At 42.7% G+C, this 144,179-nt stretch overlaps 3 protein-coding genes across 4 annotated transcripts; 1 reads left to right on the top strand and 2 right to left on the bottom strand.

Moving 5' to 3' along the window:
- The first annotated feature begins 55,087 nt into the window (after positions 1–55,087).
- vwc2l (von Willebrand factor C domain containing 2 like) lies at positions 55,088–76,265 on the top strand. The gene is made up of 4 exons (XM_012836397.3): positions 55,088–56,139; positions 57,239–57,639; positions 69,162–69,291; positions 75,940–76,265. The coding sequence occupies exons 2-4, from the start codon at positions 57,256–57,258 to the stop codon at positions 76,083–76,085; spliced, it is 660 nt and encodes a 219-aa protein (XP_012691851.1). The 5' UTR covers positions 55,088–56,139; positions 57,239–57,255; the 3' UTR covers positions 76,086–76,265.
- A 2,211-nt stretch (positions 76,266–78,476) lies between these two features.
- bard1 (BRCA1 associated RING domain 1) lies at positions 78,477–96,143 on the bottom strand. 2 transcript variants are annotated; one of them, XM_012836315.3, is made up of 11 exons: positions 95,958–96,143; positions 95,624–95,680; positions 95,201–95,349; positions 93,653–94,665; positions 93,074–93,154; positions 92,211–92,383; positions 89,501–89,627; positions 88,598–88,730; positions 86,516–86,608; positions 83,586–83,683; positions 78,477–82,147 (listed from the first exon to the last, which is right to left on the bottom strand). In XM_012836315.3, the coding sequence occupies exons 1-11, from the start codon at positions 96,029–96,031 to the stop codon at positions 81,794–81,796; spliced, it is 2,352 nt and encodes a 783-aa protein (XP_012691769.2). In that variant the 5' UTR covers positions 96,032–96,143; the 3' UTR covers positions 78,477–81,793. The 2 variants fall into 2 exon arrangements, with proteins under 2 accessions (XP_012691769.2, XP_031415440.1); XM_031559580.2 differs by having other exon boundaries at positions 93,653–94,647.
- Positions 96,144–96,979: 836 nt separating this feature from the next.
- abca12 (ATP-binding cassette, sub-family A (ABC1), member 12) lies at positions 96,980–143,944 on the bottom strand. The gene is made up of 77 exons (XM_042709380.1): positions 143,897–143,944; positions 143,623–143,697; positions 143,227–143,320; positions 140,518–140,692; positions 139,563–139,693; positions 139,227–139,300; positions 138,734–138,904; positions 138,349–138,542; positions 138,066–138,184; positions 137,066–137,169; positions 136,727–136,870; positions 136,190–136,353; positions 135,947–136,077; positions 135,502–135,632; positions 135,179–135,349; positions 134,835–135,043; positions 134,443–134,615; positions 133,983–134,097; positions 131,036–133,711; positions 130,789–130,901; positions 130,205–130,565; positions 129,958–130,070; positions 129,366–129,726; positions 129,119–129,231; positions 128,532–128,892; positions 128,285–128,397; positions 128,028–128,098; positions 127,417–127,562; positions 126,855–126,946; positions 126,558–126,700; positions 125,513–125,689; positions 124,480–124,694; positions 121,700–124,096; positions 121,266–121,369; positions 120,096–120,202; positions 119,676–119,884; positions 119,458–119,537; positions 119,105–119,298; positions 118,551–118,721; positions 118,232–118,396; positions 117,859–118,054; positions 117,611–117,750; positions 117,166–117,285; positions 116,974–117,064; positions 116,592–116,771; positions 116,094–116,382; positions 115,366–115,480; positions 114,713–115,042; positions 114,477–114,546; positions 112,334–112,468; positions 111,863–112,015; positions 111,534–111,717; positions 110,953–111,171; positions 110,539–110,735; positions 109,900–110,057; positions 109,517–109,753; positions 109,221–109,365; positions 108,789–109,035; positions 108,328–108,417; positions 107,685–107,784; positions 107,423–107,550; positions 106,811–106,898; positions 106,037–106,145; positions 105,353–105,407; positions 103,595–103,772; positions 103,136–103,251; positions 101,818–101,977; positions 101,359–101,612; positions 100,916–101,120; positions 100,595–100,704; positions 100,294–100,444; positions 98,669–98,803; positions 98,437–98,540; positions 98,235–98,327; positions 97,936–98,041; positions 97,594–97,731; positions 96,980–97,390 (listed from the first exon to the last, which is right to left on the bottom strand). The coding sequence occupies exons 1-77, from the start codon at positions 143,942–143,944 to the stop codon at positions 97,289–97,291; spliced, it is 16,533 nt and encodes a 5,510-aa protein (XP_042565314.1). The 3' UTR covers positions 96,980–97,288.
- Between the last annotated feature and the right edge of the window lie 235 nt (positions 143,945–144,179).

The raw sequence follows: 144,179 nt of genomic DNA, 5'->3' as shown, positions 1-144,179 counted from the left end.
GAATATGCCAATCGCCTTGCATTGATGTCGAAATCATACGATAGTCGATGCATTACTTTGGCTGCTTTGAATTTCAACTGATGAGTATTCTCTCAACTTCTGTGTGATCTCCTGCTTTAAGACACCTCATCATCTCATCCAAATGGCATGCACTTTCCTATCTCCTCGTAGGCAGCACCAGATACATGAAAAGCATATTTATGAGACTCAAAATGGGAAACACACCTGGATTTATGTACCCAGCTAGTGGAGTTGGCAGACTTTCTCCCATGCTGGCCTGAATTCAGTGCATAGGATCAAACCAATCTCTGTGTTTGCCTGTGTGATAGCGGGACAGGTTCCAACCTGGTTTGAGAAGTGGCTTTGAATATATATATTTTAAGAACTAACTACACCCTTTCAAAAGCCTACAATATGGACAGAAGCAGCAGGTTCTTGTAAACAACTTGTACAACAGTATGACAATAGGATTTAAAGATGGTTTTCCTGACAAACCAAACACAATGTGAATGAGCAGAAATGGTGATGAACTGAAATTAACACCAGTTTCTGACACCCATGAGAGGGAAAAGATGCTACTTTGAAGTAAAACAAAATGTATCACCATTTCTCATGCCCTTTACTCTATCCCTACTACTTTCAACAATCTCTAAAAAGTGCTATGAACAATGGCCTTCATCAGTCTCAGCTGAGAATGAAAGGGCACTGCACTCTCCAGAGCTAAGGCCATTTGGTGGATGCGGTTCTTTTATCATCAAAAGCCATTTGAAGGCTTTCAACAAGAGGAAGTCCTTCTATGAAGCAATAAAGCTGAATGTGCTCGTCGTCTGGCTCTCTGAGCCCTCCTAATCAAGACACTGAAGAGGGGACCTGTATGAGGGTCAGACTACAGGAGTACCGCTGGCAGAGCAGGTAGACTGATGCCCTCCCATGAAATCACACAGACAAGTCTGCAGGGAGGCCGTGCTCTGCATTTCAATTGGGCTGCTCCGAGGAGCCAGCTTAGACTACACAGGAGAGCGTGGCCTTGGAGAATAACATGTGACGGCAGAGGCATATTACGTGTCGAAAGCGAACACGCAATTGAAATATTTTACTTTTTTCATTTATTTTTTTATTTTTACAGCAGCAGAAGAGGTCCACAATGAAGACTTGAATGATAATGTTATTTAGACGTTGGGGGCGGGTGGGTTTGGGGAGTGTATGTTTTGATTCAACAGAAAAAGCCACAAGAAACACAACAAATGTCTTTATAAAATTATAAACGGGGAAAGCTGCCAAAGCTGCGTATCAGTAGAGTGACATTTCCCTCAGCATTTCAGCATCTAAGCATTATGCAAATACCCTCATCGTTATCCCAGCAATGGCAGCTAAATGTCAGGGAAATGTTATTGTTTTGCACATTAAAGGCATCTCACAGACAACTTGTTGAACCTCGGATGATGCCTGCACTGACAAACCAAAACAATGTGTGTAAAAGAAATCTATGAAAAGCAAAGACAATTCTCCCGCATTGCTTCCAGGGAATTTAAGCAGGTTTACATTTCAAACACTTTTGTAACTAAAAGTCTAAAATGTCTTTAGACATCATGCAGGTAAAGTTTTACTGTTAGTGAAGGAAGAGACAAACAGAAACATGGTGAGTGATAGAATGGGGTAGGTCATATCGAATGATACAGGAAGACTCAGATGACATCACACACTTTGGCGTTATGAACTGATCGAATGTGCATCTCCCTGGGCTAGCAATGTTTTCTCATTTTGTATATTGCCATGAACTGTAGTGTTGACATTGTTTTAGAATCTGCCTTGTTCCTGGGGGGTATTCCAAGTATGTGATTTAGTGACTAACCTGAACAAGTCAAAGTGAAGTGGTAAACTTCCTAATAAAAGAGCTTCTCCAAGAAAAACAAACCCATAGGGCTCTTCTATTAGATGGTTTATCACTTACTCTGAGTTCATTTGTCCGGGTTCATCACTAAACCACTTGGAATACCCCCAGGTCCATCACCAACCAAAACAAAACACCAACAAATAAGGCAAATGACAACTAATTACACCTATAGGACAATGTTTCTCAAACTGGGATACGCAAAAGGACATAGGGGGTACGCGGGGGGGGGGGGTTCAAGTGAAACAGCCCATTACATTTTCAAACTGACCTATTAATAGACATGACATCTTAAATAGTCTGAATAGCCCGGTCGCAATGCCAAAAATACACTTATGTATACATTGTAGACATTGCAGAGTTATGTGCATCCTCTCAAGCACACCCTTCTCATTAACCTTGATTTCCACCAGATTTCCACATCAATCACCACAGCACAGACATATAAATCATAAACATATTCATTGGACAACAAAAAACATCAGAGAAAACCACCCAAGACTCTTGAGCTATTGTGAAAATTCCAGAGAATGTGTAGCGCATCAGTGGTAAACGGCCTATTAATATGAGCGCTGCCACACATCATATAGAGATAAAGAGAGGGAGCGATTAAGGCAAAAAAGGAGTGACCATAACAATTGCTATTTGCCACTATTTCCCCCACTTCATTACCAGATAGTTCTATCTGTACTGTTATACAGCTGACTTTGTTAGGATTTGTAATTTGTACCCAACAAGATATATTGTTTTGAATTCCCGATGATGGAAAATAACAAATGAGTCCATGTATGTATCTGGATATTGAATGTCTGAAGGGGTACGGGACTGTAAAAAGTTTGGGAAACACTGCTATAGAATATGTAGTATTTGTTAGCCAGCTTTTAGAAATCCACTGAGAAACAGTACAGAAGCAGATGCCAGACCAAGGTGAATCCTCTCTGGTTTCACATGCATCTTAGGACGGCCCCATACATCTGGGTAGGGTCATCACTACTTCACATGCATCTTAGGACGGCCCCATACATCTGGGTAGGTCATCACTACTTCACATGCATCTGAGGACGGCCCCATACATCTGGGTAGGGTCATCACTACTTCACATGCATCTTAGGACGGCCCCATACATCTGGGTAGGGTCATCACTACTTCACATGCATCTTAGGACGGCCCCATACATCTGGGTAGGGTCATCACTACTTCACATGCATCTTAGGATGGCCCCATACGTACATCTGGGTAGGGTCATCACTACTTCACATGCATCTTAGGACGGCCCCATACATCTGGGTAGGTCATCACTACTTCACATGCATCTGAGGACGGCCCCATACATCTGGGTAGGTCATCACTACTTCACATGCATCTTAGGACGGCCCCATACATCTGGGTAGGGTCATCACTACTTCACATGCATCTTAGGACGGCCCCATACATCTGGGTAGGGTCATCACTACTTCACATGCATCTTAGGATGGCCCCATACATCTGGGTAGGGTCATCACTACTTCACATGCATCTTAGGATGGCCCCATACATCTGGGTAGGGTCATCACTACTTCACATGCATCTAAGGATGGCCCCATACGTACATCTGGGTAGGGTCATCACTACTTCACATGCATCTTAGGATGGCCCCATACGTACATCTGGGTAGGGTCATCACTACTTCACATGCATCTTAGGATGGCCCCATACATCTGGGTAGGGTCATCACTACTTCACATGCATCTTAGGATGGCCCCATACGTACATCTGGGTAGGGTCATCACTACTTCACATGCATCTTAGGATGGCCCCATACATCTGGGTAGGGTCATCACTACTTCACATGCATCTTAGGATGGCCCCATACGTACATCTGGGTAGGCGTCATCTTCATCAGGGCCATCACTTCTTCCCAAGAGCTCAGGGTCTGCTGCTCACACAATGATAAATCAAGTTTCTTTGAAAAATGGTTCCTTCATAAATCCCATAAGCCCTTTAACAACAGAATAAACAGTTGAATGCAGGTATTGTAACTTACATTACTGGCTTACATTTTCTCTATACAATTATATTATACCATTACTACAGAAGGTTTGAACCAGGACAGGCATCTCTGACGGTGAGAGCTTAACAGGAGTAATTCCCTCTGGGAGGAAAGGAGTTCAGATAGAAGGAGAGGGAAGAGATTATTTAAATGTGATCCAGACAGGGGACTAAAAGCTGAGTAAGAAAACGTTGGTTATACTAGTGTCATTATGTCAGAAGCTTACCACAATTTAAGGTGGTAGAAGTTGCAATATATTTTGTAGTGAAGAGTGGTTATAAGCTTGATGATTTCCTTGATATAAACTAGTGTTTCAGTGTTCCTGTGCATTGTTTATGAGGCGCGGGATCAAGGTACACGGAATCTGCAGGAACAAAAAGGGAAAATCAGGAAAATCTTTTCACTGTTGCCTCAGAATTACACCGTAAAGGTAGGTCTAGAGACATTTTTTTATATTTGACAAACAAAACAGCATAGTGCATCCCTTCCTTGTAGAGAATAATAAACAGCTTTCCAAAATAGCTGGAGAAATTGTTGCCATGGTTGCTGTGATACTTAAATTGAGCCTCTCTGTTATAATCCAGATTCCTAATCTCCCAGTGGAGTAGAAAACTTCAAATATTTATATCACTAGGTTACGGCACAAAAAACATGAATAAAGTAGTTTTATCATCACAGCTAAACAGATGTCAATTCTCATTCTCACGCTGTGCTCCATCTGTGTCTGCCTCACACACAGTACAGCAGTGTAGATATGTTATCAAACACCTTAACAAACATTTAAAGCTCACACACAGTATAGCAGTGTAGATATGTTATCAAACACCTTAACAAACATTTAAAGCTCAATTTAAATCGATGTTTGGATCCTAATAGCCAAATGCGTCACAGCCTCTGAGTCTATGTTGTGCTTTATAAAGGAATTCAGCAGAAACCCGCCATCTTCTGCAGGCAATGAGCTTGGGACGTAATGGGTTTGTTAAAGACCCATTCCAGATTGATCTGGGTTTCAGCAGCATCTGGAGGTAAATAAACTGATGAGGATTTACTGTGATGTGGGGCCCCGTTTAAAACAGAGATGAAAGCTCACACAACCTCCCCCCCCCCCCCCCCGCTGCTTTTCACAGTTAACATGACAGCGGCTAACAGAGCCAGAGTCTCTGCCTGAACCCGGCCGTTTCCTCCGAGGGCTTGCCTCAGTGCGCAGATCCATTTGCAGGGTCGTGGCCTTTCAGGAGAGCTCCCTGTCACCGCTGATAAAAGGAGATAACTCTTCCACCGCCTGCCTGCTCTGCTGAGACAAACATAAATGCCATACTACAGATAAACCATTACTGGCTCCCATTTATAGACAAATGCTTTTCTCTACCTCTTGGGAGAGAGTCTCCAGACAGTAAACTTGTATGCGTCATGCAGAACCTTGAGAGCATCCCAACTCCATTACATAGAAGAAGCGCCCAAAACACTTTCAGATCAGAGCATGCCTGCCGATCTTTTTTTTGTGTCTGACTATTCAGAATAACTTCATAATCTGTCTTCGAGCACAGCGGTAATTAGGTCTGCTGAGAATTTTCCAGGAAGTTTGAACTTTAATTTGAATCATCATTTGGGATGACAGTTTATACGCCACAATAATTTTCTCTCTGTCTCTGTTTTTTTGGCAACTTTGTTTTTCAGGATACAAACAAAAAACAACATTGCTAAATGTGTTGCTGTAATTCAGCAGGGATCTTGTGTAGCGTATGCTTTCTGCCAGTGTGAAACGCTTTTATTCCGTCTCACAGGGATAAACAATAGACATCTCTCTATTCGTCCCACTGTGGATTAAAATGTTAATTGTGCATAGCACACCAGGATATTTCTTTTCACTTCTCCTCTACAGAATAGAACACAATGCGTTCTGAGTGATGCAGTCTTTTCCTCCTCACCCAGATTGTCAGGGTAAATGATTTTTACAGCTCTGTGCATCAGCACCGTCACTTTAAATGGCTTTGTCTTTGGTATATTCCTGCATGTATGAATTATGTGATTTTACGACACAATTATGCAGCGCTAAGTGCATTGACTCTCCTGTCATAATTTTAACTGTCAAGGGAAGGGGGGAGAAACAAAAGATTCAGAGCAAAAGAAAAACACTTCATCAAGGAAAACATTTACTATTTACTATTTAATGTGTCAGGCAAACACAGTATTTTATTCATTTGGCCTACATTAAACCTCAAAATGACAACCTCTTTTCAAAGTCGTAAATTGTTTGCTGCAAATCTGTGGCATTACATATTTATAATGCAAACAAAAAGAGCAAGTCCTGTAAGTATGTGATCAAGATGTGGCACTCAAGTTCTCTGCCCCTGTTCTTTTGTGATTGCGTTTGTCCTTTACAGCTTCTGAAAAAAAAACACCCAGCTCAGTGTGTTTGCGTTCACAGTGTGACAGATGATGGAGACCTTAGCCGTTAGCCTTATCGCAGCGCCTCACGGTCAGAGGGGATCATGGCACCAGCTGAAACGAGGATTAGCAGACTATTTGACAGTTAGCCCTCATCCTGGCAAGACACTAAAGTGTTTAACAAAGACATCAGTCTTGCTGGAAGTTGGACAGAGCCCAGAGCTGTGCTGTTTCTGGAATCCCTGTGGTTCCATATTTTCCCTCTTTAAACACAGAAAAGAAAGCCATGTTCCACAATCATTCAAAAACTCAACTCAACAATATTATTACATATCTATATTTTGTGTTAACCTAACCCTAGGATGTATCACATGATATCAGTGTATTCCAAATAAGTATGACAGCAATTCTTCAGTACTGGCATAGCTTTCATTTTTTATATATATTCATTTAAAAGAAAGAGGCGACAAAGGTGCAAAATATCATTTTCATATAAAAGGGGCACAATAGGAAACATCTTTCATAGGAAAAAGACTGACATGGCCCATTGCTTTAGGATTTTTCAAATGTTACAGTTACTTCAAAGCATACATTTATTCCCTGCCCAACGACAGAGAAATCCTGCCAACTATGATCCTTGCTCATATGCTGTCTATTGGATGAAAAAAGAGCACAAAGGTAACAAGCTTCTTCTGTATAAAGAGGCAGGAAATAAAGAGTGTTACTGGCTACTGTCATGCTTCTGCTCGATGCAGTTATGTTGTGTTTGGCACTTCATTAATGAGCACGAACCTGACAGTTAAAGCAGATATCCAGGACACGGGAGCCAAGACATGACCTATTCCCATCAGTGCCCAGCAGACGGAGTGCTGCCTAGTCCACAAATGTCAGAACCCCAGAAAAGGGCAAGTCAGAGCCTTAAACTTTATAGATCATGCCATCAGTCTTAAGCATAAGCATAGGTCTGGCATGCACCTCTCAAATCCACTCAGTACAAAGGTAATTACTGAAAGAGATGGAGTTCAGTCTGTATTTCTGCATCTGATAAGACCAAATGGCGTGTTTACAAAGGATTGTTCAGGAGCTTCAAACTAAACACATGCTAAACTATGTAGCGCTTTTAATGGTAATAGGTAGATATTGCCAGATCACCAAAATATTAGAATGTCAAGCACTCTGTGGGTAGCTATGTTTCCTTGTGCTACATCTGCTGCTGTGCCATCACTTTGTGTAACCACTCCAGTAGCATGCAGTTACTTACCATAAAAGCATGCCTTTCAGAGCCTGTATTGCACGCTAGTGTCATCAATTTTTCAATACTGCTGCTCTCATCTCACAGAAGCCAGGTGCAAAGCTGCAGGCAAGGTCTATAGCTCAAACAGCATTGTAAACATTTGGGTTTTGATTTGTATAGATGATTATAACCAAACCGCTCTCCTGGCAGCACCGTTCAACGTGGGCAGCATGGCAAATGACAGTAGCACATTACACAGATTACTTCTTTATGGCTCAGAATACATTAGTGTTTTGCTAATAGTATCATTAGCATGGTTGGAACATAGCCACCTTGTTATTCAGGCATTTGCGCATGGAATGGGTAATGAATAGACTGATTGGACAGATGTGATCTATGTTAAATTCAAGCACACTGCAACATGTGACTGACTGCTGGTCTTTAGGGGTTCGATCCGACCACTGAGGACCTTGTTCAGTGCAAATCAATATGGTGGTGAGAATTGAGCAGGGAGTGGGGCAGCGGAAAAAACAACCCCTCTTTCAACTGCATTAGCACACATCTACCACAGGTGGAGCTATAGATGAAATGTTGCTCTATCCTCAGTTGATTGCAATTCACTGAACTCTGTAGGTGGGTCGTCAAAACCCTGGCTTATGAATAATGGAGGAAACTTGAACATCTAAAAAGGCTTCAGAAATGATTACTCCCTTTGCCATAAAAAGCTTTGCCTGTGCACTTGTGTTCCCAGTGGAAGCAACGTCAAAAACACCCTGCTCTTTGAGACCTTTCCCTTTCCCTGGCTCAAGTATAATTGAACACAGGCACTTTATGTACAAATTGGCCATTCAGAACTGGCTAAATGTAACAGAAATGCCTGGCCATCTGAAGAGACACTGTTCTTCAGCTGAAATACCACACGTAAAAAATTAATGAAAGAGAAAGAATAATAATAAGACATTTTCATTAACTTAACAGATTTTCTTTATACAATATTATGATATTTGACCTTGAGTGATTTCTCTGTATTTCTCTTTTCTGTGACTGTGAGTATATGCTATATACAGGATAACATCATTCTATAAAACACTCTGACAGGAAAAATTGAAGAGGCTTCAAAGCAGCTCAACACAAAACATGGTCTTTGCGTTATTGCGTGATTTTAACAAGCAATAATAATACTTGCTCAGTATTTATTCCCATGTGCTAACAAGAGCAACATAATTCAAAGCAAAGGTTACATTGAGACTTGGATCTTCACAAATGAGATACAATTGATATGCCAAGAAGTCAGGCTTTTGGTTTGTGATGTGATGCGCTCCATTTTTTTTTTTTTTACTTTTCATTCCTTTGATTAGCAGCATCCTTTCAGTGAATGGAGCCTGCCTTCACAGCGTAATTAAACACCCCCTCTCATATTACTGTTGGCTGGATTGACAGTCATTGGTCTGGCACAGGCATCAGCAAACCCTGATGCTCCAGAGAATATATTAGCTCATGGCCGCCTCTGGGAGAAAATGCCTCCGCTGCAAATAAGTGCACCCTATCTTCTCCACTTAGCATACAGACCAGTGGATAAGAGCAAGACTGACAGGTTTCATGATTTAGGGAATGAACACGACAGGCTAGTTATTGTTTGTATCCGACATTATACAGTGGATGCATGTGCTTCTTTGCTGAGAGCCCTTGGCACTTTCAACCTGTAATTAAATATTGTGCTGAATGTTCAGCTATGAAAACTATGGAGGAATTTAGAGTTAATTTGCAAAGTTACATGTAATATAGGACCTTTTGTTCTGAAAATGAGCACTGAGCTGTCTTTGTAATTCTATGCTTCATTAAAAATTTCATGAAAATGAAATGTGCTGAAGTACATTTCTGTCTCATTACCCTCTGTACAATGCCTAGTGAACTGCATACGTGCTTTGCTGATGGTCAATGACAATGTCAATGACACCGGAGAGAGTGATATTCATTAGCAGAAAATACATGTGGTTGCATATTAATCTGTTACTGTGAGGATTGACATGATGATATGGACCAACACAGTGGTTAAAGAAAGGCACTTCTGAACGGTGTTTGTACTTGATCGACAACTTTTATTGCATATCCTTACAAAGATGAAAGAAAAGTGACATGTCATTTGCAGCATCTGTCTAGATTTCTTCGATGCGCTATAATACACACGGCAGACAGATGACAGATTTATAATATTAGTTTGCCATCTTCTCCCATGGCACTGATGGATTAGGCCTCAGATAGTATGCCTCATTTGAGAAACTGTAGCATAATGTAAAGGACTCGGGGACAATGCAGGTATGCAGTAATGTAAATGAGGAGTGATGGGCAACACAGTTTCCACTGTAACTTATTAAAAGCACAGCTGTTTTGGCCAAAAGCTCAGCCATGTAATATGACAGTAATATATATCACCTTATATTTACACTAAAGAACAAGACTTATGGTTCTCTCATCCAGCCCAAGTGTTTATTTTTAACAGGAACACACACACACATGAGGACTGATCCATGTCTCATACACACACATGAGGACTGATCCATGTCTCACACACACACATGAGGACTGATCCATGAGACACACACATGAGGACTGATCCATGAGACACACACATGAGGACTGATCCATGTCTCATACGCACACATGAGGACTGATCCATGTCTCACACACACATGAGGACTGATCCATGTCTCACACACACATGAGGACTGATCCATGTCTCATACACACACATGAGGACTGATCCATGAGATACACACACATGAGGACTGATCCATGAGATACACACACATGAGGACTGATCCATGAGATACACACACACATGAGGACTGATCCATGAGATACACACACATGAGGACTGATCCATGTCTCATACACACACATGAGGACTGATCCATGAGATACACACACACATGAGGACTGATCCATGTCTCATACACACACATGAGGACTGATCCATGTCTCATACACACACATGAGGACTGATCCATGAGATACACACACACATGAGGACTGATCCATGTCTCACACACACACATGAGGACTGATCCATGAGACACACACATGAGGACTGATCCATGAGACACACACATGAGGACTGATCCATGTCTAATACACACACATGAGGACTGATCCATGTCTCACACACACACATGAGGACTGATCCATGTCTCATACACACACATGAGGACTGATCCATGTCTCACACACACACATGAGGACTGATCCATGAGATACACACACATGAGGACTGATCCATGTCTCATACACACACATGAGGACTGATCCATGAGACACACACGAGGACTGATCCATGTCTCATACACACACATGAGGACTGATCCATGAGATACACACGAGGACTGATCCATGTCTCACACACACACATGAGGACTGATCCATGTCTCATACACACACATGAGGACTGATCCATGAGATACACACACACACACATGAGGACTGATCCATGTGTCATACACACACATGAGGACTGATCCATGTCTCACACACACATGAGGACTGATCCATGTCTCACACACACATGAGGACTGATCCATGTCTCATACGCACACATGAGGACTGATCCATGAGACACACATGAGGACTGATCCATGTCTCATACACACACATGAGGACTGATCCATGTCTCACACACACATGAGGACTGATCCATGTGTCATACACACACATGAGGACTGATCCATTTGATACACACACATGAGGACTGATCCATGAGATACACACACATGAGGACTGATCCATGAGATACACACACATGAGGACTGATCCATGAGATACACACACACATGAGGACTGATCCATGAGATACACACACATGAGGACTGATCCATGTCTCATACACACACATGAGGACTGATCCATGAGATACACACACACATGAGGACTGATCCATGTTTCATACACACACATGAGGACTGATCCATGTCTCACACACACATGAGGACTGATCCATGTCTCACACACACACATGAGGACTGATCCATGTCTCATACACACACATGAGGACTGATCCATGTCTCATACACACACATGAGGACTGATCCATGTCTCACACACACACATGAGGACTGATCCATGAGATACACACACATGAGGACTGATCCATGTCTCATACACACACATGAGGACTGATCCATGAGACACACACGAGGACTGATCCATGTCTCATACACACACATGAGGACTGATCCATGAGATACACACGAGGACTGATCCATGTCTCACACACACACATGAGGACTGATCCATGTCTCATACACACACATGAGGACTGATCCATGAGATACACACACACACACATGAGGACTGATCCATGTGTCATACACACACATGAGGACTGATCCATGTCTCACACACACATGAGGACTGATCCATGTCTCACACACACATGAGGACTGATCCATGTCTCATACGCACACATGAGGACTGATCCATGAGACACACACGAGGACTGATCCATGTCTCATACACACACATGAGGACTGATCCATGAGATACACACGAGGACTGATCCATGTCTCACACACACACATGAGGACTGATCCATGTCTCATACACACACATGAGGACTGATCCATGAGATACACACACACACACATGAGGACTGATCCATGTGTCATACACACACATGAGGACTGATCCATGTCTCACACACACATGAGGACTGATCCATGTCTCACACACACATGAGGACTGATCCATGTCTCATACGCACACATGAGGACTGATCCATGAGACACACACATGAGGACTGATCCATGTCTCATACACACACATGAGGACTGATCCATGTCTCACACACACATGAGGACTGATCCATGTGTCATACACACACATGAGGACTGATCCATTTGATACACACACATGAGGACTGATCCATGAGATACACACACATGAGGACTGATCCATGTCTCATACACACACATGAGGACTGATCCATGTGTCACACACACATGAGGACTGATCCATGTCTCATACACACACATGAGGACTGATCCATGTGTCATACACACACATGAGGACTGATCCATGAGACACACACACATGAGGACTGATCCATGTCTAATACACACACATGAGGACTGATCCATGTCTAATACACACACATGAGGACTGATCCATGTCTCATACACACACATGAGGACTGATCCATGTCTCATACACACACATGAGGACTGATCCATGTGTCATACACACACATGAGGACTGATCCATTTGATACACACACATGAGGACTGATCCATGTCTCATACACACACATGAGGACTGATCCATGAGATACACACACATGAGGACTGATCCATGTCTCATACACACACATGAGGACTGATCCATGTCTCACACACACATGAGGACTGATCCATGAGACACACACATGAGGACTGATCCATGTCTCATACACACACACATGAGGACTGATCCATGTCTCATACGCATACATGGGGACTGATCCATTTCTCATACGCACACATGAGGACTGTGTGACAGGTGGGTTGGATGTGGGATCAGTCTTCTCCTCCCCAGTCCAGAAAGGCTCCTGAGGCTGAGGTTCTATGACAATCCTGGTCCCATTGGCTGGACCACATCAAGGAGCCGTGGCATTTAAAGAGGGTGACATGCTTCGTCTGCAGCAGGGGAAAACCTATCACGGACCTCCCCTCAGCAGTGGCTGCAGCTGTCCGGACCCAGCCGCTACAGCCTTGACATGGCAATAGAGTCGTCCCCCTATCAGATAGAAGTCTCACATTTTCACTGCCAGTAAACAGCTGTAACAGAAACATACTTGATTAATATCACAAAGTGTTTGATTGAAGGCAGATGACCTGTCAGATATTTTGGAAGCAGATTTTGATTTTCCATCTTGACCTTAACACGCTGGATATATTTGTTAATTATATGAATGTATGCTGTAATATGATGGAGGTTGTTAAGTGATGTAATGCTCTGTATTAAAACATGCATTATTGTTACTTTTATATATCAATGTGTGCAGATTTCAGTGCAAAAACACTCAGCAGGCTTAAAGCAAAAGCAGTACAAGTGTGGTCACAATAATCTAAACCTTTTTCTTGTGCACTTCTTCTAATACACAGGCCTATTTAGGGTGTTTGGACTGGGGCCAAAAGTCCTAACATATTTTTACCTCTAATTTAACAATGTGGTGAACGTTCAGACAGGGAAAAGTGGAGCTTCTGGACAATTTGCAAAGATACTTGTAATAAAGGACCTTTCATCTGAAATAATCAAACTATGCTTCCTCTGTATTTCTATACTTTAAAGAAAATGTCATCATTGCCCTCAAAATGCTTAGTCAACTGCATCCATGCTTCTCTGATGGTAAGTAAATGGCAACATTTCTCACTGTATAATAAAGAGAGGGATATTTATTAGCAAGAAATACATGTGGATGAATGTAGCAATGTAGTAATATTACGTAGTGATACAATGGATGAATGTAGCATTGAACAGCCGCCAGCTTCTAGCGAAAAAGACACTGAATGCGCAGGGTAGAGTACCATGTGGTGCGTGGCAAAACATGTCCAGGAAAGTCAGTGAGGTCCCAGTAATGTATTGAAGTTAATCAAGTCATTCAAAGGAACATTCCACTTGAATGGCGTAGGTCAGATTGACTGAATAGTGATGTACAGTACATGTCCAGTAGGTTTGTAAAGCTGTGGCTATGACTACATTCATTTTGGCCTTTTAAATTCAGGAATTTACTTAGTGACTACTCAGACACAGCAAATACACATTATCACACAGAGGATACAAATTATTCATTACAAAAACAATACACACAGTATACAAATGAATGTTTGCGTCTTCAAGTTGTGTGTGTGTGTGTGTGTGTTTCTGCTGTTAATCGTCACCAGGGTGCTCAGAACTCTCTGCACAATGAGTAAGCATGATCTATTTGTTTGTGTGCAGTTCCAGGGTCCAGAGAGGCTTTCTTCTGAGCGCCTTATTTGTCATCATTCTGGAGGTGTAAACAGGGCGGGCTATTAATTCATGGGAGGTGAGGCAAGTAGTCGTCCCCACCTGGAAGAGAGCTCTGTGCTTACACATTAAGACAGCTCATCTATCACTATTGAGTCGGAGGCAGATCAGCAGCTGAGTGGAGCAGAGAGCAGACTCTGCATTTGACTGTGTATATCCAAAAACAAATTACATTTAAACAAACGACAATAAAATTAAACAGAAAGGAAAAGTGAGTCATGAAAGATCCAAGTGCCAAGTATATAACTCTTAGTTTAATGTAAAACGAAGATTTATTTTGGGGGCTTTTCTAGCCTTTATTTTTGTGGGATGGTGAGGATGGATGGATGGATGGGTTGACCTTGGGCCCGGCTTGAGCCTGGGTCCCCGTGGGTGCTGGGTCTGTGTGTGGTGTCGGACACGGACACGGCCGCTGTGGTACGGCTCCCCCCGAAGGAAGTAACTCTCATAATTTCCACATATGAAAATATGTGAATGAAACAAAGCTCTAATTTTGACACTTATGTTGACATCTCGCACATCAGAATAAACACTTAGGTTGTCAAGGTTGCTTACAAGAGTTCCTTGACCCAGACATAGTATGTAAACACAATACTGCCTGCCTTCATTCAGTTAACATGGATTTGATTCAAAGACTGTTTGAAAGTCATGGCAAGTTCCTCACAAAGTGATACCATCTCTACAAACAATTGCCTCCATCACCTTGCTCCAATAGCAATATCCATTATCATAATCATAATCATTATCATTGTCACCAGCTAGTGCTCCTGCAAATGATGACAGATTGAGAACAGTAAGTAAGGCATGTTGGGCGTGATTATTGAAGCAGAAGGGGATCAGCCAATGACAAGACACTTCAAGGTGTGACATTTAATGGGCAAATGGTTTCCCTTCTCTTTCCGCTAATACTGTGTGGGAATGAGCCTTGTCAACTTTATAGTGACTCATTTGACTTTTGTCATCCCTGACACACACACACACACACACACACACACACACACACACACACACACACTCTCTCTCTCTCTCACACACACACACACTCACTCTCTCTCACACACACATCTTGCCTGTTCCACCTATTATTTATTGTAGATACTGCGGGCTGGATAGAGGGAAAAAAACAGATCAGTCATTGGTCTCACCACACTACAATATGTATCAGGCACTTAATATCAGTACTTGTTTCTGAGTGGAGTGTGTGGGTGGACTGGCAAGGTGTAATTCCTGTATTACAGCAGGGCGCCTGACCCTCTGGAGAGAGTATAATTAGGACACAGATATAGTTCTTGTGTAGCTATCAGAAAGTGGATTAAGCACACAAAGAGCAAAAGGGGCTGACCCTTGCCACGAACAGTGATATGGGTCACTGCTTCCTCTGTTTCCTCTTCAGGTGTATGGCTCTCATGAATAGAATGGTCCTTCACAGCTATGGAGAGTTGCGGGCATTCAGATGAAGCAGCCCATTCATGTGAATCTGTAGCGCTGGTGTTAGACGTGTGCAGCATTTATTACCTAGTCCTGTTCATACGCCGAAGGGTCCGGTGAAGCCTCACCCATTTCACCCAGCAATAACTACTTAATTAGCCTGAATGCACCATTACTCTTGCCGTGCATTCAGAGCCTCTTTGATGGCTAATGCACAGTGGCCATAGCGGCTGAGCTCCAGGGCGCTTTTCCTCTTTAACTGGGGCAGCCCTCTTTGTTGATGGACATATGCTCTCTGCTTTTTGCTCAAGAGAGAGTGACTGTGCTTTCAATTGTTGATGGAATTTCAGGGTAAGTCAGCGGCGTCAGATTTCATGGCGTGGTGCATGCCACTGGTCGCAAACAAAATGGGCCGCCCTCGGGGGAAATTGCCCTCGGATGCACCGCGTGGCGTGTTAAGTGTAAGAGACAGCGAGCGAGTGTGTATTTGTGTGTGTTGAGTTTGCTCCGGGCTGATCGGTTCTAAAGCAAAAATTATCATGCTAATGTGCACACCATTTCTAAAGACCAAAATATGAAAGGAGGATTTTCAAAATGGTCCCCTCCACAGGAACCCTTTTAAGACCATGACCAAACAATTACCTTTATTTAATAATTTAAGCAAGCCGAACACTGAATGCAAAACAGGTTTGGTTAACTGAAAAATTGTGAAGTAGTGACGTATGTTAACATAGTGATGTATGTTAATATAAGGTACAATGTTTTATTTCTGTTTGCACACTTATTCTTCAGGGTCTATACGCACAGGAAATAAACTACTATGGGCAAATGTGGCAGCAAGAGACTATTGAGGTGGAGGACATGAAAGCAAATGTTTAGTGTACTTTTTTCAGACCAGGTTTTTCTCGAACCTGGTAATTGTTGGCAGTCACTTAAGGGGCCAAGACATATCATATGGTATGTGTCTTTGTCGAGTTGAGTTTCTCAGACCATGACTGGCCTGAAGAAGACCTCAGGAGGTGTGGACTGGTCGGACGGCCCATTAGACACACTGCTGGAGTTCTCTCCCAGGAGACAGCTCAGGCAGAACCTGTCGCGGCAACGTCTCCTCACCCATAAATCTTCACACACGCCGAACTTGCACTATACTGTCTACTGGAATTAAGCCTGAAAAAAAAACGGAATCTCAGGCTTGAGTAGGAGGTGTAGATCTAATCTATGAATGGTGAGATGCACTTCTCTGCCTATTCATTACAGAGCTCATACAGTCAAGACATATTGCTTTAATGGCAGCTCGACAATATGATTTGATTGATTACCGAAATAGATTGAGACAATGAGCTAGCCGGGAAGGGTAATTGTTTTTCCTCAGATAGTTTAGCTTTCGTGGGGTATACATTCCGTTTACTGATTAATACAAGTTTCAAGGCTCTTCCTCCAAAATTCCTCCAAGCACAGGATGCTCTCACAGGATGCTCTCAGCTCTTTATTTGTGAAGATTTATAGCTGCTCCATGTCTGACTTTCGCACTCATGTCTATTTTCGCCTGGGCTACACCATACATTACATGGGGGACCAATACAAAGTGTGTGTCCTTTCACAGACTCTGGAGGAGGATATCAGAGAAAAGGATGTTTATTATCAGTGTCTTCAGGGCATTAAAAGGGGGTGCAGGTACTGTATCTGAAATCACAGAGGGTTAGAGCAAAGCCTTGTGTCAGTCCTTCCACAGGAAACGACAAAGTTAGCTGGAGGACTTTTTTTTTGCAAAAGCTGTTGAAATATAAATTGCCACAGACACAGTAATTCAATACATGAAGCAGTTTTGCTCATGATGTTATAGCAGTATGTCTAGCCTCGTGGAAGTCTCCAGTCTTGCACAATGAGTGCATGGGTAATTTTTGTTGTCAGAGCATGTATTTATCCATTGCCATTGGGATGTAAAGAGGATTTCAAGAAATGTAACAAAAAATATTTCTAAAATAAATCGCCTACCCTGCCTTTAGGTTTTCATTGATTTTGTACTGTGCTACTGTGTACTGTGTGCAGTCCTATGGTGTGCTTTTAAAAACGTTTCATTTCCAGATATTTCATAATTCTTCACTATTGTAATAGCTTCAACAGTGATGTTTAGTGAGGAAGCGGAAAATTCAGCTAAGACAACAGGACTTCCCATTGCTCTTTGTGAAGTTGCTACTTGAAAGAACTCCACTCTAGATAGCTGCAGTTCTCCACTGGTTTATTGCAATCTAAAGGATAAAAAGCCTGCTTTCAGTGCCCTGTGTGCAACCACCTATTTCACTTTCCAATTTGGAACTCTGTCCTTTAGGACTCTGTCCACAGTCCTAGATGGTGTTGGCATTCCTGGACTGTGGGGCCCTCCTGAAAGTGGATTAAACTAATGCATCTGTCCCTGCAGCGGACAGAATTTACTGGTATGATCTACATCCATCTTTTTCTGTGGCACGCTCCCATTTCTCATGCTGTCTGATGTTTTCTTTTCCTTCACCGCAAGGTTACACGAGGTCACCAAATGAAATATGTCAGATGAATGCGCTATTTTTTTTTTCTTGTGCACATGGTACCTATAATGCCATGTGGGTCCTTTTTCTTCTGTGCAATACTGCAATATTTTTTCAACATAACTGCCTTTTGTCCACCTTCATGGCTTATTCCCACACTGAATAGAAATAAGCCCTTATTTATGACGCACACAGATTTATATCCCTTTTTCTAATCACACAGAGTGGATAATATCTCAACTCATGGTCATTTTATTACTTTCAAGTGTGGTGTATAACAAAGACCCAAACACAAGCTTTTATGACATTAACCTTGTTTGGGCAGCAGACACTATATCTACTGTGTCAGTTTCCTTTCCTACAGAAAAGAACTATAGGTAAGTGAAGCTCGTATAACCGATAACCTAGTTCTTTAAACAATACATTTAAGATATGAACGAATATGAATATACGAAATGTTTTAAAATGTTTAATATTAATTATAGTTAATCCCACACACTCTTCTCTGAGCCTCACCCCGAGTAAACAGTGCCAGCGCGGAGCACTGACCCCGTCTGCACCCTTCCCATGACTGTGAATGAAGCTCTTTTGAAAGGGAAATGATGAAGTGAACCCCCTCATCAGGTCCCTGGTGTTTCACAGATAACCTGCTCGCGCTGTGCCAAGTCAGACCCAGTGCTGCCGACATGAGGGAGAGCCAGGGGAGCCTCCTTTTGACAGAAATGCAATTTCCATTCCACCGTGGCCTTGGAGCAATCAGCAATAGTCATGGGACTTCCATCGCTGGTGCTCTTCCCCAATTTATGGCTTCATGTTCACTTTAGAAGTAAGAAATGTGGCTAGAGAAAAAAAAAACATTATGTTGTTTAATATAAAGATTGCTGATGAAAAATGGATTGCATGAGTTCCGTATGAAATTCTGAGTAAGTGATTTGTAAAGAATTAAAGGTTATGCTGGGAGTGGAGGGGAGATGGGCCGCTGCTCTTTGCCTTTGATCTGGCGCTGTCAGGCATACTATTAGCCACCACAGGTTCACAAAGGTCACACTTCAAGGCATATCCATTTGAACAGATGCACAGCAACGTACGACAGCAAAGCCGTGTCTATACTTTGGTGCAGTCTGCAGGAGCTAACGCTTGGCTCAGGTTCGTTTTCAGACAAATAATAAGCAAACCAGGCAGAACTCAAGTTAAACGCTCCATATACTTCAAGCAAGGTCGGTCATAGATCAAAATACAGGCTCTGGGGAGATCGAACCAGAGATATACAGTATATTTCTCAGGTATTTACCTTGTCTGTTTATAGGGATATGAGTGACAAAGGCTTTTGTATATACGTCACATATCACTTGCATCTTCTCATCCGTGAGATGAGACTGATGGCTTGCTTAAAAAATGATTTAGATTGTCATCTATCACTTTATTTTTTTTGCTTCAATCTTGATGTGGCCTCAAAGATAAATCTAAAAAAAAATCACCCATTTACGTCTGTATTAATTCGGTGATCCTTTTTTGCAGCATTTGCCAACTCTGATGCCCAAAATCAGAAGAACTGTTTAATTTCATGGGTCGCTTAAGTATTAGCTCCTGGGTTAAGTGCTGCTGTAGCATTATGTAGGCCTGGTCAGATTGTGGCAGGAGCTGAGCCATAGCACGTCACATCCATCGGCTCCTGTGCCAACTTGGCATCCTGTTATTCTGTGCCTATAAAGTGCGTTGTCATGCCTTCTCGAAGGACAACAAAGTCAGTAGGCTCCTTTCTCTCCATGCATTCGTCTCAAACTCTCGGTAACAAGCTGTCCCAGCAGCAATGCTAGCACATCAGTGCTGTCAGTGATACGGAAGGCTAACAGCGACTGATCAGACTTTCATCAAGAGCCTTAGGTAGACTGACAAATTGTGAATGAGGTTCATTCTGCTTGCACTACAAAAGCTTAATCCATGGTTCTGTGTCTTGATTGCAGCACTATTGTCCGGGGTAAAGATAGTCTGGCGCCTGAAGTGCATTGAGTCATTTGTCCTACAATCACCATCGTAACACCCATTCTTATTCAAATTCTAAACTATTACATTCACATCATTCAACATTTTATTAGTGTCTCTTCTTCTATTCAAATGAATTGTGAGTGTAGCCCATCTATGGCACCACTAACACAGTCATTTATTCTTCATTTGTGAATTACAATAAATATGAGCCTCCGTAATTACTCTGCTCTTGATTTCCTAAACTGGTATGACAGTCTCATTATTGGACTTTGGCCTCAGAGGCGTGAACCTCAGAGCATCCTCCATTCCCAGCCCTGTCTACACCACAGTATACACCACACACTAGGGTCTGCTGTGAGGTGCTGATTTGAATCTTTGCCCCCTAATTTAGAGATTAATGGTGGGTTGTTTTTAAGTTAGGGTTATTCTTCGGGTTATCTTTCATTTAGTTTCAGCAGTTTAAATCCACTGCTTGTTTTCGCTCATATTGGGCAGAATGCCATTGCATTTTCCTTTATCTCGGTCTTAAAGGATTTATGATCAGTCACTCCATGTTGTGCTTTGGACATGAATTAGTTGTTTTTCTTTGGGTTTTTTCTTGGACAGGACAGTGAAGATATGACAGGGAAAGCGTGGGCAAGTGTGTGGGGCTGAGAAACACTCAGCCTCCCCCATATCAGTCATTTTGACCCCTACAGAAGTAGACCTGCTAAAGCTACATTCTGTATGGTGCATTTGCATAGGTGTTGTGCTGGCTGATCACAAGGAAAATGTTTATTTTAATAATTTAACTTTAGATTTTAATTTAACTTTAGATTGCAATGTGAAATATATGAAAAAGACCACTAGCTTTAATTTGTTGGCTCATTACCTCATTATGCTGATCAATTATGAATATAACCAATTGATGGAATTGGTCTTCCGTGTCAAGTTACTCTGGTTCAAGTATAAAATTCCCTTGTGAACATTTGGTAATTACCTCATATTTTGTTCATTGTCTTGCAAAAAAAAGGAACATTCTGGGGTATTTATTGTTCTCAGCAGTGACCTTGGCAAGCACAGAAATGCTGCAGTGGCAAGTGGAATTAGAATTCTGGGAGCATTACTGTGGCATTCCTCTTGCATTTTTGAGAGCCCATGAATAAAAGAATACATGCAGTATCAAATAATAGCACATAGAACAATGCGGGAGGAGTTGCAATTTTTCACAACTTCTCAGGACAGAATCAATGACCTTAGATGGTATTCTCTGATGTGGGAAGGACACCGAGATGAAAATAGAAACAGACTTTCTCAGAGAGCTGTCACACAAGGGGGGGGGGGGTCTTGATTCTTTTGATGTGACATCAGCTGTCAATATGTTACAGGCTATTGTAGGGGAGCTGTTATTCGCCTGCATATAATTCAACCTGATTTATGAAAAAAGCAGGGGGTGACTTTCTGAGGACGTTCAGATGAGGATAAAAGAATAAGTATGTTAGGGAGGTCTCAATTCTTTTAGAAAGTGACAGGTGAAAGAAAGAATATTAAAACCTGATTTGTCCTTCAGCTCTGTCTGTGTGAAGCATTGGATTTGAATCTTAACAGCCATGAACAGTAATTCATGTGTGACTCAATTTCACCTGCACAGGGGATCTTTCTAGAACTGTCACATTCGCTGCCTGCAAATGAAATCCGGCTGAGCACACAGCACGCGGGCTCTTGTCTGGCTGATGTCAGTTCATCCTCTCTGTAGCGCAATTGGCTTGATGAGAACATTTGTGGTATTAGAAGACAACTTCAGTGTACGACTGGCACCAACAAGCCTGACTCAGTGCTATGCTTTGACATCTAGACTGTCCATGCAGTTTAGAGAAGGGCTAATCCTGCAGACGCAGGCATATGAATACGAATGTGAGACATTGCTATAAAAAGGGCTACTAAATGTTCAGACAGATACAGTATGTGGACCTGAACTGACCTCAGGTGTATGATAAGTGGATACCTCAGGTGTATGATAAGTATGTATACTGTTCACTAGTTTTACCCTTATCTATCCTTAATAACTAAATGAAATGTTCTTGACAAGCTTGCTAAATTGGAATAAAAAATGTTAAATATGTGATTTTACTGTGTGTTTCCTTATCTGTATGTGCCTACCACCAACAGATTCCCTGGGCACACTTTAAATGTAATAAGAACATGTTTATAATTCTTCTCATTTGCAATACAGTCATGAAAAAGTCTATTGATACATTCCAGATGGCCAAGGCTGAAACGCAACAGAAGAAATATCCACAAGTGAGGGGACATCCTCCACCTAGCTATTGTCACATTTCTGTAATTACTTATTTCCTGCTTTGACTGCTCTGTTGTACCTGTGCAATCGCAAAGCATTATTACTTTTTTTTGCTATTCAGCAATGTCAAGTACAGTTCTTTTAGTGCTTGAATCTTTCCACAGACTATTGTGCATGTGGACAACATAAACACTCTAAATCACAGCCCCCCCCCCGCCCCGCGCGATGCATGAATAAAGGCCAGCCTCCCCTCTCTTCCCTCGCTCCATCATCTGCTGTCTCCTCTTTTCAGTGTCCTCAGATGAAGCAATTTCAGAACTGTCATTTCTTCCGACGCGTGTCCGGTTTTTCTGGATGTTTTGATTGAAGAGACTTTAAAGATGAAGAGAAAAACGTTCCATTTCCCATTAGGTTCTTTACAACTTTTGAATAATGACATTTCCACATCTGTAGTCCGAAACCCACTCATTACTCGGAGAAATGACACGCATGTAAATGTGAGACAACAGATCCGACATTTCAAAATTCCTTTTCTGAATCCTATAAGAGAGGAAAATAACACATCATTAGGGCGACCAGGTGTTCCGCTGTGCATTGACCCTTGGTTCAGCATCCTGCATAGTAAGAAAAATCCTGCATTTTCATTGGTCATTTGCTTTTTAATTGTCAGAAATAAGAACACATGGATGCGTTCTTTTACATGAGCCACTTGTGCCGTTACGGCTCAGTTTCTACTCTAATAGCACTGCCGCTATGCCAGAAGGAAGGAGCAACCCTGCTCATACAAATGCAACATAGTCGAGTGTTTCTAAAAGCTTGGCCTTCATCCAGAGGCTGTGACGGCAGCCAATCAAACTGTGCAAACGTTGGACTGGTGAACTCCTTTTTGAAGTCACAAAAACCAAACTAACACAAACTTTACAGACAACGTGAAAGGCACAGGGCACAGTACAAGGCACAGTCCCAAGGTACCAGGTGACGTCATGGCCACGGTGAGAAGGTGAAATCCCCCCTTCTCACCGTTGGCACCAAAATGGAGTGACTCATGTTGCCCTGCAAGAGCAGGAGAGAGACTTGAACTCCCCCACTAGAATGGATAGGTTCAATGAGGTTGATTGCCCAAGTGGATGCACTATTTAAAGGGTGTCTTATGCCATGAGCAGAGAGATTTTTGGACAGGCATGAGAGAGGCCGTGAGAGAGAAAAAAGAAGGACTTACCTGCTGTGAGGTTAAGTTAGAATTGGGCATACTGTGTTTAGATGTGTGAATACAGTTTTGCCTAGTATTGGTGCCTGGTTTTGGTGCCTGATTTTGGTGCCTGGTTTTGGTGCCTGATTTTGGTGCCTAGTAGAATCTGCCTAGTTCAATCTAGAGTCTCCCTAGTTCGCCTAGTTTGTGTAGCACTTTGAGTGTGTTTATTTTGTATGAACATGTTTTGGGGGCAATACCTGTGTAAAATAAATAAGAATATATTTTATATGAAAGCCAACATCGCCTGTACCGTGTTCTTCCTGACTTCCTGACTTCCACACTTCATGTTCCACTAACTCCAGTCGCAACATCCCAAAAACGTGGGGTGGCCGCCTCTGTCCCTCAAAGGCACAAAGAAAAGAAAATGTTCTTTTCATTTTTTTTTTTATCCCTTCTGACCATGATATTCATCTAATAGAGATTGGTTTGATATAAAGATTTGCATGGAAATGATTTTACTTTATATAATGTTTTATTTTGTGCCTTATTTATGTTGTAGTTAGATTTGGAATATAACTTGAAAGACTTGAGCTGCATGAGGCCTGCTGCTTTGCTTTGGATCATTGCCTTTGATGGGCCTGTAATGGCCAATGCATGTTGGATGTCTATCAATAAAGACATGTTATGTTGCAAAATGAGTGTGCCTTTGGGATGACTAACAACACTGTCCTCATCATATCTTTCATATAGCACAAGCTGTAGCCGGTATCTTTTATGGCATAACTGGTGTGCTGTGGAATCGCCAAGTATATGTGTTGATGAGCCAAAAGGCTGAATCGAAACATTTCTTATTCAGTTAGATACACATTATATCAAAGTTTTAGGGTACCTCTCAGCGTTGATAACATGTCCAACATTGTCCCACACAAACTTCTTCTCGTCCCACATGTGTTCAGTTTGCATCTGGTCACCCTACACATCATATCCTTGTCAAGGGCTCTCCATTACCAGGGGGCTATTCGTCGTACTTGGTTTAGTGACAAACCTGGATAAGTTAACTCAGAGTAAGGTGGTAAACCTCCTAATAGAAGAGCCCTCTGACGTTGTTTTGCTAGGAGAATGATCCAATGGGGGTTGTTTTATTAGGAGTTTTACCACTTACTCTAAACCACGTACGACGAATACCCCCCTGATCTCACCCCAGACAAAATAAACAACATAAAGCCAAAGCCCAGTTCTCACAATGTTTGGAAGAAAATAAATGCTCTTTCTACCCTAAGTGCTGAAAGCAATTTGAACTGTCATATGTTACCAATTCACTGCAGAGTGATGGTGACTCTACACATTTTCAACCATAACTACAATTCCAATGCACTTGGGGAAAAGGCATGCTGAATGCCTTTCCCTCCACATTCACCATAATCACATGAAAAAGGTATCAGATGAATGTGCATAAAAAATGATTCCTCAAAGCAGTCAAATCACCAACCTTCCCCTGAGGTGATAAAATGCCCCCAAACAAACAGGCTTAAAAGCCAACTGCTGACATGATGCAGAGAACAGGAAGCAGTTCTTTTAGTGTGACTGCAATCTCCATTGTGTCGGGGGGCTGGCATCACGTATTACTCTCTTCGCATTTTTAGATTCTGGCCATGTTGCCACACAATATATCATAGGGGAACTGAATAAATGATTACAGTCCAGAAGAACACCAGGGGAGCAAAGAGATGGGATTTGGTCACTGCTTGGCGGGAGACTACCCAGCAGGCTTGTGTGCTCCTGTATGGATTCCCTCACACCTCTAGCTCTGTCCTAGTGGCAATTTTGCAGTGCTAACCAGATGCACAGTGTAAGCTATTACACTGGCTATGGCCTGTATACCAAACAGCAGAGCTTCAAAAACGGTGGCAATGCTCAAATCAAATCTCCTTGAGAATGACAACATGGAAAGCTATTCCTGAAGTCAGCTATTCCCTTGGTCTCTTCATTGATCAGTGATGTGGCAGTAATCAAATCACATGAAGAGAATGCACTCAGGGATGCAGAAAGAGTCTTGTACTGTTGTAGGAAAATAGACAACCCAGTGTGCCAAAAAAAAAACCTGGCACATGAAGCGGAATTCTGCACACCCTGCAGGATTGTCTGGAAGAAATGGAAAGCGGGTTGTATTTTAAAAGTATGCTTCGGGCCGCAATAAAGAAACATCCTCCAAGCAGTCATTTATCCCTGTGTTGTGGCATAGAGCAACCTTTAATGGAAATACATGCAATATAATCACAGCAGTATATTCCTCTCGTTGTGTCCTTCGGTTGACATTCTGCACCTGTTTTTGTTTATGTATTTTGACTAAAACAAATGTTGTGTTTGGTGGCCAACTGTACACAATCAATTATTTTCATTTTTCAACTACGTCATTTCTGGAATGTTTTGAAAGCCCTGTTGTTTCTAACAGACTGGTGGGGAAACAAGCCTTTAAGTTGGCATACCTCCAACAGAGGATAGTATCTGTTCATTTAATGCTTTTCATAATATTTATTTTTGAATGCATACCATAGAAACAATGTATGTATCACAATACCAAAAGAGGTTGCTATGGTACTTGTCATCAACCAGCACATACAATTCTGAACTGAATGGAATTATATTTTGCTATAGGGTATTCTGAATAATATTCCATTGGTAATCTCTGGTAGCTAGCAAAAGTGGCTGTTGTAGATGTCACTGGATGTTTGGTCAATTCATTTTAAGAGTTCTTGTTATGGAGGTGATAAAAAGATTGAGATAGTGACAGAAAGATAAAAAAAAAAACATATGGACAGCTGCTTTACTTAGAAAAGTTCACCTGTTTATAAGGGTTTATAAACTGGCGAATAATTTATCTTATAAATGTCCTTGTCTTATTTCTTTTTGAATCACAATAATTTACACACATAAAGGTGAAAACATGACTTTTTATGACTTGAATATAAAGCAGTATCTCACTCTCTTCCTACAGCCTTATATTTTATTGTTAAACATTTTATGAATGTCATAATTCCAAAACGGTTAAAAAGGTTTATGTTAAAAATGTCATAACAATGTCTTTATTTCAACCATTAAATGCTTATATGAATCATTGGATTCAGTGATAGCAGCATGAATAGAAATGCATGAATCCATTTAAAGAGCGGTATGAGTTCTGTGTTCTGTGTCCTGTGTTCTGGGTTATGACCACTTCTCTCTAGCTACTGTTCACTGGGTGAACATCCTATGAATTACTTTGAGTAGGAATTTGATATGAAAACTATGCAGATCCTGATGGGAAGAGGGGTTGGGAAGAAAAGAAAATACATACATATATATATATATATATGTGTGTGTGTGTGTGTGTGTGTGTGTGTGTGTGTGTGTGTGTGTTTGTGTGTGTTCTGCTGAGCAGTTGTCCAAGAGGTCTTTGGTAATCTATTGCAGCCTCATGGTTTTCTCATCTAACTCACAGGGTGAACTATTTCTGTGTGAACACAGATAATTTTGCTGTTTTTCAGTCCGTGTTGCACATTGTACAGGACTGCCTCAGGCTTTGTTTTTGTTTGCAGACTTTGTATGCAGGATAGCATTATGCTTTTCTACCTCATTATTTCCAAGGACTCCTCCGCATTTGAAATGCATTTTCGGGGGATACACGTATTTCTCATCTGTATTTGTGCTTCGGTGCTTTTTTGTTTGGATACTGTATTTTGTTTATATGCCAGGGTCGCTCTTTTAGTGGATTCCAGGAATAAATATAAAGTATAGTCGGCTCATACTGTATATGACACCGCACAAGTAAATTGTTGATTTATTTCTTTTCATCATAGATTCCTTGTTGAAAATGGACTGTTGCACTGTATTATGATCAAGATTACTCACCCAGGCCCATTTCAGAAGACGCCATTCAAGCCCTTTGCACTAATGGGGGGAACAAGAGAAAATGGATGAAACCATTTCATGTAAAAAGAGACACATATATATTGATTTCATTCGCAGTCCTAATGCAGACGAGACAGGGGGAGGAAAGGTGGGAGAAGCTGAAACACTCTGTCACTGATAGTTCCTTCTCCGATGTGCATGTCAGGGTTTTGTGGAGTGTGAAAAGCATTCTCACCTCCGTCCAAAAAATCACTCAATTCTCTCCGTCTCCAGCTTCCGTCTCCTCTCGTCTCCACAGGCGCTAACAAAACACCCAAATCAGTGTGCTGTGACCTTAAGAGACACACCGCCACGGAGGCCATTCCACTTTAATTAAAACATCAGAGCAGATGCACAAATGACCACAGAATGATAATGAGCACTAATTAAGTAATCAGGTGATTCTTTATATATGGCTATGTATTAAGCACCCAGTTCCTCTGATCCAGGAACTGATCCTGCCACGTCCTGCCTCGTCCACGTGGGCCGAGTCACTCAGATGAACAGGACTACTTTGTTTCAGAGTTCTATGGTCTCCAAGCATTAGACAGCTGGTTCATAATTAGACTGACCTTTCCAATTTCTGCTAATTATAGCAGGCACTTGGCAGACGCTGAGATGTGATTTCCATGGTGGATGGCGCAGCCCATACAGGGCAGACTTCTTAGGTGTTTACACAGACCCGTCTCCACATTAAAAAGCAATTAGGATATAAGGTTTATGATCATCAAACTGTGTTTGCGCCCAAAAGGTTTTGTATAAAACTGTTGAAAATTGAAATCGCCCATCCTTAAATAGAGTCCTGTGACTTAGTGTTAGTATTTGTAGCCTACTGTGCTTCTGTAAAAAAAAGACCATCACACAGTTTTACTGCAGATGGCTCATTATATTCAAGGTCTCACACTTGCTCCTATGAACTGACTCATATGAACTGTGTCATACAGTTTAGAGACTAATGTGAAATCATTTTGACCATAATTTCTTTTCCACCCTGGTACGTGGATATATCATGTGTGTTCAGCAGGTACTTTGTTTTTGAAAGCATTGTTTGGGGAGGGACAGAGATGGAGGTTGCTATATTTAATAATATACTCTAATTACTGTATAGAACACTTTGATGTCGATGATAGATGGTTCAGTTAGGATGATGGCTTTTTTTTCTTTTAGATACAGATGTGAATTAAACATGACCTTGTCAGCACGTGGGAGTCCTGATAGATCATCTCTGAGAAGAACAATGAGAGCAATCTTCTCCTGTCAGATGTTTGGATGCAAAACTTGTGACAGTGTCCTCTGAGCTTTTATTTACTCTGTATTGAGTGTCAATGAAATACTTTCTTCGCTGAAAATGTGATCACTTTGCCATCAAAATGACACATGAAAAATATGATGTGGAAGACTGGGCAAAGTTGTTTCGGGTGAACTTAAATGACCACCTTAGAGCCGTGCCATATGGGGTGCTGCAGCGGTATTTGAAGCCTAAATGTATTGATTGGGCCGGAGCAGTTTATATGAGACGGGGAACGGTTTGAAGAATGATAGAGGTTATTTCATTCAGAAGATATTACTGTACGCTCTCTACAGAAATATAAATGGGTGTAGTCCTACAATCATATTTCTTTCTGGAGAGAAGTGCTTTATATTGTATATGAGTCTGAGGTGTCAGAGCCAGAGCCTTTAAACAGTCAGGGTAGAGATATGGAGGCATGATACCTTATCACCTGTCGTCCGTCTGCAGTCATAATCCCTTTACTGTTCCAGGAGACCTCCTTAAATTTACAAATCCTATTTTCAAAGCATACCTACACAGATCACAGACAGATCAAAGGAGACTTTTATTAATGTAAAACAGACTTTTATGAATGCAATATTTATTCAAGTAAACACATACTAAGCAGAATTATTACTTTTAAAACCGTAATATATTTGTTCCTCGTGGTTGTGTCCTCAATTTTCAATATAGCCCCAATTTTTCTGTCATCCCTTGTTTGGTCTTGGGGGACATTGTACAGTTTGTTCTGATTTTGAATCTGGGTCACTCTGTGATGGTACAGTACTCATCAGGTCATACTTGTCAGGCTTAATCAATGGCAATGTGTATTTTCAGGGCCCCAAACATCATTTTAAATCACAGATGAAAGTTGAAAAGAGTCTGAAGAGAGGCAACAAACAGCCCTCAGTTGTAAGTGTCAAGTCTCTGTCTCCCTAGAGGCTAAAATATGTAAACTTTTCCCACGAACCCATGGAAAACAGTGATTGTACAATATCCAAAAGTTTTCAACCATCTATTTTATGTATATTTCCTGTGCATATAAAGTATATTTTATGTACATTCTTCTGCCCTGATTAGAGGAGAGAAATCAGTCTGTCTATTGTACAATTGCAGCCTGATTACAGCAAGGAGTCACTAGCCTGCACCCAACAGTTTTGTTTTAAATCTTATATTCTATTAATGTGGTTTTATTCCATTTCATTCCAATTACTGTATGCATATATATATATATAATATGTGACACCACCTCTTCTTAAATACTCTCCAATCCCTAACTGTGGTAAGTCTATAGTGTCAAGCTAAACAACATTGTATGATTGTATGATCATATGATTGTATGATTGGCAAACAATAATGAGGTTGTAAGTGGTGTTCAACAGCTGGTTTGTAACCAGAAATGTTACTTCTTATTCTGTGTTATCACTCATTGTCATTTTTAATACAGGACAAATATGTTAAATTTCTTGTGCTTGGTTGGGGACTTCCCACAGCAACCAACTCGCTCACCATCACATGCAAGTACTCATACCAAACAACCTAGCCAAAGTATTAAAACAACAGGGTGCACTACAACCATCACACGATACTCAACAACAACAACAACAACAACAACAACAACAACAACAACAAAGATGGCTGCTCCGGCATTTCACTTGTGGGAACCTTCCTTTGTCAGTGTTTTGTTGAATTGGGCCCACAACACCTCCTGAATGCTCAACAGGGGTGTCTGCTGTTCCAAACCCACTCCTCTCCATACTCACGATGATTTAGGACACATGCCAATACCAAGGGAAACAAGAGAAACACCTCAAGATACAACTCGAAAAGATTTCACATGCAATCTCAGTCTGAACAATGCACTGCCTAATTATGCAAACATCAATCTCATTATACTACACCATGCCACAGGCTATGCAGGGTAATGGGTGGGAGAGTTGGGGAGGGATGGGGGGAGGGGTACCAATTGGACACAAACCCAGGTTAGGGTAAGGGAAGGACTTGGGGTTGGTAGAGGCCCCTGTGATTACGAACCCGGATTAGGGTAAGGTATGCACTATATGTACTTGTATTTTCTGGCAAATGTTAAATGTATGACATTGCTAACACCCTATTCTACAAAGGACCAACCAGACCACTATCTTAAAGACATGTTCATTCTAAAAAGACTGAGATCACAAACCATCAAATGAAAGCCTTTTAACATTCATTCAGCTGTCATAGTCCTGTATGGGGTTGTCAGTTAATGAGGCATGACTTACCCTTTAGTAATAGTAGTGGTACTTTGCCTATAACATTGATATCCACATCTGATAAGATGGAAAAACGTAATATTAGCACTCATGCAAAAAAATCCTGCTTTTAGTTTCAAGAGTTAGTTTATGATGCAAGGCTGGTAACTTATTGAAATACTGTCAGTTCCATCAGCAGCATGAGATCAGCCTGCATTTATAGTGCCTGTGCGAAAATGGATCCGCTTAGTTGGCGGAGGTGATGACAGGGCCGGGATGAGACAGAGGAGATCTCTGCGTGTTAATCTGACAGGGAGGATAGCGAGAGAGTGTGGCTGATTGACGGGGAGAGGCATGTTTACTGGGAGACCTACAGACAAGGGACTGGCCCTGTTCTCATGCAAGTCAGGTACAGCGTTCCATCTCACCGCCTGTCAGCAAGGACAAGCCAAAGAACCTGACTTTCGACACTGGTGTTTCCCATTTCTCAGACTTCCTGACAAACGCAATCTAAGGAGGGCACAGTACAATTCAATTCTTCCAGGAGCTGTAGTAATGTTTGTGTTGCCCTGTTCTTTAGAGACAACTGGAAAGAGAAACTGTATGTGGCATTGTTGTCAGTGGTATTGAAAGCCCTTGTCACACCAGGGATCAGAGATATCATGAACAAAATTGCCAATTGCTTGAAAATTACAGCAGTAGCACTAATCCAGTTTAATTTAGGGACTATAAAAATGCATTTTAGCATTTTATTGTTATTTTTCACAACTGCCCACTGCAATTTCAGTTTTCAAGTCAATGAAGCAGATTGCCACAGGAATGGCTTGAGCTAGTTTGAAACAGGAACACAAATTTGAAGGTCATTCAAATGATCTCTTGATTCCCACAGTCTGTCTAGTTATCTATGACAGAGCTCCATGCTGCGATAAAAGGATTATCCTCTGTGTGTGTCTTGTTTTGCATTAAGTAACAGATAACGTCTTAATGAGCTCGAAATTCTGGTGTTAGATGTGAGGGGGAAAAAGAAACATGGTGCTAGGTTTAATGTATTACATAATGCCTTTTAAGTGCAAATGGCCTCATTTGACTCCAGTAGCTTGGAATTCATTTGCTCATCCCACCCATGAGTATCTACATTCGTCTCATTGAAGTCAAAGTTTGTGACAGATTGTGCAGTGACACACTGTTCTAAGCCTTAAAAACAGTCTGAACAGTCTACAGTCTAAAAGCTTCAAAAGGCATCATGTGGAATAAAAAGAGCTAGGTTGCTATGGAAGCTGTCAATGGTCAGTTAGTTGCGTATTAATGATAGGTTGTAGTTGCATCAAGAACTGTAAGCACACTGATTCTAAACCGGCTGGCGTTGAAATGATGTTGAAAATATGTGATGGTTGGTGTAGCATTCACATGATGGTTAGAGAGCAAGGGGGTGTCAGAGTTATTTTTTACTTGACAAGTTAGGAGTATTTTTTGATAAGGTAGCTTTTATTATCGTTTCATCCCATCTCAGCCCAATCTTAAGTGTGAGGTCTTTGACTATCTTTCTTAGGATGAACAATGTTTGGAGAACACCCAGGCAGAATCAAAAAATTCACATCCTGCCTGTGTCTCCTGTATTGGTTGTTAGAAAGAATTAAGAAATTGGTTTAATGCTTAATTATGCTGATTTAAAAGGACAAATTACACTTAATAGTCTGTAGATTGTTACAGGAATTGGGAAAAAGGAGAGGAAAAGCAGTTGAACAATCTGCTTTTTTGAAATACACTTTATTTCCTTCTTTTAAAGAAATGGAGAAACAAGAGGCCATTTGAGTGATAATACTCTCTGCGAAAACAATTACCTGAATGACTTCAGAATTTGATCACCACCATCAACTGCAGACTGAAGAGAATGAGAGAATGCACCCTGGTGTACTTTCATAGTAAGCAGTGAGCGGTATTCAATTTAAAAGGATGAGCAGGGACAAAAAGTAATGAAGCTAAACTAAATTAGTCTAGAGTTTAACTGAATAATTTAATCACCATATTACATTACAATGAGTTGGTATTTCACTGTAAAATAATTTGGAGGATGAAACATGGATTCATGAAAAAGATTGATGGAAGGACTGAAATGGTATGGAAATGAAAGGATTTTAAATGTGTCCTTCAAGTGTCGTATTGGATCTGCGGTTCTCTTTTCAACTGGGTCTAGAGAACCACATTGGGTCAGCTGTTCTCTCTTCAAGTATCTCTGGAGAACCACATTGGGTCTACTGTTCTCTCTAAATCATGGAATATCAAATAATTTTTCTGTAACACTTTAAAATTACAGCCGGCTAATGACAGGGTAAGTGCATGTTAGGAAGGTTTAAGAAAAAATCAGTAAAGAGTGAGTAAATAGTATGATTTTGGAAGTAAGTGGTTATAAGTGGGTTATTTACAAACATTTTATAAATAAGGAATGTATAACTATGATTTCAAATACATTTTAATTCTAAATGTAATTATAGCTTACTTAAAATGACTTACAAGGGATATCATGGTGGTAGCAACGTGGTCATCTCCTTTCGTTAAAGGCTATGCAGCAGGATAAGTAACTGTGAAGTGCAGTGTAAGAAAGAATAAGGTAATTTAAAAACATTTTACAAATAATAAGACAAAATGTTTTTGATTTCACCATCTTTCTTAAAGCAGGCTTAATTTCACATTAAAATTGCTTACAGTTATACAGTGAATTGCTTGTTGTAGTTGTACCTCTGTTATTTGTAAAATATTTCTAAATTACCCACTAACAGCCACTTCAATCAAAGCCTTTACTTATTTGTTCTTATGCCAGAGCAAATTGGTACCCTGCAATTAGCGGGCTGCCATTTGAAGCCTTACCAGTTTCCTTATTTTGTTGATCCAGTCTAAAAGGGCCTCTTCCTCTCTCTGCTTCTACATTTGAAGAACTATGCCTTGAACCATTGGCATTTGAGTCATCAGTCTCTGAGCGCTTTGAGGCATTGCTGATGCGGTGATGGAGGAGATATACACGTCACAAAATAGAAAATTAAAGTGAAGGTCACAGATGATGCATATCTGTCCAAAGTATCTCAACTGTGGAAGACTCCAAGGAATCACACATCAGTTACTATTAGGGTCACGGCAAATATTACAGACTTGTCCTTATTTCTTAGAAAGTGTAGTCAAACACCATGAGAGAATATTACAACGATAGAGCTAATGAAACATATGGTATTATATTGCCATTGTAATTATACATGCATGTACATATTATTCCCCTGTATTTACTTACAGTACCTGACCAAATCTCCATAGGAAGTTGATTCACATGTGTCACATGAAGATGAATGTAAAGTAATAAAATTGAAATATTAAAGTCAATTTGGCTTTTATTATGTATCGCAGACATCATCATGTGACCATAGCACAAATCTGCAAATGACAGAAACAGATGTAGAGTGGCAAATCCAGCTCAATGAGGTTCAATGTAATTGTGATAGATCAGTGGATACAACTGCCTTTTTTAATTTCTCTTGTGAGCTGAGATTCAGCTCAGTGCTTCAAAAATGTACTTCCATAAGACACTAATATTGAACATTTCCTTTCTCGACTATCATCTTGTTGTCAGTAATGTAGTCTAACACAATGAAATTGACAGGTCTTTGGAAGTAGACCTCGGGCCTATTTCACATTATAATAGAGTTAAGGGAGTTGGTTAACATTCAAACTACATGCAAAATAATGCAGGGAGGATCCAGAAAGGAAGCTGCACCTGTTTTAAAATATGAAACATTCTCCCACTGATATGATGTTATTCCAGATGGTGGCCCCTTTCTGTCTTCGCTTATCTACAGATACAGCATCCGGCATTGCTGGGTGTCTCAAAATGCCCCATTCAAGGGGGAGCAAGGCTTGTTTGCCAAACATAAGTAGCTGCTCCCTGGCAAATGTTTTAACCTTTTATCTTTGTTGAAAAGGAGATTAGAGCTTCACCTCCATATTTAAGCTGTCAGCAGCCTTTCCTCCTTTCTGTGTTTCATGAGCAAAGTTTGAAGAGCGCTGGCATGGGGGAAGAAAAATCAAATTTGCTCTTCCAACAAACACTGAGATTGGTAAGATCTACATTGCAGGCACGTGGGCGTCTTTGAAGTGCTCTGACAGTGCATTACGAGTCTATTGACATTAATCAGCTGAGTTTCTTCCTCATGGCAGAATCGTATGAAACAGAACTCAGAACTATCCAATAATTGGATAAACTAAAGAAGTGGAGGGATCTTGAAAGAGAGAAATCTGTTGGTAGAGGTTCCTGGAAGAAGCAATCACTCCTGGTGAAGTCTTCAGTGATTGTAAAAGCCCAGTTTGCTGAGCGTGACCCCCTGGTATCCTGTAGATTTAGAGTTTCCTTGGCTGGAAGTGGGATCAGGGCACAGGAGGCACTAAATGTAATGTCAGCGCGGCTGGGCTGGGCTTGCTTTAACTTAGTGATCTTCTCACTCTCAAGAATGACATCTGCAGTGTGGAATCACCAACATCCAATACTGAAAAAGGTTGGCGCTTCAGAGGTAGGCATGGTGGGCCATATTCTGACATTTCAGATTAGAGTCTTGTAAAATGGTTCTGCTAATTGAACATTGGGGAAATATTTCACCAAACTCTTTGGCAATGCTGCATAGGACAACTTCACAAAATCTGTATAATTCACAGTGAATTACTGGCAAAGACGCTGTCAATACAGTATTGTTAAATTCAGCAATACAGTGTGAAAGGCAATCACTTTATAGTACTTCAAGACAGAAACAATAATTTACTGTGGGCTTTTTCATTTGGTTGCTTGTGCAATGTAGGCATTTTCCTTTCATTTTCATTGGACTAATCAATGCATTTCCTCATCATTACCTCCACTGACTGCCCACGTGTCCATGGCTCAGAGCTATAAACAGCATGACAACCTGTTTACTCATCGACAGTGAGTGATAGCAGAGGACAGCGAGCACCAGGTGGAGGTGGGAGAGGGAGAGGAGGAGTAGGATGATGAGGAGGAGGAGGATGGGATGACATGGTCCATGTGTTCAGAGCAGCTTATGGAAGATTTCAGTGAACTCGTGCTCCATATGGGAGGGCTGGGTGGATGGAGAGAGCGGAGAGGAGACAGAGAGCCGCACATTCCCTTTGTTGTCTTGGATCTTCTCCCAGAAACAGACCAGTCGAGGCCCTGGCACAGACCCAGATGTTCGGAGTGAAAAGAGTCTTGGCTGGAGCGCCAGAGGAGACATGGAGAGATACAGTAGGTGCAAATGTGTGGAGCAGAAGTTTACTCTGATCCAGCTCTGAGCAAATGCACCCAGTCATGCACCACATCCTGCTCCTTTCGACAGAGATCTCTAATAACACTGTGTTCAGGGATTGGGCACGACTGCTACCTGACTTGACTCTCATTTAAAAAAAAATCCTTCAGGTCCTGTTATTCTTCCCCCCCGGTGGTGCTGAAGGCCCACCAGCTCCTTGGAGTGTCTATTAAACATAGGACTCAAAGAGAGGACAGCCACAGACATAATGAAAGAAGACCTTGAGCGAGGGAGCACTCACCCTACCTCTCCATCTCTCCTGTCTCTGCCCACCACCCACTCCTGCCATCAAAAAGTTGGAAAAAGTTACCAGACTTTCAGAAGCAGAAAGAAACGCATATTAACAAAATTACACATGGCTGTACAAATGCATTAAATCCCCCCGTTTTGTTTTGCGGCACAGTCCAGTCTCTCATCATTACGGGGGAAAAGCTCTTGTTTACTTCCAGAAACACACCCGAGGGAAAGGCATCATTAAGATGTTCAGATGACTTTGACTAGCTCAAGCAGTGGTTTGTTTATTTCCCACATTTAGACTACAAGTAATCTCCCAATCAGAAACTGCATGCATTTATAGTCGGCTGCCAGTGACGCATACTCAGTCAGTCAGTAAATGGGTCAACAAGTAAGAAGGATGTTTAGACTTTTTTTTGTTGAGGCTGTTTGGAATGTGCTCAAAATTGTGTGTTAATGTAGACAAATGTCCCCACTAGCTTCTGTACAATGAACCCATTGAAAGGCCTGAACAACATTACAGAGACATTTCCCTCTGAAGCTCCTCAGCAAACTCAGACTTTAAATGAGCAGCGGTTACAGTGAGCGAAGCTCAGAAGCTGGGATCAGAGAGCGGAGAGAGGGGGCATGGGATCAGGTTTGTTTTCAAAGCTCTGGCTACCGTTCACTTTATTAGCTGGTCCTCAAAAAAGTGGCATTGATGTACTGTTTGTAAACTTGACTGAGAGATAAAGAAAAATATCCAATTATAAGAAATACTGCCATCTCAAAGCACAGAATTCTTCCACAACGTTAACATTTCAAAGTTCCTGTCAGTCAATGTCTGCATTGCTTATGTGAAAATGACTGTCAATGTGAAACTGATTTTATTTTGCCATGCATGAGCACCGCAGTACGTGCATGAACTGTTTAGCGCTTCATTATCTCCATTTCCACAATGTGCCCACTCAACCCATCCATCCTCTGTTATGATACTGACCGTGGTTTCACGAAGATAAGGCTACTGACAGTAACAGCTTACTGCAATTAAACACGTTTTTAATTATTTACCTATCCATCATGCTCTATGGTAAGGTTTCAGCATCTGTCAAATCACCTTTTTTTGTTTGAATGGTGATTTATTTTTTTGGTGATTGCTGTGTTTATTTATGCAGACATATTAATAGGTCATTTTTTTCTTTCTCTCTTCATCAATCATTAACAATGTGCATTACTTCTTATTATTTCCACTGAATCCAGCAGGCACTATCCACAACAGAGGAGTTTACATTAACATGTAAGCCAACGTGTCTTTGGGTGTCAGTGCAAAACATAGCAAGCACGGCTCACTATGGTGAAAAAGACACCACGGCCACATCCTGACAGTTCCCTGGTCAGCCTCAAAGAGACGTGGCCGTGTCTGTCACATACAGCACAATGGCTGGTGTAGAACCTCAGCACCCTGTCAGCACCTCTAAAACAGCGTGTTGACAGACTACAAGGTGACCTACACTTCAAAGGGGGGGGGGGGGTCTGTGCTTGATGACTTTACTGTAGCTTGGGAAACTTCACCACACTTCGACAGGGCAAGACATGATTTTCTGGGTAAAAAAAAAACTAAGTTCTCAAGGAATCAAAGCCGTTTCAAGGAATCAAAGTATCTGAAACTTTGTCCTCAGACATACAACACTTTTGATGTGTTTTGTTTAGGGCTGTCAGCGTTAACGCGTTAATCTATGCGATTAATGCGGCCGCGATTAACGCGATAAAATATTTTAACGCAATTAACGCAATTTAAAAAAAAAAAAAATTATTATTGTTATTTTTATTTTTTTTTAATGCCTTTTTTTTGGATAGGACATGAAGTTATGACAGGAAGCGAGGCGGAGAATAGGTGGGGAGAGGATTGGGAAATTACATCAGGCCAGACTTGAACCTGTGTCCCCTCGGGCAATGTAGCCCGTAAGTAGGGGTCTTGGCCTACCATTTTATGGGAGCGATGAGGGACAGGTGGGGCTTGAATAGCCCCCCTTGTTCAAAGTGGGGAATGACAGAAAAAGTTTGAGAACCACTGCGGTAGTTGAAGATGGAGAGAGCTGAGAGATTGTTGGGTGGAAAGTCTCTGTTTAAGAGCCAAAATGATGGAACAATCGACAAAACTAAAGTTGTATGTAGCATTTGTCAAGCTGAATTTAGCTATCACAGAAGCAGCTTGTCTTGAAGTTATCACCTTAATGCAAAGCACCCGACAGAAAGCAGTCCCAGGTTAGATGATCGCCAACCCACACTCCATGACTTCTCTAGGAAAATAACTAGACCAGTCCGTGAAAAGGTTGCCATTTGGGTTGCCGGTGACTGTCGGCCCATCAACATAGTTGAGGACAGTGGGCTGATTGAGGTGATTCGAATTGCTTCAGGGGAAATTCTTATGATTTACCGTCGAGGGGCACCATTGTGTTTAAAAAAAAAATACAATTAAACAACAGTGTCTAAAATACACGCTGTATGAAGTGATTACTCGTTAATTTATAAGATTTAGTCTTAAGAAGAAAAAAAAACTTTTAATCGCGATTAATCGCGATTAATTCATTTCAAAATGTGCGATTAATTAGTTAATTTTTTTTAATCTATTGACAGCCCTAGTTTTGTTTCATGTAAGAAATAAAAAAAATCACAATGACCTGCTATATCCTCTCAGATATTTATGTAATAGTCACACACAGTACAGATATTTCTCAGCAGGCAATGTCACTTAACAACTCGATAGACCACTGAAGTTCTACCCATCATGCCAACTTTTGTTTTGTATTGATACCAATCTAATGGAGTAAAATGGCAATGTCTCTTTCCTACTGTAACAAATTGGCTTCAACTCAGAAACTCAAGTTATTGAACATTATTTCGAGACACTGTAGAGGTGAAACTTGAAAACACAAGACAAACTATTTCCTTATTCCACTCAACTTTAAGGACAAACTTCATGAACCTTATCAAACATTTTCAATACTAAACAACAAAGGAGTCACATCAAATTATACTGTATATCAAGTCCCTTGAAGCATTGCTTCAAATATGAGATTTGTGGTAAAGGAGGGTCCAACAGAAAAGTCGGCCTTCAAACCATGTCCGGCCACCATATGCGACAAACAAACTAAAAAAACTCCTCTTCTCTTGCCAAAAAAGATGGAAAAATCAAAGTAGCATATATTCCAATGAATTCCACAAGTAGTCAAGACAGAAAGGATAAATCCCATTTAACTGGACTCCTTCCAGAATTCCTCCAGTTTCATGGCACATGAAATGGCTTCTTCACCTGCTGCATTCGAGATCTCAGGTATCCCACACATGCATTCACTTCCTGTTTACTCAGGTATGCTCTGTTTTATGTCAACTTAAAAGTACCACTTCCTGTATATGATCAGTAACCTTCCTGATCACCATTATACACAGGGATGAATGAGAAATACAATTATACAGAAAAATAAGATACAACTATGCAGAAAATAAAGAATAGAACGTCACCATATCCAGTACAATACTTTGAAAAATGCGGATTTCCCATTAGAATTATCTCTAGACTCCCCCTCCTGTACCTCAACAGTTAAGTGTAAACTCTGTTCCTTACTGGGGTCTTTTGTGAGGGTGTCTAAATCCTAATTCATCTGTGGCGGTGCCACACTACATTGCATTGAATTTGAAAACAACTTAAGATCCACTTTGCATGTGGCACGAACAAAAGCCTATCCATTACGTGCTGTACAGTACAGCACTAGATTTGAAGCTTCTATTCTGAGCCATGCGGCTACCGTTCCTTAATTAAATTGTTTCCCCTTCATCAGATAGATGAACGCCATGCTGGCTGATATATACACTCATCCCAGACAATAAAGCACTGATAGTGACACTAGGGGAAGAATGAGGTTATTCAGACACAGGAAAGATTTCTCTGTGTCCTTGCTGCCTTGTCCGACTTTCTCTCACGACGAGAGTGAGCCCCAATGAGAGAGGCCATTTTGTGAATATTTAGGCAAGTATAATCCCATTACAGACCCCTGAAATGTTTTTGAATTTTCTAACCAATCCTATTTTACTGAGTCATATTTCTCTCTGAGAATGCAAGGCTGAAAAAGGACCAGAAGAATACATTAGTGCCTCCAACATTAATGTCACAGCTAGTTGGTCTATTTATGCGCAGGTCCTCTTAAAGCTCTAGGGAGCTTAATTGCCATATTGCCCCAGAGACAAACATGGCTTTTAAAAACCTGACAAGCATTACAGTTTCATAGGATTTGAACTTCTAATGAGTCTGTAAAATTACATAAATTGAACATCCATGAACATTTAGTTATTGTGCCTGGTCTACACAGGAATCAATGTCTACAGTCAAAAAGGATAGCACACAGTAAAGGCAATTTGAAAGAGACCTTGTTTAGGTGATTCACCTTCTCTTCTTCTGGCTCTAGTTGTATTGTCAGTGCTCTCATAACCCAGAGGTTGCTATAACCTTTTTTCTCCAGGAATGTACAAAATGAGGATCATCTACATTTAATTTGGCAAACCTAATAGAATGCCTTTTGACTCAGAATTCAAATCTAAAAGGTCCTACTTAGTATCACTCATATACAGGACACAATGTTTCCTTCTAACCTGTGAAAGAGCAGTGGATATACACTAAGGTAACAATGCATTTCTTTGGGTCTTACGTGTGCTGAACCCTGATTAGCATTCCACAGACCAGTAAAAATGAATGTTTTTTTTTCCCTTAATAGGTAATAAATGAGGAAAGATAGGGGAACAGAGCATTTTGCACCATATTACACAAGTTGCCAGTCATTATAGGGAATTATGAATTTCTTTCAACATGTAAAGGAAAGAACTCATCAGAAGCACTCCAGCAGAGTGGCTTTGAGTGACTTTTAAGACCAAACCCTTGGGCCCACTAACACACGTACAATTTGTCCGCTGAAGCCATGAATTAATTAGCAAGAGAGTTCTCTCTGTGACTAGCTTTCAAGCAGAGGGCAGAGAAAATCCTTTTTGTGATGCAGGGAAAGTGGCACACCAGCCTGCTGCAGCGGGACTGAGGCGCGTGATGGAAACCCGCAGCAGGCAGTCCCAGGAGCAGAGGCAGAAATTGTTTCATGGGCAATAAAGCAGCTTTAAATGACTCAGAGCCCGAGACAGAATGCACCGTTCGTTCCTCCGAACAAACAGACTCGGGGGGGATGCAATCCATGTGGAATTAACTGATCCCAGAGGGGATGGTCCGTGTGCTCTGAGAAGACAGGCCTTCTGAGAGGGTAGACTGGTCTAGCCCATGACGAGTGAGTCAGAGAACTCGTATGGCACATATTAACTCTGGAGATGCAGGGAAGGGATTCATTGGCGAAAGATGATAGTATTCACTATGGAACGTCAAACTTGAAGCTTTACCTTTGATTAATGAAACTGTCAAAGAGCAGCAGGAGTTATTATAGGTGGCATTTATGCAGGCTGATGGGGGGGGGCGGTTCAGTATATAATTACGGTTCTGCATCACTGAGTATTTGCAGTTGAAACCCTGGTAGGTGCTATGTCAGCAGGATAAACACTTCAGTCTTTAAAATAACAGTGGAAAGAAAGCATTTGAAGTGGATACATTTAGATTACGCTATCAAACACAGCTTTAACAAATACATCCAAATTTACTTAAAAACATCACTGCTGTGTTGCCATGTATGAGCATTCCGAGTGCAATGGTGTAGAGTATTTCACATTTCAGTGTTCAATAGAAATGAGTACATGGACACCTTTTTATCGACATTAAGGGTATCAATAATCTACATTATGTCATCAGGTTTTTTTTGCATATGGAATGAATGAATGAATGGAATTCAATGATCAGGGATAAAGGGAGATTTCTGGCTTTTCCCAAAGCAAGTAGTCTCCCTGGGAGACTCTGAGGAAGAGGCCACGTGCTGCAGTTAGAGCCTGTAATTGATTTTCAGCCAAAGCACCAGCAACCAGATGTTCTGCATCCAGTCGAGATCATTAGCCTAATATGAAGCATTAGCATCAATGTGTGGCAATTTGCCATATGGAAATAAAGGAGCATTAATTAAGATGAGTAACAGGGTTGGCCAAAGCAAATATTTCATATGACAGACTTCTGCTGTGAAAGCAATGAATAAAGGTGGACAAAACTGATGTGCATCAGCATTGAAATCTACTTCCTCCCATTCACTGGATGAGAACAAATGTGAGCCACCATTGTATCATTTGTACTGTGCTACATAAAGTAGCGGAAAAAAATCAGGTCCACAAATGACCATATCTGGCAAAAGTCATTAGACTGCATTAGGTGGAAATGTAGTGGCACATCTGGAAATGTCCTCACAATAACTTGTTTGATTCATTGATATGATCACTTAGCATCCATAGATGGAAAACAATACCTGTAAGTGCTATGTTTATACTGTGTGTATGGCATACATTGCTTACATAGGTGATTTTTCTTTACATTTGTAGTGGGTTTCGAAGCTATTCTGAAGCCTCCTGAATTTATTGTTTAGCTTGCATTGGACTTGATGCTATAAACAACTTCAGAGAGCTTTTGAGCACTCTGAAACTAGTGCTGGTGGCTGATGGCTATGTTACCAAAACATCACAGAATATAAATAAAAAAAGTAAAACCCTTACATTTTTAACAATGTACTGACATGATGGGTAGAAAGCTCAACCACAAAGTACATCATAAAGTGTTTCCATGTGTTTTCGACCACATTTCCAGATCACTGCTCATGGATACGCTGGTCTTTTTTTAGCATGAGGAAAAACAGCATGCCATTACCCATTGCTACACATGTACACATGTATAGCATGCAAAGCAACGCATGGAGCAGGACAAAAAACATGACTAGACAGACGCCCTGTACTTTGAAAATCTTCATGCAGGGAGGTAAAAGAGCATGAAAAGATTAGGTGAGGCAGACTGTGCTTCTGAAAGACTGCACACACTCGTGGGGTATCTTAAATGTATGAATGTTACATTTAAATGAAATGTTAATGTAAATGAATGTTACAGTGGCCCATACTGGTGAAAGCCCCTGCTACTATGTGATTACTGCAGTTTCCTTGGTGTTGGTTGTTACACCTGTTTTAGTTCATTGCCATCCATGCTACACAGTACTGCACCTCAACCTGTTGTTATGCTCTCGATAGGCTGTCAGTCTCCCATACACAAGTTGGGTGTCAAATATGTCAAGTGTATGTCCAATTAACACCATCATCTGTTGCTGAAACAGTTTTGTAGTGGCAAATGTGTTCTCAGTTAAGCAGCATATGTGTCATATTTGTCTTTGACAGTGCAACCCAAGACCGGAAAAGTCTGATAGGTGATGTTGTGATATTGTCCTCTTAATTGAGTTTTCAGCAACCTTCGACCACAGCATGTGTAAGACCTTGAACGAGAATGGTATGAATGACACATACCCGAGAGCCAAGTGTAGAATGGTATGAATGACACTTACCCGAGAGCCGACTCCTGTGGATGACTCCACTTTAATTCAACTAAGATGTCCAGCTCCACTCCCTTCTGGGGTTCATGGCCATTACAGAGCTAACTGTGGAAGAGCTGAAGCTCTGTGGGAGAGAGATGGAGCAGGATGCCCACGGAGGCTCAAGCTGATTGATTTATCACATGGAGCACTGTCTCCCTGCTCATTGATTGATTTCACTCTAGCCACAGAGGCCAGCCATGCTGTGAAAGACAGGACTGCTGATGGAAAAGGCGAAGAACATGCATGATAAAGGGAGGTTTCACTTTAACAGGATGATCTGGGTTTAGTGTGTTTTAAAGTGTATTTTTAAAGTGTGTGTGCCGGTTTCAGTTAGGAATGTTACATTCATTACATGAATGCTTCACAGTTTATTGTTGTTTTTCTCTACCCACTAATACAAAACACCAGTTGACCTGAATTGAATTCCCAAGGCTAGCTGGCAGCAGCAATCTAGTTGCTGACAATAATGATAATAATGCAGTTTATTTAATGGCGCCTTTCATGACATTCAAGGTCACCTTACATCACATGAGATCAATAAAAACATGCAATAGTCATCATAATAAGCTAAAATAAGATGTACAACACAATACAACAAAATGTAGCTGGTGTTAGAGAGTATGCAAGTTTAAAAAGAGAGTGAACAGATATTTGTTTTTGAAAATGTGGATTTAGTGCCAGTGAGGTAAATAATAAATGGAAGTGGCCCCTACACTGAACCCTGTGGAACTCCATGGTGAACTATGGAGTTTGCTGACTAGTAATTCTTTACTCCAATGCTAGTCAGACAATCCATGAGGAGCTGATGGGTCATAGTATTGAAGGAAGCACTGAGGTCGAGGAGAATGAGGATAGAGAGTAGACCAGAATCAGCTGCATGGAGTAAGTCATTGGTGATCTTAACCAGGGCTGTTTCGGTGCTGTGTTTCAGGCCAAATTCAGATTGGAATGGCAAATCCAGATTTGAATGTTGATGCTAAGATTCTATGTTCAGAAAAACTTCCCTTACTCCTCTCATTCAACAGGTTTTATTTCAGTATTCATATCTTTTCTATAATTATTTCCTATAATTATCTATTTTCTTCATCATAAATAACATACTAAACAAAAGATGAAAAGCCCGGAGATATTTTAAATATGCCCTATTTTACAGCTTGTCAATTTTACAGCTTGTAAGAGGAATCAGAAAATGAATTCTTTTTTTCAAAGGCAGCATTCAGTCACAGAAGAGACCCCTTTGTATGAGGAAATGCCAGCGATAGTGACAAAGCCATTACGTCTTAAGATATGGGAGTATGGGTTGTGTGTCACGGGAGAAAGAGGAGAGAGGTGGAATGACAGGCACAATTTCCTCTCTCTACCGCTCTCTTTCTCGCTCTCTGTCTCTGTCCCTCTCTTTCTCTGTCTCTCCCTCTCTCTCCCCCTCTCTCTTTCTCTCTCTCTCTCTGTCCCTCTCTTTCTCTCTCTCTCCCTCTCTCTCTCTCTCTCTCCCTCTCTCTCTCTGATTGAAATGTATGATGTGAGTTATGGTGCCCTATGAAATATATGGTAGCAATGTGAATACATCATGCTTCCCAGCAAAGGGACGTTTAATATGTTGCCATGCTATTAAATAAAGGTCAACATGGCTAAAATGCCATTCATTAATTTCAAATCACGAAGACAATTTTTAAAAACCTTATTTCATCCTAAGCTATACTTACCATGTGCTTTGTGAATGAAATGGGAACCATAATAAATAATAACAGCTATTGATGGACTATTTCTCAAATTACAAATTAATTATTTTTAGTTTCTTTCTCAACAGAGAGACCTCAACAGATGTGTGGAGTTTCCGGCCAAAGATGATGGAGGATGTTGTTCTTCTTTTTGTTTGGAAAGCTCACCTGCACTACTCTCCTATTTTTATTGATGATTTTGAAAGGATTTCAAACAGGTACAGTGCTGATCTCACCCGATAATCATGTATGTGGACTTTTGCATCAGTGTAACCATGGAAACACTGTTCCATCTGATCACACCAATAGGCCCTAATTAGGCTGTTGAATTCAGCATAGCATAGAACAGTGATATTGTTCCCAAACAACTAAGACGTTAAATTCCTATTTCTTGTCATTTAATCTTTAAAGGTATAGGCTAAGACCCAGGGACAACGATTGTAGGGTGTGTGATTGCACCCCTTCAGAAAGGGCTCAAGAAAATGACAGCCTATAGTTAGAATCAACCTCCTATTGACACCCACCTATTGAAGCAAAAGTTCATGTTAAACTAGCCTGGGTACATGGGTACAAGAAATCGAATCATATAAAATTCTGGTTTCTCTTTGACCTTTTAATGCTATTTTTGGGTTTTCCTGGCGACTAGGAAACAATCAGTGATTTAGGAAAATAAAACATGGTCAGCTCTCCCACAATGGCAACAGCAATTTAGGAATTACTGTTATTACTGAGCTTAATGCAGTAAACATACAACATGATGACGTAACCATGATGGCTCAGCCACAAAAGCACATTAGTGCAAAGGTGGTTTATTATTCCAATGCAGCACAGTGCCATGACCAAGATGCAAAAACTCCACAAAACATAAGTGCAAAATAATAACTAAAAGAAAACAACTATTTACAAGTAAACAGCGCCAGTTTCACCATCCAATAAGACAGCTCCACTACTACACCTTCTGTCTTCAATAAGACAGCTCCACTACTACACCTTCTGTCTTCAATAAGACATGAAACACATGGTTTGCAATAACATGTACATGAATTCCTCTAGTAATAATAGGATCCATTCTATGTTATTGACATATGTTCATGTACTGCATAGCCAGCAAGCCAGCCTTATTATCCTGGCAATCTCCCCCTCCCCATGAGCCCAGCCCAGACCCCGTATTCGCCCCATATACCCTTTTGCTAAAACCGCTACCATACCTCCCGTTCAGTTTGACCCTACACAACAGCCATACCCAGGAAGTTCAAGAGCAAACACAGGAGACGGGACACAGCGTTTTGGCCAAATTCCAAAAACAATGAATATTAAATATGAAATTGAGTTATTATCATGCTTTTGTGTATTCATATTGGGTTGTGATATGGAGGACAACATGTGTGAGTGCGTGTATGACAATGGAAAATAGTTAGCTGCCAGACTGCATGCACTCACAGCTGTGGCTAGCTTACAACAAAAGGAAAAAGTTTGGTGGTGTGCTATGCAGGAGTGATGCCATTGTCAGTGACAAGAGCCCTCTGTTACATTACCCCTCGTCTGGATTGGCGAGACTCCATCTGCCATAATGTTCTACATTAAGTACCACCGTGTCACCCTGGATATCCCAGCCCTTCATTGACAGGAACCAGGTCGAGGCCTGGTTTAGGTGAATCACATTGCCATATAGCACATTCAGTGTATTCTAATTACTCACACCTATTCATGCTTCATTGCTCACTGCTCTGTGTCAATGAAATGAGCAAATATAGGTAGCACTGTCTATTCTCACTGCACGGCTACTGTTATAAAGTTAGGACCCCTTAGGTGTGTTGCATTATCATGTATGTCACCAGTTATTATGGATTTTCACAACTTTGTCTGAAAAGCAATGCTGCTTGCTGTACCTGTAAAACTGCTGTGCTTGGTTTGAGCTCAAAGCAATATTCAGAGAGAGACCATTCTCACCAGTCCAAGGCACAGTAGAGCACTTCAAAAAGGACAATGTTGTACTTTTTTATCAACATTACTGTTTCATTATCTAAGAGCAAAGGCCATCACCGAACCAGTTAGTCATCTATAATTCCAGGCACAAATAATTTGGAGTAGTGCAGTAATTATTGACTTTACAAAAAGGAGGTCAAGGACAAGAAGAAATAATGGCTCCTGCGTGTGTAAACACACCCCCTAGCAAATCCAATTCAAATCACTGTTAACAGTCCCTGGGGGGCAGGGCAAAACATTTAACTCTGGCTTTTGATGTCCAGTCACATCATCTTGTTTCCAGCCGCACAATATGAGATGTAAGCGGCTACTTAGGATGCATGAGAGGCGGCGTGTGAGTGTGAGGTCATTTGTGTTTAGGATCTAGCGCATGGTGCACAGTGACCAGTGCAGTGAAAAGCACAGGGGGGTTGAAGCCGGTGAGTAAGAAGCTGCCATGTGTCCACTCTGATCCATTTGGATTATTAGCAATATCAAATTAGCCACGGGCTGCAGTGAAGCGGACCATCTGATGAACGCACTGTTAGCTGCAGGGGCGGGGGGGGGCGGGGGGCGGGGGGCGGGGGGGCCAGGAAATGTGCTGATGAGGGGGGAGGGCGAGGTGGAGGGATGTGTCAAACATCAGGGTGCTATGTAATTGAAGCTGATTACACAGAATCCATTACTGCCATTACGAGATCCCTTTGACATGCACAGTATCAGTCCCTCATATTAAAGGTTCCTGGTCAAACGTGCATATAGCACCTGGGGTACTGTAAAGAGGTGCATTGGAATATAGTGGGATTAGATACACTTGGGTTCCTAGAAGAGAGATGTATTTACTTTTTCAGCAGCATAACCAAATCCATTTGCTCTTCATTCACATCACATCAGTGGCACATCAGGAGCAAGTCTCCATGGGCCCCCTGAAATAAGCAAGGGGGGTGACTGGAGGACAGTCACTGTGAGCTCATCATTATACAGGGGATTGTTGCTCATCATAGAGTTGATTGTATTCTTAAGGTGACCATAAACAATAGTTTTTTTTAAATAAATTAAGGCCACAGAATGTTAACTAGTTTTGTAAAGACAAGATAACTCATTTATGAAGACAAGATCCATACTAATAACAAATGTAGAGCGTTATCGTCAGTGCATGTCTGCATATTTCTCAAGTCGTTTCTCATCATTGGAGAAAATGCTTCATTCAATCCTGGATTTTGCTGTGATGACATAACAGAGGACTTTTTCAAACATACTTGCATGCACTGCTAAATAACTTTAATTTTGACTAACTGATTTTAATAAGGGCTAGTATCATTTGAAAGTAGGTTTTGAAAATATACACTGAATTAATAAAATATCTAACTCTAATCTCATATTCTAATGATAATAAGGCAATACCAAATACCAAATCCATGTTGAAATTGTTGCATTGTTGAAATTGACATTCATGAGAAAAGTGTCTTTTGTGTTGGCAATTTGCGTACAGTTGACAGCTTATTTTCTTCCAACATTCATACCAACTGCAAGGGATTTCATGGGCCCCGAACCTGGATTAGATTTGTCACAGACAAGAGAGATGAGGCTGTGCCATGAATGCAATCCTATTCTTCCCTTGTTCTTTTAAATTAAAGGTCACTCTCCTCCTTTATCCACTTTCTAGGGGAAAGAACAGCCACATGTGGCATAGACAAATGGCAGTTTCCAGCTGTTTGAAAAATTAGATAAATCACAGACATTACTGTCAGTCCTCTCTTCACGCAATGCCTCATGTTCTGTGTATTGGCCTTAAATGAAGAGCCTAGACCAAATAAAACTCAGGGAACCGCCAAGCATTAACATTAATAGCAAAACCATTACTAATAGCATACTAATAGCAAAACTATTATAGCACTGTTAAAGGCCTTGCTGCAAAATGCATTGTAGGGGAAAAAGGGGGCAGGAAATAAGCTGCTCGTCCATTAGCTAATTGAATCTATGCTTCTGTGTAGTGCGCTTTTCTGTGCACTTCGCTTTTCCCAGCTGTTTGGCCAGAGACTACTGGGTGGGTTTGTGCTTTGAAGATGAAGGCAGTCAAAGGGAAAAAACAACCCTTTGGCACAGAACTAAGAGATCAAGCTAAGAGCTGTATTATACAATATTACAATGTTAGCCTACTTCATGTCTTCCTGCATTTCTCAACTATCCTATGTTAATATCGAATACAAGGCTAATGGATTTGGGTCGTGTCACAGCAGCTTATAGTTTGCAAAGGCCTTAATGTACCACAAGACATCCCACAGCTAAAACCTGCAGCTACAGAATCACCCTAGCAGCATTCTTAATGATTAATGTCCTTTTGTTCCAACTCCATGCCCTCCATACTCAAAGTATTGTATTGTATTAAACAGGAGTGATGTGTGGGGTTTCACAAGACATTTCCTCGGACAATCGGGTCAGGAGCAGACCTCAGGAGGTAGAAGGCTATCATGACGCCTCCCCCCAGCATCACGGGTCACTGGAGGAACGTATGTCTCACGGCTGTGCTGCATAAGATATCATTCAGACCTCACACTAGCGCACGGTTCCATGCTAGCATCCTCATCGACCTTTAAGTGAAGCACTGCATGCTCCCCCTGGAAGGAAGACTAAACCTGAAATGTGCTGGCCTACACAATGCAACCTTTCCTTTCCCTTCAAGGAATGCGAAACATCTCATCTTTACACTCTAATCCTAACACAGATACAAATATGGTGCACATCAAATAAAAAAATATTTTATTAAGACATACATAGAGTGAAAGAAATACCTTTCTTCTTTTCTTAAAAGGAATGATTTATGTACGGGGAGAAAGAGATGCACGTCCACATTCCCTTCTGATTGTTGCCATGATTGTTATTGCATGCATCTTGGCAATCTGTCACTGTGAGAAATTGCCAGACAAACACGAGCATGGCTGACAGGCTGATCAGCATAACCACATGTTCTGGTGTTGTGATTCATGTAATGAGAAATGTGACCCGTGCGTTGCTATGTTGTGGCCACTGCGTGTGAACCCCGTTGGAGGGTGGAGGAATTGAGGCCAATTAGAGTGGCACTGGCCAGGGGGCTCTGACAAGTCTGTGATTGAGAGAGCGAGAGAGAAAAAACACGCTCCTCGTTATGGGGCGGGACTGTCATCAAGCGGAGCCTGTGTGAGGCTGACGCTGACAGGGTCTGACAGGTGTTATGAGACCTTGAGGGTGTTCTTCAGTATCTATAGAACAGGAATCATCTTGAATTCATCATAAGCTTGCAGCCCCATTGCAATGCACCTGCAGGGTCATTTGAAAATGTCACATTATTAGCCAATCCTAATCGATCGAGGGACATAGTGGAGTCTTTAGGTCACAATGCATGCAAGACATTCAAGTCAGCAGAGAAAGAAGGAGAGCTAGGGTGAGTCCAACTAGATACTCTCTGTGCGTGTGTGTGTGTGTGTGTGTGTGCGTGTGTGTGCGTGTGCGTGCGTGTGTGTGTGTGTGTGTGTGTGTGAGTGTGTGTCTGTGAGTGTGTGAGTGTATTTGTCTTCCTGTGAGATGTTCTCTGCTAAAGCGTATACAAACTGGCTTGCAGGCAAGAGGTGGTGAAACCATTTCTTTCACCCTCCCTGTGTCCTAATGTGTCTTCAGGGGCACGAAGCCCAGTACTGAGAATTCTCATTTGTGAGCGCAGCTCTCTCAGATGGCTTTTATTGATTCACTTTCCTACGTGAGAGGCATTAGTATAAGAAGCTGTTACCTTTTTAAGTAAATGTCCCCCTTGATATCAGCACTGTGTAGGCGCAAAGCCATAAAGGATCATTTACACCTGTTGATTTGTACTGCTCCCAGTTTATGAGGTCACAAATCCTGTTCCTACTGCTTTATCAATAACTATAGAAAAATTGAAGATTTCACCGAGGCAGAAAACGAGCCTGGTAATTAAACAGGCCCTAAGCAAATTGAAGCAGCAGTACTTTCGATGTGTTTTATTTACTAGTTCTTCCAATGACAAGGCCATACAGATTAAAGGTCTGTATTACAGTAGTAATGATTAAAGGTCCCCTCCATACCCATACAACACCTTCCTTTATGAACGTGATGCTGTATAATACATTTACATTTCATTTATATAATCAAATTGTGTCTCCAGACAAAGCCAACAAGTAATTGTTACTTTGGTATTTGTGGTTGAATCTTTCAACATTACAGGCAATATACACCTAGATGAGACAAATATACTGTAATCATATCAAATCATCTCATGAAAATGTCTCATATGTATAGACGATAACAGGTATCTGATGGCATGACCCCCAAAAAGGATATTTGTAAAGGAGTATCACAGGAGTATCACAGGAGTATCACAGGAGTATCACATAATCTGTTTCATACTCCTTGGTTGCACCTCATTCGTCCTCGTCGTCTCATCTTGCATGTAAATACATGAAGGCAGTGGCCCCTATGGGCTGGGAACTGTAAAACCATCTAGTGTCTGATTATCTCCTTGATTTTTTGTTTTATCAGTAGTTTTTATGCACTTATGACATGTGTCATTATGTGTCCATAACATGGTTCTTCACACAGAAATGCTTTCCGACATTCCGTCTCACAAACACCATTGAGGTAGGCGGGATGTTGCATTATTTATCCAGTTCCTCTCTGAAATGAAAATACACTTTTTTGCCACACCGCAAAGCTAGAATTGTTTGCTGTCCAGAGGTTTAGTGCTTTCTGTTCTATCCAATGACTCTATATACAGTCGATGGTTCTATCTATCTACAGTAGGCCACAAAAGAATCGTAAGCCTAAGTAGTTCGGAGAATCCGTCTACTTCGGAGCGTACCCCGAAAGTATCATAACTTAAGTAGTAGGCCTACTTCAAAAATGCTCATAGATTAAACTATGGACACATAATTGGCAAAGTAATTAAATGAGACATTGGCAGAGTCGTTAGTGATTCTGTTTGTCAATGCATATCTTTTTGCCTCTTTTTTGAAAGGGACAGGGGCATACTGTAGCATAAGGGGCATAGGTAGGGCCTAGGCCTTGCTCACTAGTTGGTGGAAGTGTAACGATTAATGGAGTAGGCTAATGAACATATAGCCAACACAACTTGTGCTGTGTCAAACACAGCTACAGGCCTATATTGATCTAGAAAATGTATCTTCTCACTATCTTTTCCAACCTCTTCCTTAATCAAATTCCTTCTTCAAGGACACCCCAAAGCACTCTTGCTCAGGCAGCATGCCTTTCACTGTAGGAAATTGCAAGTAGCAAATGAACAGGCTTATGCTAGATGTCTTAAGTACGCCTAATATGTTGACATGTCATGCAACAAACAAATATGAATGCAGTGTAATATTATAATTTTTTAATAATTAGCATTGTGTGTGTGTGTGTCATAGGTCTACTCGGAGAAGGTTTATTCTAGTTAGAATAGTTAGATGTGCAGTTTATTCACCTCTAAGTTAGTTAGCATGTAAGAGGTTCAATGGCAGTTGTGGCGTCACCTGACATCCCCAAATTGATGTTATCTTAGCAGCACTGTTTACATGGACAGCGCCAGTCAAGTAGCTAGGCTACTACTTAAGAGCAGGGCAAGAGCGTTCGCATTACATGCTTGTTTGGGAAACAAGCGCTAGGTAATTCATAGCCTTAGTAATACCTTAACTGTACCTTAAAGTGTAAGTGCACCCTAAAATGTTTTTTGAGCTGTAAACTAAATAATACGACTGAATGGCATTTTATGGGTTGAAAATGGCTCAATATGCCATTCACTGTTTAAAAATCATCCTGAACTGATGATGCGGATGTATTTACTACTATTTGGTACATATCCACGTCAATAAATAGGTGGCCCACCTCCCTTAAGAGGCTGAATCCATGGAAGTTCCTCAAAGTCAAGGAGGGATCCTTGACAGCTGCGTTTCAAGGATGCTATGTCATCGAATCCTACTGAAGGACTGTTCTGCTATCTAGGATCCTTCAAATTCTACCAAGGACTGCGGCCTTTGATACGAAAATTCTCAAGGATGCAGTTCGAGTATTCTCTGCGTTCGTAAAGCACCCACAATCCTATGCGCGGATTATTTTATTTTTTTAATTAGCGAGGAATTTGAAGGCGGGACCTTTTCAATGATGCACACTAGCTAGACTGTTCCAACTGTTTGTTCTCCGAATGCTAGGAAGGAGTCTTGCCTAGCCTCTGAAGCACCCCTTGTTTCTGGCATCGATTATGGTCATTCACGTAGGTATGAGCATGCGTGAGATGAGTTTGATGGACATGACTCAGGTTGGAGCGCAGGTGATCATCATTTAAAAAGAACATCAACAACAAATACTAAAGACTAAAAACCAACATTTAATAGTTCCAAAATAAAGACTGCTGAATATTAGTCTACTCATAGATTTATCAGGCTCAAGGAATTAAAAATGTATGGCTAAATAATAATTATTTTTTTCTTTAATGAAGCACAAAATGCAGCACAACACATTTCAGTCAGACACTTAAACAACAGTTGTAAGCTTGAAAACGTTTGTTAGAACTGGAAACTGTGTTAAGTTAAGAGTGGTCCAGACAAACCTAACGAAAGTGTCTCTTAGCAAAGACTTGCCTAGCTAAGGACGTTCTGGGAAAAACATCGAAACGTTAAGGTGTCCTACAGTTTAAGGTTTTGACTAATTTACGAATGACGTGGCAGCGTTAGGAAGGCATCGGGAAACTAGACCCTGGACCACTCTTAGGTTAAAAAAAATAATTAGCAGTTAATTTTTAATCCCTTGTGAATAAAAATCTATGAGAAACATATATCTGACAGTTGTCCTTATTTGGGAACTTTTTCTTTTTTTTTGACATGGTATTTCTTGTTGATGTTCTTTCTGATAATGCTCATCTGCGTTCCAGTATGAATCATGCCCATCATACTCATCTCACGCATGCTCAAACCTACGTGAATGGCAATGCCACAACATGGATTGAGCCTCTAAAGGTAAACATAGGAAGGTTTCTCTTCGGGGAACTCTTAAGAGATGGTTTGGAAAACACGTGTAGAAAAGTAAACAACTTTAGTAAGGTATACCGTATATCGTAAACGTTAGGAGACACCGTTATCGGGAAACCCAGCTGCGCACCCATTAGTACGTATAGGATTGATTGCGCCCCTGAACAGCCATTGTGCACAGCATAGCGCTGTCCGCGGTGCTGAACTTGGGGAGTTCGTGTTGGATGTGTGTCTACATAAGAAACGCTGCTGTGTTTCCTGCAGGATCGTCTGATGTCGCAATTAGGGATTCCTCTTTCTCCAGTACACTCGTGTTCTTGTAGGTTGGATGGTGATCTTTCTTTTCTAGATAGGGGCATGAGAGAATTTGAAAGGTACAATATTTTCAGCACAATCTAAACTTATGGTTGTGCAACGGAATCGGGATGCTTTGGCTTCATGTCGAACACATACCAGTCGGCTTAAAGTTGGCTGCTTGGAAAATCCTGTTTTTATCGGTCGTGGATGGATGTATGCTACGGAATCGAAAGGCGTTTGCCCATACACCTGCAGTATTTGGAAGTTGACTGAAATGCCACTCAACACAGCGAATGACTTGTGAACAGTCCAGACAAAAGAGGAAGTACAGTCACTGAAAGCTAATGTCGTGTCCTTTCTCAGCTATATGAAAGATCTGTGACGATTTATCTTTGTATGCTATCTAAAGGATCAATATGACTCATGTAAATATGTACATGGGGGACATATCGCATGTGCTGCCTCCTAAACATCGAGGGAGAAAAAGGCTTGATATTTAATTTTTCTTTGCACAGAAACTAAAAAAGGATCGTTTCTGAATTGGGTGACAAAAGCCTTTATCGGGAAATGGTGGCATAAAGAGTTTTTAATCGTTATTGTGCGAGGTGCGTTTGCTTGAAATCGACTCAACAAAGTGGAACCAGATATTTCAACGCGGTAAGTCCGAAGTCACTTCAATCTCACATTTTCTTGTAATATAATAAGACACGTAGGGTATTCCACAGTTCATTCAAATTCATTGCGATTGTTTTTATACTCAAGTGGACAAACCCCTTGAAGTAGGAAGAAACGTTTAGTTTATCACCCCCACCCTGGGACAGAGGGTGACTGACATACGCACACTAATTATATGGCGTCAATGCTGCACAAACGCCTCTCAAATAGCTCCCTGGGTTAGTGGGGTGAAGGAAATGTTTTTTTTTGCCAGTAAATCGTTCTGATGGTACATTTTTGAACCTTCCCAAGAGGCAATGAATATGGATTAAAGCCCATTGCGCAGTTCTTAATGAGTCGGAAAAGATGTCATAAGCCGAAGGCTGTCCGTGTTCGTTGAGTTAGAAGCACAGAGAGCTGCGGACTTGTTCACGGAGTCCCTGGTCTACCGTTCGGTCTAAAAAAAAAAATTAGAAACACAAACTATGAAACGAGCTACCTGTTGGTCCCGTTATTCTTGTTGGTTGAAATTGTGCTCATCCAACAAGAAAAAGAATACAGTATTTTAGTTATCAAATGAACCATAAAACCTTGCACCATAAACTGATAGCCCATAATTGTCTATATTACCTATAATTGGTGGGTTAGTCTCGAAGCGAAGGTAGAGTGCTGCATAATCAAGAGAGCAATTCCACCTTTGCTTGAGGATATCAGGGGAATCTGACTGTGCAGTGCTTATTTTCCTCATGAAAAATAAAGAAAAGACCTGCAGTTAGAGTTAGAGGCTTGAACCCCAATGTCTACATTTTCCTGTAGTTAGTGTAGCTGTAGCCTATGTATTGTTTCCATGCGTTTTCACTAACCCTTAACTAAACTGACCGTATTAGGCGTACACTGTTTTATATTAGTCTTAATATGGATGTCAGTCATCCCAGATCTCAAAGAGAGTCGTCTACAAATGTTATTTATAAGCTATCGAACACCAATGGTTGCATTACACTGGCCTGTTGATTGTACTATCACCCGTATTCGAATGATTTCCGCTGCCCGCGCCCGAAGGGGCACAGTAAAAGTACTTAACACTTCTCTTTGAATGTGACAGGACTGCCGCGGCGAAGGATGGGCCCTCTTTTTCCCACGACTTGCGTCGTCCTCCTCGCCCTAAACGCCGCCGCCATCCCAGCCTCCATCAGTCCCGAGGACTACGCCGCGGACGAGGCCGAGCAAACGATCAACAACGAGATCTTTGATGACTACAGAGGGAAAGGCTGCGTGGATGACAGTGGCTTTGTGTACAAACTCGGGGAGCGTTTCTTCCCAGGGCACTCGAACTGTCCGTGCATGTGTACAGAGGATGGGCCAGTTTGCGATCAACCCGAATGTCCCAAGATACACCCAAAGTGCACTAAGGTGATGCACAACGGATGTTGCCCCGAGTGCAAGGAGGTCAAAAACTTTTGTGAATACCGTGGGAAGACTTACAAAGTCCTTGAGGAGTTTAAGGTAGGATTTGATCATTTTAGTACTATTCGGTGTTTCTAAAAGCTTTTTCAGTCCTAATTACAGGAAGTTCACGCAGTCGAATTTGAATTACTTCTACACATCACATCAATTTATTCTATAGAACACCATCCTATGTTTATGAAATGAAACACCCTGGTGTGTAGTAGCAGAGTAGGCCTGCATGGTGCTGACGGATATACATATATGAATACATAGCATAAAGGTCTGTAGTGCCGCAGATGTACTCTATGAAACCATTTTCATCAGCTACAATCTCCACCCACCTTCAAGACAACTGGCCTTGTCATCACAATTAATCCAAGCATTGTGTCTGGTTTAGAAAAAATACTGGAACATACTTACATATAGGGATGGCTCTGACTGTTCTTTCATGCTACACATTTTCAGGTTTACGTTTGATCAATCTCTTGGGCACAAGCCTCACAGAACTAGTTGTGGTTTGCTTGTGTACAGTGCATAAGGCACCTACGGTTACGTTCTCAGCATGAGTAATGTTGTTTACATGGCACAGTTCGGTTGCCAAAGGAGACTGATGGAGCAACCATCTGATGAACAACTCATGCAGTACCAGCCATGCACCTGCTTATCACATGAGACCATCACAACATTACTCAATGTGTTAAACTGCCAGTAGTATCATTGGTTAATGTGAGAATTTGGAGTGGAGCATGATAAATAATGAATCACCAATAATGTAACTCTTTTATCAAAGATGGTTTAGTTACAAGATCTGTATGAACTTTTCTCTTGGAGATGGAACAGAACCAAGTGACTATTTCACAAAAACATGATCAAATATGGAAGTGTTTTTATAGCCAGATGCTTGACAAATATGACCAGGTTGTGCAAGGCGATATGCAGTGTCTCCGTTTAGTTAGCTCAGTGGTTAAAGAACTGCATAGATGCAATACAATGCATGTCAATGCATGTCAAAGGCAGATTAAAACAAGAGAACTGTCTGTTAAGATTTAGAAAAGGCATCAGGTCAGTATATCTTTCATGCATTGCATGGTGTTAGGTTTTAGATGCCAAAGGCAAGGTTGTTGTTTATACCACTTGTACATGAGACATATTTGTATCCTTTCATGCATTGAAACATATCCCTGTATGTTTCATATGTCTGTTTAAAAAATGTCTGTGATGTGACACAACGTCTTTGCCTATGTTTGCAGAAATTCTGTGGTTTTGGCACAATTATGCAGAACCTTTTGGAATAAGGTTTTAGGATACAGGAACATATGAACATATCCCAGCCTACACATTTCATTCATTATGATATGAATGGGATATGAACAGGTTACCTTAATATCCATGTAATGCTGAATAGATATACAGTGCTGTATGTGATAGGACCAAGTGTAATTGGTAAGGTAGGCCAACATGTGTAGTACTTTCCATAGAATGTCTCATCACAATGTACCGACCAGTCAAGCGCACCATATAAGCAGCTGATGAAATGCACTAAATCCACCAGTGAAATAGACTACTTTAGTATCAGCCTTGCAACTGGTAGCTGAAGTAACTCAACTTATTTCACCCATTCCCAGCTCAATGGCAAATGAACGACTAAATCAGCTTATTTAACCATCTTAATGACATTATTTGCCAGCAGTTTATCACATAGTAATAGCATTCATTTATCAGATTTGGTGACAAAGCCACCGCTGTAAGAATCAAATAAAAAATTAGAAGAGAGAGAGAGAGCAAGAGATAAAATATCTCAAAGACCACGTGGGAGGTCTTCTGGCCGCATCCCCACTTTAACCATAACATTTGGCTGTGCAATTTGAAAGTACAATTTAGAACACTGTAAGGTTTCTCAAGATGTTAGAGTGAGAGAGAGTTATCGTTGGGCTCGTAAATTTCTCTCAGTTACTTTTAGGGATGTGGAGTTCTAGGGCTGCACTTTATCCACCATCAATCAACATCAAGCAGAATTTGATTAGAGTCAACCTAGAGGAGACATTCCACCTGACAAAGCAATCCATTTGATTTCTCTGTGCATCAGCTTGCATTTTCATTTTGGTTTAGATTTGGGTTATTCATATTGATTTCATGAGGATGGCAAGCCAATCAATCATGCACCAGAGAGAGAACAAAAAGACTACAGCTGTTTCAGAGGAGACTGTCGGCTTCAGACAGATACAGACGTATTGTGCATACATCTATGACATTCAATTGCATCTAGCCAACAAGAGGTGCCACAGATTACAGGAGAGGCCTGACAATGAGCATCAATCAACAGAATGTCTGCAATCACCCCATGGGAATGGCAGGCCCTGTTTTTAATCAGTTCATCTGATTTTTGAAATGGGTGATAACTCTTTAACAGTGGCTATCAACAGACATCATATTCAAGCAGTATATCGTTTTTAGAGACCATGATTGAGTTTCAGTGCAACACATATCTTGGTCTTACATGGCAGTGCATGTGCAGTACAGTGCAGTCAGTGCATAAGTCCAGACACTAACACCAACACTAACACTTAAACTAACACTTACACTAACACTAACACTAACACTAACATTTTTACAGTTTTAGTTGGCCCAGACCAACCTTAAGAACGTATCTCTTAGGATAATTAAGGATGTTCTGGGAAAAAAAAACGAAACGTTAAGGTATAGCTGAAGGTATAACTTATGAATGACATAGTGTTAAGAAGGCTTTGGGAAACCCACCCCGGTTCAATGATTTCAGGATTTGACATTTCAGTCTTTGGGTTGAAATGTTTGACCTCATTGAATTTCTGGTCATTCGTGCATTTTTGAATGCATGAAGTATTATGAGATCAGCCTTAATGCTGGATGTGACATTTTATTCAAAGGTCTCTGTTTGATGTTCTCCTTCTAATTAAATGGCAGATGCCTGTCACCTCATAATGTGAAGATACCTCAGACATTTGCACTGCCCTAAGGACATAAACAAAGACCTCACATCATCCAAAAGTCAAATGTTATCCATCTAATTTCATATGCATATTATAAACATGGAGGATGCTTCTAACAGCCTCTGTGAATCTTTTGAATAATAATATGTTGGTATGAGAGTATCCTGTGATAACATTGCTCATCGTTTTAATCCCATTTTGGTTATGGCATGCAGAATGAAGTGCATCAGGAATCAGGAAAGAAAGATGGATTATCTCAGGCTTCTGTGAGTGCTGTTCTAGTGTAGACATTGACAAGGAGTTTTTCTCTGGTTGAAGAAAAACATAGTTTGAATACATTTGGGTAGGGGGATCTCATCATGTAATGCAACATACATACAACCAATTCAGATTTAAATCATTTAAGAATTTGCATTATCTCAGGCTTCTGTGAGTGCTGTTCTGGTGTAGACATTGACAAGGAGTTTTTATCTGGTTGAAGAAAAACATAGTTTGAATGCATTTGGGTGGTCCATGGCCATCCATGCGTCTTCTGGATTATTCTGACATTATTCTGGATTATTCTGAATAACTGGATTATTCTGTCTAGTCTTTTTCACCTTAATATATACAATCACAGCAAGACAGAACCAAAGCTCTTGTGTTCCTGCCAGTTGCCATGTGGTGTGCATCGTGGACTGAAGGTCTCTGAGGTTGATCTTGGCTATGCTGCAAAAGACTCTGTTATACTATTATGGGCTCTGTAATCATGTATGCTATTTATCCATCCTGACGGTGCAGCCGACACCTCAGCAGGTAGCAATTCATTAGTCGTGAATGTTATGATTATTCTGATTGGACATAGGATGAAATCCAAAAATCCACAGAGCCAGTTCAGAATCGGTGAGTCGAGGTGGCAATGCTTATGGTTGGTTGTGTATGGCTTAGTTAACCCCCATTTGACCATTTCAAAAATGTATGGTTATAATTTATGATGTATTAAATATCAATGCAGCAAGGCTATGTAATATTCACTACGCAACAGACAGGCATTGCATTTTGGGAGCACTGATTTTTCGTTACATCTTTGGTGAAATGAATGGATGAGAAGCTGCAATGAAAAACCAACCACCTCAAATCTAAAGTTAAAGAATGTAGTTCTGTGTGAGTTCTAATGTACATCATTCAGTGAAATCCACGGTGGCGTTCACAGCAGTCATAATGGCTGACCTCATAAAGTCAGGTAAATCAGATATTCAAAACGAAACATTTCCACCAGAAGTGTTAACCCTGTGTCATTCATTAGCAGTGGTAAAAGCTGGTAAAATACAAGCACGACGTAGCAATAGCATGTTGGTCAATATCACACAGGACCATGATGAAACAGCTATAAACAACCAAAGTTGGTTTCACACATGGAAGTGGACAGAAACGTTGTTACCTCAGTATGAGTGTGTGTACCCTAAATCCTGTACAGAAAAATACCACATTCATTTTTTTCAAATGATGTTATTCATTTATTCCTGCTAAGTAAGTCATCACCACACTGGCCTGCAAACAATCGGACCAGTAATCATTCCAGTAATAACTAGATGTCACAATGTGACGCTGTCAAAATTCATAATAAGACACATCCAATCAGGAAACTTGATTTGGAGACTTGTGTTGTTAATTACCAACAGAAACTCTCATGTGGCTTGATGGTGATATTCAATGGCATAGGATTATCCTGGAACTGATTATCCCAGAGATCTTTTATCCTAATGAACACAATGCCCTGATGAGTTAAAGACCAGAATATTTCTTTACACTGACAGTGTGTGTGTCAGACATAACAGATGACAAACTGTGGGCTTGAAGGAGGCTAAAGTAAAGTTTTACAATGTACTGTATGTAGCCTTTGTGATGTTGGTCAGCAGTGTTGACCATTGCCGTCATGATGATAGATCAATCATGCCTGCCACTCTCACATCCTACTGCGAACCTAAATGATGGCCCTGTAAGGGACAGTTAGCTTGGAAGGGCAGTCACACAATTTCCAGCAGAGCGAGATGCAATTAAAAATGATGTTTATCCATTTTTGACCACTTTCCCCCTGCATTAATGAAAGACACATGTATTATTGATGAAGGCATTATTCATCAGTTGTGTGTTGTGAATGCTGGATTTGAGCTCTTTGATGTTTTTTTTCTCCCTTTTTGAGGCAGAACGAGTGAGAAATGGTGACCAGCTGTGTAAATGGAAATCAAAGGGCATCAAGGCTCTTGATAGCAACTCCAATTAAGAGAAGCCGACAGGGTAACCTTTTGTGTGGGCTGTGCTGGCATTTCCTCAGCTGTCACTGTGGCAGTTCCTGCCGAGGTCTACGTTTCCTAGGCTCTGCAGGCAAGGGAGGAGTCCCACAGAGATCAGAATCTTAGCATCCTTTAAGACGTTATTCAGCTGCATTGCTTAGCTCACCAAGGCATCAGGGCATTTCATTATATTTGTAAATAAATAGACGTTTCTGTGGACAAAGTGTTGTTTGAAAAAATAAGTTAACAATGGCACAGATACAGCCAGCATCCCAAAGAGAGGGGTTGGTGGTTGGTTTCCTTTTACTTATTTGGAATAAGTCTAACAACCACCTCATAAAGATGGCGTAGTAGTAGGTTTTGTTCAGTTCCCAGGACCTCTGCTTTGATGTCTGTGGTAATGAGTGAAGAAAAGTAAACTCTCTGTTGTTAACCCCAAACCAGCCTCTCCACTCTAGACAAAACGATCATTCTCAGGGGACATTGTTGTGTTCTGACGGCTCTGAGAGCTTTGCCACTCACCCTTGGTAGGTGTTTCACCTACAGGGTTCCCCACCAGCTGAGGAAGAGACCGCTGCTGCCGCCACGCCTCCAGCCTCTGGGCAGATGCAATCAAGGAGTCGGAGCTATAGGGTGAGTTCAGATCCCAGGTGGACAGGCTAGGGCTTAGATGCAAGCTCCATGCAGTCCCATCCGCAGGGGCATCGCTAGTGGGGTGGAAAGCAAGGCGGTAAAGCAGTAGAAGGCTCTCAGAAATATGCACAATCTGTCAATTAATGAAGGGGCTATAAGGAATATTCACAGGGAACGTTATCTCACTGGAGCCAGAATTTCTTAGCATGTGCCTTCCTGTCTGACTCTTCTGTTATCACCAAAGTGTGAAAAGGACAGGCACGAGAAGACAGGAAGAGAGAATGCAGGAGATACTGACAGAATCTTATGAGACAGATTTAGTAATGTCTTTAGTAAATTGTCTTGAATATTACAGTTGAACTGTATTGGCATTTATATAACTATATTGTGAAGAACAGCTCTTTAGATATTACCAACTGTGGATGGTGGATCACATGCTGTTTGCCCAGCTGTTTGTTGTAACCAAGCAGTTTCCTGTCAACAGGACACATGACAATAGACCATTTCAAATGAAGTGGAAATGAGTCATGCAATATAGTAATCTTTCAGGGCCTCATGAAGGATCATGATGATTTATTTGTAGATTTTAGTGATGTAGATTATTTTATGAGCAAGGCAGGTCAGTTGTACTAGGAAATGTATACAGTCATTTGTTGGACAAAGTTGAACCACTCCTCAACCTCAGAATTACTCAGTCTTGCTCAAGATATAAGACACTGCCCCCAAAAGACGTATGCTACTTGCAAAGTATTGATAGACGTAGTATTGAACAATTTAAATGATGAATGTAAACTATTTTTGTTTCATACAATATGAGGCATTGTATCCCCAAAGCATTTCAGTCCTAGAACAGAAAAAAAGAGCAAAGGTGATTATGAATGAAAGACTATGCAGGTCGTAATTCTCCACTATACTCTCTCACACACTATCAAACTCTCTCTCTCGCGCGCTATCAAACTCTCTCCTACACACTATCAAACCTTTCTCACTCGGAGACAAACTAAGCTGATTTTCAGCTAGAATGGAAAAAAAACACATTAATATTCTCTCCGGTGTTTTTTTTTCACAGTCCCTTCTTCCTGGATCCTGGCAGTTTGAAATAATTGAAAAGAAAAAGGAAATAGTTCTTGTGTGCTCTTCAAGTTCCCTGTAAACTCTTTCCAAAGCCATGCAGTCTGATCTCATGCTATCTGTCTGCCTCTGCCTATCTGTAAGACATTGTGAAATAAACATGTCTTCATTTCCCTTCACCTGAACTACACAGCTGACTTGCAAAACAAATACAAACAAATAAATGGATGAAGCATTCTCATTTCCACAAATAATCAAATACAGTTCACCAACGCTATGTAGGTTAGGACATTCAACATCTGAACTGTCCCTACATACTCTGTGAGTGAGCCAATATGAAATAGAAAAATTGACTGACCGTATTTCCAGCCAATGAAATAATGCAAAGATCAAACTCTCTCACACACTATCAAACTCTCTCACACACCACCAAACTGTGAAAGAGTTTGATAGTGTGTAAGAGATAATTTCATAGTGAGTAAGAGAGAGAGTTTCATAGTGAGTGAGAGAGAGTATAGCTGAAAATAATGTCTTAGATGGCCTCTCATAATTATGCTCTCCACATATGCATAGCTAGCTATCTGCCAATATCACACTTAAGATCTTTAACAAAGCCGTAAAAAACCTAGCACTGGCAACAATACTATCAGGAATAACAACACGTGTTAATCAATAGAAATATAATTTTTATTGTTTCTCTCTCTCTATTTCTTTATTTCTGCCTGTACCTTGTAGATCATGCTGTAATTAGCAACTGTTATCCACCACCGACAGCTATGTGAGGAAATTGCTATAAAAAGCATCTAAAATGAGTGGCTTAAACTGATTTTTCCAATCCAATTTACAGGAGGGAAAAGCACACTATTAATTTGAAAAACTGATTAAAAGCAAACAAGTAGGCCAAAGAGATCTTGTAAACTGGAGCTGTGATGTTGCTGCTCTGAGCAGGTTTCCTCAGTGTGCTCAGGTGAATTTGAACAAAATGGACAAATTGCTTTGTTGTTCTGATTCACACCCAGCTGCCCCATCCAGCACCCACGCCTGTCTGGCCTGGTCTGCCCTGCACTTGCAATCCTCAGTGGGGCAGCGCCTCTAGTCTTAATTTTGCTTTGCCATCGAACAGAACAGACTCACACATCCACAATATTTGCAGTCCTGGAGTAGTTTCATTGAACACTGGCGTTTGTTGACAATAGTGGAGAGGCACTCAAATAAAAGAAAGTGGAATAAAATGAATTACATTTAATTGTACGTTTGAAGTATTATAATGTGGATGTGATTTTGACAGCATTATGCTGTGCATGCTTTTACCAACACAAATGGATTAGACAGACGGAGACACTTTTAGTTTCAATGCTGTTAAATTGTCAGGCATTTATCTTTAGAATTTAAGAAAAATGTGAGGGTGATCAAAAGTGATGTTGCTGATATTTTTGTTAAGCTGATCATGTTGAGTAGTCTATATGGCGTAGTATCAGTTCTGAATGCAATAAATGGGAGTCAGTTGGAGTTATTGTCCAGCGCAAATGTATCACAACAGCAATAGTAAGACAAGAGTAAGTAAATAAGAGATGTATGCACTCTAAAGCAGCCTTCAGATGTAAACCATAGTGGGCTGGTATGTCAGACCTCCTTGTTGATGTATATGGCAGCTGCTTCTTCCACCCCTGTGTGCATCCTTCCTTCCTCTGTGGAGCCAAAAGCATCCTGCCAGTACCCAGAGTGCAGCACTGGTACCCTGCCAGAGCAGCGCCTGACTCCAGCCTGTGTATGTGCTGCACCTTCTCCTGGTTACTTGACGTTTACTCCAGGGGTTTTTAGGAGGCTTTTGTAAATTGATTAATTAAATCTAGTATTAGGTGTGAAATAGAACAAATTGGGCCCCTAATGTCTCATTTGATTTTAACTGCCAGAGATCACATACAGGAAAATAAAACTACTAGTTAATGTAGTACACACTAAGATACATGCATCACCTATCTTATATTATGCTGCAATTTGTGTGTTCTAAATGTGATATGCATGATCGTGCAGTGATTGTATATAATTGTGTTGTCATGGAATTTCAAGACGTTCACTTTGGCAGTGTTGAAAGAGCTTACCTATCGACTCACCTCACAGAGATAGATGTGCTGAACGACAAAGTACAGCATGGAAACATGACCTTGAATAACTATCAGGTTTGATCAGTTACCTCGGGCAAGCTTGTAGTGTCTGGAGAATACTGCACTCTGTGTAGGAGGCCAAGTAGAAGATGCACTCAAAAGCCATCACTCAATCAGGGGAGGTTTATATTTGCATGTTTAATGGCATAAGTCTTAAAGATGACCACATAAACAGTACTGCATTATGAACCTGTCCTCAAAGAATCTAACAGACTAGAAACGGCTGTGTATTTAGCATTATTACAAGACATCACTTCTCCAGACATTTGGCAGTGGATCAAAACTTGTCATCCGAAGCACTCAAGTCAGCAAGACACCATATCAATTTACATGTTGATTATATTTTTTGTATTTGACTGAGTATGGAATGAAGGGTGCATGAGCAGAGGATTCCATAACTGGCACGCAGGGTGTTAGTTAACCATATTGTTTGGCTCAACTCAACTTTGGATGTAACTCGTAGAATATTCTAGGTAATTCGAAATTGTAGGTCATCTATAGTGTGTCAAGATAAGTCTACGTTTGTTATGCATTCTTAAGGTTGTCAAGGATCAGAAACACTACCAAAAAATCTGAAGAAAAAAAAAAACCTCTCAGTGTATCGTCTCAGTATACTCTCCATATCTCCTGTTCACTGTTTATTCCAAGCTGGATATCGAGGCCCATTTTTGATGGATTTCATTCTTTTTCTCTCTGAAGCAAAGATTAGAAATAGCTGGTATATCTAAGTGTACATGGTGCACAGCTACGGTATTATTGAACCGAGACTAGATGAAGCAGGACTATGGTATACTCTGTCTTTGGCTAGATGAAGCAGGACTATGGTATACTCTGTCTTTGGCTAGATGAAGCAGGACTATGGTATACTCTGTCTTTGGCTTGCATGAGCGAGCTCATTTCCACTAACATGCTCTGGGCACATTCCTCATGTTTGCTTTCACTTTTGCATTCTATATCAGATTACATTATTTCTGAAGCTCCAGACCAAGTCTGTTCTATAATTTAGTGTATGGTCTAACTGATCTGAATTGCTTATTATAGCAAAAGATTGCGTATTATAGCAAAGTCCTACATTTACCCACGGCTGCATTTATCGCCCAGTCTTGCCCAAAAACTCTCTTGTTTTGCTTCGCCAACGAACCCAGTGCAATTAAAGATGATTTTCATGGGCAAGTTCACAATCCCCAACCCCACTGGGGCGAGATGCTCTTATCGACAGTGAACAGAGAGGATCATTAGTGTTCAGTGTGCCAATTACACTGTATTCAGAGTTTAAATGCCGTGGCCAATTCCTTGCCTGTCTAGAGTCTGCCCTATGCCCACCGCCGCCCTGATGCCCAAACCCGTGACCTTCATCCTCAGGAATCATGCTCCCCAGCGCCAGCGAGAGGCACCATGCATATGCATGAGTCAACAGCTCTTCAAATAAGTTGAGCTTTAGCCACCCAGATCCACAAAGGTTACAGGACTGTAGGACAGGGTGGCTTTTCAATGGCCAAATGCCACAGGACAAAGAAACTCATATTGGATTTGCATCATTCTTCTTTGAATGTATCATCTGTGTGTTTTCACTCCTTAGTATGTAGGCCAGTTCAGCATGTGTGCCATTTCAGCAGATACCATGGGCCACAGTGGACTGCGTCTGCATTTGACTTTACCTCCATCTCACATTCACATTGGCTGGCTGAATGGAACAGCACTCTCATTCTGCATTGTACTGATATCACATAGAGAATAATGTTCAAATGTCAGAGCATACGATAAAGCCGCAGGACATCCAGGATGAGTAATGGTGGTTGCTTGACATCTCATGTAAAAATGTCTGCACGGAGCTCTCTGTCATGATTCTATATCGGACCTAACCCTGCTCCAGCTGCCTGAGTGAGGTGGCTGAGGAAGCTTCGGTGTGAGGCATCATCATATATATGCTGCAAATGCCCCATTGTTGTGCAAATACAGCAGGCAATTACACAGATAACAGGAATGTGATGTTTGTTATCATCTTGGAATATTATAGGGTGCACTATCCACACAAAGATTGTTTTGACTCAAAAATGATCTTGCTGAAGTGGTATCCATTTGTTTCTATAGACATAGGAATAGCTCCAGTTACGTGTAGTTAGGCAGCCAATGACAGAATATATAATTTGTGTGGTTAGTTGAACATTTCTTCAGACTTAGTCATTGGGAAATCTGTTCTCACTTGAATACAGATCAAAACTGGATTCATGTCCAAATATCAGGACATATCAATACGCCAAAATATCATAAAGACTCATGATGTACTAACTGTGCTTGCCATTTTTTTCCCTGTTATGAAAAAAGATGACTCAATACTTATCATCCACTGCTAAGCAAAGTGAACAACATTAGCAGAGCACACACTTGAACACACAGCTGTAGTGTTTCAGAGCTGTTCCCTGACTCGCCAGTAACATGCCTTCCCTCTCTTCTCTCTCCCCTTCTTCCAGCCCTCGCCGTGTGAGTGGTGTCGCTGTGAACCAAATAATGAGGTGCACTGTGTGGTGGCTGATTGTGCCGTGCCTGAGTGTGTCAATCCTGTCTATGAGCCGGAGCAGTGCTGCCCTATCTGTAAAAACGGTAAGATGACTCACCGAGATGTGCACATAATGGCGTTGTGAGAGTGTCTTCTGTTGAAGGTCAATTGAGTTTTTATGAATGGTAGTGCACTTGAGAAATGCCAAATGAAGAACCACCATGCATTGGCGACTGAATGGCAGTATTACCACTTTGTGCCTGTGCCACATATCATGTCAAAGACCGACTGAACATCTGCTCGTTTTTGACAGAGGCTGAATCATAATCATAATGCACAACACTTGTGAATCACTGAAATTGTCTTACCTAGCTTTGATTAACAGTTCTATGCTCACTGGTGGGTGCACTGTAGAGTCAACATTGGCCCATTGATTAAGAACATCCTGATTGGGATTAATTACCCCACAGGGAATCCTTTACCTCAACATGCCCTGAAGTCCTTGTCAGCAATGGCCCATTCCAAAGTGAGAGGTATAGGATTCCGATTGCTTCCGCTTATGCGTCACAGCGTCAGGGCATGGCATATGACACAGTCAGCTGGATCTGGGGAGAGAATGTCCCCTTGCTTTCACGGCTAGACGAGGGCTCTGTAATTGAGCGAGACGTGACCGGGGATAGTGACTGGAAGGCCGTAACAAAGCAATCATTGTGGGAGTGTGACTTTAACCAGGCATGCCTAAATCAATACCTTTGGCTTTGGGCAGACCTTGTTGTATGATGGGGTATAGTTTGAATAAGAGGCCTTTTATGGGTGTTAGATATTACATTGATAGGCCTGTGATGGTGAAAATGGAGGACTCCAAAGAACTAAAGTGTTACTTTCAGCTGGGGGACCATCAGGGATGATCATGGTTGATGATCATGTTATGATCCACCCCCACGAGACTGACATATCTGTGTCATGTTTGTGAAGTAACAAATGTCAAAGGCAGTCATTATCAAATGACACCATGTTGACCTAACCTTCACACATCACGTTTTCTTGCTTATGGAAACCCTCATAATGGCACATGACAGCTCAAGCCACTGGCTTAGCCCACTGAAAGCAGATATACTGAGATCAGCCAATTTTGCCTCTGGCATTAACCAATGTATTTAGAGTAAGTGAAGTTACCCAATAAATGTTACAAGACTGGTTATATAAACATTATCACACCCTTCTTTAGTATATTTTATGTATAATACGGTTGTGGCCACCTCATAAACTAAAGTGCTACTCATATGTTGGCTGCTTGTTGTAGTAGCTGCCATAATATACAACCTGCCTCATAAATTGGGCCTTGAAAGTGACACGACTTAATTGTTTTTGTTATGATCCTGGAAAGTGTTATACATAAAGTCAATACAAAACTGTGCTAGATGGTACTTAGGGTACCAGTCATTTTAAATCTTGTAAGACTGTTTCATTATCAAAGACTGATTCGCTTGCAAATACAAGGTTTAACAAGCAGAACAAAATCCTTTGTCTACTAAAGTGAAGGCAAAAGCCCAACAACTATTAAAGCAACAGTAAGCAGGAATGTAACACTTTTGAAGTATGTCATTATAGGCTACTAGTTCTGGTATCATCATGGTATCAATTTATGTTGATGGTAATATATGTGGTCATGTGAAGGACAGATAAACACACCTGTCTTTTCCACGAGTTGTCAGGTTATGTAGCTCGGTGGGCCGCGATAATGTAGCAAATGTTTTCACAGCACGACGGCAGTTAATATGCTAGCAAGTTTTTATCAGTGCCAAACTGTGTTGGTGTTTGCAAGGTTTATTTGACGTTTATTTGAGGTGTCGTATTTCCTCAAATAGTAGCTGAGACCTTTATTTACCACAGCTGAAGAAGGTAACAGGCCTTTATTTGAGGCAGGCTTGTATTAGAGGCAGGCCTCTGTGTTATGCTGTAAATATAAATTCAACACTTCCTGTCACCGTGCACTCTCCTTTTTGGTTGCACCACTGTTAGTTAAGTTACAGCGTGGTTAGTAGGGGGTATTTAGGGGTCGATCTTTTTTTGTTTGTGTCAATCTTGCCCCCCGGCCATTATCTGAGCCCGGGCTTTTTATTTAATCCTGTTTTTTATTTGAGGAAATACGGTAATTAGCTTGCCAGTTTCAGATGAAAACTCCTTAAAGCTGCTTTAAGTACCTAATACTTGTACAAGTGAAAAGGTATGAGAAATATAATGAGTTATTATAATATTAAACATTCATGAACTAAAAACTACTCATCTAAACATATGTCATCCATTGTTGAAGTAAAGCCAATACATATTTAAAAAGGTCTCACCACTGTTCTTAAATGAATGCCTACATGGTGGCCTTACGATGACTGCATGACTGCTTTGTGTGGGCAGGGCTGTTTCAAATGCTCTAAAAGTGAAAAGTTCACTCGGTGAAGCTTTTGGCCTCTGGCTACAAACACAGAGTATTAATTATTCACCCGAGGAGAACATTTGAGAGCAACAAACACATTTTTTTCAGTTAATCACAAATGTTCCTGCCTCACTGTGTCCTACTGGATTTGCTTGATATTCTATAAAAGAATGTCTTGGATCCTGAAACAAATTTCACACAAAACATTTCATGAACACACTCCTTATTTTAAAGACATTCTCATGTGACAACATGTTCTTGTGAGACATACACAGCAGAGGCAAATAAATACATAAATAAGTAAATACATTAATCTCAGTCACTTATTGTGGACTTCTGTATTGGTGAAAACCTTTTTTCCCTTGATTGCCCTCAAGCCCTCTCCTGACCTAGATTCCTGTTATCCCCCATTAGAGGCCATAAAGGAGCTGTGAGGTGTAGCATGCAGAGCCCTCCAGCCCCTTATTCCCAACACACACACCACACACACACACACACACAGACACACACACACACACACACCCACACACACGCAGACACACACACACACACACACACACACACACACACACACTCACACACTCACACACCACACACACACACACCACTTACCCCTTGTGCTTGCCTACAGCTGGAGAGCACACTAATCCAGGCAGACAGGGCAGACTCACACCCTGGCGGTGGTGGCATTTTGGAGGGCCTGTTGACGTGCCCACCCCCCGGAGACCTGGTTGGGTCTGGCAGAAAGACCACTTGGTGCGAGGAGATTTTGGCGCAAGTGAAGGAGCTTTAAAAGCTTTTTTTTGTTTTTACAGCACACTGATAGTACATTGTGCCCAGCAGACTTGTTCAAGAGAATTCCATTATCGTTCCTGCAAACCTTATCCAGGATCATTTCATCCGTGCTGGGTTAAAGACATATCAACCGCAAATGAGACGGTTTATGACCCAATTACTCCACCTACCAGATAGCTCACTGCTCTGTTGTCTAAATAACAGAGGGTTTTGAGGACCCCCGTGTGACCTGCACCATTGTCTGTTTTTTTTTCTGTAAAGTTAGAGGTACCTGAGCTTGTGCAACCTTGGTAGCAGCTAAGTCGCTCAGAAATCAAAATCTGTTCCATCTCTCTCTTTTCAGAGATAGAGACTTGACAGTATATGTCAAGTCACAGTCAGTCATCACTGACATGCAAGCTGTCATGTTTTCCTCAAAGTATTCTAAGTGCAAACTTCTGTCTGGCTCTGTTTACAAATTTCTGCCTTTTTGACAGACTCATCATTCAGGTCACTTCAGATTGAACCGTTTCAGAGGAATAAAGTCAAAAGCCAATAAGAGATAACATATTTATTTCATTCATTCTGCCTAAAATTAATGAGCTAATTAAGGTGTCAGGTGGATTACTTAAGGGTGTCCAGTGTCCTAAAGTTGTCAGGAAAACAGTTTGCCCATGGCAAAGGGATAATGTGTCCTTGCTTTCATGTCAATCATGCAGCTACTGCCTTCCTTATTAGCCTCCAAAAAGCCTGCACTGAGTTTGTATGTGCACCATGCTACCTGCCCCAAGGATCTATCCCTTGAATGTAAGCTTTGGCAGCTCCTTGCAGTGCCCACAATGGTCTCTGATTTAAGTCTCTCTCCAGAATGTCTTGTGCATGTGGGATGCTGTCTGTCAGTAGTAATCATACAGCTTCAGGCTATAGACCACACCTATGTTGTTATTTGGAGTCAAGTGCATGTTCAATAGACTCATTTGGGGGGCCAATTATGTTTCAGTTTCAGCTCAAATCCCTCTCTGGGTGGTGTGAGATTGAAAAACAACTATGAAAGCCTTCAGGATAACCCACATGTTAATATCTCCTTTTACAGGACGTTCTGTGTAAAATGGGAATATGTGAAAGCATTATGAATTGTATTGTCTATATATGAAATACTATTTGTTTAATGTCATGGTATCATTACACCAAGTATACTTTCTCTTTCCCCCCAAACGAGGCCTGCAGTGAGTCAGAAACTGTACTTGTGAAACCTGTAAATGTGTTTATTTAATGGGCCCATAGAGGAGGCAGCTGCTTTTTAATGTCTGAATCCAGAACCTAGGACATTATGCCAGTGGGCAGATAGTTTAGTCACTCCCCACACTGTGTCGGATGAAGCTGACTATCAAACACTCTCAACGTGATCTGGTGTCTTCACCGGCAGATTCACAGACTGTAAACTACACAATGTTTAGCAATGGGCATTATCAACACGCAATGCAATGCAAAAGATGCACAGATCAGTTAAAAGACCAGTACAGAACATACTACAGCTTTCTTTGTTTTCATTTTAGAGGGAAGACATAATAATGTCTGACTTGTTAGTCTTGTGACGGCTCAGGCACATTCACCTAAATGTTGTCCTGATGAGTCGACATTTATATCTGATTACTTGTCTGGCAAATACAAATTTCCACATCTGTTTCTTTTTAAAAAGTAAACCACCTATGGAAAAAGTTGCGTATGATATGAAAGCCCATAATCATCTTTGTACAACATAAAAGAGAATCACACGGCATTGTAAACCATGTGTAGCAACAGTAAACCTGTTCCAAGGATCTGCTTAACATAAAACTCCTATCATCAACAACCTCTTTAAATGTTTAATGTAGCTCTGTTGGATACATGTGTAAACTATCCTCAGGTTGTTGTGAGACGCATACAGTCATGCTACTGAGTGACAATATAACCTGCTGCAGAGAGTGGATGACACTGTTTGCAGGCTCTGTATCAGAGACCTTATAAATCATGCAGACACTGTACAACATTTAAACAGCTTTCGCTTGAGCATCACAAATCGCTCGTTTAATTCACCATGAAGCATTATTAAAAGAGGAAGCATTCTACCGACACGTGTGAACATCGGCGTCCGAAAGGCAGTACACATCACAGGGTTTCCAAGACCTCTGGATGGTAGACAAAGTGCTAAAATCATACACCAAACCAATCACCAGATTCATCCGGGTAATTGGAAGCAATTTTGGAACGAAAATTGCTGTTCCCTGACTCCCTAGGGACTCAGAAGAATGGTTATAGGAGAATGAGGCACCGTAGAACGAGACACGGAAGAAAGGGGTGGTATGTTGGCACCGGCAATTCTGTTACACAAAGCTCATAATGGCCTCCTGGAAAAAAGAGACAGAGAGAAAGACGCAAGAAAATACATTTAAGATTTTTGTAGTTGTTAATGATGTTCATATCAGGGGAGCAATATCTCATCTCATCTCAAATCCTTTGTGTCCTTTCTAAGACATTTCTTCTTCGCATCATTAATTATTTGTATTCAAGACTAGCTGGTTAATGATGCAGATAGCATTGTCTCAAGCCAAAACCACTAACCCCATGGAGTGGATTACTTAAGTAGAAGCACAATGCTCCATGATAATCATACACCTCAGGCTTTCACAGAGTCTATAACAATAATAACAATGAAAATAAATAGCATTTTTGAATGAAAACAATGAATGAATGAATGAATGAATGCATGCATGTACTGTACATAGCTGTCTTCTCAAAATTCAACACACAAATAGATGGCTGCACTCATTTGTCAAATGTTTATCTTTTTGGAGATTACATTTGGATTGATGTAATGTTTTTAGATCTTTGTAGGGATACATGTCATGGGACGGATATGTTGTGATATCAAGATTCCCAGCAACGCAACACCCTCTCAGTCCTCACACTCCAGCTGTATTGATTTCATGACAAAACAACCAAAGACAATTATTTGGAAACAATATTGAGAAGATCATCAAGAGAGTAAAGCAGTCTATTTTTATGCAACAACACAATTTAGCTGTTTGGCTTTGAAAGTTGCCCGGGATGAAGGTTTAGGGACGGGGTTTTAGTTTTATGGAGGTGCCCATGCAGACTAGTGTGAATAACACCAGCTCCCTCCTGCCTCGGAAAGCAGATTCAGAGCTCGGGCCCAGTGCCCTCGCCAGCGCGGCTCCTTGCCAGCGTCCTCAGCTTGCTGCGCATTAGAATGCAAAGTGTTCTGTGTCAGGGGAGAGGGAAGGGAGGGAAGGAGAAAGAGCTTTAGTGTTGCAAAAACAAGCCCATCGGTGCATGCCCATGAAAAGATCCCGCTCCTCTGCTCCCACTCCCCCGGGTCCCCGTCCTGTCGCTCCCATGCCATCCCCTCCAAGAGGAGCCTCCCGAGAGCACTTTTGTCTTTTTTTTTGTTGTTCTCTCTTTTTCTTCTCTCTCTTTCTCCCTCCTCTGTCAGTTTTCCGTTCTCCGTTTCTCAGTCTCCTTCTCCCTTTTCTCCCCTGTGTGACAGGTCCAAATTGCTTTGCTGGAACAACGATCATCCCGGCCGGCATTGAAGTGAAGGTGGACGACTGCACCATCTGCCGCTGCCACAGCGGGGACTGGTGGAAGCCTGCGCAGTGCCTGCGCCGGGAGTGCCTCAACGGCCAGTCATAGACATTTGCCCAGGACCACAGGGGAGAGAAGGGAGGGAGAGAGGGAGGAAGGGAGGGAAGCAGGGAACGGATCGTGAAGCAGCTCCATCAGAACAAGGGAAACTCTCCTTGCAAAGACTTGATGGACTGACTGACTGGCAGGAGCACAAATTCTTGTCTACACACAGATTGCTAAATGAGCTGAAAGAGACGCGCACACACATGCACACAAACAACACTACCCATCATTTGAAAGCGTGGATGAATCCAAGTGGTGTGCTTCACTAAAGACTTAATTTTTTGCTGTTATATTTACTGGCATATTTTTATGACTTGCTTATGCTGCTTAAAACACACAATGTTTGTATATTTCACGCAAACATCACTCTCCTTATCACTGCTGCCGTATTGATGCTCATTCGTTCTCTGTGGGTCATTTGCTTGTTCTAAGTGTCAAAACTGTGCTAAAAGAGGTGAAAGTACTACATCTCCCAGAGTTCAAATCTGACTGTTGTTCAACAAGATTGAGTTACACTGTTTGGGTAGGTGAAAACATGTGAGGTGTCCTGGTTTTCTTAGTCGCACATTCCCATCGTTAGGAAGCACACATTTTCACTCTAGACGGCGTCACTGTACTCACTCGTGCCCCTTGATTTGGAGGAGTCTCTGAATATGTATCACTTATTGAAAATAGTAGCCATGTGTCAACATTTTCATTATCGATACTCTTTTGGTTTTGGAGTCAAATTAATTGCTATGCCCATATGAACTTCATGGTTGATTTAAGATGTTGGATCTCCTGTGGGAAGTTGGAGGAGAGTGCTTGTTAAGAACAAATCAGAGAACAAAGGCGGTCTGAATCACTTAATGCAGGGGATGAGGGGATTAGATGAGGCAGGGCGGGTAGGGAGGAGAGCATGGAGGGGTGATGGTGTAAATAAGACAGTTAAAGGAAGAGCTTTAAGCTAGTGTAAACCTCAGCAGTTCTTGCTCATTTCTGCCAGACCTAGCCAATTGTAGGAATCCACCCCTCTTTACAATTTGGCGTGCCATGCACATAAACACTTGGCTGGAAGGAATGCGCATCTCTTTTGGAAGTCTCCAAAATGGTTAGTAGCACTTGAGTGTGTTGAATTTTTCAGCTGTTCAATTATGGAACCCAGGAGAGATTTTCACAGAACATCTGTGTTAGCGATAGCTATCTGAAGAAGGCCTATTTTAGTTAAGTATTGCTTACAGGAGATTTAAGGTACGCTACAAAGACAACAGCTACAGGGTTGGGAAGGAAGAAAAAAAGCCAGACTGTGCACAGAAGTAAGGGGATGAAATAAATTGAGCCGTAAAGTTGTGCAGTTATTATCATGGCTATGCTGAGGCTCTGCAGCAGAGAGCATTGGATCTGTATGTGTGTGTGTGTGTGTGTGTGTGCACCAGAGAGCATTGGATCTGGTGTGTGTGTGTGCACCAGAGAGCATTGGATCTCTTAGACATCGCCATTTGATATTCAGCAAGCATCAACAGCATTAACCTCTCTCAGTTCATTTCAAATGGCATTGTTTTTCTCCCCTAATTCCAAACAAACAAAAATATTCTTAAAGGGTAACAGCTTGAACTTGTTATTTAAGCAATTAGCGAGAGTGAAGCTGGCAGCTTTAATTTCCCTTAATCAGGCAATATTCTGTTATGAATTAGCTGCCTCTGCTCTGAGCATTTCAGTCTGGCCGACACAAGCTAGGATGAAGTAGTGTGGAGGAAGGCGGTGGGGAGGAAGGCGGTGGCGAGCTCTAAAACAAAAGAAACGTCTGGACATGGAGGTTGCCTCAAAGCTGCAGGTAAAAATCGGCCCTTTCATCCTGCGAGCCTAAATCCACAACGCACAGCACATTTCAGTTTCAAACTTACAGGGGGCTCGTGTCGTTCCACATCACCTGAAGATGTTCAGATCTGCTCCTCTCCTGTTCCACCAACAATGGATTTCCTTTATTCCTTTTTTTTCTGGTGTTTGTTCAGGCAAAGCTGTATTATTGCATTGCAGCACAGATCAGTGGACAGAGTCATTAGTTAGGATAGGCTGAGGCACTTCTATAGATCTACAGGTTCGGACTGTGCAGGAAGGCGACCACCTCTTGCCAAACCTGGGCCCACATCCCTGGCTTTTTTCCATCATGATAAATACCAGTCATTAATTCAAAGGCAAATTGTGCTAAGCCCATGTGATTTATCACACCTTTTTCTCAGCAGCTTAGAATTCATTCCTGTTAACCCTAGACCCTTTCCCCAACGTTGATGGATAAACTACTCAATAACAGATTCAGGGTTTTGGTAATGAGACGAAAATGTATGCAAAAATCTGGTCCCTGAAGAGGCTGAATTTTGGTGTACAAGGCTCTACAGGTAGCTTAGGTCTTCTCTCTCTCTCTCTCTCTCTCTCTCTCTCTGTTTCTCTCTCTCTCTCCAAGGTTCCTTTGCCCTTCAGGCCCCCTGCATATCTTCTTCATATCCTCTCAACCAAGATTCGATCTCAGGCAGGAAATATCTTTGACTATCTAGAATGACACAAGGAAAGAGGTGAAAAAGTTTTAATCAAACTCACTATACTTTAGAAAAGTCTTTCATTGTAGCTTGACATCGAACGTTAAAGTGAAAAGAATGTGAGATAGAGAGGGAGCAAGAGGGATTCCAGATCAGATGGCTGGATTTGAGGCAGAAACACCGCGGCCATCTCAGTGCAGCTCAGTCTGAAGCCCTCCATACAAAGCAGAACCCACAGCTGCAAGCAGGATCCACAGCTGAGGCTTGAAAACATGCTATATTTATCCCATTTTACTGCCAGTCACTCTCTCTCTCACTTTGATCGCCTCCCCAGAGACACACTACCCAGTGCAGGGACAGAGGAGGACATCAGCGGGTGGACAACATGCTAACCACTGCTCTCTTCTGCTCTGATAGCCAGGCTCTACCAAACTCCACGTAGTACCACAGAGAGACCCTCTCACTCTAGTGAAAAGAGGCAATTCTGCACTGTGAACTATATCTCTCAGTAAAACACAAATACTGTCCCTTTAGCAGTGTTATAACATTGACTCTCAGGCTTAAAATGTAATTTTGTGGTAAAACAGCCGTTTTGTTTTTAGAGTTCTATCTGCATTTTTTTTTCACATTCTTAATTTGGTTTCAGTTCAATTTTCGTTTCAGATCAACCAGTCCATTATTTACATTTTCCTCAGAATATATTACAAATCTCACTGAAAGAAATCTACGCCATTCTTTTTTTTTTTTTATCCCATTGACAATCATTCAGGGAGCAGCAGGATGTCTAGACTCTTTGACAACTAACACATTGTCACCCAGCAAAATATTTGGTTCATTCTCAGTTCCATGCAGTGCTTTTGCTCCTGGGCAAATTTGAAGATGATCTGTTGAAGCAGTCGGTCTCTAGTATGTCTTTTCATTTCGTTTTTTAGTGGCAGTTTAGTCTTTTGTGCATAGGAAGACAAACATGAGCACTCCCCTCCCCTTTACCTAAAGTGAACCTTTGCTTCTCTGCTGTCCATTTTGTAGATGTGAAGCTTTTTTTTCTCTTGAGACACCGAATTACTGTAGCTGAGGCTATGAAAGATTGTTCTCTTTTTCTTTTTTTTAACATGAAGTGTGCCTGAAAACCAACTATAAATTGTATAAAAGATGAGAAGGAAAAATACTGTTAACAATCAGATTTTATTATTAATGGCAACTAAATGTTATTATTAAGGTTGAACTGTTATCATTTAATAATATATCATTTAAAATATACACATAAGATGAAAGGCTATATATCTACTATTTTTCAGATGATTTAAAAAAGAAAGAATTAAAGGTTTGGTCATACATATTAAGAACATACATAAGAAAATATATTTGTGTTCTGAAACTGATCAAACACTTTGGCTTTCTTGGTTCCTAATTAAATTAACCCTTTGGTGCCCTTCACTCTATGTACAAAACTGTAAATATCTTAAAACATTCAATATGTATTCTGCATTGAGCGGTGGAGACAAAAATGAAATGTGTATTATTTATGAAGACAAAAACTATTTTGTTAAATAGACTGGATAGGTGTTATTCAACCGAAAAAAAAAAAATACAACTCTGTGTGTGTGTGTGTATTCATTTATTTCACTGGCTCTCCTACTTTTTTAAACACAGAACAGTTACACCAGCAACCCCCTGCCCCTTCTGACACCAACACTGGCTGTGTCTGAGAGCACACAGATCAGATACTGCAAACACGCGCAATTTTTCACCGCTGACACGGGCACTATTTCACATCAAGACATTCATTTACACAGGAAAGTATCATGTCCCTGTGCAAGCTCGGCTGCGGTGGAGAGAGAGAGTGGGGCATCGCTCTTCATGAATCCCGCCAACACTAGCCAAAAGAGCTCTGCTAGGGTCAGCGCGGTGCCCCCCCCCCCCGCCCCCCCTGCACCTGCACCTGCACTGCCACACCATTAGTTTAACCTGACCCAGTCTCCTCATCTGTCCTTGTTCCAGCCCGGCGGAGAGAAGCCTGGACAGTCAGTGAAACAGAAGCGAATATGTGAAGCAATCCCATGGGTGTTTTTTTTTTTTTTTTTTCAGAGCCAGGTGGAAAGAGCTTGGCCTCCTCTTCCTCGTCCTGTGCACAGAGGTCCTTCGCTCCCCCTTCCAATTCATCACCCGTCTCAAATCCTGTCCTCAGCACTAATTGCCTCCCTCCACCTCCTTCCAGAATGAGGGCAAAGCAATTTAATGCAGCTCACGGCAATCAATAGCAATTAGGAGCATCCCTGACTAATCCCAATGAAAGCAGCATCCTGGGAGATGGCCTCCAGGAGTGGGGCCAGAAATCTGCCCACTACCACGCCCCCCCCCCCCATAACTTTTTTTTTTTCCAACCAAAACAATTGGGAGAGAAAAGTTGTTTGTTTCTTTTGAAGAAAGTAAAGTGCCAACTCGGTGACTGGAGGATTAATTGCTGGGGCTTTTCCCTCACGGATCCCTACGACGGGTTATAATCGATCTTCCAACCACAGACCTTTCTGAAGGTTATTAAAGACCTAGCAGTCTGCCTCAGATTTGAGTCTATCCTTCGTCGTTAACTTGACATGCTTTTTGGATTGCAAGTAAACAAAGCTTTGGTTTTGATGGACAGGGAACATAAACTTTATCTAAAAGAATTTTCAAGACTATGATCAAGACTATGACAGAGAAACTCTTGATTTTGACATTGGATTTTCCAACAAAGACTCTCTGTGATTTACAAAAGACTTTAGTGTTACAAATGACACATGCAGAAAGAGAGGCTTTTTTATAAACTTCTTTTATATTTCTTTAGTTTATATATTTTCCCAGAAAACGTAGAAAGAGAACACAATAGGGGTTGAGAGGTTTCCTGCTTATATTTTTACAGAGAGAATAATCTTGGCAGGAGAAAGAAGGACTTCGATTTTCCACTTATTCAACCGCCTGAAAGTGCCAGAATGATTCCTAATCACTCTTATTATATTGAACCAATCCCTAAACTGCAGCATCTTTATGAACTTCACTTTCACTACAGACTCATGATTCAAAACGCTGTGCGCAGTTACTGTGGAAGACAGGAGAAGACACAAACAGAAAAGACAAAGTTCACTCAAAAGCCCCCAGAAAAGACAAGTTCACTCAAGCCCCTGGTTCTTGACTGTGGAAAGGGCCTCCTTGCTTGCAGCATCAGGTAGCCTGCGGTGGTTCTAGCCCTGGAACAGGCAGAAGCTGGAAGGCAGAGATGCAGTCCAGGAGCCAGCTGGTGGGGGCCGACCACACCTTGCCCAGGCGCACCCTGGAGGGCTTGTAGGCGCTCTGGGGCTCGTAGATGATGTACTGCGTGCAGAGGGTCTGGTCAGAGCCCTGCCAGGCGTGGTAGGCGGCGGCGCTCAGGGTCTGGGTGACGTCGCTGTCTGGCTTGGGCTGCCGGCTCAGGACCTGACCCCCTCCCTCCCGGATGAGCTTCAGCAGGTCGCCCTTGTCCGGACGCTTGAAGGAGCCCAGCAGGAAGAAGAAGCAGCCGTCGAACAGCCGGGGAAGCTGCGAGGGATGAAGAACTGAATGAGCACATCCCCAAACTGAGTACTTACGGCAGATGATGTGTAGTTGGCCCTGGTTTGAGAGGTTATCAAGAGCATTCTCAAAACATATCTGACATTTCCCCTTTGGAGTCAGGCTTCTCAAAAGACATGGTGTTGCACTAGCCTACATAAGGTCGCCATCATTGCTGTTATCAGCAGCATAAAATAGATTAGTAAAGTATTATCATTCCTAGTAGCAATAGAGTATAGAGTAATAATAGAGAATGAAGTAAATTAGTCTAATTTTATACATGATTTATTTATATGGATATTAACATCTGCTAAATAATAAACTTAAACTTATATATCCCACATTGCTGTATTTGATTCTCATATGTACTGGTGAGAGAGTTCCACAGGACTTGGCTATTAGGCCTAAGGCTAATAAGGAACTCTGACCTCTGCAACAGCGCACTGCACAGGCCCTGAGGAGGGGGTCAGGAACTTTCAGGGTCACTGGTGCTCATTCACTGGGCCACCTACTCAAGGGCAAAGACCTTCTCAAATCACTGCAGGCCTAAAGCTCTGTGAGAGCGGAGTAAGTCATACAAGCCAGCTGCTGCCACTGGTGGACTGGATTCACATTGCTTTTATTTTGCCTTTAAAATAAAATCAAATGACTGCTGCGTAGATCACTTGAAGGGTTAAGAAGTGAGGGAAAGACAAAAAGCTAATCCCCCCCGCCGTCTACTGAGCACCACACTAGTAATCAACACAGAGGGGCAGGCAACATCGTTTTTATCCTCTCCACTGACAAACACCATGTTCCCTAATGCTGCGGAATGGGACCCTCTCCACTGTCAAACATCACTATCAAACACCACTGACAAACACCATGTTTCCTAGTGCAACAGGATGGGAATAGCTGTACTATTGGCACAGAAAAAACATTCCGGACCGATAATATCCAAACTATTGGTACGGACTCTAACAATCTCATAACTGCTATCACCCCACACAGCGGATGACAAATTAGGAGAGCAGAGATCTTTTGAATGCAGCTTGTTATGGACCATATATTTGAGAAGGCTGAGCCTGCTTGGCGAGCGCATCAATGCTTCCCTTCGTTCCATATGGCCCAATCTATTCTCTGGAGCTCTGCAATAACAGGGCCGTTGTCTCTGTTTGGCTGGCCTGCCCTCAGGGCTGTGTGTAAGTCTCATGTGCAAGTCTCAGAGCACGCCACCAGGGCAATGAAATGTGAGTAATATTATTATTATTCTTTTTTTTTTTAACTCAGCGAGAGCCTGGGGACACGCGCAAATCAGGCCTCAGCGGACGTGGCCTCTGCCCAGCCACTGGTCACTCTCAGGGGAGGGAGAGCCTGATGTCCAGACCTGCAGAGGAGTCGGTCGACCCTGTCTGTAAATCACTCACTCACTCACTCACTCACTCACCAGGTTGTCTCGGTTAAGGCGACTGCGCTGGGGTCCTTCTCCCACCTCGTGCTCAGCCTCGGTGGGCCGGCCACCTGCCTGCAGACAAGCGCGCACCCCTGGAATAGAAAGAGGAATACTAGAAGAAAATACAAAGATGATAAATACCACGACATTACATCTCCAGTGACATGGGAAGACATGTAATCAAACAACAGATTACCAAGCATAGACATAAAGAGAAGAAGAACAAAGGTGGTATATGCAAATGTGCTGATGCAATACAGACGTATCTGTGAGCTCATGCACAACTAGGCTATATTTACTCAAACCTTAAAAAAAAAAGGCTTGAGAGCGGAAGAAGCACTCCTGGATGCTGGTGTGTTTTATGTGGAGGAGCCCCTCCCCCCGCCCCCCGCCCCTGCCCCTCTCCACACACAAAATAAGTGTTTCACATATTCTCCTTAGAGGAAGGTGGCTTAACGGACAGGGGGAAAAAAAAGATATAAATAAATTCCCATTTCTGCGAGGCGAATCCATTAACCAGAACTACAAGGCCACCACACAAAAGACACAGCAGTACACACTGAAAGTGGCCATTACATGCTGTTTTCCTTCAGCTACACTCATTTTCCACAGACAATTTTTGTGTGCAGTTTACCTCTGGCTGTTCATCGCTCCTTCAAATAGCACAAGCCCCCCTCCTGCCCCCCTCCTACCCCACCCCCTGACCCCTCCCAGTCTGGGGAGCAGTGTGAGGTAGGCTATATTGCACTGGTGTGTTGTCAGCAGATTGGCCCATGAAGCCATTGTCTATTGTTCTGCTGTCAGGCACAAGCCTGGGAAATGTTCATCTTGTGTTAGACTAGGAGAGGAAAAAGGGGTGGATGAGAATGACTCCTCCCGTGGGCTGAGGGGAACAAGGCTTTTAATTCCACGTGGGTCTCCAAAGACTTCTTACCAGGGCCTGTGGAAATCACTGAGAGCAAATGGGCCCGAGATGAAAATCATATTGGAAAGGTAACCAACCGTTTCTGCCCGCGCCCCTGCAATCTCAGAGACTAATGGAAAACACACTTTAGTGGAAAAAAAAGTTGAAAATGTTGCAGGCCATTGCAGCTGTGTGACGCAGAGGCCATTAGCAAGATTACACGTGCTGTGTGCTCGCTGTCACAACAGAGCTGCCTCTATCTCCACCAGGACTCCATGGGAAGATCAGAGCTCTATCTGGCACTCAACCCGACGGGACTCCCACCCACCCATCCACCCGCCACACACACACACACACACACACACACACACCAAACACCTGCACTAACACAGTCCCACAAAGTCACACATATAACACGCAGAGACACACACGAAAGGCGGAGACAAAAAAAACAAAACCTGCGCGCCTCGGCAGAAGTCATCAGGCCTGTAATTGCATTTCCTCTTCCTCCTTAATTACAGCTTTCATTTCCAGAGACCCCAGCGGGCGGCCCAGGCAGACAGAGATACCGGGGTTAATCCGGCTCCCACTCCGGACGATAGGGCCGGCTCGTTAGCCCTGGCTGCCAGGCTCCATTAGCATATCTGCTAATTAGATTCCGAAAGATGATGGGGGGGCTGTGGCGGGGGGTGTTAGAGAGAGAGCAGGGAGGCTGGCCTGGTGGCATCTCACAATCACACCGGCGCGTCCCTGGGCGGTGGAGCAGGGAGCCGTGACGACAGGAGAGCGGGGCTGAGAGAGGCCGAAGCTGGGCCTCTAGTGCTCAGCCAGCGTGGAGGGTAAAGAGGTGCTGCATGGAATTACACTGCCTAAGCCTAAATACGTGTGCGCTCATACACATACACACACACACACACACTCACACTAAGTAGGACAAGTGGACACTCCATAGTCATGTGCACGTGGTAGCTTGTAGAAATGATTGACTCCAACTGAATTACTAGAATAAAAAAATGTGGACTTTGCCCCAAGATCACCACAGACTTCACTACAGACCCTCTCTTGGATACAAGAACACAAATAAAAACAATATATGCAAACAAAACTCACACAAGAAAAACTAAAAAGAAAAACAGGCAGCAGCTTCACCTTCAGAGAAGTGCTTCATGAATTCCAGGTCCTGACTGAGGTGCGGCAGGATCTGATGTGTATGCCCACGCACGTACACAAAACAATATCTGTGGTTGCCGCCAGAAATCCTCTCCATTATTTGAGAGGAGGGGGTAGGATGGAGAGCCAGACAGGACACAGAAAAGATTCTCCTCAAATTCGAGGACAGAAAAAAATAAATCCATGGAGGGCTGCTGAGATCAGAGAGGGGGAATAACAGGGGACGAGAAGGCATGCACTTCTCTCATCAGGGCACCTACTGCTTCACTGGGCCTGGAGGACATGCCTCAGCTCTCTTAGTTAGAGAGGAAGAGAGAGAAAGGGAGAGACAGAGAGAGAAAGAGTGAAGGAGAGAGAGAGAGAGAGAAAGAGGGAAAAGAAGATGAGTGAAAGGGGGAGAAAGGAAAGAGCGTGAGGGGGAAGGGCAGAGGCACAGTAAGGGAAAGGGAGAAGGAGGGAGAGAGAGAGAGAGACAGCTCTATCAGAGTGAAGGCAAAAACATATTAGAACTAGACTCCCTGCACTGCTGACAACCTCTGACCAGCTTGTCTCTCTGAACGGAAGTGCGCTTCCCAACAGAACCGCATTCGTGTTTCCAATGTATCCGATTCATCTAGCAGATGTTGCTATTCAGGGCAGCTCACACAGAGAGCATATATTCAACATGGAGACCGTCCAGGTGGTCGGAGGAAACAAACCCGCTCTGATGGGCCATGCTGGAGATACCAAGTGCCAGTTTCCACCCTGTAATCAAGTGGAATTCATGGGGCGCCATCACTGGGCAACATACAATCTTTATCTCCAAGGGAGCTAATGAGGGGAGGGAGAGGGGCAGTGCAGGTGGACTTACAGCTGAAGCGGAGGATCCAGCAGCCGTTGAGGATGCCCTGCAGGGTGGACAGCGTCGTGGGCATGGCGCCCTCCTTCACAACCACATGGGTCACTGGTGGGAAGAGATAAACAGTACTGGCATCAATAGGAGCACATGTATGTCTGCTCCCACAAACTCAGAGCTTAAACTTTAGAAGGAAAACACCACCCTAAGGTCTTAGAAGCTGATGTATATTTCTGCCAATACAATGTGCTGCAGGCTGTATAAGACAGCAACATTTAAATTAACATTATGCAACAATTTGCAACTTTTCTTCAAATTAATTTTAAAAGGTGCAGCGTGTAGGCTTTAGGGGGATCAATTAGCAGAAATGGAATATAGTACTCATAATTATGTTTTTATTAGTGTATAATCTCCTGTAACAACCTGTGTTTTCATTAGCTTAGAATGAGCCCTTCATATCTACATAGAAGCAGGTCATCTTCCATTTAGGCCGCCATGTTGCGCTGCCATTTTTCTACCGTGGCTCAGAAGGGACAACACTGGCTCTAGAGAGGGCAGCTTGAATTTGGTGGAAGAAGAATGAAGACGATGCTGGCTGATCATTTCGTATTGTGAGAAGTTTGATAACCCAAATTTTAACAAATGGAGAATCATACTTATTATTTAGCACAATAAAAAGCAAGGGAGTGTGATCCTCGTTGTCAAAGAAGCAAAAACATGAAGCAAAAACGCCATCAGAACATGCGACGGCAGAAAGCAAAGATAAGCGTGGTTGTGGCCTTGTTGGTGGTGTTTTGCCAGGTTTTTAGGTAGGTAGCTCACTAGTTTTAGACCAAAACTTCACAATCCAGGAAAAATCAAAATAGGTTTTCTTGAGCGTAAATAAACTTGATGGTAGGCTCTGTTCAGTTACAGTAATCACACGAGACGCACTCAACTTTCCGATTTAAGACTGCAATGCGCACACATCTATTTAGGCAACCCCCTGAGAAAACACTGCAAGAAATTATTTATAAAGTCTCACAGTTGTCAGGCATTCTAAAAGCTTTTTTCTTCTTTTTTTTTTAATAAACCAAACACAAAACTGCCACAACCTTTATTTAGAAATTCTTGCCTCTACATAATAATGACTTCTTTGTGGGGGTTTTGCACAACACGGCGTGTTATTTTTAATTCAGGGGCTCGAAAACAAAAAGCTCGCTCCATCGACTGCAGGGGAGGAAAACAAACACAACTCAAGACTCTCGCCCTCAGTGACGCGACGTGACGGCTCTTAATTAAAAATGAAATAAATGCTCATGGACTCCACGCTCGCTGAAGTGCTCCGCCTGACAATTGCCAAATGATCATCTCTCAAAGCACAATTCTTACACTGGGTGCACATAGTTTAAAACGGGAGTGATTCTCAAAAAGCAGTTTTTTCCTAAAGCCCTCAAGTCCTGTGCTATGAATAAGATGCCTCCATTTTGTGTCCTACTGAATATTGCATTTTATTCTATGCAACAATAGTGCAGCATTGTTGGGTGAGAAATTGCTTCAATTAACTTTCATTTCACATCCCTATCCAACTGTGATGGCCATGATTGAGTGGCACTCTGCTGGATGATTATGCAGTTGTCGCTCTATTTTACAGTCTCCTCTCGGGCTAGCTCCATGATGTATCATTAGCATTTGCAGGTTATCCACAGAACTAAAAGTCAAGATGAAGGTAGCTAGTCGACAAGTTAGCCAACTCTACTGTGTTGGAAAATATACTGGAGATCTACTGGAGCATTTATAACATTTTGATTAATCTGGACCAACCTTGAACAAAGAAGTAGATCTGATAAGTGAAATCTGCAGACTCATTGTAAGGGTAGCACAAATAACATGGTGGCATTCTTACTTCCTGAAGGTGACCTTTTTCCACATCTTAACTAACCAATATGAACACACAGGACCAGATGAGACCTGATGATGCAGCAAGGTCTCCCTCCAGCCTGGCAGAGCCTGGCCAAAGCCCAGCCATACTTGCTGTTGACACTGTGAAATGTGTGATCAGTGCTGGGCTCTGGGGCCTGAGCTCCATGGACCTGCCGTTATGAGCTCATTAATCACCTGTGCTGGAGAAGGCGTCGGCCAGTCTCGCTCCCAGAAGCCGCGCCGCCTGGGCCAGCTGTCGGCGCTGCGGCTGGGTCAGCTTGCTCCCGAGAAGGGTGAGGCGGCCGTCCTTCTGCCCGCAGCCCCCGATCTGAAGCAGCACAGAGCAGAGGCGCGTCAAAGCCAGCCCGACTTCAATTACTCTCCAGATTTAATTGTAGGCCACAGGCAATGAGCCAGCTGCCATCTTAGTCCACAAATCAAACAGCAGCGCACAGCACAGTCTGAGAATGCTGTGCTGGAGAGTCCATATAAAAAATAGTTGCATCTCAATAAAACTGCCTATTAGTACTGCAATAAAATGCAACTAATACAATCAGCTAAAGTAAATGCAATCAATCAAGAAATTGTATTAACTGACCTTCTTTCAGTCAGGTATAATATACGTGCTTTTGGTGTTGTGATACTAAGGATTACTTTAAGCCGAACTCTTGTTGTTTCTTGAATTTTCATATGACTTTAAAAGAACTGTTTTAAAGTGTGTTGTTAAGTAATTGTCACCATATCATATTTGGTATTGCGTATCAGACAGGGGAGTCAATTCCTCATGGCTTCAGATAAGAAATTAATAAGATTAGATTCAACATATCCCATTTTAGAACAACACACTGTCCAAATATTTCTATGTAATGGTCAAAACAAAGCCCCAAAAGGTCCAAAAAGCCTGAACCATACAACAACTCTACTACATGAACCCAATTCATTTACTGAGCATCACCACTGCAAAAGGGTAGATAGATGTCAACAACCCATCACAAGTATGTTTTTCCTCCACAGGTTCATCCACACAATAACTGATAAAGCTTTGTATTGTATGACAATTACGTGAGTGATAAGGGGGTGGCTGGTCCTTCTCCTTACCTTGCTGAGGCTGGCTGGGGGGGTGAGGGGGGAGTTCAAGGGACGACCTCCCTCAGAGGCCATCTGCAAGATCTCTCGCATCTCTGGCGTCTCGGCGCAGTCCACCGCTCGCAGGCCAAACATGTTCCTGAAACAGAGCAGGCCTCATTCCCGTTAGAAGGTGCACTGCACACTGAAGTGATCCATGCACTTCATCAGGCCAGAAGCACTGCAGAGCTGCATAATGATAAGCTTTTCAAGCCTCTCTCACATCCAAGGTTGAGACACCTGCTTTCTTGTGCATTATTTTTTAACGTATAACTAGCACAATTTAGAAACAGTCGAGCCTGAGGCGCAATGCTTTTAGAGAACAAACACCGTTCTCAACAGTGGCACAAACCTTGAGGTTCTGAAGTGTTTTTGAATAGCTCAGGGGTGAACATGCTTGTTAAAGTTGTGTTTACACCATCCATTATGGCGCAATATCTTTGCACGGGCCATTTGAAGTCGGAGTGCCTTGGCGAGGAGCAGAGGAGTCATAAATCATTGATCTCCAGCCTACTCAGAGCACTAGTTCAACGCTCCGTTTGTTCCATCGCATGAAAGCAGGGAACCACGGACAGGCTGGATTCTCCATCAAACCTCACATGGTGGTGTGTGCGATCCAGAAACAGTGGGAGCGCGAGTAGGATATCAACTTCACACTTTGACATCTTTCTTACTCTCGGACAGACACTGACCCTACCAGGTGTTCTTTGCTAGTCAGTTTGTTTTAACTTTTTGTGTGTAAGGAGGAACTTTCACAGCCTAAATACACATGCAGACCAAGCCATCTGGTCTGATCATCTTTCAAAATCCACCTAAATGGGTCCTCTTAACCATAAATCACAATCAGTTTGCATGGCGACAGATGATCTGATGGCAGTGTTTGCGACGAGCCCTGGGTCTTCACAGGAGAACCGTATGCAAAGGTAGCCACGACATGAGATGCATAACGGGGGCCACGCAAAACAACTTGTCCCCGCAGGACAGTAGAAAACGAGAGGAGGCGGCGGAAAAAAAAGGTTTTGTGTAGAGATTAAGCCACAGCAAGGAGATAACACCTGGGGAACAATTAATAGGTCCACTGGTCCATAAAATATTTCATTTGGATTCATGAGCCCAACATCCCCCAACCACACACACACACACAGTATGGCAAACATGGTTGCTGTGATTACAGACACACATACAAACAACCTCTGCAGATATGAATGTCTTTGGTGAAGACTGAAGCATAGACAGCAATCTCAACGAGGCAAGAACTATCAGTGAAATGCTTCCAGCACAGCCAGGGTTCCGTATGTTTCTGTTCAGGTATTTGCTAGTGTGTGTATGTGTGTGTGTGTGTGTGTGTGTGTTTGTGCGTGATCACAGCAACCATGTTTCCCATACTGATAAGGGAAATTAATGTGTTGATGTGTGCATACTGGAATACTAACGAAGCGCACATTCTGGTGTTTTCACAACAACGTCAGTGAGCCACAGCGAACTTGGCAGATGGATTCCTCACCATGGCATGTAACACTTAACGGAGAGTCAGAATGGATCTTAACGCATCAGCATTCAGCAGGGAGCAGGAAATTAGCGCTTTGTCAAGGTTGCGCTCGCCACTTTATTTATGCGGCAGAACAAAAACGCACGAGACCGGCGGGAGCATCGGTTATGTGTGATTGAGCAGCTTAGAGCAACACACATCTAAATGACTGGCAGGAGGAGAGCTCCACTTTCCCAGTCCTTCATGCTCAAAGACACACACAGACAGACACACACGCACACACACAGACGCACACACACGCACACACATACAGGCAGACTATCGGAGCAGGTCACCGATGCATGACGGTGGGTGTCACAATGCTGATCGCATCCAAAATGCGGAATTCAAAGAGCCTCTCCACCTCACGTCCCCCCAGCCGTCAGTCAGCCAGCAGGGCAATGCCTGTCTGGCCACAGCGCCTCTAGCACCAGCAAGCGCTGCCACTGTTATTCAAAGCTACAGAAATGGAGGAGGAGAAGAAACAAGTTGGCGGCAATCAATTCAATACAGATATATTACTGATAGGGCACTGGCCCCTATCGCTGGGCTGCCAGGCGCCGCAGTGGCTCTCTATGCGACCATATCTGACGGAGAGAGAGGCGCGTAATTGATTGCGGATGACGGAAGAAGATTGCATTTGTCTGTTACTGCTGTTGTGTGCAGGTTCCCCCTAGCCCTGCCCCCCACCTGCCCCCCCCCCCCACTTTCTCCGTCTCACACAAAAGAGAGGACGGGGGGGGGGGGGAATTGCTGATGCCCCCGTCATTGAGGTGGAGTTGGTGAGAGGTAGTAAGGGGTGGGAGGGCGGCAGGACAGCAGCGAAGAGACGACGGAGGAGGAGGCGAGACAGACAAAGGGAGAGGCTGAGAGATGAGACGAGAGAGTTGGCTTGCCACGTCTGCAAGGCTGCAGAGCTACTCCATCCATCTGCCATCTGTCCATCCGCACACACACACACACACACACACACACACACACCGGCCTTGTTGGCCAAGACACTGTTGTTGCAGGAGGTCTTGTTGGATTAATGTATCTGGATTCAGACGCTGTGTTGAGATCAGAGAGGTCAGGGAGTCTGCGTGCGTGCGTGCGTGCGTGCGTGCGTGTTCATGTTTTCAGGTGTGTGTGTGTAACAGACACTGCAGTACTCACAGTACACTCTGGGAGGCGCCGTGTTCCAACAGCAGCTTGGCAATGGCCGCGTGGCCGTTCCTCACCGCGTCGTGAAGCGGTGAGTCGTTCTGGTAGCCGGGTGTGTTCAGCAGCGCCCCGGCCAGGATTAGAGCCTCCACCACAGCCAAGTGGCCGTGGTTGCACGCCTCGTGCTGCCAAAAAACAGATCACGCTTAGCCTACACAAAACTAAAGACAGTGAATGACACAGTAATTACGGTCATGGTCATTAAGACAGCCATCATCCAGCCACACTGAGGACAAAAGCCGTTCCACGAACACGCCATAAAAATGCATGAGCTCTGCACTGTTTTTCTTGATGAAAAAAAAAAAAAGACTCTATGGCCACGGGTATAGAGTGGGGAGTGAGGGGGGAGGGGAGATATAGTCTGATTTGAAACGTTTACACCTTTTGGTCTTGGCTTCATATGTGTGAAAAGCTCCCTAACTCAGCGCCTGCCCTTGAGCAGCGTGTAACCCTGGCTCTCGACATGCTTTCAAGCTGTGCCGGCAGGCATAATGCATATTCACATGCTATTACATCAATCAATTTAATCACTGCGCCATTTAAATTGCCCTCAAGTCAGGAACTAAATACTTCGGCTTTGGCATCAATTATTGTACTGTGAATATTTCATCCTTTTCTGGTGTGTATTTCGGAAAGTGGAATGACGAAATCCATCTGCATTTTTCATGAGTCCCGCGCAGACGCCAGTCGAGTAGAAAGACTGAACGAATGGGTGAGACTGTCTAGGTGCTGTGGGGCATTTCAATTAAGGATTCTGTTTGTGTTGCTTGGTTTTGTTTTGTATGTTTGGGGAGAGGAAGAATGGCAGGACTCACCAGCGGTGTCCAACCAGCATTATCCTTCAAGTTAGGGTCAGCGCCCTCCTCCAACAGCCTCCTCACAGCTTCTACATCCCCCTACAGAGAGAGGCAGAAGGAGGGAGGGAGGGAAGGAGAGACAGAGGGAGAGAGAAAAAGATAGAGAGAGGCAGAAGGAGGGAGGGAAGGAGAAAGAGGGAGGGAGGGAGAGAAAAAGACAGAGAGAGGCAGAAGGAGGGAGGGAAGGAGAGAAACAGACACATTCAGGTCAGGGCAGACATTAAACCCTGTGACAACATTCGCACACACAAGAAAATGAGCACACCAGTCCTCCAAGCAGCATGCACTCGTGCCCTGATTGACCGGGGGGCTAATGATCGCTCTAGACAGAGGACTAAAGGGGCTTTGCAAGGATTACTCAGAAAACCCGTTTACAACACGAGCATGTCAATGACACAACCATGAAAGCGCACTAGGCCTTCAATATGGCGGAGGGTCATGCACTCTCATGTCGACACCTCCACAAATATGACGCAAACTGACAAGCCGTGCATTAAACATGGCAACCGCCAGAACAGAGCAGGCTTAAAAGGTTACCTTGATGGCTGCCAGGTGGAGCGGCGACTCCCCTTTGTGGTTTCTCTTCATGTAGGCTGGGCTGCAGGGGCTCTGCCTTCCCTGAGACCTTCTCCCACCGGTGGGTGAAGGTCCGAGGCACACGACCAGCTCTCGCCTGACTCCTCCGGGGCTGCAACGGGGGGAGGAGAGGGTGTGCGGGGACAGCGGAGGGGTGGACAGGGCCGAGAGCTCGTCCACCGCGGTCTGACGTCTCCCTCCGCCGGGTGACGTACGCGGCCTCTTCGGCGTGCTCCGCTGATCCGCGTCCATCTCTGCCGGCAAGGCTCTTTTGGGCAGTCTGCAGGGAGAGCGCTGAGCTGGGCTGGCCACGTCTTTAATGGATTCTGGAGGCACGGTGGGCAGACCCGTGTCCGAGGTCTCAGGCCGGGGTGTTGTGACACGATTTTCTGAGGGGGGAGCATTTTCTTTTGGATGATCTTCAGGGAGGGGAGCATCGGGGCTTTGAAAAGACACTCTCTTCCCGGACCTCTTGCATTCTTCCTCCCTGCCACTCCCTTCCCCCTCATCGTCCTCTTGTGTCTTCACAACGGCACCAGCGTCGACGCCGAAGCCCCACTGCTGGTTAATCACCTCGAGCTGCTGCTTCCTCTTCTGCGTTCTTTTGATGGCTGCTTGAGCGCGCTCTACAGCTTTGCGGACATAGTCGTTTTTCGTTTTTCTTTTCTTCTTGCCGCCGCCGCCTCTCATCGTCCTTGGGGGCGAGGAGGAGCCAGAATCCTGGGAGGATGCGGGGAAGTTGTACACGGACGCGTCCGGCTGTTTGAACAAGGCCTTCTGAGGCCTGGGTTGAGTCTGGACTCTTGAGTCTGCGGTGAGGAGGCTGGTCTCCCCGCGGCTCTCCACCCGGCAGCGTATCCGGTGGCTTCTGGGGCTGGTCCAGATCCGGTACCTCTTCTTGGGCTTGACAATGGGGCTCGTCTCCGACAGCTCACAGGGGTTATTTGGAGGCGTAGCTGACAAGAGAGACACATCTGTAGAATATGGAGGTAAGGGATCGTGGCATTGACATTTCAGCTGATGGCAGGTTCCCTTTTCAGGGTCGGGCATTGAGACATCAGTTCAACCTCGCACGACTGCATGCCAATTTATGCTGTCTGAGGCAATGAACTAAAGGTTTAATGTGCACAGGGGGAACGTTTATTCAGCTAGACAGCAGGCAAGAAGCACTTGTACAGGAGTAAACAGGGGCGTGTGACACCTTACTGAGCCCAGTCTCCTCTCTGCCATGTAATTCGATGACCTCATGGGCACGTGCCCCTGTCAGTCACGGGTGAGCACCGCTGCCTGCCACATCACCCTGCTGCTGTTTCAAAACAGCTCTACGAGTGCCACCGTGGATAATTGCATTCTATAATTACAGTAATTCGTTGCCTCAGAGTTCAGTTACAGATTTCAATTTTTTTTTGCAAGAAGTTAACATCACTCAGTGCATAATGCAGGGGCCAATGGAAAAGATGTAAAATAATTATTTGGGTTAATGTTATGATGTGATTGATGGGCCATTACCTGAGACCTCGGGAGGATTAAGAAGTGCCTCTAGATTGCGAAAGAGATCTGTAATGTTGTTGAGCTGCCTGTTGACCTGGATGTCTTTTACCCACGCAGGGCTGAAACACACGCTGCATTCACCCCCTGCGCAGGAGCCCGCACAAGACCTGAATTGTATTCACAGTTATGGAAGATTGTTTTTAGAGGGAACTTAATTTGTCCTGACAGATAGAAAGGTTGCATTCATTTCAATGTTTTAATATGATATGTTGACAGTGGCGTGTGAACAACACATAAATAGATAAGGTTAGTGACGTTAGCTAGCAGGTTCTATTACGTTGAATATGGTGAAACTAGTGGATCACTAGTTTACTATGATCACAGGCTGTAAGACAGTTAGCAGTTTACAGTGTCGTAAACATTTCCATGAGTAAAAGTTACCTGCAAAACATATGTTCACAGGCTCCAAGGCACAACGGCTCACTCATCAGTTCTGAGCTACGAGGAAGAATGGACAGAAGTCGTGTCAATAATATCTTGACTGTAACATCATTAGCGTTTTGTAATTATACTTTGCCTTGTGACGTTAAATAAGCCATAGATAACACTATAGCCTAGATGAAACTTTAGATGACACTACGATTGCAAGTTCGGAAAAGTAGAAGCAGTTGAATTAGGTACGAACAGCTGGTTAGCTAGCCACCTACCTAATGTTAGCTAAGAAGCTAACCAACTTTTATATAGCCCTAGTTGTGGAAACTTAACGACATATTACCATTTCGAGCAAAGTAGAAGCTTTCGGAAATCTGCAACTGCTTCCTTCGTTTTCTGCCAAACATTTTGAGACATAACTGTATTGTGATCTTTCTGAATTGTGAATAACTATTCTATCTATGTTCAATGTTAGCTACAGCCTTGTGACACCTTCCTTCAACACTGTTTTGGATTTACAATTGCCGCCAAGCAGAAGAAAGAACGTTTTTGCGTCCACCTCGTCATCCAATCATGTGGTACATTCCGCTAAACCCCACCCTTTAAGGAAGTGTCTAGTCGTCTTTCTCTGTCAATGCCTGTCTGAATGAAAACTAAACTATGATATATAATAATCAGAGAAGTCTTCATGTGCTGAGCTCACCGTAGGCTATCATATCCCTGCGTGTGTGAAGGTTTCTGTTCTGTCCGAAACTTTGCTGCTCATTTCACATTTGCCATGCACACTGCACAGCCAATGCAAACTTAATATATAAAACAAATTGAGAGGAAAATATTCGAATGACATTAGGTGGTAGGCCTACCCAGTGGGTTGGAATAAACAAATGCAGTGTGTCTGACTAAAAGTCTTTCAAAGAATAAGGCACTCAGAGGCTGCGCTTGAAAAATATGTTTAATGTAGAAAAAAGCTCATAAAGTTTTATTCTGCCTCAATCCATAAAATAAAAAGCAGAAGAAATATTTAGCACATTCCTACATGGGAGATGTGCCATGAGAGATATTAATGAGAGGGATAGCGAGGACACGGACATGGGGGAATCATTTGTATCTGTGAGCCCAAAGTCTTAGTGATTTATATGTACTCTGTGAAAAGGAGCTTAATTTATGTTGCCAATAGTTTAGGGAAGAGGCTCTGGATTCACAGATGCAGACACAATCTGTGTTCTACTAAGCCAATAATGGTCACCTGTGCATTTCGATTTTATTCTGGTTTGCCTTCATGAATTAAAAAAAGTAAACAAAGATTCTTTATTTAGGGTAACAAGAAGAAAAAGCTAGTCAACTATAACATTGCTTAGTGGTGAATAAAATAAATATAAGGAAATACCATAAAATTACCATCTTTTACCTCAGAAAATAAAAAATGTTTTCTGATACAACTGTAATGACTTCCTAGACATATATGTGATTTCAGTGGTGGCAAGAGCCCAATCAGGATGAAGTGCAATTTATAATAGGGACTGAATAGAAAAAAGGACAGTATAACAATTAAAGTTACCAAAAGAAAACAACCCTCATTTAAAATATTAATTGTATATTAATATTGTACACTCCATAGAATTTATAAGCTCAGCTCAGCCGAGCATGTTGTGCTTTGTAAGAGAACCGGATCCTTCATGTGTCGACAGCGTCAAAGGAGTCAAGGCTGTCAGCGTCAGAGCCCTCGCTGTGCACCATCTCCATGCCAACCTTCCCCATGGCAAAGTTGATGAAGACCTGGAGGGGAAATTCATGCTGGTCAGAAATTGCTCTACCACTTTTCTGTCTTTCTATCTCTCACTCCACATTTTCTCTCTCTCTCTCTCTCACACACACACACACACACACACACACACACACACACACACACACACACACACACACACACACACAGAATTCCCAAGATATCCCCCCCCCCCCACACTTCATTCAGCACTCACCTCATCCAAAGTAGTCTGGCTAACAGAAAAGTGCTTGATCTGCAGTGCAGTCTTATTAGACTCTAGCTGGTCAAAGATGTCAGCTACACCACCAGGGGCGATGGGAACATGATATTCCACCATTGTAGAGTGGTGGTCCTGTGGATAGTGAAAAACACATCCGCTGAGTGCTATGAGTCATGTTGATACTTGATCCTCACATAGATACCAGATTGAACTACGTTTCAGAACACCATGACAAGTCAATCACTAATAACACTGGAGTGGTCATTAATAATAATGTCAGCCGTCATATTTCATTGTTTCATTGAGTAACTACGTGTTATTGTTCCATTTCTTCACCTTGAGGTATGTGCTGGGGAAATGTTCCTGCATGAAGTTGGTGATGATGTCTACGTCGCAAGAGGCCCCCACCAGGTACATCTTCACTGTGAATCCACTACCAAACCTGTTGCATGAACACAAAGGATTTTTAATGCTATGGTCCGGGTGACTATCGGTCAGAGTTGGATAGAAAAAGGTTAGAGTCATTATAAGATAGAAGAAGATATCTGCAGGGAAGAAAGGGCCAATTTGCAGGACGGTAAAAGAATAAATAAAAGGTGCCGGATAGCCCTCATGAAAGCAGCAGAGGCTCTGACCTGTTCTTGATGTGCTGCAGGGAGCCCAGACACCTGAACTGTCCCTGCACCATGATGGCCAGACGAGTGCAAAGGGCTTCACACTCCTCCATGCTGGAAGACACAAACATACCATTAGCCAAGGGCCAATCTAAGATGATGAATAATGTATTATGTATAATGTAACTGTTAAGAGTATGAAAGGGTTGGTTGGATGGTCTACCTATGTGAGGTTAGCACCACTGCACATTTTCCCATCACTTCTTCTGAGATGATCTTCCAGAGGTGACGTTTGGAGCGGGGGTCCATGCCAGAGCTAGGCTCATCCTATGCATAAGAAGGGGAAAGGGCATAGTTGGTGAAGATATCCATGACGCCTCTCTGTTTTATAGCATGCCAAATATTTAGGATTTCTTCTAAAAACATGCACGTGAGACCTTAAAGAGCAACCTTACCAGAAGCAGAATCTGGGGGTGTCCAATCAGTGCCAAGGCCGTTGAGAGCTTGCGCCGGGTTCCACAGCTGTAGTCCTCAGAGGCGGTGTGTCTGTAGTAGCCAAGCTCCAGCTTTCTCAGCAGATAGTTCACCACCTAAGACAGTTATAAAATACATTCATTTACATGGAAACATAAGAAAATATCAGATTGCCGCACTGTGGTAACATTATATCCTGACCATTCAATAGGTTAACTAGTAGTGAAATTAGTCATGCCGTATAGCAAGTGGACATGCCTCCGATAAATGCAACCTCTGAATCCAGTAATAATTGTAATAATCAACATAATATTCCCATTCTGTTCTCAAGTGCAGTAATGGACACATGGTTGGCTCCTAATTGGTTAAGAAGCAAACAGCTGAGTGATATCAGGCATCATGTTCACTATTTTGGGTCTGAACAGAGCAGACATTTAAATGCATATGGACAAGGGGATTTACAATGTTGAATGAGTTCGGGGTATGCACTAGAGATGCACTTCTCTGTAACTGAGAGCAAACAACTGCCAAAGTTCAGTTTTGTGAAAGTGGCAACACCATTACAATGATAGCAGCAATAACTGAGTCATGTACTTGTAGTCATGCAGTCAGACATGTTTGTCAAGATGTTTTGAGGGTGGCGCGACATATTGTCTCTGATTATATCAATCTGATGGGATCTGGTACAGGACATTGAGCGTATCAGAGCAACACCGGAACGCAATGATAAGAACACTCTTTAAGTGCTATGACTGAAAAAAGGCCAGGATGAACTAGTTTCTCAAGCAACAGTAAATTGTTTCATTTGCTGATGTCCTTCTTTCCAGATGGCACACAGTTGTCTGAAGCTTTTACCTCAAATTGGCTTATATTAAAAGCATTTTCAAATCCTAATGAATATTCAAAAGCTCCATTATTTGGATTGTTTATATCTTACAAAGTCTTTTCATCAGATTACTGTACGTGAAAGCACTCCCGATGGATTCAAATGGAAATTCAAAAAGATTCAATAAAGTCATCACTTTGAATTGCTTATGCCTTGTAAAGATTTAACTCTCCGTGCCAGCAGGAAGTCCTAGAGAAAAACCTCCCATAATCCTGTGAGAATGCAAAATTAATTAGCTTAGCCATTAATCAATGTGGAGCAGAAGCAGCAGTTACCTGTCAGATGTAACACACTGACCATCCTAAGCCCCCCTGCACAGAAACCTATCCAGAAGTCAGTCCCCTAATGATTCCTAGTGCACAATCCCTACCACGCACGGTGATCTGAAAGAGGAAGCAGCTAAACCTTAGGAGACACTTGCCTGTGCAAATTAAAGCAAGGAAAATCTTGGCACTAAAAGCTCAAAAAAAAAAATCCCAGCCATTCTTCAAGATGTCTCCAAGCTAACCAAGAAAGTGGTAGGGGATAATAAGTGATGCCTACAGAGACGGCAAATAAATACAAAAGCCAGTATTGGCACTTCCAGTCATTAGAATTCTGAGACCTTATTTAGTCAACGCTGGCAAGGCATTGGACATAGCGCGTAGCAAACAATTCATTGGCTCATGTTTTGAATGAGTGTTTGAAGGGGTTCATGGAAAGGACACAGCTTCTCCTTACTCTGTCTATTTCCCTCTTGGATATTCCTCGAATTCTGGCATAGAAGTACAAGTGCTCCTCTCCAGTCAGGAGGTCATCCAGGGCATCCACCTGAGGGCAATAGCCGATGTTTATGCCCTCCGTCCTGCAGTCCAAGATGTCAACCATGCGCCTGCAGGGACACAGGAGCGAGGGTTGTAAATTCACATACAGTACACTTCATCCAGCACATTTACAGGGCTTACATGGTAGGTTACAGGTACCCATGGTAGCAAAGTTATTTCGCATGTAGCAGAAACCATCACATAGATTCTTAATTTACCCATCCCAGTCCTGGATTTGGGCAGTTCCATCAGTAGGGCTGATGTCTCCGGTCAGCATTTTGAAGGTGGTCGTCTTTCCAGCTCCATTGACACCAAGAAGTCCAAAGCACTGAAAAGTAGTCCCATTTATACATTGTAAATGCTTAATGCTGACACAACTGACTGGAGTCTGTAGTATTTGACATTCACCTAAACTTTGCGCTTAATCGGAACATTTACAGTTACTTCTTTGTAACAAACATTTAACGTATGATCATTAATTTGTACATAGGAAGATCATCCATAAAGCATATGATTCTAATGATGCTACTTATACATACCTCGCCAGCTGGTATGCCCACAGACAGCCTCTTGACAGCCTGCACTTTCTTGTTGAGATGCTGATAGATCTTAGTGAGCTGGTTCAGCTGAAGCACATCGGCATTAGCCGCCCCGCTGTCAACGCGGTGACGCTCTGCAACCACATCTTCATCCTCATCCCAGGTACTCTTCTGCGGAACAGCTTTCCTGCGGCAGATGAACCTCCTTTTAAGAGAGAAGGAAAATGAGTGAAAATGAATGATACTGTAAACACAGTATGTGCTTGTGTACGGTGTATATATACAAATAACTTTACCACTTGCATCTTGCTACAGTAACATAAAAATGAATTATCATGTTCTGAAAGAAAAAATCTGCTTATCCCGTGGGTGAACTGACTAGAACTGATACCCTGTGCTACAACTTCTAACACTGTTTCTCAAGCCAAGTGACTCCAGCTAACCTGAGTTTACGCATGAACCACTTGTTGACCAGCAGGCGCAGAATAAAGCCCAGAATCCCTTGCAGGACGAGGGAGACAAACATCCAGCCAAGCATATCTGCTCCAAATGGATCTTTGTAGGCATCCACTCCATAGGCCTTCAGGATCTGAATCTGCATGTCTACCCGAGCCAATTCCATCAGCCCGTTGCCAAAGCTGAACTGAGGGAAGATGAGGAACACGTGGCTCAAGGTGTGGTACACCGCTTGGATGCTCTGTGGGGAGAAGAATCCGACACGGAAAACAAAGGGAAGGGTGAAAAAAAGACCACCGTCTTTGAAGCGGCATCATTATTTTATGAGAGTGTTTGATCTATTTATGTGTGTTGCATCAGCTTTGTTCCTTTGTTATTAGTTCAAATAATTCATCTTTGGGACGTGGTTAAACCCAGGGATCAACTCATGTTTGATCTACCCTCACCTCATCATGTAGGTTGAGTTGCCCTAGGAAGTACACTATAGAAGTGGAGATGATGGTGTTGACACTGATGAAGAGGTTAATGCACACATAGCTGATGAAGGCCATCTCTGCGTCTTTAAACATTGCCGTCAGGAGATACATCCAGGGAAAGGAGGCGAACCTGAAATAACAGAATTCAATGCATAGAGTTCTTAAACCTGCTGAAACTACAAAGCCCACCACCACAACTGGGTTGAATGAAGCTCATAACATTTACGTACATGGTGAGAATCCCAAGCGGTTCCTTGCAAAAGTTATTGAGAGGAACTCTCTGGGACTAGAAACAATATAGAATATGAGCAGTAAAAGTCCAGGAGCCAAGCACAGAGGCTAAAAGATAAATGACTTCATCTATTTCCTCATGGTGAGGCATTTGCTTTCCCACTCCTTTTCCTCCACCAAATGATCTGCTTTTTTATTCATTACTCTTGGTGATTGGGGTGGAGGGGTCAAGGGAGAGGATGTGCTTCAGCCAGAGTGGCGGAGGGGGGGGGTTGCTGGGGCCGAGGCTGCTGAGGCGGCGCCAAGACAGGGCCAAGTGAGCGAAAGCTATTAAGCATGCTCAGGTGAGAGCCGACAGCCGTTCGCGTGACGCACCGTTATTTATGGTCTAAGAATGAGGAGCCTGTTCTGATGAATGGATGCAACGGTGCTGAGCTCCCCTGGGTGGCGCAGTTCCTCCTCCCAGCCAAGGAGGCCCTAGGGTGTCAAAGCAGAGCACAACAGCAGGAAGCCCTGCACTCACTGTGTCACCTCGTGCGTGACAGCGAGATGGGAGTGTGTAAATCTCCAGTCGGTGAAGCTCTGCCTTGCAGGCGACTCGCAGGACTTTTCATTTTAGCCCACACAGGCATGGAGTGAACCTATCAGCAGCCTCCTCCAGTATTTGCAGGCAGCTAAATCTGATCTGACTTACAGTGGCTATATCCAGGGAGGTTCATTCAAGAAGGACACAAACTCATTAGCATTCCCACTGAGAATGCTAACTGTCTGCTATTTTTTTTGCAGTATTAGCATCTCTGTTTTGCCTCGTGGCCAAAGAGAAGCAACACACGCCAGCAATGAATTCAAGCGGCCAGTCAGCATAAAGTATTATCTATTAACGTCAGGAAAAAAAAGCCCTGCTCCTTCACAACAATGAAGTTATTTCACTAGACTAGATGAAGACTGACAAGTCGGAGAGAGCTTTAAAAAGAAACGGGGCCCACGAGCGGAACTGAAGTGAACAATGGAACAGCTGATGTGGTTGTCCAAGCACTGATGGAGGAATGGCACTGACCCGAACAACACCAGCAGCAGTGTCACCGCCCCCAGGTTCTGTCGCTCGGTGAAGGCTGGCAGCTGGAAGGCAGCGATCACGGCTACAGAGAGAGCCACTGGCACCATGTAGAGCGCCTGCAGAGAAAGGGCAAAGCTCTCCATTACATAGATCACAATCCTCCAGCTATAATCTACTGGAAGTCATAAAGGGCTCACATTTCATATTTACTGCAAAAATATAAGCACACACATAATTAAACCATATATCACCAGTTCATGCCATCTGTATAAATCAGCCCTTAGTCACAGGGTGAAAAGCTCAATGGAGTTGCGTGGCTTTCTTGATTAATGCTGTACTCACCTATTCATAAGGAAATAGAATTCAGCTATTCTTTTATGAAGAGGAGAACCGAAAAAAGGGAGAAGATGTGGAATATGAAAACTCTCATCTTAGATTAATGTCTTGGGGTTTACATACCATGTCGTAGAGGAAGTTAATGGTCCAGTAGAAAGGTTCACCGATCCCAGAGATGTGCTGCAGTCGCTTCGAGCCGGTGTGGTGCTCCTGGACCTCGTAGACCACAAAGCTGGCAGTCATGATGGAGTAGCCGGTCAGGACACAAATTGCCACCAGGGTGTTGACCAGACCTTTCACCCTGACATCCAAACACATGACATGGAAAACAAATCAGACACGCATTGAAGGCCCAGCAAATGTTTTTTTATCCTACAGTATGGTTGTTTTACATGGGCTAATGCACATTAGAAAGTCATAGAAAACAGAGGCAACTGATGGGAATCTGTTGAATTATAATGTTTCTAATAATTGATGGTCATTTGATAAGGAGAAGGATAATTTAGTAAGTGGGTTACTGCTGAATTGTCTTTGGCTAAACATTTCTGACCAAGTATTTCCTGCTGGCCATGTCTTTTAATCCATCCTTGCTACAGAAATGCCCACCTCACGTTTAACCTGATGTCCCTATTCACCTCTCCTCCTCTTATCAGTACGGTGCCTCTTCTATCGGAGCAGGCATGTGTGAGCAAAAACCCCAAACTGTGAAAACCCAGACCCAGACGGTGGGCATGGCAGGCAAGGGGAGAGTGTGATAGTAGCTGACTCCAGACTGCTTCCAGCCCTGCTCAGGTGCGAGTCCGTTCGCAGATCAGGGCTGAATCTGTTCACAGATCAGCTACTATCAGATAAGGACTACAAGGCAGGTATTTTAAAGCAAAAGACAACATGCTACACACGTTCAGCACGATAAAGCATGCAAAGCACATACAAGCCTGAAGATTGTCCTCAGAATTGAAAATGCATAGCTCCCGTGGTTACCTATTATTTCTATTCTTCTCTCCGGTTATAACCATCTGTCTCCCTTTCCTTTCGTCTCCTGCTTCCTCCCATTTCTGATCCTATTTATGCAGTGGGGCTTTTTCTAACATTATCACACTTGGCTCGGCTCCAAGCTCATCCAAACTGTTTGAGAAAAACAATGGTGCTCATTTCGTGGGCCTTTATATTAAGCAGAGCTAAAACAGCCTACGGGGATTTAAAACACAGAGTATGGACGCTGGTGTTGAATCAATGAACCTCGAAACCACCTTGACAGTAAACAGACATTATGTAGGGTCAGTAATCAATACCCCTAGCTGAGGAAAATCCATAAAAAAAAAAAATCAAATCAGACTAAATACACAAGTCGGATCGTATTATTTTAACGGGCCTATCAGCCTATCAAGACAAGACTTGGATACAAGTGTTTAATTCTAGCAGTTCTCATCGGACTCTACTGTAGCACCCAGTACCTCTACTGTCTGTAGCACCTAGCACCTCTACTGTAGCACCCAGCACCTCTACTGTAGCACCTAGCACCTCTACTGTAGCACCTAGCACCTCTACTGTAGCACCTAGCACCTCTACTGTAACACCTAGCACCTCTACTGTAGCACCTAGCACCTCTACTGTAGCACCTAGCACCTCTACTGTAGCACCTCTACTGTAGCACCTAGCACCTCTACTGTAGCACCTCTACTGTAGCACCTAGCACCTCTACTGTAGCACCTAGCACCTCTACTGTAGCACCCAGCACCTCTACTGTAGCACCTCTACTGTAGCACCTAACACCTCTACTGTAGCACCCAGCACCTCTACTGTAGCTTCGGAGTACTACGAATTGCATTTGCTAGATTTGTTAGATTTTCATGAGATGTGAGGCAGTGAGAAGGTTCTTACAAGGCATCTTCCTCCTCCACCTGGCCTGGGTAAGGATGGCTGGAGACTGAGATTGCTGTACAGAAGTAAAAAAACAGACAGAATTGTTATGTCACCTCAGCCCCCAATACAACATGTCTGCAAAAGACACGTCACCAGCACACAATCTGCTCCCCTCCTGCAGTTCCCTTGGATTTATGCTCGCTTTCGGCCTGAATGAGTTTACCGGCTACATTTGAATGATTGCATTCCACCCTCTATTCCTTTATTGACTGCTGGGATTGTATTAATCTTGCCGGCAGGCAGACAGTGAATCTCAGGCCTCGGCGAGGGCTGGCAGCGTTGAAATAAGGGGCTGCAGAACCGGTCCGGCTCCATCCCTCAATGCAGCGCTCAGCACCACTAATTAGCATTCCCTCTACCCGGAGCCGTGATGTGATGGCTGAAAGAAGAGGAAGAGACACACTGCCCCCTGCCAGCCGGTAGCAGACAGCCAGCGCGGAGCCACCGAGGCTCCGAGGCTCTGCGACGGCGTCGGACTATTCTCGGCTCAGAGCCACAGTCGTTAACGTCCCGGACTCAGGCAGCACAGACAGATCATTTAGATGCAGCCTACCTCCCAGACATGACCAGAGGTCCACACCTCCCCTGGTCACTGACGGCTTTATTAATGCAAACAAGGGGAGGACAGAGGCATTGACTCACAGTACTGCTGGTGGTCCTTGTCAGCTGGAAGGCTGGAACGCAGGATGAAATTGTTCAGGCTGTTTAGGTAGGCTGGCATGGTGTGGTGGCCCTCTGGGTTGTACCAGATCTGGCAACGAAAAAACAGGCAGGTGAATACAGAGAGACATGCACATGATCTCACACACACATGCACACACCCAGACATGCACACACCACGCATGCACACACCACGTATGCACACACCACGCATGCACACCCCACACATGCACACACACGCATGCACACACACCACACATGCACACACACGCATGCACACACAAGCATGCACACACCACATGCACACACACACATGCACACACACACATGCACACACACGCATGCACACACCACATGCACACACACACATGCACACACCACACATGCACACACACGCATGCACACACCACATGCACACACACGCATGCACACACCACACCCACACACACGCATACACACAGATCAGTCATAAAATATCATGAGACTGCCTCCCTATCTCAATCTGAACAGGGGTTTTTACAGGGGAATTGCATTATTGATTGCATGACTTTAATGGCAATATAAAAAATGAGCCAGCCAGAGTCATGCACAGAAAGAATCAAATGTAATGGGTGTTCCCAACAGACCCAGAGCTATAGCAACGGCTTAATGACTCTGGATACGCAACATTTTTCAACTGAGAGTCATGGATTTAATGGCTAAATTCATTAATCACACAGAATAAACATACAGCACATGGTAGTTAGAATGGGTTACCTTGGCTAGAGTCCTGTTCTTTGGTACATCATACAGATCCATCTTTAGGTCAGGAGGCAGAGGCTTTCCAAAAGACCAGCCTCCATACCTGTGGAGAAAAATCATGTTATTGAGTGCAGCATCTTTACCTGATGATCTTGCAGAGGGCACATTGAGTTCATTTAAGCATATCGGTAAGATATTTTCTGTCATGCTTAAGGCAACTCTAATTTCGTAGTAAACAAAACCCCAGTGGATGATGGACAGGTGCACTCACACAGACAGCCCTCTCCCATGCTTAAGAATAAATGCGTGGAATAAACCTGTCTCATTACACCACAAATCATGTGCAGATACAGACAGAAGGATTTTTTCCGCCACACAGGGACATGTGGTTCAGGTGCACTTAGGTTCGATATCTTTATTACTTAACTGTAATAATAAGAACAATCCATCTACAATATCTCCATATGTAGTAAGACTACTTGGAGTTAAGGTTCGTAACCTAATGTACATAGTATTACTGATTACCTACATAAGTACACACTTTATTAGAAGACTTAATGTGAAGTGGACTGAATTTCTTCATAATGATGCTATAGGACTCACACACAATACAACTGCAGTACTTACCTGTTTCTGATGAATTCATTAGCAGTGGCCAAGAGATAGTCCTCCACATTTATTCCAGTCAGATTGTACACGATCTGAGAGGAGGGGTTCCGGATGTGAGGAGGGTCATAGTTGTCACGCTGGCAGACCTGGTGAAGAACATTCAAATGGATCACTTGCAATTCTTTGCCCACCCAAAAGAATCCCCCTTACTTTCACACACTTCACTTCAGTACTTGTGTAAAGCAGTGCGTTTTCTGCCTAATTCCCCTTGAGCACCCACCTGCTCGGATTTGGAGCACTTGCAGGTTTCAAACGGCTTCGAGCTGTTCCCCCTGGAGGTCCAACTGTGAGGGCCAGCCTTGGAGTCTCTGACACAGGCCCTGTGTGTGTGTGGGAACACAGTCAGTCACAGTCAGCCACACAGTAAGCTGCTTTCCCACCTCAGGGAGCTGGGCATCAGTCACGCCCAGGAACATCTGTATGCAGCAGGCGCTCCGATGCTCAGCGCCGCGCCGCCATGATCCACAGGGCATCACATGGAGAGGTTAGATGGCTCTTGTTTCTTTTTTCTTTTTTTTTTAGCTGAAAATGTTATGGTGCCTCTAAGGTCTGGCTGATGAGTGCCAACACTGATTTGAGTGCCTGTAAGGGGAAATCTATCCAATAAACAGGATGTGTTTATGGAATACAAATGATCCTCTCTGATAGCAGCGTTATGGGCTTTTTTTACGTGCAGATGGCATGGATAGAGATGTTCAAAATGGAGTGGCGCTCTTGGGAAAAGTAAGCAGACAGATTGGGAAAAAGACAACGATTGACAGATACAGGGATGGAGAGAGGGGGGGGGAGATGGTCTGTAACTACTAATTGAGATAACTAAATTGCTAGGTGTTGTCTGCTACTGGACTGGTGTGGTTACTCACGTGTCATGCAGGTCGTCTGAACACATATTATCAATGCCAGGGAAGGTCATCATTGTGTCCACCAGGCGGCTGGAGTTAGGGTTCTGGTTGCTGTTGACAAAAGATGAATAAATCACGTGTGTTTGTCTTCCAACCATGACAAATGAGGACAACATTTGTATTACTGTGTCAAACGCCGTATATGTAAATGCTTAGGAACATACAGTCATTTCCACTTAACAATTTAACACAAAACAGTGCTTGAATATAAGCATTACATATACTTTTTGTAGACAATATTCATTTTAAAGAGGACCTTATGCTTTTTCAATTTTACCTTACCTTTAGACTGTTCGATAGCTTGTGAAAACAAACATTGAAAATAAGCATAATAGGTCCTATTAAAAAAGTTTTCAGTGATATCCATTCAAATTTAAACGTGACTTTTTCCACCAGAGGGACACTGCTTTCCGCTGACTGACCTGAAGAAGGAATACTGCTCGCCCTTGTCGTAGATGCCGGGCGAGAGCTCCATCTCAGGGAAGTTCTGCAGGTCACTCTTGATGGAGCCCAGGCCCATGGCGGCGATGACAAAGAACACGGGCAGGATGATCTGCGCGAACATGCCCTTCCAGTCGCGCCGGGAGTGGTGCAGGCGCTTCAGCAGCATGGCCACCACCTGCTGTACGAACAGGGCCAGCCCACGCACTGTGGAGGTGCCCGTCAGACCTGAGGGTCGAGAGGGGAGTTTGGAGTGGGTGAGGAGGTTCCACCGCATACAGTTTGATATTGAGTGTAAAACAGTCCCTGAAAGCTGTGGCTCGAGAGGCCTGTGTAAAGTGATTCTTGTCAATAAGATATGAGAAAAATGCTACTTGAAGGCGATGGAGAGGAGAGTGGAAATGATGCCTTACTGGCTTTGTCTCCGAAACTGTAGGAGCTCTCAGAGAGGTCGTCAGGCAAGCTGTCTCTGGAGGCGGCCGTCTCAAGGACAGACTCGGAGACAGACCAGGGCCTCTCCTCCGCCTCGGTCTCGTCTTTAGTCAGCTGGAGGAACACCTGGGAAGATCGCAGATCATCAGACATTAATCACAGATTATACGTGTGTGTGTGTGTGTGTGTGTGTGTGTGTGTGTGTGTGTGTGCGTCTGTGTGTGTGTGTGTGTGTGTGTGTGTGTGTGTGTGTGTTCTGCGTGTCAGCATCTCTCACCTCCTCTAGAGTGGTATCAGAGATGCCGTAGCAGCCCAGCTGCAGGGAGTCCAGGCTTTGGTCCAGGCTGGTGAGCAGCGAGCGGTAGGCAGTGGCATTCTGGGAGCTATACGGAGGCAGGCAGTAGACCACGTCGCCCACCTCGCCCTCCTTCATGCGCGCCTCAGGCAGGTAGGACTGGATGAAGGCCCTCAGCGCCTTGCTGTCAAACTTCTCCTCAGAATCAGGACTCTGCACCTGGAGGTGGGGTGGGGGAGGTTGATTAATATAACACATTGTGCAACACTGCTGTATCAGTGCATGCCAGGTGGAAAGACAGAGCAACTCGTTTGGGAGAACAGTTTTTTAGTTGTAGGTATGTGAGTGTCCACACATTCCAGTACCTTCTTTGTGAGAGTCAGGTTGTAGCCCTGGGCAAGCTTGTCCTTGAGGTAGTAGGGAGAGCCACAGCACTTGAGACCCCCCCTCTCCATGAATGCGATGCGGTCGCTGAGAACTTCCGCTTCATCCAAATGATGTGTGGAAAGGATTATAGTTCGACCTGAAGGCAATGAAACAAGTAGATGCAAGATGAACAGTTAACTCAAATTAGCTCAAGATAGAGAAATAATAACTACAAGAGACACATAGAAACAGACACACAGAAAATCACAATTTGAACCCCCCCCCCAAACCGTTTTAAAATATGTTCCGTGGCAATGACAATCTCAGAAGATCCTAATTAAACACCGGAAAGGAGCGCTGTGAGTGCAGATAACCATCGCCCGTTGGTACATCTGCTGTGGGGTTCCCCTCCCTCTGTCTTTTCCCTCCACAGACATGCACACCTTGAGAAAATCCATTTTCCCTTAATTAAATTCAAAATGGAAAGCCAGGAGCCTGATAAGAACAAAGCCACACGAACCCCCCCCACCTCACCACCCTGGTGTGCAGCTTTAAATGTCTTCCCCTTGTCTGACTCCCTGTTTAATACAAGTGGGAGTGGGGGGGTTAGGGAAGAGGCAGTGGGCCTGGAGGCTCACCGGTCTTATGCTGCAGGATGATGTCCCAGATGCTGCGTCTGGAGCAGGGGTCCACGCCGGTGGTGGGCTCGTCCAGGACCACCAGGCGTGAGCCGCCAATGAAGGCGATGGAGATGGAGAGTTTGCGCTTCATGCCGCCCGACAGGGTGCCCACCCGCTTGTGCCGGTGGGCGTACATGCCTGTTTCCTTCAGGATCCTAGAGAAAACGGGAAGAGGAGCATTAAAACTAAGGAAGTTGACCTCTGGAAATGATTGGTGTAGTGTCTAGCACAGAGGAAATTACAAGTTTGTGTACGCTCTCCTTTAAATGCGCGATTAATTACTCTAATAATAAATCACACTAATCTTAAACTGTTTCAAAACAGCAAATGGGGAAAGCATGTGTGTGTTATCTTGGATTTGCCTGTACTCACTTTTGTACTTGTGTCTTCAGTTCTGCCTGTGACCAGTGGGGTGCCTTGATCTGCCCATACAAGAGCAGGTGCTCTTTGGCTGTCAGGTGATCAAAGTGAACATCATACTGCATACACACTCCCAGATCCATGCGGATCTCATCAAAATAGGACTGCATGTCTCTCCCGTAGACCTCAATGGTACCAGAGGTGGGGCCAAATAATCCAGTGAGCAGAGACCTACACCAACAGGTCAAAAGTATTATTATTGTTGTTCATTCTTTGTCAGGGTAGATAGATTAAAAAAGAAATGTGCCAAAATCTTGGCAGAACATTTTAGATCACAGTACATTCCTACAGTAGCAGGAGCTTTACAGCTGGATTACAAAGTTGAGTATAAATGTACAATAAAACCATATTCAAGCCAGTTTTACCAGTATTCACAGTATGCTTTATAACATGCTTGGGACTTTTATAACGTCCAAATTACGCATGCTGGTCTGATCCAGATTTGCCATATTGTGATCAAGATGAATGAAAGCTGAAAGTAAACCCTATGATGTGAACTGGCCAATCTTAATCAAAAGGACTAGTGCGTTTACATGGTGGTGGTCTTTCCAGCTCCATTGTGGCCCAGCAGTGTGGTGACGTGTCCCTCGTAGAAGGACAGATTGAGATTCTCAATGGCATTCCTCTTCCCATAGGTTTTGGTCAGGCCATGGAGGGCCACCCCTACTGGCATCCCAGTGAACTCGCTGTCCTCATGCGCGGGGAAGAGTCCGTTAGCTAAAGGACACATAAAGAGTAACAATGAGCATGTGTGAGAGAGGGGCGGATAGAGGGATGTATAGATGGAGAGAAAGAGAGATATTCTTTGAATTTTTCATTAATGACAAACCACCACGGTAACAATTAAGATCAGATTATGCACCTTTGTCTTTGCTATCTGCTGGATTCTTCTGCATGATGTTGGAAAAGAACCGCCCTTTGGCAGATTTCTCAGAGCTTGACTGACACCCAAACAAGTCGGACCAGAAAGATGGCATCACGGGAAAGTACCAGGGAGCTGGAATGCCATATTTACCTGAAAGAGACATGAAAACAAACCCATCAACATATCTTCAGCCTCATCATACCAGTCATATCTTATCTCAGTACATGCCACTCCTTAAACAAATAGTTTTGCCTGTGAACTTAGGGTTAGGGTGAGGGTGCATAACTGTAAATATAAAAACATACTGAATGTATAAAAGAATGATATTTTTGTGGATGAGGATTTTTACAGAGCGTTGCAGAAAGTGTTCTTGTAGCTCAACTAGAAGAGCAAGGCTATAACAACCCCAAAGCCAAGGTCAACACCAAGGAAAGATGTAAAATCTTTAATACTAAAGAATAGGTTTACCTGGGAAAACCATGCGAATGTATGCACCCACAACGAAATACAATAAAGAGTCGATGAGGAGCAGCCAGCACAGCCAGCCAAAGGAGGCGGTGTCACCAGCCATGGGGGACACATAGGCGTTGCTCCACTGGATCCCTGCAGGGCGACAGCAATACAGAGTTAGGAACACGAAGAGCAATACAGAGTTAGGAACACGAAGAGCAATACAAAGTTAGGAACACGTGAGAATTTTCCACTCTGTGCCTTGTCTTGTGTTGTAAAACTAGACAAACCACATAGCAGTGTCTAATATGACCCCCGCACGAAGTGAGCGAAAGGGCACGGACGGATTACGACATCATGGGTGCGTGGGTACAAAAGCCTCCTGGGCCCTCAAACATCCTGGTGCACCTAGTGCACACTTCAACCACCCTGTGTTTACCTGACGTATTTAACACCTGTAGATTGCCTACAGCAGTGGTTCCCAAACTTTTTACAGTCCCGTACCCCTTCAGACATTTAATCTCCAGCTGCGTACCCCCCCACCCCACCCCGTTGAAAAAAAAAAGTTTTCCTTTTCACCTATTACTTTAATTCCGTTCCGTTTCGGCTCATTTTGTTCACCCAGAGGTAGATCGATGGCTTAAAATGAGTGAATAATATGTGCCACAAGTGACCCAAACCTTCTGAGGTTGTTGTTTGCCAGCCATCAACAGAACAGAAGACTAAAAAAACATTATTTGCAGGCGATTGGGAAGATGAGCGAATTCATTTGGCAGGCTACGGAGGTCTGTGTTGAATAGGGGGGCGTGGCCGGAGCGGAGTTCAGCACAGACGTGACATTTTCTCAGTGGTTTTGTTTTCTAATTAATGCTTGTTCATCGTTGCGATCGTTGTTGTGTTTATAAGAAAGAAATACAGCCTTGCAGGACAAAATACAGGGGAATTTCGGCGATTTTGATGCACAAAATGATGTTTCCGTCTGAAAGTTGCAATTCTGTTTCAAACGGTACATTCTGCGAATTCCGTCCGTTTTCTGTTATCGCCTGGGGGTACGCGTACCCCAGTTTGGGAACCGATGGCCTACAGGAGTCACACCAAATCAACACATGATGGAACACCGTTATATTAATATATTTGAAATGCCAACAAATTGCACAATGATTGAGGAAATAGAAAGACACCTGCATAGCCCGTCATACAGGATTTACGAGTCCACACACGAAGCAGCAGCGGTGTCTGTCCCTGGCCTGGTATGCCTTACCACTAACCCAGCCTGATCTTACACAACTAAACTAATTAAACAAGGCAGGCTTGCTTAACATATTTAATTATTTACATCACATTCATTTGATTTAGTATTTCTTAAATGAAAACAAATATTCCAAAAGTTTGAAATTTTGAGCAGGGGGGGTTACTTGGAGTGCTTTGGTGGGTTTTTAGGACTATGAAATATAAAATGTAGGATTATTAGTTAAATGCAAGAATATGTTTGAAACCGATACTAAATGTAGAGTATTGAAATGTATAACAGGACAGGAGTATACAAGTTTAAAAGTTTAAATTAGGCTGCAAGCAGCGATCATCAGTGTACAAGCAGCATTTCATTAAGTTTGAACCTTTACATCACAGGCATGTATTGGCTGCTGGATATGTGATAAGCCATTAGCGACCAATTTGTTAAGCAGGCCAAATGAAACTTAAAGTGAGGTGATCAAATGTAGTATGAGCATACCAAATTAAAAGTTTTAGCTTAAGCGGTTCTTGAGATATCGAAATGTGTCAGTTGCAGCATGTGGTAGTGATGCAGTGTGTCAAATTTTGTGAAGTTTGAACCGTTAAGCCAAAAGATTGTGGCAAGTGAAATGATAGCTTTTTTGCATTGAACATAATTCATAATTAGTCGTAATGCGCTAGGGTCATATGCCTCCTGGAGTCCAACTTGCCATAAAATTCCATAATGTTTTGCATAACGGTTGTCAAGCTATTGCCCAAAAAGTCCTTTGAGCCTACCCACCTAGGTACACAAACCTTATATGAAGTCTAAGCATATGACATATATATATATATATATATATATATATATATATATGACAATAATCGGTTGGGAAAAAGCTTTGACAAACACTATATGAGTCATAATTAGCTTCCACAGATGGGCTACCTTCTTCCTGGGCTTCATAGCGGGATATGTATTGACTTGCATAGCTGAAGCAGGTTGGTGAAAACAGACTCTGTGGGAGGAAAAAAAAAAGCTCAATCACACACTTAATCTAACTTTCATATGTAAACAAGCTCTGGAAGATGTTCATCATATAAAGTCCTTTTCAGTCTCACCAGTCTATTATCTCACCAATCAGGAGCATAGCCTGACTGGCCCTTGAGAAGAGTGGTACTAACCAGTGCAGTCTTGCCGGCGAGCGAGAGGTTGCTCTCCAGGGACATGACCACAATGAAGGGGAAGAAGCAGATGACATAGATGAGGCTGCCACTCAGGCCGGCGATGTTTGTCTTGTTGAAGAAGGAGCTGACCAGGAAGCTGATGGCCAGGATGCTGAGGGCATAGTCGCACAGGTAGAGGAAGAGCAGGAAGGGGTCGCTGTGGGGCAGCACGTGGCCCGCCTTCAGGATGATGGTGAGGAGGATGATGGTGACCACCAGGAAGCACGCACTCTCGATGAACCAGGCGAAGAAGTGGCTGATGGGGTTGACGCCCATCATTTTCATGTACTGCAGCATATAAAGGCAGGCATGAGAGTTGGGAAACATTCACTTGTCACCACTAAATCCAATTAAACTGATACCACACTATATTATATTATATTATATTATATTATTATATTATATTATAATTATATTTCAATCACAGTAATGAGTCAACCCAAGTCGCCTCTGAGTTTTTTTCCTGATCGTTTGATGCCAGTCAGCAATGCAGTAAATTGAGGTGAAATAGAAAAATAACTACAAAGTGCCTGGTATTTTAGAAACGGGCATGTTACGACAGGGCTTGTTATACAGTAGTTATTTCCAGTGCATGATCAAAGACTGTGTACCTCATGCAATCTCAGCTCCCGCTCGTGCACCAGCTTCTTGACAAAGTTGGCAATAAACAGGACCCAAGCAATCATGAGGACCAGAGGGAAGGCAAATGAAATGCTCTCCAGGTACCTGAGAAATGAGACATCACAGCCTCAGTCCATGTCAGGCCACGCATATGCTACAGTATAGGAATGCAATCAATAAGTCTCAATAGTGAATCATAAAGACAAGTGGAGGAAAAATGGGACAGCCCTTCATTTTACACAGCAAGGGGTTCCAGATTACCGCAGATACCGACCCAACACTGTTTTTTAAAGTGGTATGGTATCGGCAGAAGGGGCTATTACGTGATAAATCAGTGCAATGGTGATATGTGCACATCGCCGTATCACACAGCTGAAATACTAGTTCGAACTGAGGATATTCTTTCCAAAGATGACAGATCAATGCTGGCCTCTCAGCATAGCTTCCACTTGCTGTGATTTATTTCAAGGTTGGTGTGGTGTTTTTTCTGTTGTTATTTCTCAGAATACACACACAAAATGTAAATGACATGGTAAATCAAGGCTGCCTGTGCACAATATATTGTCAATGTCTGATTATGAATACGTTAGTCTGGGTGTGTGGATATACTTGTGAGTGTGTGTATACGTATGTATTTCTTTAGCATATGTTTGTGTGTGTGTGTGTGTGTGTGTGTGTGATGATCCACGCTCATACACAACATAACTATCCCACTCACTCATCCTTAGCGAAGCAGGGGTAGGGGAAGGCCTGAAGCTGGACCGCTGGCTCCTGCACCGGCTCACCCAACTGGGTCTCAATGATGGCTCGGTCGATGGCCTCTTGCAGGTAGATGAAGCCCCGGTTGTACCTCTGCGTCCTTGTCATGGTGATGTAGGAGTCCCTCACCCAGAATGGGTTTCGGGTCCGGTCGGTGCGCATGGAGTTGTCGATCTGCATACGGATGGTGTAGTCTACTTTTGGAGGCAGGGTGGTGGAATTGTCTTCAGGCAGCTTGAACATGATGCCTGAGAGAAGAATGAATGTTTAATCAAGTGAAGTAATGCTAAGGCTGTGGTGATTTACTCATCATGGCTGATGCACCATAGTTCTGTGATACTGACATCCATTACAAATTTGTCCTCAATTTTGAGTGAATGTTAGATGAGGTCAGTTCCATTTACTATAGCTGAATGAAACCCTCTGATTGCGCTGACTACGGGAGTGTGTGCCTTACTTGCGTAGAGGTCTCGTGATTTAGCCAGGAGCTCTGCTTGCTCGTCCATCTCCTCCACGGAGCTCATGGCCTTGTAGCGGTCAAAGTTCACACAGGAGGAGAGGTTCATCATCAGACTGGACAGAGTGGTGATCTGCGTCACAATGAACTTGTTTTTCTCCAGGAGCTCGGTCATGTTGGCTGTGCGATCACGAATAGGAAAGAAGAGTGTGAATGGGAAGAATGTCATCCCTTGACCCATCAACATGCATAATGCATCCACAGATGAATTAAGGAGGCTGCATAGGTTCTCTCTGAAACACCAGACTTGTGAATAATTCAGTGTTTAAGAATCACTCATTTTGAGAATAATGAACAGGAATTCAAACCTAAAGTCACTTACAAAAGTTCTGGAGAGTATCCTGCATAAGTCCGATGTCGACGTTTACTTGTGACTCAATGAAGTTCTGAACGAATGGATTACTGAGGGAATTCTGTGGAGATTGCAGAATAAATCAATGACCAAAGCAAGTATTCCAGGTCTATCCAGACAACATGCATTTTCTAGACTGCTGTTATACAGATTTTGACATACCTGAAGCATTGGCAATGTCTGATGCAGAAGTTTAGCCGACTGCATTAAATATGATGAAGACTGAATCCACTCATCAGAGAACATCCTCAACTGACCAAACTGGTGCAGTGTGCCGTTTGACTGGTTTGGAAAGGAAAGAAATACATGCAGAGGCGATGACTTGGCTTTCATTGAATGTATGATGCTTGTTCGTTTACCACTTGCTCAACCACTAAAACAAACTACTACTGCGCCAAAACAGCAACCACACACATAGTAAGTTGCAAGACTAACACTCTATGAAATCCTAATCATGTGCATTAAATGCCCCCCCCCCCCCCTAGCAACACTTGAAACCCAGACTCAGCTCACTAAGCGTGCCTCATTCCCCTCGTCACTGTGTTCCAGGTGTCCCAGTACGCCGCTTATTGCAAGCTCCTGACGACTGACTCTTTAGAGCTGTTACCTTCCTGATGATTTCTCTAGTCAGGGGGGTGTCTGGAGTGTAGAGGACCTGGCCCAGCAGCATGGGCTTGAGGAAGGCCCAGGCCACGGCTCCGCCCGTTGTGTTCACCATGTCCAGGTAAAAGTTCATACAGAATGGGGCTGAAACACAACAAAGTTTCGTATCACTGTAGGTAACTACAGAAAAACACATCCTTGTTCCATGTTAATAAATGTGAATATGGAAGAGAATGTTCACTGTTATCATACAGGCATCGTGGGGAATCTTGAACTTTTCAATGAGCTCTTCTCTGCTGTGATCGTCTTTGGTTGAAGGTTCAGTGTCTGTCATGATGGGCAGTTTAGAGATCCCAAAAAGCGCCATGATCCCATTTCTGCACAAGGCCCGGGAGATAGTGGTGAACGTTGACCTGCTGGAGATGGTGGACCGCTTGCCCCTCACCAGCTGCATGGGGGCAAAACAAATAGAATGACAGAGAGCAAAGTCAAGACTGTAAAAATTGCAAATACAGTACAGTGAAAGCACAGAACAGCACACTGAACGAACCCTGTGATACTGTAAAACTGGACAGACCAGTTTGTGCTCTGACCAGCCAAGGGGTAAATAAGAGCCAGCACTCACACTGTGGAACTCGGAGTCGGCCACAAGGTTGAGGTTACCAAAGGACACCAAGTACTCCTGCAGCTTGTGGACGGCAGGCAGCAGCTTGTTCATCATGTCCGTCAAGAACCTGACCATCTGCAGCATGACTCCAACCAGACCCTGCATGTCACTGGACAGCAGCAGCTGCAAGGGAGGAGCGGATGAGAGTCAGTGGGCTGTGAGTCACTGGCAACCAGGCATTATAATATAGCATAACACATATATTTGGGTAATAATCTGCACTATGTTTAATGATGCACATCCTCTGAAGAAATAAAACACGGTGGAAAATCCTTACCTTGTACATGAGATTTTCCACACTTGCATGGCGGATGACCAGAAGTGCAAAGTTATACCACTGGTCGGCTCGGAGTGAGCAGAAGGTCCTGAAAAGGAGCCCGTTTGTGTTATTTAACAGCATCATCGACGGGTCACTGCAGTGCCGCATGTTGGTCAGCAAAGCCAGAATCTGGGAACAGGAGGAGAGAGAAACCACTGTCATCTCCACTGTGAGTCATTGTGTCTTGACAACAACAACAGAAATCAAATGTGTGGGGAAAAAACACTCCCAGAAAACCATGGAAAATTCTAACATTGTACTAAAAACCACTATAATGTCTTTTTATATGCAACAATAAAATATAATTTTACATTCAGACAGAAGCACTGTCCAAAAAAAGTATCATAAAACTACCACTACTGCCCCTACACACTGATACAGCACAGTAGGGATTTTTGTGCAGTACAGCATGTCTCTAAGGTGAACTTCAACATGATGATGATTAAATGTAAAGGCTAGTGATATCTCTTGCAATATGCATTCATCTCTTGAGATCTTTCGAATATATGTGCACGTATGTGTGTGGGTGTGAGTGAGCGAAAGAGAGAGACAGAAAGAGAGCAAGAGTGTGATACCTGCAGGTTGCTGCTGGGCAGTGAGACATTCAGGAGAGCCTGAATGATCTCGGGAGAGATCTGGGTGTACTTATGGACGTATATGGCGAAGCCTGTGACATTCTGGAGTAAGTCAGACATCTTTACTTCACCTGTCAAACAATACAAAAGACTGGTGTCAAAAATGATTGGTAAAAAAGTAGCAATAGCACCGAGCACTGGACAGCACTTGCTGATCGATGCTGAAAATATTGTAATGTCTGTTATAAATACATAGCTGTAAGATGTTCCTGTATTTTCAAAAGCCATACCTTGTGCAGTAGTCATGTTGACATCAAGTGTTCCTAGGGAGCTTATATTGAAGCCAAGTACCTTGGAGAAAACATTGGTCCTAAAACACACAACCACACGCACACACACAGAACAACAATATATTAACATAACAGTAAACCTTCACACACTCTACATATTCACACCATGTATTGACATGCTGGCTATGAAACAGTTTCCTATTGAGAAGGTATATTACCAGTCAGATTCTATGTTGTAGGTGGAGGGGTCCCCAATGAACATCTCAAACAGCACATTATACAGGTCGCTGCTGTCCTGTGCCAGGCTGGTGATTATCTCATGGAGAGCTTGCATGGCTGGTGCAATCGACTGACACAGTAGACCAGGTGGGAGATCCAGGGCCTGGGTGAGCTGCTGGATGGAATCCATCCCCTCCAGGGCACACAACTAAAATGAAACAGAGAGAGAGAGCAAAGCAAGACATCAGGAAGCCTTTCAGCACCTTCTGCCTGACTGGGTTTAAAATGCCATTTTAGGCATGACCTGACTATGCAGCGAAAGAGACGCTAGACTAAACTGAGAAATCAGATGCACTTGGAAAACTGCATCCTTTAAAAAAAAAAAAAAAGAAACACAAGTATTTCTCTGTGAGTCCAACCTGAGAGCCGAAATGGTTCAGCAGCAGACTGTAGTTGGCGTTCCACATGTCTGTCATCAGGAGCGTGGATGCTGTCTGCACCGTCTGGAGAAGGAGGTTCAGGTTTTCTGCAAAGCACCAGGGAGAGGAGACGGGCATAGGACGATACAAAAGATCAGCTTTCACAGTGGCAGTGTGAGGCCCTTTGGGCATCATTACAATCTCCTCACTCTGGGAGCAAGTTCACCGCAGAGCGGTAACTGACAGGGTGAAACAGAAACAGGCTGACTGTTCTGTATTAAGCTGTGTGCTGAAAAAGATCTGACAGGCCCGGAGACTGAGCACCCCGAGCAATAAACAAGGGGAGGCAGGAGTAACATTAAATCCATAACAAGTTGAAGATAAAACCCAGATATGGGGCGGAAAAAGAAACAAAAACATGTCAACAAAAATCCAATCTTAGGATAGCGGGGGTAAGTTGTTGGCAAGAAACGCTGGCAATAACCAGCTAAAATGGTGTCAGAGAACATGATGTAAAGTTAATTATCAGAATTATGGAATTGTAAGATTATCAAGAGTTCAGGTGTACTTTCATAGAGAAAGACAGTTATAACATATAACATCCCCCAGCGTTGGAAATAAGTATGCTTGAGCTCTACAGAGAGAACGTGGCTGGAGGAGGCGAGGGGGAGGAGATGCTATATCCAATTCTGGTAATGAAATTTATTAAGACGCTGAGTGGCTCCATCTTGGAAGCAGGCCACATGCCCTGCAACTTACAGTGCTTTTGCAAGGCTGACATTAAGATTACTGTGCATAGGCAAAATGTAGATGAGTAACAAGATTTTACCCTCAAACTAAATCAGCAACAGGCACACACACACACATACACACACACACACACACACACACACACACTTTGCTCAATGATGCATTGATCCATGAGAATTATGACTACCAAGATATTATATTCAGTCATTGGCCTCCATATCATACAGAGGAACATTACACAGACAAATTGTGATCATGCCTAGATGCTACAATTCAAGTTGAAGGTAACAAAGACAATTTGCCAGTTTAGATGGCGTATACAACCAAATGACACTGCAGAAAACAAGACAGGGCAAATGGGCAGCAAAACCTAAAGTGACAGGGGAAAAAAAGACAGGTATGGTTTGGTCACGTCTATACCTTTAGATTCACCGGCCAAGCTGATGGTTATGTTCTTAATGAGGCCAGAGAAAGGAATGTCCTCAGGGATGCTCTTGGCAATGTCTGCCAGCACCATGGGTAATCTGTGGGAACATACAAATGAGCTCTGTTACTTCAATAATGCAGCTCAGCAGAATCATAACATTGCATGGTTCTTTCTGCATAGGGCTCTGTGCAAATTGGGCCTACTTGGATCAATTATGGTAATACAATTCCATGAATCCTAGGGTTTGCTCTTTTCACAGTTCATGACTTGAGCTGTTTTCTGAAGACGTAAGCAGTTATTAAGTCCAAATGCCAGGCAGGCAGAAAATGTGAGATGAAATAAATAGCCTTAGGGCAAGCGGTTTGGCCTTGTGGACTAAACACCTTCTCACTTCTAGGAGTTGAATATGATGTCAGAAGTAACTCACTTGTCCACCCAGTTCGTGTCGTTCATCAGCAACAGATGGCCCACATTCATCTTAGTAGCCCCCAGCACCAGCCTAGCCAGACTCAGCTCCGTGCTGCTGTCAGCTAAAGAGAGGAGGCCATGAATGCTGTGGAGGACCTGCTGGGAGATGCCGGCTGCCTGGGCCAAGGGGTCCCCGTCAGAGAGAATGATCTGCAGGGCCTTCTTCAGGGTGGCTTCTAGGTCACCTAAAATGCTGCCTGTGGTCTCAGTACTGGAATACTGCACCATGGTCAGAAGGGTTTGGACAAAGTTTGCGACACTGGACACAGCTCCCTCGAGGTCTCCCGTGGTGCTGGTGTAGTTCACTGCATGTGCTAAGGTCTCGAGGAGGTGGAGAGAGACATTGAGATAATGGCTGCCTTCGGCTGGCAGTACTGTACTCAAAGTGATCACTGCATGCTTCAGAGAGGTGATGGCGTGTGGCAGGTCAGTGGAGGACATCAGCATCCCCTCAAAGAGGCTTTGGAGCACCTGGTTGGACACTACATAGAGAGTGTGCGCAGGGCCATGCCCATCCATGGACACTGGGCCTTGAGTGATGTTGACGACAGTGAGGAGGGAGGCAGTGACTTCTCGGGAGATGTTCACGAAGGCTGGAACGATTTGGTCTGTGCTGGACACCCAGGAGAGAGCCGACAGGAGCACAGGCCTGAGGGGGGCGGTGTACACCTGCATGTCCTCTGGGAGGAGAGCGACCGCCTTCTCAATGCTCTGAATCACCATCATCTGTTTCTCCAGAGTGCTGCTGAAAGTGTGACTGATGGAAGAGAGGTTCCACAGGATGTGTGTTGCCAGGGCGCTGTTCAGGACCACAGGGTACACCACCTCCTGAATGGACTGGCCACCTGGAAGGCTGACCTCCCCAGAGTAACCAAACACATGGTTCAAAGAGGCTGAGATCAAGTGAGCTGACTTAAGCATGTTCTGAACATTATGTGGATGTGAGACAAGCATGGCAAAACCTTTGACCATCTGCACTGAGGTATTGAAGTACATCACTTTCTCTGCTGAGAGGACTGGGGAGAAAGCTCTCACGGTTTGGTCTAGAGCGATGATGTAAGGTAACAGACTTGCCTGTGATCCTGGCTTGGAGGCAGTGGTAATTATCTCTTTGAGAATAGCTGTGATCTGTGGGCTGATGTCTTTGGCTTCTTCAATATTCTGGAGGAGAATGTTATTAAGAGCTGTGAGAAACTCGGACGCTACATCAGTGATGTTCTCTTTCTGGCTAATGATGTGATCCACCACACTGGAGAGCTGTTTAGCAATCTGTTCAATTCTCTGGGCAATGTTGAGGGAGGGCTGCTGAGACATTATCATGGCCACATCAACCATTCGGGCAAGACCCTCTGCTAGCTTCTCAAGCTTCCCCAAGTCCTCCACGCTCCAGTCGTCTTGTGCAATCTCCATGAATAACTTTACAAACTTCATTGACTGACTGGGGAGTGACAGGTATGAAAGTACATTCAGGGCGGTGTCAATAGTTTCATCCTGTTCTGAGCTTCCGGTCATGTCTCTTACCAGGCCCTTCAAAATAATAGCCAGGTCAGGGTTGGAAAAGAAGACATGGATGGTCTCCGCGATTTCTGTGGGTGTGGGCGGGATGGACAGTGCATGGAACAAGGCACTGTAGTCTATCTCGAGGAGATCCAGGAAGTCATCCATAGGCTCCCTCTTGGCCTCTCGCCTCATCCTCCTGGGTGAATCCTGACCCAGTGACATAAGGTTCCTCTGGAGTTCTGCTAGGTGGGCGTCCACTGGAGCAAAGAGATCACTAGTGCGGGTGATTTGCCTCAGCATGTTAAGGGTGTTCCCAGCTAGGTCAGTGAAGGTGTCAGTGTAAGGTGGCAGGTCAGAGGTTATTTCTGACACCATTCTTAAGACAGCCTGAACCACTCTGTAGAGTTTTGGAAGAGCTTCAGTGAGAAATCCTACACCAGTTTCATCGGTGGTTCCCAACCAGTTGACAAATTCAATGGCTCTGTCCATGACGACACTTGTGCCATCTGCATGAAGGATTTGCTCCAATACACCATATGCCATGGGCCAGTCACCTAGCAGCTTCATCTGAATGACGTCCTTGATTACATATTTCAGAATTTTGTCAATGGACGGTCCATCAACACTGATGAAGTCTCCGCTTAGCAGTTCCTGTATGGACTCACTTGAGTAGTTCATCCCAGTTAGTAGAATCTCAAGGGCCTCCATGAGCACCTGCTGGCTTGATGTGTAATTCTGCAGCTGCTGGCTATTCTTCAGGGTGTACTCCATGGCCTTCTCCAAGGCAAGAACATAGGGACGCATCCAAGGAGCATACAGCTCCACTTGATCCAGTGCCATCTGGATGCCTGAAATGCTTAAGTTGAGACAAAAGTGTCACTATTATTATTAATTTACTTTATATCATAACCACATGATCAACAGCAAGTGTGTCAGCTGATTCCTACCACTGCTGAGTTCATCATTGAGGTAGACAAATGAGAGAAAATAATTTAAGAGAAGACATCAATAATTAAATTATCGAGATGACCTCATAAACAACAATACATAAAATGCTTCTACCAGCTTTTCCACAATATGAACAGGTTCAAAGTTATATAGGTGGAAAAAACATACATGCTAACCTATCTTAGCATAGAGGATTTTAACTGTGACACTTTAAGATATTCTTCAAAACATTTCAGATTTGCATTACGACTACTTTTGTTGTTTTAAACACTTTGACAAAATATAAGAAACCTTTGGTACAACTGCAGAGAAAGAAGCTGGTCCATCCACTCATCCTGGGCTCCTGGTGCAATCACTGGCAGGCTGGAAGATATGTGATGCGTGAGTACTGTGACTAGCTGTTGAGCAGCACTGTTTTGGGACAGACTGGCGTTGTAGAGAGACGCCAGAGCCTTCACAATCTCAGCCGCTGAGCCATTGACTGACTGGGCCCCTGGTCCAGCTCCCTGTGCAGAGGGGGAAGCAAATCAGCACATGCAAGGCACCACGTGCGGAACATGCAGCCCGATACAGACCCACAGTGCCACCTAGTGATTTGATTTGATTTTTAGATCTATTTAATTTTTATCAGGCAAGACATAATGAACTATTCCTTATTTACAAGGACAGCCTGGCAGGTGCCAGAAGACACTTGTAGGGGGGAGGAGAGAAAAAAAAAGACAAACCAAAATAAAGAAGAATAACTAACTAACTAAACATATGTAAACCATTTAGGAGTATCATTGAAGGTGTCCATAAGTAGTGAATTAAAAGCAGTGATCTATTTGTCCAGTTTTAGTGTTTTTTTTGTAACTGATTCCAATCATTAGCAGCAGAAGACTGGAATGACAGGGCAAAAGATGTGTTGGATTTAGGGGCCTTTACTCTGATACAATAACTGACTTAAATATGGGGGTGGGTGAGTATCCAAGAAGAGTCTAAACCAGTGGATGTTATGACAAGTATGCAGAAAGGGCAATTTGACCAGAGAATACAGATGGCAGTGGTGTGCTCTGAAGGAGGCATTTGTAGCCAATCATATAGCAGAATGATAGATTGTCTCAAGCTTTTGATTTGTTTTCAAGCCAATCTATAAATTATCACCCCATAATCAAACAAGGGAAGACATTTGAACAATCAGATGTAAAATAGGAACGATTTCTATACAGAAATCCAAGTTTTTCCGTAACCTTTGACTGGTGTTTGTAAAGGACACTTGAATGTCAAAAACTTTTTAACTGGCCGAAGCTACAACTTCACAATGAGTCACTGAGTGAAATTTCACCGTTGCATTGAATGGTGGGAAATGTAGTCCTGCTGAGTCACCGGCCTCCATGAGTGGGAGAAGGCTAATGTGGCACCACATGCTCAGGCTGCTTGGAGGGACCCCCGCTGCTTTTCCAACCTCCTCCCATATTTTCAGCACATCACTGCAGTTCAAGGCCCTGCCCTCTTCAGCAGTCTAAGGGGAACAGTTGTGACAAAACAACACATAATTACCCTCTTTGTATTCTTACTTCAAAACCTGTCTGAGGAGAAGCTTTAACATCAATAGAAATACCAAACAATTGCTATGGGGCTTATAGGCTGACTATTCACAAGAGGATAATAAAGGGCAACAACCTCACACAGGTATCTATGGTACATTCACACAAAAGTCTCCCACAGAAACTACAGAACCAGATACACAATAGGCATTGTTGTTTATCATACACCTGTGTAATACAATATAGTTTCTGGCATTTAAAATGGAGTATTAAAACAATTGCCTTAAGAAAGCAATCTATATTACCATAATACAGTTTTTCTAACTACCCTATTTTTCTTTATTTCTAAATTCCTTAAAAAATCGTGTGACCATAGGATTTCTATGTTGTAATTGTCTAGGATTGAGTCTGTCATCAAAAATATTACATAAATAATTTTATGAGAAAATACCCTACTGTTCAACTTAGAAGTGATACAATTACTGTAATGTGATACCATTTTTAATCATTTGACATTTAAGTAATATTGCAGAGGGGTACACTCACTTCTGTTGCATATTGTAAATACTGAAATTAGATTTTTATGGATACAATGCCACCTTCTATGAAAATTAGTTCTATGAATTACAGAATCACTTTTGTAAATAGATTGTAAATGCAGGACTATTCTTGTCAAGACAAAACAGACTAGCAGAAACGCCCAATAACACAGGTACAATAAGTCTGAAGTCAATCATTTAAAAGGGCCCTTTGTCTACGTGTTTTTTTCTTTTTCTCCCATTGTCAAGTATTCATTGTTTGTACCATATGTGTTCTGTGCCCTAGCAGTGACTCAACCTGTACCTGAATGGCAGCTTCAATTGTGTGCTGTGTGGCCAACTGGAATTCCCTGAAGAAGTCAGCTATGTTGAAAGTGCTGGTATTCACAGCTTGAAGCAGGTGCATGGTGAGGTTGGACATGGGTTCCTGTAGGCTGTGGATGAACTCTTAAAAGAAAAAAGAAAAAAAGATAGTCAGCAGCTAACAGTTAAAACCAGGGTGATATGTTGTGCTATAGGAATGAAAATAACATAAAGAAATGGATGAAACGGTAGCATTCACAATGTGCAATACATGAAATTGTTGTGTTGATTAAAGCACCTGCTTGAGCATTTAGATTATCTGCCATCGCTGCAATGACTCCTTTTATGACATGGAGAGTGGAGGCAGAACTGTTCCAGGCAGGGGTCCCTCTGATGGTTGATAAAAGAACTGCAACAATCCTTTCAAGCCTGTGCAATATATACATATGCCATACATACATTAATATGCCTTTGTGAAAAATTAATGTAAATATACACTCATTTTTAAGCATACTTAGACTTAAAATGTAACATGCATAAGTATTGTCATACATAATGTATACAAAGGGGCAGTATGAAGTGTTAAAACTGGCTAAAAGTCAACAGGCGTACCTTGCAGACCCCAACAACAGTACAGCTGTTGATAATGATAAAAGCTAGCTGGCTTGCTAATTGATGTATTTTGGCTATATATCTGGCAATGTTCTCTACAAGCCGGTCTCACGTTTTCACTGGCTTTCCAACCCGGGGCACAAAACTAGTAATGAGTATATATGTAGAATTCTTGGCATAGTGCAGTTAAACTATCAACACGGATCATTAACCGTCCTTCACCTAATTTTAGTGATCCATGGCCTTACCTTTTAAAGGTGTGTTGATCAGCCTGTCCAGTGATGATTTGAATGAGCACCGGGACTGTGTCACCAAAGGCCTTAGCAGCCTGAGGTGTGAGACCTTGGACCTGATCCCCAAGAAGAGGGATAAGGGATCCCAGGACCCCTTCAAGCTGAGGGACAGAGAGGTTGGACACACATTGCTTCAAATGGAATACAGCATTGGGACGAATACATACAATCAATAATACTGTGGGTATGCAGTAAAGTAAGCTTTTCGTGAGATTCAAAGAAGCTTTGGCCAGGGAGAGGTCTGCAATCAGCAGCTGTGCCTCAAACTCATCATGGTTGACACGAAATGATTCATGGCACATCGTCTACCGCAAAAGCATTAAGATCAAACTTTGGGTATCATTTTGGCCGCTATTTGTTTTACACACCATCCCTGCATAACTGAGCTTAGTAGGTATAGTTGCGTCAATGTTATGTGATGAGATACTTGTAAGTTTCCATACGTTCTTTTTTCAAATTGCATATTTTAAGAAATATGTCCACAGTCCCTGTCTAACTGGTTTTAACAGTGTTGCTTAGGAGTCGCACGTGAGGTTAAGAGAACAACATGTAAAATATTTAGATACCTGTTCGGCAACCTTTTCAATATCAGTAAGATTCAGGTTTCCCAGATTTTCCCAAATGTTCACGTTGCTACCTGTTAAAATGCAGAAACAATACTTAATATATATCATGCTCAAACTGGCAGATAACAGATTGACAGGAATATTAACTGATATACAATCATAATTATTCATAAGACTATGAAAGGTAAACATACAACATTTACCTTGTTAGACTATATGCCATTAAAAACAAACAAGGGGGAAAAAATTGTACTTGCCCTGTGTTACATCCAGGATGGATTCTATCGCTCTCGTGATCATAGAAAGGACGGGCTGTGCGGTGCTATTCTCTGGCAGACTGTGGGTCAGTCCTTTCATGATGTTCACAATGCTGTCAAGAATCAGCAGAAGATCAATTAAATCACTTTTCTACTTACATTACATTGTCTTTACTTTATCAAATGTATGAATATTCCATTAAAACATCTTTGCTTTGTTTTAAGGCCCTTAATTAAGTTCACTTACATTATATTCCACTGATCAGGGCCGGCAGGCTGAGCGATGGTCTCAAAGTAGGTTGTGACAACATTGGTCATGGGAAGCAGCACCTCAGCAGCTTCTCTGGGCAGTAGTGACCTGATCAGACCCTCCACACTCCTCAGAACAACAAGGCTGAGATGGTTTGACTGGGCAAAGCTCATGTTGGGATGGAGGATGAGTTGAAGTGAGCTGCCCAGGGCTCCCCGAATCTGATGGATGACCAGACTTGGCAACGGTCCATTCTCGGTGGGCACCATTTCTAAGACTACTTGCACCACATTCAAAATGGCCTCTGTGAAGTTGGCACTTTGAAGACCCAGATTTCCTGAAATGTTCATGTTGCTACCTGTTAAAATGTAGAAACAATACTTAATATATATCATGCTCAAACTGGCAGAATATAATATTAAAAAAACTAAGAATTCAGCTTTCTTGATAACAGATTGACAGGAATATTAACTGATATACAATCATATAATTATTCATAAGACTATGAAAGACAAACACACAACATTTACCTTGTTAGACTATATGCCATTAAAAACAAACAAGGGGAAAAAAATTGCACTTGCCCTGTGTTACATCCAGGATGGATTCTATTGCTCTCGTGATCAGAGAAAGGACGGGCTGTGCGGTGCTATTCTCTGGCAGGCTGTGGGTCAGTCCTTTCATGATGTTCACAATGCTGTCAAGAATCAGCAGAAGATCAATTAAATCACTTTTCTACTTACATTACATTGTCTTTACTTTATCAAATATATGAATATTCCATTAAAACATCTTTGCTTTGTTTTAAGGCCCTTAATTAAGTTCACTTACATTATATTCCACTGATCAGGGCCGGCAGGCTGAGCGATGGTCTCAAAGTAGGTTGTGACAACATTGGTCATGGGAAGCAGCACCTCAGCAGCTTCTCTGGGCAGTAGTGACATGATCAGACCCTCCACACTCCGCAGAACAACAAGGCTGAGATGGTTTGACTGGGCAAAGCTCATGTTGGGATGGAGGATGAGTTGAAGTGAGCTGCCCAGGGCTCCCCGAATCTGATGGATGACCAGACTTGGCAACGGTCCATTCTCGGTGGGCACCATTTCTAAGACTACTTGCACCACATTCAAAATGGCCTCTGTGAAGTTGGCACTTTGAAAACCCAGATTTCCCGAAATGTTCATGTTGCTACCTGTTAAAATGCAGAAACAATACTTAATATACATATCATGCTCAAACTGGCAGAATATAATATAAAAAAAAAAAAAAAATGTAGCTTTCTTGATAACAGATTGACAGGAATATTAACTGATATACAATCATAATTATTCATAAGACTATGAAAGACAAACATACAACATTTACCTTGTTAGACTATATGCCATTAAAACAAACAAGGGGAAAGAAAGAAAATTGTACTTGCCCTGTGTTACATCCAGGATGGATTCTATTGCTCTCGTGATCATAGAAAGGACGGGCTGTGCGGTGCTATTCTCTGGCAGGCTGTGGGTCAGTCCTTTCATGATGTTCACAATGCTGTCAAGAATCAGCAGAAGATCAATTAAATCACTTTTATACTTACATTACATTGTCTTTACTTTATCAAATATATGAATATTCCATTAAAACATCTTTGCTTTGTTTTAAGGCCCTTAATTAAGTTTACTTACATTATATTCCACTGATCAGGGCCGGCAGGCTGAGCGATGCTCTCAAAGTAGGTTGTGACAACATTGGTCATGGGAAGCAGCACCTCAGCAGCTTCTCTGGGCAGTAGTGACCTGATCAGACCCTCCACACTCCTCAGAACAACAAGGCTGAGATGGTTTGACTGGGCAAAGCTCATGTTGGGATGGAGGATGAGTTGAAGTGAGCTGCCCAGGGCTCCCCGAATCTGATGGATGACCAGACTTGGCAACGGTCCATTCTCGGTGGGCACCATTTCTAAGACTACTTGCACCGCATTCAAAATGGCCTGTGTGAAGTTGGCACTTTGAAGATCCAGATTTCCTGAAATGTTCACATTGCTAACTGTTAAAATGCAGAAACAATACTTAATATATATCATGCTCAAACTGGCAGAATATAATATAAAAAAACTAAGAATTTAGGTTTCTTGATAACAGATTGACAGGAATATTAACTGATATACAATCATAATTATTCATAAGACTATGAAAGACAAACATACAACATTTACCTTGTTAGACTATATGCCATTAAAAACAAACAAGGGGGAAAAAATTGTACTTGCCCTGTGTTACATCCAGGATGGATTCTATCGCTCTCGTGATCATAGAAAGGACGGGCTGTGCGGTGCTATTCTCTGGCAGACTGTTGGTCAGTCCTTTCATGATGTTCACAATGCTGTCAAGAATCAGCAGAAGATCAATTAAATCACTTTTATACTTACATTACATTGTCTTTACTTTATCAAATGTATGAATATTCCATTAAAACATCTTTGCTTTGTTTTAAGGCCCTTAATTAAGTTCACTTACATTATATTCCACTGATCAGGGCCGGCAGGCTGAGCGATGGTCTCAAAGTAGGTTGTGACAACATTGGTCATGGGAAGCAGCACCTCAGCAGCTTCTCTGGGCAGTAGTGACCTTATCAGACCCTCCACACTCCTCAGAACAACAAGGCTGAGATGGTTTGACTGGGCAAAGCTCATGTTGGGATGGAGGATGAGTTGAAGTGAGCTGCCCAGGGCTCCCCGAATCTGATGGATGACCGGACTTGGCAACGGTCCATTCTCGGTGGGCACCACTTCTAGGATTACTTGCACCGCATTCAAAATGGCCGCTGTGAAGTTGGCACTTTGAAGACCTTCATGACTCTCCACCTGCACTGCATGTATCAGCGCCTGGAAGGCCTTGTCTATCACCATGACGTAATCCTGGTCTGCTGCCGACAGGAGTGGAACTATAGCTTTAATGAGTTGGGTGATGTCAGTGTCAACAGTGGTAATGTTTACCAAGTTTATGTCCCATTGCAGTAGACCGGTAAGGGCAGATGTGAAACTGGGGTCTGAGATCCAATTTTGAGTGTGGTTGAGGTACGTCATGATCTGTTCCTCAATGTCGTTTGGTATACTGATGTTCATCGGAATACCCATGGAGTCGTAATAGTCCTGCTGTAGTTTTAAATTTATCTTAATGAGTTCCAGCTGGCCATGGAGTATAGTAATAATGGAATGCCCAATTTTCCTCAGATCGTGTCCGTCCAATGGAAGTTGAACTTGAGAGAGCAAACCTTCAATTTGCTGGGACACCAGTAAAGTGAAATCAGACTGAACCAGATTTATTGCAATCTGCATTTCTGTCATGCGGAAGATGGGAAACAAGAGCTCTGCAAACATGCTGTCACTGGTTGCATTCTCCAGCTTCTTCAGATACCACTGTGCAATCTCAGCATACACCTTCTGTGCATACTCCTGCTTCTCCAGCCATGTTTCGTTTATGGTGTGATATGGGTACCTGTCATGAAAACCAAGTTGGAGAATGCCATCAAGGATGCGGAGCTCATTTAGGATTTCTTCTGTATTACTGAGATTGAGGTTCTTGAGGCTTTCTTTTATGTTTTCCAAGGATATTCTGAACATCTCCTCTGTCAATTTGACAGGGTCTAGACCCACATTTTCTTTCCCCACCTGTTCAGCAAGGATCTCAATCATAAGCTTCAGAGCTTCTAGGTCTGATTTTGTCCTTTGAGGGAAAGAGAAGGCCTGAAGGAAATTGATCGTTTTCTCAATAATCTTCAGAGCACATTCAATCTCACTGGAGTTCCTGGATGCCATGAGTGAAGCATTATGAGTTTGTGCATTGAAGCATTGTTGGATATTGGCAATGGCAGTCAAGTTTGACAAGATGATGGGAACAGATGGGTTCATGGCTAACTGTGAGACTTTGTCGAGCTCATAGAGGGTGAGGTTTGCTGAACTGAGGGCTTGTTGGAGAGCTGCCAAGCTGATGTTGGACATGGCAGTGATCTCCTCAAGGAAGTGGAGAACTTCGGCCACAGTTTTCATAGTCGGCTCTTGTGGGGAAGATGCATTTGACCAAGGACGAATCAGAGCAAGCAGCTTTCCAGTGACAGAAAAGGTCATGTTACCTTGAATTGGGCCAAATGTAAGTATCAGGTTAGGATCGTTTGATGCCAACATTGCCTCAGAAACCTGATAGAGAATCTGGGAAACCTGTGAGACACCAGCAGCACAGTCCTGACCTGAAGCCAAACAGACCTTCAAATCGTCAATTAACGCAGATGTATCATTCACTAGGCGTGGATAGTAGGCCTGGAACTCATGAGGAAACAAAGCACCAAGACTGCGCAAGACGGCATCCACGATGGCTGTCCAACTCTCCGGACTAAGTGCCTGGATGGACTCTGGTGACAGAATCTGAAGGATATCCATGGCAACTGGGCGTAGATTGGTGATCTGTGCTGGACTGAGGCCTCCTCCAGGCTGAAGGAGCTGCACATGCTGCTCCAGCTGGAAAGACCTCACCAGAAACTCCTGCAGCTGTCGAACGTACGCCAGTACCACTGTAGAGGGGTCACCGTCGGAGACATCAACCACTTCCTTCAGCAGCACCAGCGCCCTCAGGACCGATTCAGCTATCCCTTCAGAGTGCTGATTAGCAAGAGGCTTCAAGACCTGCTCCAGAAAGGCCAGGTCTGATGCATTCAGTGAGGCAGAGAACATCAGCAGAGATTCGCTCAGACTGAAGGAGATTGGCAAGGTAAAATTGACTTCCATCTCAAGCCATTTCATGATTAGAGCCTCCAGCTCTGCAGTGGAAGGGTTGGATTGGTTCATGGGCAGTCCAGACAAGAGGTATTGGTTGTTTTTGGCAACCTCCAAGATAGCATTGATAATAGAGGAGGCATTATTGGCACCGTTCCAGACAGCCTCTAAAGGCTTCAACCTAAGAATTTCCACTATGTGACTCAGAAGAGACATAGGGAGATGACTGGTGAATTGTTCAACTGACATCAAATTAGAGAGGAGCTGGATGTCTTTGTCCAACACGTGAATGAGATTCCCAAGGAGGTTACCAATGGACCCATCACCTGGCAACAGCCCAGGAGTATGGAGGAACTGAGTCAGAGCGCTGATGTAAAAGTCCCCGTAGACGCCTTGAAGGAGAGCCGCTGAGCCCTGGACAAGCCTGCAAGAGTAGCAACAACATTTGTTAAACTTGTTTTTTTTTTTGTTGGTACACTATCCCTTTCTTGTGAGGTACACTGTAAGCACACATTGTTGTTTTATTACAAAGATTACACTTTAAATTACTAATATGTCTAATCTCTCCTTTCTTTTTATTTTAGTAACAACAGGAAGTGTTTTCAGTGTTTCACCGATCACCGTAAATGAACACAACTTAGAGGGGCCTCTTTCATACAGTGTCTAAGACTTTTTGATGAACTTAATCAGTTTACCTCACTAATGCTGATGGATTTGTGGAGAGTTCCTGAACCAGAGCTTTGGTGACTGTAATGAATTTGTCCTTGGTGAAGCCAGTGTCACAGTGTGGCATGAACTGATCCATGGTGCCTGAAACAAACACACCAAGAGTGACACAGAGGACACAAGGAAACCTAAATAATAACACATATTCATAGGCACTCTGACACATGTGACCAACATTTGGCTCTCTGTGTAGACATTAATTCATGATATGACCATTGTGGAGTCATACGCAGTTATGCTTTTACATGGCTGACATTGCCAAAATGGTTTATGTGACACAGACACAGAAACACAAAGCAGCAAAACTATTTATGGCACTTACACCGCACACTCAGAGTGAAGATCTGAGATTTACTGAACACTGTTCCACTCAGATGACAACAATTCAAATGGTACTAATCATGGTTACAATGAATGTTCCTGACTTACAGTTTGGGGCTGCAGTGACATTGGGCTGGTATGTCATGATGTAGTAGGCAAGATGAAAGAAGGGTTCCATAGAGGGCCAAAGAGGAGTGTTGTGCAGCTGGGAGCTCACATCTTCAAATGCCTCCAGTCCACTAGTGATGTTACAATGTATAGAATCATAGTCAATAATACAACTTTGTGCTGCGAAGCGTTAATAATATAATAATATGCAATACACACACATACAGAATAGCACAATTAATTCATTAACAATATCGTAAAATGAGAGATTTCTGAAGAAACCAAATGATATACTGTATATATATCAAAAGTGTAAAATGTATGAAAAGCATCAGAATTTCCCACGTTTCATGTATTTGTTTATTTTGTTTCACGTGACAAGAACAGTTTACCTTTGTATCAGGATCTCTGGCCAGTTGACAGTGATATTGGTGGGGATCAGGCTGGCAAGGAAGTCTTGATCGAGCTCATTGATAAAGTGCTGAAGGAACTGGCCATTCTGCACAGAGGTTGTTGACAGCCTGTGCCACTCTTCAAGAATCATGGTAACACTGACATTGTACTTTTCACTGCCCTCAACCACGTCAACCAGTTGGTTCACCTAATATGCGAAGAGTGGAAAAACACTACAATTAGCACGTCCATTGTATGCATAACGCACAACTGACATCGCCGTTCTTGTAGGTATGTCATAAGCTGCACTGGAATGGTGAAAAATGAGTTTTGAGAACAATACCTTCTGTATGAGAGGGAGCAGAGGTGCTAGCAGGAGCCCTTCTAGCCGGGAGCCATTTCCAGGACAAATCAGCGTATCCCAGAGCTGAGGATCCAAGGAGCTCAGGGAGGAGAGCCAGGACCATGGGGCAGCAAGACTGCGGCACTCCACAGGACCCTGAGCCAGCACAGCCTTTTCACAGAGCATAAAGAAGGAGGGGGAAATGAAGTCTAACTAGGCATGATAACAAAATATATAGCCTTTCTGATGACTGAAGGCTTAATGACGCTTCTAGAATTGTAAGTATGAATATGAATATCCAAATCATTCCATCATTCACTCACCTGCAATGCGGTTTTCACTGCCGAGTCCATAATGCGGGAGGCCCAGGCCTCTGCCACAGACTGGTCATGCGTTAAGGCCTGAAGAGTGGCCTGTATGTGCTGGGCATCCTTCAGCACAAGGCCCATTAGTTCTGTAGAACACAGAACATTCAGTGCTATAAATAACATGTCAAAATAGATTCATACACAGAAAAGAACGTAACCATTTATTTGAAGGATCAAATTGTTGCATTGACTTTTTTTCTTGACCTACTAAAATACACGTTCACGTGTAAAACCACAGAGACAACCTCAAGTATGAACTTATCCTGACAGTAAAGACCACCACAGTGACATTAGTATATCACTTGTATAAATGTATATAACACATGTGTCACATCCATAATACATTTATAGACAAATGGATTTGGGATAGGGTGATAAAATGAATGACAAAGGGAGGCACCTTGCTGTGTCATCATTGCCTGTGTGGCAAGCTGCATGGAAGTGTGACCACCCATGAGGATGGAATGGACAGTTTCCCAACCAGGAAGTCCCTGCAGTAGGTTCGTTACTACGGAGCCAATACCGACAAACCTGGAGAAGACAGACATGCATGGGGTAGGGGAGTGAGTTTCTTGGCGTGCAGCAATGCTTTACAAATGCATGAAAGCCAGATGGAGAAAAGAGCCTGCAGGCTGTGACATACAGCTCCTCCTGCACACTCTGGGGCAGCCCGAGGCCGCTACGAATCCACTTGAGATTCTCAGATCCTTGGTTTCGGGTTAGGAAGCTGTTCAGCAGGTGATTCAAAACCTGCTTGGCGAACTCCACATCAGCGTGAGCAGAGCCATTACTCCAAGCCAGAAGCACCTAAGAAGGAGACATTAAGAATGCAGCTTCTCATTTCTGAAGTGAAACTTAAAAAATGTCTCAAGGCCAACTATGAGTTTCTTCACAACGGAAAAATACAATTTATTTAATGTTATCCCTAACATCAACCACGCCTTGCTACACAGCAGACTCAACAGACACACAGGAGTTTAATGGCACAGGTAATTGGAGCTCCCCTATGTGCCTGCCTTTATGTAACGTGTCCCAGAACAGCATGTGAACTCCCCTGCTACTGAGGTAGCCCGGCCTCCTTAGTGACAATGCATTTGTTGTTCGCTTTCACACGCACAGAAAAGCCCAGTGAAGACACCAGTGATCCATATAGATAGCTATGGCTCATTTAATGTTTTACCTGTTCTATCACTTTTTGTGAACTTATCCGGTCAAAGATGTTATCAACCTGCCCACTGCTACATGCCAGTTGTACCCAGCTTGGAGCACTGCCGTTGTCACAGACATGAGCACTGAAGGATGCCTTGTCCAACAGCACTGCAGCCTGAAAAAGAAGAGTTATAACTGAATGGATGGACAGTATTGCCATGCAATCCCATCAAGACTATCTATTAGCATGTAACAATAGGGACATGATCCTTAAAAAGTCTAAAACTAATACAATCTACAAATATCTATAGAAATAAAATAGAGACAGGACTACATACAAAGGCAAACTGAAAAAGATATATTTTTTTACCTTACTGAGTGGAACCGCAACTTGCTCAACAAGTTTGATGAACTCTGTTGGTACTAACGACACATTAAATGGCTGCATGACATCGCTGAGCGAGATGTAAACATCTAAATGGGGTAGAAAGGGACAGCAGGTCAGACAAGGTAACATACAAGACAATAAGACACCTGCTGATAAACACATGAAGTGATCTCGTCTATGACTGCGTTACGCCAACGTTCATCAGATACTTTAGGGTAAGAGTATCTGGTTTTCTAGTATTTTATGGCAGGTGTTTGTAACAGCTCTGTATCTTTTACCATGGAGTTTAGACAACTGAAATAGGATAAACCTGGCAATTTATATATTAATTCTTCAAAAGGATTACATTCACTAATTCAGTAAGAGGTATTTAACCTCCAATTATGTTGGAGGTCCTGTGGCCATTTGGGGTATCAGGGAATGGCTTTATACACAAACACCACCATTACTCTTCTGTGTGGGACCTGGTCACCTTGGGATAGGCTCAACTGTGGCAAACAATTGGAATGGAAACAGGGAGTGGTAAGCAAAGGTGATGACTCCAAATTGCCTGTCCTCTAAACCAGTTCTGCCTCTGGTCTCAAATAACAAATCAGGGCATTAGACTTATAATATACAGCCACTACCCCAGATTTTATTTGTGCTAGAAGAATGAGCGGCGCCGTAACATTACACTGTTCATTGTGCTGTGAGTGGGCCTTCCTTAGTATATCACCCCCGAGAGACCAGGCTCCACATAGAGCTGTCGTATTGTGTGCGCTGAAGCAGAATGAGCAACAAGCAATTAACAATGAGCAATGCGCTAGTGCATCGATGTGACTGTATCTATGAACGTATCTGAGTATGGATAGTCGACAGTACAGTAACTGAAGCCATAATTAAGGGAGCTATTACATTTTGATAATTAGATACTTATGTTCAGAAATAGGGACACAGGGAGGGCAAAAGCAGCCGGTGTTGTTTGTAGTGACGACGAACGCACCTCTGCCTCTCCATGTGCTCATGTATCTGAGGAGGGAGATGCCTCCCTCAATGACTGGGTTCGCCATGGTGACAGACAGGTTTGCCTCCGGGAAGCTGTGCTGGATGGAGGTGAGAATACTGCAAGCAGAAGGCACACATAAAATATGGACATTCGCACAACCACAGCCAGTTTATTGGCTTTCAAAATGTCATTCCTGAAAAAATGCACACCCCCCCTCCTGACTCATTCTGTCTCGCTCTCAGCCACTGTTTCACATTAAGTCCTGTCTCTTAAAACTTGCCTCTTCATGTATTCCAGCCTTTTGGCACCAGTGGACAGTATTTCTTCATCCGTGGGCAACAGGAACAGGTTGGGAAGGTCCAACAAGAACTCCCAGAGAGAGTCCTGCTTCTGGAGGTTTTCAAAGACAGCCACTGACACCCCCACGGTGTTGAGCACTTCGGCTGGGCTGTTCATGATCAGCTGAGTCATCACCTATACACCCACAGAAAGCCCAGAACAGTTAGCCCTCTACCAGTTGTCTCTGTTGTTCAGACACTAATCTGATTTATACATGAAGCCTTGCTTGCGTCGTTGGAGAATAGATTTTATTTTCATTCATGTAAAAGGATTTCAGTAAGTTCCAAAAGTTCCACTTTCAGAAATGCAGGGGAATATGGTCTTACCTTGTTTAGAATGATCAAGGAGATCTCTAGAAAGGTGTCGTTGGTCGTGCAGAAGGTTGCCAGGCCAAGGACAAGAGGGTCCTCCACTGATGGATCAACAGTGCTGAGAGAGAACCTGCAGAACGACTGTTTCAGCTGATCCACGGACTGCAGCATGCTGTGAAGCGCTTCCTGAGTGATTGTAAAACACATGAACACATTTAACTATCTTGAAAAGCTAAATCAGCAAATTTTCTGATATACACTTTCTTTGTAGACTGAATGGATCACACTTATTCAGTAATTGATAATATGTTGTTTTTTATTATCAATAACCTCTGATTAGCAGAAATGAAATAAAGATTCATCGGTAAAAGAATGGTGGGATAATGACACATTGTTCAGTATCTCTTGTCTCGGGCACTGTGTAAGACTCTAATGGAACTCAAGCATAATTGAACAATGAGAAAGATTACGAGGCTGTATTGGCTTTGAGTGTCTCTATGCGGCTCACCTTATCGAGGAGAAGAGTGCTGTTGAGAGCGGCCATGAGTGAGGTCTTTGAAAGGGTTGTTTGGTGGCTGGAATCTAACACAAACACAGCTGCTGTGACTAATTATAACTGACAATTAGGAATGAGCACCTACAAGTAAACTTATTTGTAGTCGGAAGTGTATAACTAGATTTATTACACTAGTATACTCCTGTAATACACAAACACAATAGTATAACAATGGCAGCACACGTGATTCTCTGACTTAGCCTGGTTGAAAATAAGTCTATTCTTTACTGCAAAAGATTCTCAAGTATGTTTGCTAATTGTGATAATTACGCCTGGGACAACACATACTTAGCAGCATGTCCCATAGTTCCATAAGGTCAGTTTGATTGACTGCATCCTTGGTGGAGTGTGCATTTCGGATCAAGCCCCCAAGCTGGTGATTGGCCATTATGGGTGGTTCGGCAGGTAGAAAGGCCATGCTGGAACAAGAGCACAACACTTTCTTTAACAAACATTTAAAAAACGTGATTTTCACTGTCTTTTGGAGACACCTTTAGCAGACATTTAGCAACTCGTTACATGACAGGGACACTGACAAAAAAAGGAATGTATGAAAGAATAGAAAAATGTTGAAAGAAGTTGAACAATGTCTTTGGTTATTTTTAGTTAACTTTAACCTTTAGTTAAAGGTTTTGTGTCTTGTCAGTGTTCCAGTGACTTAATTGCTGACAATATACAAAAGGAAGACTAAAAACAATCAACGTTGACAGAAATGGTGTGTCAAAATGTGACAGAAGCGAAGAAAAGATATACAGCATTTGCTTGAAGTACAATGCCTCAAGTGTATCCATAAGTTATGATCCAATGTGCCTTCATCAGCAGGTAAAGGTATGTATTGTGACAGTATGTAATGAAATGGCTGTTGGATGGGAGAGGTTACTATGAGGCGCATGATCCAGTGACTACATTCCTGCTATTGTGAAAACTCACTAAGGCAAAGGCAACAGCTCTTGTCGTAATTGTCCTTCTAAGTTTTCCAGACCAACATTAGCCCTGTCTTTCAATTCAGCAATTTCAAGGAGTGTCAAGTTCAAAGCCTGTACAAATTTTGTTCATATCATTGTAGTGCAACAATACTGTACCAACAGTAGACTGATAACTTTTCCATTAATCATGAAAGCGAAGTTTACTTGCTGAAAGCAAATACAAAAACTCCTCATGACACATCCCATGCTTAACGGCTACCAACTGACACTGTGCAAAAGGGTCTAAACTCTAAAAGTGATTTTGAAAACGAGGTTACCTTTGATAATCTTCATCATCCCCAGTGTCCCGTGCTACCCTGTGTCCATGGTGTCTTTGGTAGTGTCTGCTCACCAGGCGAGACCTGTTGGAGCAGGAGGTGTCTGTGTTGCACATGAGGGTCTGCAGGAAGGGGAAGAACCCTGCACTGGGAAGGTTCCTCGGAGCAACATAGCCTAGACGATCAAATATCAAGGGTAAATACCGAATGACAGCATCTCGCACTTGCTGACTATAAGACTGCATGGCAACAAAGGCAATTTAACTTGATATACCAACATTTTTTCAACTACAAAATTATTATCAGCATTGATTCCATGACATTTGAGGTCAGTTAGAAAATTCCACTGAATGTTGCAGAATGTTTCACAGAATGTTGTAGGATGTTGACAGTTGTTCAAACATTTGGGCCTTGTGACTTTACTGTATTGCTCCATAGAGTAGTTACATTTATTTTTCAAAGACTATCTAAAGATAGAAACTCTCAACAAGAAACTCCCTCCTTATCAGACTTAATGACAAAGAAAGTCCCTTTCTCAGACTGTTTCATAACAAAGTTTAAGTATACATTTCCCTCACGACTCACTACTATCTAAAACTACTCACAACTCACTATCTAAAGTCTTCCTTTCCTAACAGGCAATGTTTGCCAGTCAAACACTGTTTCCCCACACCTGCATCAAACCTATATAAGCCAAGAATAAACATTGCTTCACAGACTACCCTGACCTGTCGAAATGTCATTCATCAAGTCACAAGTTCCAAACGTACACACAGATGGTAAACAGTCTTTAAAATCAAAATCAAATACATAAACAATTGAAGAATTTCCATAAACACTCAATAGGTAACACACTTCTGTGTGACCCAATGGTCCTTAAGTTGTGACTCAATATTGATAGAATTCAAACCATGAAATAAACACAGGGAAGAGGCCTAAAGTTGGTTTTATCCCTGCATGGCCCATTAGACTATCACATCAGATAGATTTTATTTTATTTTATTTTTACCACACTGTCAAGTTATCACAGGACTATTTGCTTCACCTTTTGCCCAACTTAATGACTTCATCAAATAAGCTCGTTATACAAACATAGATGTTGATTTCTTTCCCATATACAAAACTGCATAACATAGCTAATTTATGTCACATGCTAACTACAAGAAAATACGTTACCCAGCAATATGACTACAGTAATTAGCTAACTGTTTCTTTACTGATAGAATTATGAATTCTAACACAAAGACCCAACTATCCCAGTGGAATCCCTGTAGACAGCTAGTAAGTCTAGGCTCTCCCCGCTCATGTTACAGCACTACTCAAGCTGACACTTCGGACTCTCATACAGTAGACTAGGCTAAGCATCTGCCACTCACACGGAGAGTTCTCTGTCTTTCTCTGTCAGCTCCCACTGAAGCATCTGAACTGCGCATACTCAGTTTTTTCAATTTCAAAAGAGAAGCTACTGTTCATATATTTTCTACAAAAATCATTTAAGTTCTGAAGGAACACACACTCTGCGATCCATTCAGAATGATTCCCCGAACCACCAGTTGACTAACACTACCCTATACCTTCGTTGAATTCTCTATTGTGACATCATCTTTAGAAAGTCAATTAACTTTGCATATTTTCCCTTTACATTGCAGCGAGTGATGCAGTGATTAAGAAAATCACAAAAGAGTCTTTTTTTATTGTAGTAGCGAAGCACATATGTATTACTTAAGACTGACAATGCACCACTAGAAACAAAATGGCACATACTGTAGAGAGGACCACTATGTGTCAAGTCTGCATGTCTTTGTGAAGAGACTGAAACTTCTCTGTCACTAAATATTGTGATCATATTAAACATAGGATGTGAGGTTCAAGAGATGTGTGACGCACAGGAGATTTAACTTTTGAACCTGAACTACCTGAACTACCTGAACTACTTTGAACTATCCTTTCTTTAGCCTTAATATTATAAGAATGCCATATAGTATGCACAATTCACAAGATCATTCTCCAGATTTTCAGGCTCTTTTGTTTAAATGACTATCTTTCATCAACAGAAAGATAATGAACACCAATGAGACTCATTATCACGAGTCACTGTCTCAGATGCTATCGTTACAATAACACTGGGACGTATGTGTTTTGTAATCACGCATCATATGCTCAGCATGACTCAGCACTGATCCCAGCTCACGAGACTAACAGGGAGGAACACTGCTCTAATGGCTTCCTGAAGCCTTGACTGACACACAGTGTAAAATGGCTAAAAGGACAAGTACATTGCAATATTATGAAAAGCTTTTGTTTCGGTGTTAATCATTCTCAATAATTCATGACATTGGCTTCAATAGTAACAGACCGAAAGAGAAAGGGCTTGGTTAAGTTGTTTACTGGTTGACTCGCAAAGGCTTTATCTGCCAGGAAAGCCTTTTGTGTTCTTTAAATAAAATCCCTTCTAAACTGTATCCATCCACACTTCAAACAAGTACACAGAAGCATTACATGAACAAACAGAAACTGGTAATAGAGACTGTTATTATAATTATATATGAGTTATATGAGTTAAACAAGTTTTCTTCATTACAATTGAATTACAGCATTAGTCTCATTATTTAATAGCACACACATGATCTTATCTCATGATTTATTTGCTTAACCTTTTGTGTTAATGTTCAAATTTCAATGTCCCCAAGGAAGGCATTGAGTACTCACATGTGTCTCTTATCTTCGGGGGAAACTGGGAGCGGGTGATGGCCAGAATAATGAAGATGACCAATGGCCAAATAAGAAGAGCCAAAGACCATGCCTGAGTCACAAAGCAAGACAAATAGCTTATTTACTCACAGAATAGTCAAAGCTTATTAATGCTACATTTTATATTTCAGCATATAATATTTTAGCCATTAAGCAATAAGATGTAAAACGCCTGTATATACAACCCTCCACTTGTTGGACTGCTTGAAGTTCAAGCCTTTGTAAAGTTTTATATTAATGCTAGTCAGAAATACTGAATAGGCCCCCAATGGCCCCCTTTATATAAATATGATTATATTATAATTGTTTCCATTGTGCGGACTGCTAGCATGTACGTAATTCCTTTTTACTTACAGGTTGCCTGATGACGCTAAGGGCATTTTTCCGCAACAAAAGTCGTAACTGATGGAAAAATGAGGCCATCAGTGTCTGCAATAAACCAAATAGAAAAAATACACAATGAGAGAATATATTAATTAATTTTATATATATCCCACCTCCCTTTCACATTGAATATCTTCTTCACCTTATGTGACAGTTAAACTTATCTTAGATGATTGTGATCTTTAATCTATGCTCTAACAAATGACATGGTGGCTTTCAAGGTTATCTTGGTATTTAGACAAACATGCCAGGAGATCATCTGGAACACACTGTACCGCCTGTAACATTCCATTGTCTCAAATGAAGGATATAAAGGTCAGGCATTTTTTTGAATTATGTAAGGTGTTTTTTATGTGTGAATTACCAATTACCCATTGAAGCAGTTGTTTACAAGGCCCAGTATAAAAATTAGAATTTGAACTGAAATTAAATGCTTTTGTTGAATGGTAACTTTTACAATAAATTGGTTAAGCAGCTTCTCAGCATTCCCACTGTGCTGTCAACATCAACAACAAGACAGTCTTGGT

Source organism: Clupea harengus, chromosome 2 (assembly GCF_900700415.2).
Source record: "Clupea harengus chromosome 2, Ch_v2.0.2, whole genome shotgun sequence".
NCBI lineage: Eukaryota > Metazoa > Chordata > Actinopteri > Clupeiformes > Clupeidae > Clupea > Clupea harengus.
This window is presented reverse-complemented; position numbering and strand designations above follow the sequence as displayed.

Excerpts from the sequence above, each read along its gene's own strand:
- vwc2l (XM_012836397.3), top strand. The coding sequence starts at position 57,256 with ATGGGCCCTCTTTTTCCCACGACTTGCGTCGTCCTCCTCGCCCTAAAC. Across the intron at positions 57,640-69,161 it reads AAGTCCTTGAGGAGTTTAAG|CCCTCGCCGTGTGAGTGGTG; the intron begins GTAGGATTTGAT and ends CCCTTCTTCCAG. Across the intron at positions 69,292-75,939 it reads CTGCCCTATCTGTAAAAACG|GTCCAAATTGCTTTGCTGGA; the intron begins GTAAGATGACTC and ends CCTGTGTGACAG.
- bard1 (XM_012836315.3), bottom strand. The coding sequence starts at position 96,031 with ATGTCTCAAAATGTTTGGCAGAAAACGAAGGAAGCAGTTGCAGATTTC. Across the intron at positions 92,384-93,073 it reads ATGCTGGTTGGACACCGCTG|CACGAGGCGTGCAACCACGG; the intron begins GTGAGTCCTGCC and ends GTTTTTTGGCAG. Across the intron at positions 82,148-83,585 it reads GCCTTAACCGAGACAACCTG|CTTCCCCGGCTGTTCGACGG; the intron begins GTGAGTGAGTGA and ends CATCCCTCGCAG.
- abca12 (XM_042709380.1), bottom strand. The coding sequence starts at position 143,944 with ATGGAATGTTACAGGCGGTACAGTGTGTTCCAGATGATCTCCTGGCAT. Across the intron at positions 112,469-114,476 it reads CTATGAAGCCCAGGAAGAAG|GGATCCAGTGGAGCAACGCC; the intron begins GTAGCCCATCTG and ends GTCGCCCTGCAG. Across the intron at positions 110,736-110,952 it reads CTGAAGACACAAGTACAAAA|GATCCTGAAGGAAACAGGCA; the intron begins GTGAGTACAGGC and ends CGTTTTCTCTAG.